Below are 121,896 nucleotides of genomic sequence, written 5' to 3' on the forward strand. Positions count from 1 at the left end.
GGTCATCATTGATGGGGCTGATGCCGCTTTGGCACCACTGGTATACAAATGACTGATTGAAAGAAGGCTCTAGAGTCATGCCTTTCTGCATGCTGCTCAACTTCTTTGGTGCGATCCAGCCACCACTGGTTTTGAAGATGGCGAAACTTCTTTTGGCAGATGTTTCTGGCTTGTCTATAGCATTCTCTGTTTTCCTGGGTGTCGCTGCCAAGGACAGCTTGGAAAGCAGCTTGCTTTTGGTGCAGGAGGTTCATAATGGTGGGGTTATTTTCATCGAACCAGTCCCGGTGGTTACGCTTTTGGAAGCCGACAGTGATCTTAGCACTGGCAAATAGATTATGACAAAGATTCTCCCACTGTTCCTCAAGGGACTGGTTTTCAGCGCGTTTACTTGGTAGGTTTTGACAGATGGTCTCTCACAACTGTTTAGCTATAGCTGAATCTTTCAATTTGCTTACATTGAAAAGCTTTGGCAAGTTGCTCTTCAGTTTTTGCACTGATAAATGGAAACCAAGATTAAGGCGAGCACACACCATTTTATGATCAGTCCAGCAGTCACAGCACTGCGGCGAACTCTTGAATCTATGATATCACACTTGTAATGTTGTCTAACAATAATATAGTCGATGAGATGCCATCTTTTAGATCTTGGATGCTGCCATGTTCCCTTGTGAATATCCGCATGAGAAAAGAATGTATTGGTAATGCAAAGGCCAAATCGGGTGCACAAATCAAGCAACAAGGTGCCCTGTTTGTTCATGTCACCAAGACCATGGCGGATGATCACATTTGGCCAAGCTTCTGAGTCTGTTCCTACACAAGCATTGAAATCGCCAAGTAGGAAAATTCTGTCGGGTCTGGGAGTTGATGTTAATACTTCCGACAACTGGTCATAAAACAGAGCTTTCTCTTCGGGTGGTCTTTTGAAGGTTGGGGCGTATATGCTTATAACTGTGGCAATTAATTTGTCCAGTTTAATTCTAATGCTCATCACCCTGGGGCTAATTCCCTTCTAGCTAATCACAAGGGGGCAGAGGGTATTATTAATGGTAATGGCGACTCCTTCAAGCTTTGTATCATCGGGTGGTCTTCCTGAGTGAAGGAAGGTGTAGTCTCCTTCAACAAACTTGCCTTCTCCTGGTATCCAACATTCCCTGAGACAGGCAATGTCAATACTAAGGCGCTTGAGCTCCAAGGCTACTAAAGCTGATTGGCGCTCTGGGGCCTGGTGTTTGGTAGAAGTTGCATCGGACATAGTCCAGACATTCCAACAAGTTAGTTTAACTTGTTTGGGATTCTTGCGAGCAGATCTGGGCTGATCAGGGCCGTGAGGTCCACGAGGCTTTGCCCAGGGTCCGTCATGCTTGCTGTTACGCTGTGCAGATCCACAACATTGGTGATGTGATTGCTTATGTGGGTCCATAGCGGGTTATGTACCATTGCAAGGGGTTGCTACCCCATTGTAGTGAGCAAGTAGGCTGCCCTCTTCCGTACTTGCGTTCCTCAATGAGCAGGTTCTGGAGTGGATTCATAATGAAACACAAATCACCAGGCCTGGGTCAGAAAGGCTGACATGAGAGGACCAGTGGGCTAACCCAAGCAGGGACTGGTCCTGATTTGTTTTCGGGGTTTACTCCCTTAGATCCGCTGCGTTCTGCTAACAACTAGGGGTGGTGCAAAGAGCCACAACATGCGGTCTGTGACATGTGAGAGGCTAGTTGTTGTGGCCACTTGCTGATGACAAATTGGCCATATATTGCGTGTCACATGCTGCTGGATAAGGGGAGACCAGTCTGGGACGCCAAGCAGGTGGCCGACCAGAAAGGTACCATTCCTCCAATGATCTTTTGCCCCCAATAATAATAATAATAATAATAATAATAATAATAATAGTAAAATTTATTTATACTGTAGAGCGCTTTTATAAATACTCAAAGATGATTTATAAGATAAAAACAAAGTTAAGGCAGGTTAAAACAATAGAATAAACAATACATAAAAACACATAAAACATAAGTCCAGATTGTATTATAGATTGTATGCAGTTCTGAAGAGGTGAGTTTTTAAAGATGATTTGAAACTGGACAGGTCGGTGCAGTCACGGATGTGTTTGGGGAGGGAGTTCTAGAGGGAAGGGGCAGCAATGGAAAAGGCTCTGTTGCCCCAAGTCCAGTGTTTGGTCCTGAGGGGTATGGATAGAAGCTTAGCATTGGAAGAACGGAGGGTGCGGGAGGGAGTATGATGGTGGAGCAGGTCGCTGAGATAGTGTGTCTATATTTATTCAGACCTTGAATTCTGACCCATGATTATGTAATGAGTGATGAATTTTAGATCAATTACAGAGTACACAGTGAGGTCATTTTGGAAATGTTATCCAGAGGATATGAGTAATGTGCTATACTGCCCCCCTCAGGAGAAAAGGTATCTGATGTTTGGTTGTTTGTGTTTTTGTCCAGTCACACAAGTAGAAGATAGACCACTATACACAGGGTTGTGTGACAGGTAATTCATTCAGTAAAATTTACAGTCAAGCTGGAAGGTCTGCACACCCCTTTCACCTTCTTCACGTTTTATTATGTTAGAGACTTATTATACAATAGATTGAGTTCATTTTTTGTCACAAAATTCTTCACAAAATATCCCATAATGACAGTGAAAGCAGGTTTTTAGACATTTGTGCTAATTTATTAAAAATCAAAATGTAAAATATCATATGTACACAAGTGGGCACACCCTTTGATATGACACCCAAAAGTGAGCTGAAGTGCATTTTGTTTCCACTGATATTGCTTGAGATGTTTCTACAACTTAATTGGAGTCCACCTGTGATAAATTAAATTGATTGGACATGATTGCGGATTGCCAAGACCTGCCTATATAAGGTCTCACAGTTGACAGTGCATGTCAGAGCAAACTCCAAGCCATGGGGTCAAAGGAATTATCTGCAGACCTCAGAAACAGGATTGTGTCAAGGCATAGATCTGGAGAAGGGTACAGAAAAATTGCTGGAGCTTTACAGGTCCCAAAGAGCACAGTGGCCACCATCATTCATAAATGGAAGAAGTTTGGAACCACCAAGAATCTTCCTAGACCTAGCCGCCTGGCCAAACTGAGCAATCGGGGAAGATGGGTTTTGGCCAAGGGAGGTGAGCAGAAACCCGAGGGTCAGTCTAACAGAGCTCCAGAGTATCCTTGTGGAGATGGGAGAACCTTTCAGAAGATCAACCATCCAGGCAGCACTCCATAAATCAGGCCTTTATGGTAGAGTGGCCAGACAGAAGCCACTCCTTAGTAAAAGGCACATGACAGCCCACTTGGAGTTTGCCAAAAGGCACCTATAGGACTGTCAAACCATGAGAAACAAGATTCTCTGGTCTGATGAAACCAAAATTGAACTTTTTGGCCTGAATACCAAGCGTCACGTCTGGAGGAAACCAGGCACCGCTCATCTTTGGCATTTAATACAAAGTTGCTTTAAATTTTGATTTTTAAAGAAAATGAATATGTTCTTAATCCTGAGTATCTGTTGTTGTTTTGTGAATTATTACCTTTATAACTTCATTGTAACTTAAGGTACAAAACACTTAAGTTGTCTACTGGTAGTGTGCATGAGGTAAGGGTTAGGGCTAGAAAACTAATAGTATACCTAGAAGGGTAACTGCAGTATACTTCAAAACTAAAACTTCGACTAGATGTATATAACCAGTAACTAATAGTATATTTCCAATATGCTATAAAGTATACTTTTATAAACTAAAAAGTGGACTAGAAGTGTGTAACGAGTAAATCAATAATATATTTTCAGTATACTACAAAGTATCTCATCTCATCTCATTATCTGTAGCCACTTTATCCTGTTCTACAGGGTCGCAGGCAAGCTGGAGCCTATCCCAGCTGACTACGGGCGAAAGGCGGGGTACACCCTGGACAAGTCGCCAGGTCATCACAGGGCTGACACATAGACACAGACAACCATTCACACTCACATTCACACCTACGGTCAATTTAGAGTACTACAAAGTATACATTAGTAAACTAAAAAGTGGACTAGAAGTATAAAACAAGTAAACTCATAGTATATTTCCAGCATACTATGAAGTAAACTAAAGAGTGGACTACAAGTATAGAACTAGTAAACTATTAGTATATAAGTTTACTTGTGGTATACTTGCAGTACAAAATAAAAAATATTAGTTGTATACTCAGAGTTTACTTCTCTTAGACTTAAAGTATACTTTTTATAAACTAAAAGTGGACCAATTTAGTCCCAAGAACTATTAGATTAGTTTACTTACAGTTATACTGTAAGTACATTGATATCAGTATACTTGGTACACAAAAATATATTTAAGGAAATATACTTTACTTAGACAACCTTCAGTGTCATTCAGTATGCAACAAGTGTACACAGAACAAAATTTTGTTGCAATTTGGCTCAGCACATAATTAAATATGAAGTGTATTAAATTATGCAGCAGCAAAACTATTATAAAGTGCAATAGTATAATGTGACCTGTAGAATTAGGAATTGTTCAAGTATAAATAGAAGTTTAGACTTTGGGTTTGGAGTTCAGCAGTCTGGTGACCTGGGGGAAAAAGCTGTTACAGAACCTGGTGGTCCTGAACCGAATGCTGCGGAGCCTCTTTCCAGAGGCCAGGAGGGAGAACAGTCTATAGTGAGGGTGTGAGGGGTCACTGATGATATTTCTGGCTCGGGACATGCAACGCCTTGGTGCAATGTCCTGAATGGAGGGAAGAAAAGTCCCAATGATTTTCTCTGCTGTCCTCACCACTCTCCTCACAGTCTTCCAGTCAGAGGTACTGCAGCCTCCACACTACACAGAGATGCAGCTGGTTAGAACGCTGTCTATGGTGCTTCTGTAGAATGTAGTGAGGATGGGCGGGGGCAGGTGGGTTCTCCTCATCCTACGCAGGAAGTGCAGACGCTGCTGTGCCTTCTTGACCAGTGACGCGGTGTTCACAGACCAGGTGAAGTTGTCTGTGATGTGCACCCCCAGGAACTTGGTGCTACTGACCACCTCCCCAGCCGTGTTGTTGATGAGAAGTGGAGTATGGCTGAGCTGGTTTTTCCTGAAGTCAACAATGATCTCTTTAGTTTTGTCCATGCTCAGGATCAGGTTGTTTTCCCTGCACCAGCCCACCAGCTGCTCCACCTCCTCTCTGTAGGCCAGGTCATTGTCGTCCCTGATGAGGCCCACCACTGTTGAGTTGTCCGCAAACTCCACAATGTGGTTGCTGGCAGCCCTGGGGATGCAGTCGTGTGTCATCAGAGTGAACAGCAGAGGGCTCAGGACACAGCCCTGAGGGGAGCCTGTGCTGAGAGTGATGACATTGGAGGTGTTCTTTCCGACCCGCACTGACTGTGGTCTTTCAGTGAGGAAGTCTAGCAGCCAGTTGCACAGGGGGGTGCTGAAGCCCAGGGGACCCAGTTTGTTTACCAGATGCTGTGGAATGATAGTATTAAACGCTAAACTGAAGTCCAGGAACAGCATCCACACATGAGTGTTCTTCTCCTCCAGGTGTGCAAGGCTCAGGTGAAGAGCGGAGGAGATGGCATCTTCAGTGGAGCGGTTTGGCTGGTAGGCAAACTGGAAGGGGTCAAATGTGGGAGGGAGCCTGGAGGTGATGTACTCCTTTACCAGCCTCTCAAAGCACTTCATCATAATGGGAGTGAGTGAGACGGGCCAGTAGTCATTGAGTGATGTGATTTGAGTTTTTTTTGGCACTGGGATGATGGTGGCAGTCTTGAAACATGATGGGACTTTGGCTTGATCCAGTGAGGTGTTGAAAATGTCTGTTAGAACATGAGTCAGCTGGTCTGCACATGCCCTGAGCACCCGACCAGGAATATTATCGGGGCCCGGGGCCTTCCATGTGTTCCTTTTTTTACTCCTCCTACTCAAGCGAGTAGGACGCTTTTTGCTTTGCTCCTGCTTGAACTCCTCTTTTCTGCTTTTTTCACTATTTCTCTATTTTTTCTTATTTGCTTTCTTTTTACTTACATTCAACAAGTTTAGCAAGGAAGGACAGATGTTTTCTCCAATTTATACAAGATAACCTAGAAGTTAGACAAAGCAACTGACACAGAAGACTGGATTATAGCAAAATGGGGAAACCAAGGAACTCTAGTAACAAATGGACTGAGCTTGAAAAAAGAATTTCTAGCCTGGAATCTATGATTAATGCCCGTCTATTAAGGATTGAAGGGAGTCCAGCAGCCGATACCGCTAAAGGGAATGCGGGGAATGTTCAGCATCTGAATGATGGGAACTTGGATGAATCGGTTGACTTCACAAAGCAAAATGTGAGTACTGATTGCTGGAAAAGACAAGGTGCTAGACCCAAAAACAAAAGGGCATTAACTTTAACTCCATTGCGGTCTGATGCCGTCAGACCTACAGTCCATGAATACCACCGGGCTGAAAACTACAGATATACACAGCCCATTACACTCCAGAACAGATTTCAGTGCCTTACAGACATGGAACCAGTAGTTCCTAGAAAGTGGCAGAATTTGAATAACAAAAATAAAGCTCGCAGTAGAGGTAGAAAGCAGCCACCAACACCTGTTAATCCTACAACCCTTGTTGTGGGTGATTTCACTGTGAAAAATATTGGAGGAGAGTCCATGGTTGTGTGCTGTTTTCCTCACGCTTCCATCTCAGAGACTACAGACAACATTTCAAAAATGCTGTCAAACTACAAATCAATTAAACGCATTATTGTGCATGTTGGAGCAAATGATGTTTTTAGGGAACAGCTCACTGTGAGGAAATCTTTCAAAGACCTTTTTTCTGCCCTAAACGGACTTGGAATGCCTTTTTTTATCAGTGGTCCATTACCAGGATCTGTGATCGGCAATTACGGGTTTTCCCGACTGCTCAGTCTCAACACCTGGCTTGCAAATACATGTTTTTCCTCTGGCATTAATTTTATTGACAACTTTAACCTTTTCTGGAAACGCAAAGCCTTTTTCAGCCCAAATAGCAGAGAACTCAGCTGGACTGGTGCCAAAGTCTTGGCAGACCATTATCAACACTCTGTCCACCATTCCATGCCGACCTTGGGTACACTCTCTGATGAGCACTCTGTAGCTGCACTGAAAGGAGTTAACAACACTGATACGAACTCTGTTTGGGTACAAACTGAACCTCCCAGGGACATCAACAAAAACTCAAAAACAGTACGGAAACACACTGCTGAGGTTCAAACTCAAGCAGTGAAGCTGCAGGCAGAAAGAAGTGGGACTAACGCTCACTCTGATGGATTACAAACTGAAAAAATTATAAACAACCTCAAACATACAGATGATTCACAACATTCCGGGAAATGTCCAATCTCAGTTCCCATTCTCAGTGGAGTCAAGCAAAACTCCTTGTCACCAACGAAGGCAACTAAGCCCCCAGCAACTACAGAGGATCATGCTGACTTATCTGCCCCCAATACAGTTCAGGAAAATGATCAGAGGGTGGATCTATCACCACACACATCCCCGTCACTTTCCAAGGCTAGCAACATGATATCTGAGCTAACAGGTAAGCTGGCAGAACTATCAGAAAGACAATCAGATAAACAAGCATCACCACAACCTCCTGAGACTGGCAATAGGCAATCACCAACAACAACAGTGGATGTAACCCCAAGCCCCTCTGTATCTCCTTCACCCCCCAGACTGCGTTTTCCTGAGAAAATGGAGAGACTATTGTCTTTAAGCCGAGTGTCTTTGGCAAGCCCAAGAGGACACTCAAATCAAGTACCGTACACAGAGCTGTCTTATGGTCATGCCTTGTGTACCCCAATATCTGTAATGATATATCCTACTGCTACAGCACCCAAGAAACAGAGGGCACCACCTCCCCCTGTGATTACAGATAAGACTCAAGGACCATGTGCACAGCTACAGTTCACCGGCAGTAGTGAAGACCTTCATGTTGGAACGAACTGATATAATCTGGGTCCAGATGGTAGTTTTGAAAATAAGCTGGGACCCACGACGTACTTTTCTATTCCTGTGCTAACAAGAAGGAGAGGTGTTCTTATACATCCTATCAATGGGGTAAACTCGTCAAATCTCCTTCCAGTTCCAAAACAACCACAGAATGCTTCTGTGGAAATTATCCCCACATTCACTGTAAAACTAGCTCTTCAGAATGTAAGATCACTTAATAAGCCTTTTTTAATTAATGACTTCATTGGTACACACAAACTGGATTTTATGCTTCTTACTGAAACTTGGCTTGAACAATCAAGTAGCTCTATTACTCTTATTGAAGCAACTCCCCCACTCTTTGATTTCATGAGTGTTGGAAGAGCCAATAAACGGGGAGGAGGAATAGCAAATATATACAAGGCATTTCTTCAGTACAAACAGACAACTCTTGGTGATTTTACATCTTTTGAATACCTAAGTGCAATCCTAAAATGTTCTTCTAACATATTAGTGTTGACTATTTACAGACCACCAAGACTTTCTGCACCACTGTTCCTAGAGGAGTTTGGGGAACTGTTGTCAAATATTTGTTTAGAGTTTGACAATCTTATTATTTCTGGGGATTTTAACTTCCATGTTGATAATCCAGATAACACGTATGCAAATGAATTTCTTACACTGATTGATGCCTTCAACCTAACACAACATGTACAAGGGCCAACAGACTCCCATGGCCACACCCTCGACCTTGTCATCACTAAGGGTCTTAATGTATCTACTAGTGTCATGGACCTGGGTATATCTGATCATTTCTGTGTTTTCTTTGATGTTTCCATTTCCCCTCACTTTCAAAACAAGTCTGTGACTGTAAAAAAGAGGGTAATTACCAATGGTACAGCAGCTCTTTTTGAGCAGGCACTCTCAGAACTCCCATGTCAATCTTCAGATTGTGCAGATGATCTAATGGAAATTTTTAATTCAAGAATGAATCATATTATGGATGCTATTGCTCCTTTAAAAACCAAAAGAGTCATAGATAAAGGAAAAGCACCCTGGAAACTAAATCCAACAGTTAAAATGTTAAAGAGGTAATGTAGAAAGTCTGAAAGAAAATGGCGTAAATCTAAACTCCAGATTCATTATCAAATCTACAAAGGGAAGTTATGTAAATTCAACTTAGAAATTTCTAAAGCAAGACAGTCTTTTTTTGCTGACATTATTAATAGGAATATCAACAATACCCGTGCGCTATTTTCTACAGTTGAAAAGCTAACAAACCCATCAAAACAAATGCCTTCTGAATTTCTCTCAGTTAATACATGCAACGACTTTGCATCTTTTTTCAAAGGAAAGGTTGATAAAATACATATGAATATAGCCACACAGGTGCAAACACTTCAAAATCTGGAACCATTGGATAAAGAGAGAGGGGGTCGTAATACAATGTCAACATTTAGTTTAATTGATGTTGAGACTCTGAGAAAAACAGTACAAAGTCTCAGCTCCTCCACATCTGAACTGGACATTTTACCTACAGTCTTTTTCAAATCTGTTCTTCACCTAATATCAGACGAGGTACTTCAGATTATCAACACCTCCTTACGAACTGGCATGTTTCCCTCATCTCTGAAAAAAGCGGTTGTAAAACCCTTACTGAAAAAGAATAACCTAGATGTCTCAGTACTCAACAACTACAGGCCCATATCCAATTTGCCATTCGTTGGTAAAATAATTGAAAAAATTGTTTTTAATCAATTAACTGCCTTCCTGACATTAAATGGATGTTTTGATAAGTTTCAGTCAGGTTTTTGTGCCAATCATAGCACTGAAACAGCTCTTACTAAAGTCATGAATGACCTACATCTTAATTCTGATGCTGGTAAAACATCAGTCTTGGTGCTTTTAGACTTAAGTGCTGCATTTGACACGGTAGATCATTCCATACTGTTACATCGACTGGAGCCCTGGGTTGGATTTACTGGTACAGTAATCAACTGGTTAAAATCTTACCTACAACAAAGATTTTTTTATGTGGCCATTGGAGGCCACAGTTCATCACCCGTGTCCTTGAACTGTGGGGTTCCCCAGGGCTCAATCCTGGGACCATTACTATTCAACCTTTATATGCTCCCACTTGGACAAATTATTAAAAATAACTCAATAAACTTCCATAGCTATGCAGATGACACTCAGCTTTACTTAGCTATGTCACCTAATGACTATGCCCCTCTTGAGTCTCTTTATAGATGCATTGACCAAATTAACAAATGGATGTCTCACAATTTTCTTCAGCTGAACGCAGATAAAACTGAAGCAATTATATTTGGCAAAAAGGAGGAAAGGCTTAGGATTGCCACTGTTCTTGAAACTAATGGGCTTAAAGCAAAGGATACTGTCAAAAACCTTGGTGTCCTTATTGACAGCGAACTTAACTTCAACAGTCATATGAAAGTGGCAAAAAAGTCTGCATTCTATCACCTAAAAAACATTTCTAAACTCAGGGGTCTCATGTCAAAGCATGATCTAGAAAAACTTATTCATGCTTTCATCTCCAGTAGGGTTGATTACTGCAATAGCCTTTTCACAGGTCTTCCAAAAAAGACCATCAAAGAGCTTCAACTAATCCAAAATGCAGCAGCAAGGGTTCTTACAAGAACAAAAAGGGTAGTCCATATCACCCCAATCCTAAGGTCTCTGCACTGGCTCTCAGTGAGCTATAGAATTGACTTTAAAGCACTACTTCTATTTAAAACATTAAATGGGATGGGACCCAGCTACCTACTGGATATGTTTCAATTATATGCACCAACTAGGTCTCTAAGATCACAGGAGAAAAACTTGCTAGTAATACCAGCTGTCAAAACGAAGTGTGGTGAAGCAGCCTTTAGTTGCTATGCTGCTAAGCTTTGGAACCAACTTCCAGATGATATTAAAAATGCTCCTACTGTTGTTAGTTTTAAATCCAGGCTCAAGACAAAGCTGTTTTCAGATGCTTTCACTTGATTAATTTTTACCTAAAGTGTAATTAATTTCCTTTAACATAATTTCTTTTAATTTTGATTTTAATGATTTTACTTTCTTTATTTTAATTTCTTTTTAATCTTGGATTTTAATGATTTTACTTTTACTTTAATTCTTTGTTACTGTTCTTATGCTTTTATTTTTTGTGAAGCACATTGAATTGCCTGTGTGTATGAAATGCGCTATACAAATAAACTTGCCTTGCCTTGCCTTGCCTCTCCTCAGAGTCCTCCGCACCTCAGCTGTATCAAGACAGAGTGCCTTTTCATCCTGATGGGGAACAGCTTTCACTGCAGGAGTGCTATTTAGTGCCTCAAACCTCCCAAAGAAGTTATTAAGTTCATTGAGAAAGTTCACGTCATCATCACACTCAGGAGGGGCTATCCTGTAGTTTGTGATAGCCCATATGTCTTTCCACATATCCCTGGTGTTGGTGGTGTCGTGGAAAAAGTCCTGGATTTTTTGGCTGTGAGCGTGCTTTGTTAATCTGATGGCAAGTTGGCTCTCGCTGTTCTCAGTGCCTTCTCATCGCCAGACTTGAAGGCTGAGTTCCGTGCCTTTAGCATTTTGTGTACTTCATAAGTCATCCAGGGCTTTTGGTTGGCCCGGGTGGTGATGCTCTTTATGTCGCTGACGTCCTCCATACATTTGTTGATGTAGGCTGACACAGACATGGCATACTCATCTATGTTGGTATGATCATTATACGTAAGTGGCAGCTTGCTTGAACATGTCCCAGTCTGTGCACTCAAACAGTCCTGTAATGCCTCCATAGCCCCCTCAGACCACACCCTCACCTACCTCACTTTACTTAAGTATACTTCTTTTTGATGAGGATCTCTCTATCCACCTCACTAAAAGCACTTGAATAAATCTAAGCCTTTATTCATCAAGCATCTTTGGACTGTGGGGGAAACCGGAGCACCTGGAGGAAACCCACACGGACAACATGCAAACTCCACACAGAAAGACCCCCATCGGCCACTGGGCTTGAACCCAGAACCTTCTTGCTGTGAGGCGACAGTGCTAACCACTACACTACCATGCCGCCCCTTGCTCAGGAACATGTACACTTTTATTTTCTCACCTTCCTAGAACAGGTCGGCGTTTATGAATGATTTATTGCAGTGATATAATGTTCTCCTGAATGTTTTAAAGACCTCATATATAAATGTTCTTGAATGTTTTTATTGTATCACAACAACATATTACAACTTGCAAAGAAGTGAACTTTGTAACTAGAAGTAAATCGCAGTGTTTGCTCGCTGGTCATTGGGTGTGAAGGAGGAAATACGATGAAGATATTGTCCTGAAGGCAAAGAGAAATTAGCGTTCATAGTTGAAGCCTCAAGCAAATGGAAATCAGGAGCTGGCCTGCAAATGATAAATGTATTTGTTGCTTATAAAGTCAAATATAGGTGTGTGTGTTTGTTTAATGCTCACAATATTCGTATCTGTATTCAGACTTGAATCTGGCCAAATCTAAACAAAATATGAACAATTTGAATCATGTATTAATACTCTATATGGAAAATGTAACCATAATTACTGTAAGTCACTGGAGTTATTGTCAGTGGTGTCACAAGTCCAGGCTGTTACACCACTGACAAATTTCCTTTCAGGAAAAACATTTTGCAGAACGATTTAATGAAGTTAATGATGTAACTCCAGTGATACACTATATGGCCAAAAGTATATGGACACCTAACTGACTAATTTGGAAGCACAAAATTGTCTAGAAAATCATTACAAATTTCCTTCCCAAGAACTAAGAGACCCAAAGCTGTTCCAGCATGACAACGCCCCTGTGCATAAAGCAAAGTGATCTCCACGGAGACATGGTTTGCCAAGATTAGTGTGGAAGAATTTGAGTGTCCTGCACACAGCCCTGACCTCAACTCCACTGAACACCTTTCAGATGAACTGTAACTCTGACTGCACACCAGGCCTCCTCACCTGACATCAGGGCCTGACCTCACTCATGCTCTTGAGGCAGAATGAGCACGAATGCCCACAGCCATGCCCCAAAATCTAATGGAAACTATATTAATACCCATGGTTGAGAATGGGTTGCTCAACAAGGACATAAGGATGTGATGATCAAGCGTCCACATACTTTTGGACATATAGTGTAAATTTCTCACAAGAAAAAATATCATCTCTAGCCGCTTTATCCTGTTCTACAGGGTCGCAGGCAAGCTGGAGCCTATCCCAGCTGACTACGGGCGAAAGGCGGGGTACACCCTGGATGAGTTGCCAGGTCATTACAGGGCCGACACATAGACACAGACAACCATTCACACTCACACCTACGGTCAATTTAGAGTCACCAGTTAACCTAACCTGCGTGTCTTTGGGGGAAACGGGAGCACCTGGAGAAAACCCACACGGACAGAACATGCAAACTCCGCACAGAAAGGCCCTCGCCAGCCACGGGGCTCGAACCCGGACCTTCTTGCTGTGAGGCGACAGCGCTAACCACTACACCACCGTGCCGCCCACAAGAAAAAAATATTAATAGTAACTTAATGACTGTGGAGGGAAAAGCACCTGGTGCTGGTTGAAATGGTTGCTTGTTCTTCAGAACACTGACCCTGGAAGCGTTTAGCCACAAAATTTTGTGATGTTAAAATACGAGTTTTTAAAATAGCTAACACCAATGACATGAAATGCAGGGACACAGGTTATTTTTAAATTATTTATATTATTAAAGATTTATTTAATTCTGCTAATTTACTTATTTGCTGGACCTCAGGGCAGCACAGTGGTGCAGAAGTTAGCAAGAAGGTTCTGGGTTCAAGCCCAGTGGCTGATGTGGGCCTTTCTGTTAGGCATATCAGGTGAAAATATCAGTGTTTTTATTATTAATGAAGAAAGGACTGTGTGACTTGGAGGGCAACTGAACAAAACTGATTTATTCATTATTTAAAATGAAATAGAGCGGTGGCTACAATTATCGACAGTCCATAATTATCAACACCTTTTCAGATTTACCAATAAAATTTTTTTTACAAAGGTGAGTTTCAGTTCCAGCAGTTATTATTGATTAATTAAACAACCGGAAGACCCGCCTCACCCTTTGATCTTGTCATCTGATGATGCAGCTCGTTACCTGAGATGGAATTTTTTTTTAGCACGATCAGCAATTTGAGGAAAACCCGGATGTTCTCACCGCAGGTAAGCATGGTTGAAAGATCATGGACATGTTTTTACTGATCAAATTCACCGATATTTCATGATCTCCTTGTCAACCTACTTTGTTTCTTACGCTTTCATTTGACAGTCACCGTTTTGTATCTAAACGCGCGTTTGAGGGTCACGTGAGGTGTCGATAATAGTGATCACTTTCACCGGTGTTCACCATTATCGACACCCTGTGGAATTAAGGGACATTTACAACTGTTATGGATCGATCATTGTGTAATATTGTTGAAGTAGATGAAGGACTTTAAAAAAATAAAAGTGCTGTGATTTATAATAATTTTTTTCTGATTCATAACAGAATGGAATGTTATAGAGTATTGGGAATCTGATTGCAATTAAAAGAATTAGACCAGAATTAAATTCCTAACATATAAAAAAATTATATGCTTGAAATATTCAGATTTTTCTATTTCATTCAGAATTTAATTTTTTTATTATAATTTTTTTTTTCAGTTTTGCTGTAAATATCTACCACATATTACAATATCAGAAGACATTTTATACTTTGGTTCAAGGAATGACATGCGACCTTTGACCTGGATTTTCATGTGGTTATGTCAATTGCCTTGGTAAACAATTTATTGGTAAACAATAAAACTAGAAATTAATACAAATAACAACAAATGATTAACAAAATGTGATCTACAAAAATACTTAGAAAGTGGGTAGAAAGTGGAACAAAGATTTTCTGACAGGTTAAACATTATCAGTTCATTTGTTTACAAACATTAGAATTACTTCCTCATTTACATAAACACTGACATCGATATGTTTATATAAAAGATATTTTGTACTAAATATAAGTCTATGTCAAACAAATTTTAAATAAAAAGTACGTTTTGTTAACTTAATACCACACACCGATTCTTTTTTTATAATAATCTGGGTGTCGATAACTATGGACAAAGGTGTCGATAATTGTGGAACGGTGTCAATAACTGTGGACAAAGGTGTCGGTAATTGTGGAACGGTATCACGTCATCTGATCTGATAAGCTAAGTAATCGGGAATCGACTCATTTTTTCCCCAGTGGAAGTTTGAGTAATTATTCATGCACAATTTACGTACTGAAAATCTTTTCTACTTTTACAACAGCCAAAAGATTGTTACGGTGTCGATAATTGTAGCCGCCGCTCTACTTTATTTTCACCAAAACTGAGTCTTTTTTAAATCCTGGTTTATGTTAATAGAATGTTTGTTTAGTTTTCTCCACCTAGCCATTACGTATCACAAGTGCTGCTTTATAATCCCACTGTCTGGTGTCACCCAGTAAAATATGGGTTACATTTTGTGTCTGGTTCCTCTCAAGGTTTCTTAAAGAGTTTCTCTTTTCTTCGCTCACCTCTGGTTTGCTCATTAGGGATAAAAATATAAATATAGGTCAGGAATTTTGTAAAGCAGCTTTGTGACAATGTCCATTGTTAAAAGTTTTGATACTAATAATAAATAAAACTGATTGAATGAAATAAAAAAAAAATGAAACTGTAAGTAATCGTTGACAAAATGTTATCTATCTCTGTTTGTGTGATTACCGCAAACTGTACTCCTGACACTGTTCCCAGTAGTAAGCTTCACTTAAATAGATATTTAATGGCAGTTGTTGACTGTTGTTCATTTTCCCAAAGTATTAAACTCTTTAAAAACATGGGGCTATGTTTGCAAAGGGAATACTTTATGGTTATGTTTTGTTCTGACCAATCAGATTCAAGAATTCAGAGTATAAGCATCAAATAATGTTGCTTTGCGCACTAAGTGCACATTAGTGATGTTTCTGGAAGGTCAACGTCAAACCAGTGCCGCCATCAGTTTGTTTACTCACATTTTATTAGCTACCAGGTGCTACGCTGAGAAACACTCAGAACAAATGTACAGTACTTTGCAGGTCTGGTTTTTAATAAAGTAAGACATGTTCCTGTACATGTATTTTAATAATTTTCAGTGGAAAATTATTCATTTTCAGTTATTAATACACCAAACCTGCCTGAGTGACTCGCACATCAATTTAATAGATTAAAAATCACTGAGCGATGTGTATTTATTCAATATTTCCTCATCCCTCTGACATTAACTCCGGGCTACGCTACTGAGTTCAGGGAGAGTGCAGATGTGATGGATAGATATTAGGTTGCAAGTACAAATACTGGAGTATTCCTTTAATAAATCCCATCCATATATTTTCGAACGATATTTTTATTAGATTTTTCTACTGATCTATTTGTAAGGCTACTAATCCAACAGAATGACCTGCTGATTCAGTGAAAAATGACTCCTGGGCAAGAACAGTCACATGGATGTAAACCAGGACATCGATAGACAACTTTGTGACCCCACTCATGACAAGAGGCAGTTACAGTTTCCATTTTAGAATTATATAGAAATGATTTTATTTGTACGTTGGACTGAACTACTGTTCTTATTGGTTGTCCTGTAACAAGTCCCAAGTTAGAAAATTTATATTTCATGTCCATGCAAAATGAACAATCATCATCATGGTACAATGCAGAAAGAGAGCGGGGGGCTCGGATGAACCTGAGTGGATTTCTGATTCCGTACAGAACAGAGCTGTTGGTGAAACGATTACAATAGTGTGTCCGAAAAACAGGAGCTTTGATATTTCCATTGCGCTGGCTGGATGAGATGAGACAGATGGGTTATTTACTTCAAGACCAGGGAATATACATTCTAACTTTCCATAGGTATGAATTACTCTCTACACCAGTCACTTCTAAGAAAACATCCCATGCACATGGTGCTCAGAACCTGAACATGGAGTGACGTCTACAGGCTTCGGGACTGCACACGGATATTATAAAAGGAGCCAGGAGAATATCTTAATGGTGTATTTTTTTAAAATCGTCTGTATATAGACTTTACCTTGTGAAGGTAAAGTCTGAGAATAAAATATATAAACCATGAAATGATCGTGAAGAAGAACACACTGGAGACAGCCTCAGTGCCAGTGCAGCTCTAGAACACCAGGAGGTTCTTATTAACACATGTACAGGTGAAAGCAGGCAAATTTTACAGTGCTTTCAATTCAGTTTTCTTAAACTGGCATTTAGTGCACTTCAGCAGTGCCAACACACACACACACACACACACACATATATACACACATATATATATATATATATATATATATATATATATATATATATATATATACACACACACACAGTATCATTTATATATATATATATATATATATATATATATATATATATATATAAAAACACACACACACACATACAGACTGCCAGGGAAAGGCAGAGAAAGTTCACATTAGCATTTCCGTTTCGTATCCTTATCCGGCTTCACTCCAACAGGAATGTACTTCAGAGAGCACAGGTTTTCTGAATTCTGAGCTGCCATGCAAAGACGAACATGAGGTCTCTTCCTTGAGGGCTGCATAAGAGTCTGAATGGCAGTAGTGAGTAAGTATCAAACTGATTTAAAAAAACAAACAAAAAAAATGACTTGTGCTCTTGGATTAAGTGGCAGGGAATCCCATGACAGCTCCTACAACTGCCTTCATTCCGAAATGAACAAAACACAAGACAGACATTGCACATGCACATTCAAATATTTACACAACGCAAACGTCAGTTTATAAAAAAGGAAAAAAAATCCAGTATTAATCTAAACATAATGCTTGTTTCTAGTATATTAACAAATGAAAAAGTAACTACTCAAGTATCTTGATCATTATTATTGATATTGAATGTCATGACTGATCCTAATCGCCGAGAAAGCAGGGAAAACGCTCGTCCCTGCACTTTACAGGCGTTTTAATTTCTCTTTACAGCCTGTTGAGCGAGGCAGCAAGTCAAGTCTTCGATAACAGCTCAGTGTGGGTTCTCGCCCAAGTCTTTCTCATGTCCGTGTCAATAAAGTGCATTTGATAAAAAAAAAAATTATGTTACAAATCTCAGGCTACCGTGCTAAAGACAGCCGAGTAAACGAGTGCGTGTTTGTGCTAATTACAGGCCGATGTGAGTCTGACTCAAGAAAAGCATCCAAACGTAACATCACAACACTAATATCATCCTAAAACCAATAAATAATTGCAACACTATCACAGAATACAGTATTTAAAAAAAAGTAATATTAAAAAAGACCAGTCCTCAGTGTAAAAAGAGAAGAAAAAAAAAGCTAAGAGAGGTGTTCGGAGGAGAACTACTGAAACGATCAGGAGACAGCTCGCTGAGTCCAATGCCTCTTTCATAAGAACAGAACCTGTCTTCTTCTTGTTGCATTTTTCTTTGGTAGTGATTTGGTGGAAGAGGTCCTTTATGAAAAAAAATAATACTTGGTCTGTTGGGTCGGGTGATTTCATGAAAAATAAGAATAATGCAAAAGGAAAAGTGCTCTGGCTGCTACGAAGTTGGAACAGTGCGAGTGAGGGGATCCTCTCGTCTGAGCGAGCTGGAAGGTGGATGGTCCTCGGGTGAAGGTTCTATTCGTACAGCGTGACAGTGCAGTAACACAACGCGGAGATCCTCCGGTCCACACTCGCCTTATCTGTTTACACACACAGGAAAGACAATGTTGAGGACTGGAACAGAGAGAACAAACAGCCCCTGAGTTCCTCCTACCGAAAAAGGTTTTCAAGGTTTTGTAGCCACAAACTCCTTTAGCTGTAAAATACATTTCATCGACTGCAGGCAGGACAGATTCATTTCATGAGCAAAGAGCTTTTTTTTTTTCATGGCGGCACAGTGGTGTAATGGTTAGCACTGTTCGAACCTCATGGCCGATCTGAGCCTTTCTGTTAGGCATATCAGGTGAAAATTCAACATACATTTTACAGAATTAAAATGTGTTTATCCGTTCTTGACCTATTACAAATCAAAGACTGAAAAAACGGCTTAATTTTTAGAAAACTGCTGTAATATTCTGTATGAGGAGGTCCAAAATGGGCCTCATTAACTCATCTCATCTCATTATCTGTAGCCACTTTATCCTTCTACAGGGTCGCAGGCAAGCTGGAGCCTATCCCAGCTGACTACGGGCGAAAGGCGGGGTACACCCTGGACAAGTCGCCAGGTCATCACAGGGCTGACACATAGACACAGACAACCATTCACACTCACATTCACACCTACGCTCAATTTAGAGTCACCAGTTAACCTAACCTGCATGTCTTTGGGGGAAACCGGAGCACCCGGAGGAAACCCACGCGGACAACATGCAAACTCCACACAGAAAGGTCCTCGCCGGCCACGGGGCTCGAACCCAGGACCTTCTTGCTGTGAGGCGACAGCGCTAACCACTACACCACCGTGCCGCCCGGCCTCGTTAACTAATGAGATCAAATGTTTTTTTTCTTAATAACTTTTCTGGTTTTGGCAGGCACATAGATGGTTGTCTACTGAATACAAATTTTGAAAAAGTTGTAAAAAAAAAACAATTATGCAAATTAGCATTAATTATGCTAATTAGGTAAAACGTTATAATCAGTACATTCTCTCTTCAAAGTTTCACCAAATGGCTTTTTTCATGCGATATAAAGCTGATCTTAACTCTCATTTATACACCACAAAGAAGGAGAAATCAGTGTTAATTATAAAATCTGCATAAATAAGCACTGAATGTCTCACATCTACCGTTCTCTATCTGAATAAACAAGTAATAAAAGATTATTTTCTAATCCCCTCTTTGTGCTCTGTAGGGCTTTGTATTTCTCAAAAGTAGGGCCTACTAGTGTTTATATGAACGCATATAAATGATTCTTATTTCGATTAATATTCACAGCTTTCAAGGCGAACCTCAAAAAAACTGTGTGATCCACATCCAGGGGCGCCGCTAGAAATCTTGGGCCCTATGAAAGATTACAATTTAGGGCCCCCCGGTAAAATTTTCAAGCTCAAGCAACTGAATTTGAAGTCTGTTTTTGGCTGGCACTTTTACTTTACTACGCGTGTGATCAGCTACCTAGCAAGTTTAGGTGATACAATTATTTGGTATATGAACATTTTAAATGCAGAACTGTCAGAATTACACTGAATAGACTGTTGCCTTAAAAATGATATATATGGAAGATATATATATATATATATATATATATATTTTTTTTTTTTTTCTTTTATGAGCAACTATTATCAGTAGCCTATGGAGTTCATTCAATCCAAATGTTTGTGGGGCGGCACGGTGGTGTAGTGGTTAGCGCTGTCGCCTCACAGCAAGAAGGTCCTGGGTTCGAGCCCCGGGGCCGGCGAGGGCCTTTCTGTGCGGAGTTTGCATGTTCTCCCCGTGTCCGCGTGGGTTTCCTCCGGGTGCTCCGGTTTCCCCCACAGTCCAAAGACATGCAGGTTAGGTTAACTGGTGACTCTAAATTGACTGTAGGTGTGAATGTGAGTGTGAATGGTTGTCTGTGTCTATGTGTCAGCCCTGTGATGACCTGGCGACTTGTCCAGGGTGTACCCCGCCTTTCGCCCGTAGTCAGCTGGGATAGGCTCCAGCTTGCCTGCGACCCTGTAGAAGGATAAAGCGGCTAGAGATAATGTGATGTGTGTGTGTGAAATGTTTGTGTTGAGAGAAATTGCATGCATATGGATTTATAACATTCTGTATGCACATTATGGATACTCCAGAGCCCTCCAGCAAACATCATCAATAATCAGGATTACAGAATGTATTCCTTTGTTTCCTCCATTTATTGACTTATTGTATGTGATCAAATGTATGCCTTGATGAATAACTACACTAGTTTTTTGATACAATCACATAGTGCACTGCAAGAAATCCACTAAGTGTTTTTGGTTTCTTTTAGGCATCACACATTTATTAGAAAACACAGCAAATGTTCAAATATTCAAGTTAAATACTTAGCAACACTATCAATAAATCCACACATGAACAATGGCAAAACACCTAAACTTAGACCCCGTCCACACGTAGCCGGGTATCTGCTAAATCGAAGATATTTTTCTACGTTTTGGCCTGTCATCCACATGAAAACACATCAAAAACGAATATTTAAAAAAACTCCGGGCAAAGTGAAGATTTTTGAAAACTCCGTGTATGCCTTTTCGTGTAGACAGAGATAACCGGAGTTTTGCGTTTTAGAACGTCACAATCTGCGCCAAAAAAATGACAACAAATCTGTCCTGACGTCAAACGTGCGACCTTTGTTTACTGCAGAAGCCAGATTAAGCATGGACAAAGAGTAATGGATCGGAGTAGTGCCTTGAAAGCGTTAATTATTGTGCAGGTGCTATTTACATGTTTAATTTTAGAAGCCCAACTACTGCTCCAAAAACAGGGTCAATATGTCCACATATTTGCTTTGACAAGATTCCCAATCAACGTTTTCTTGCGTCTTTTGAAGTTTATACTCCAAAATTGTGTTTAGAAGCAATTCTGTCTCCGAGTCTGTCCAGACGAACGAGCTTGGCGCCATGTTTTATGTTTAGGCGGAAGTGACGCCAACAGAGGGCTATTCTGATGTGATTAGGGGGTAGGATTTGGGGAAATAATGCCATCTACAGGTTTGGAATGCTTATGAATGTGATTGAAAACGGAGATGTTCGGTTATATGTGGAAGGGATTTTTTTTCGAAGACGAGGTGGTGTGGATAAAACATTTTTATAAACGGAGGGGGGGGAAATGTTCGGTTTTAAAAATACCCGGCTACGTGTGTACATGGCCTTAATTATACAATAAAGATACCTATGAAAAAAGGTGATTTTTTTTCACACACAGTGTGATATCCGGACTTCATAATTCATCACACCTGCTCCTGCTTAGCAACTTCTAGAATGTACAGCTCTGTTGCGCGCGGAGAAAAACTGTCAGCTGCTCTAAGCTGCGCTAATAGCTCTGTGCACACACGGAGCTACACATTTCACGTGTCCCGCGCCCAGAATCAGACTGTACCATTAATAAAAAGGGTGGAGGGGTGAAATGACAATATCATAAATAATTCAAGAAAAATGTTATAGCAAATCATAACCATGTATAATTTGCTTATTTTAACAGATGAAATGAAATATTTTATTTCAAAAACTTACACAAGGCAATACTATTAAAATAATATTAATATCCCTCACAGGCCCCCCTGTCAGTGCCAGGCCCTTAGAATCGTCCTAACTTCCCCCCCTAGCGGCGCCCCTGTCCACATCCAATAAACAATTCACATTAACTGAACTGAAACTGACACTTGCGTTTCTGACTACCGGTTTTTAAAATCTCATTCTGACCACTAAGATCTCAATATTTTTCATCAAAACAACGACAGTTATATTCTAAAATAGTTATTTATTTACATGAATCAGTTTGATTTGAAAAAATAAGTAGGTAAAGCTATGAAAACTCACTTCAGAGTCTCCCGTGAAACATAACATCAAAACTAGCAGACGGAAAATTTTACTGAATCCTTCATCAGAAACCGTGAGAGCGAGAGAACATCCCTATAAAAGTTATCTGATTCATATTCACGAGTAATCCCGTCAGAAACCAATCAGAAGAGAGAGAGAGAGAGAGAGAGAGAGAGAGAGCCTGACCGCTTTCCCGTGACTCAAAAAGAAAAGCACCGGCAGTTTCCCGACGTCCCGCGAGCAGAGAGTGAACTCTGTTGTACCGACTTCAACCTGCCGTTACTCCCAAAGTACTGAACAGATCTTAACCAGATACATTTCTTTGGAAAGCAGAGATTATAAGCTTTTTAATGATAATATTCACGATAGAAAATATTCAAGACTTAAGCAATGACGGATTTGTAAAGTTAAATGAGCGTCTGCATGCACAATTTTCACAGCACGGCCGGCGAGCGTCTGATTTGCCTATTTCTGTGTGCAGCTTCTTTCTCAACCATAGGTGTGAATGGTTGAGAGAAGAAAACCTCTATAATAACCCAGTAGAAGGTAACAGGAGATCACGACTGTAATTCTTCCCTAGAAACTTTGATGGCTGAAAAGGAAAGCTGTCAGAGTGGCCATGTCACTGTAGTGATATCCCAAATAGAGAGAGAGAGAGAGAGAGCTTTTTATTCCTGAACTTTCCACCAACAGAACATATTTGATCAAAACATGATTTGTGGCTTTACTTTTTTCCTGACTGATTTAATTTCTCGGTAACACATTCATTTCCATATACTGTAAAGGTGTACGTTGTGTGCTGTTACACTCACACTTGGTGACGTTCTCTTTGTCCGCCGGATCCTGCAGGATCTTTCCGAGGCCCTCCAACAGCATGGCGGCTTTGTTATAGCGGTACGCGATGTCCTCGGTCTGCTGGAACATCTCATCCAGCGCTGCCGACTGGACCTGTCCCGAACATAAAGCTGGTGTCAGTCGTTCCCACAGAGACGCAGACACATGTGCATGATACTGTCTGTCTTGCTCACCATCTCCACCGCGTGGTTGTATATGAGCTTCTCAGCAGTCACGCTGTTGATCTCGTCCACGAAGCGCTGTTTGTCTGAGAAGAAGTGGTTGAGTTTGTCTGTGAGCTGGCGGCACAGAGAGATGCAGCTCTTGTAGCGCTCGTTCAGGCTTTTAACCACTGCAGAACACAGGAAGAGAGATTGAGCACATTCAGCTGGCTCTGTCAAGCACATTTTTATGTATCTTTTCCTAGTAAATTACATTTGTAATTATTTTTGTCTAAATGCATGGATGCAAACGGCACGCCTTTTGGCAGATGCCGCCTTTTTCACGGCTGTCTGGGGGACTTGTGTGAATCGCGCAGATCCGATGAGGTTTTTTTTTGGGGGGGGGGGGGGGGGGGGGGGGCATTGGAGTGTCTGATTATAATTTCATCAAAGTAAATTCTGTATTAAAATTACTAAATGAGCAAATGCCGTTACAGTCCATGAAACATAGGAAGTATAAGTATGAGAAGAAAACAGTAAATCAGAAAGCTGCGCACGTAAAGCCGATTGGCTGCGCGCCATTATCTGCTGCTGGCTGCACTTCACTGCACGCGCAAGGATTTCCATCAGTCCAACGCAAGTTACATAATTGGCTTTACGTGCGCAGCTTTCTGATTTACTGTTTTCTTCTCATACTTATACTTCCTATCAGGCCCGCCGACAGGGGGGAACAAACGGGTATGTTGTCCCGGGCCCAGGAATGGGGAGGGCCCAGAACTGGGCTCTCATGAAGTTGCGATTATTTTATTTCATTTCAAAATAGGGCTGCACAATTAATCGAATTTAATCGAAAATCGCGATTTTGGCTGCCACGATTAAATAAAATGAAAATCGCGATTTATTTCCATTTAAAATGCGAGCTCTGCTGCATATCTGATCAAGCACTTTTTGACCAGTACTCCGCCAAACCATTAGGGGGCGAACCGACACATGTAAGGTTTCATTACTCCGCCTAAATAAGCAAGCAAGCCAAGTGCGCAGAGCTTCAGTGCAGCGGTATCCAGTGTTGCCAGATTGGGTGGTTTTAAGTGCATTTTGGCGGATTTGAACATATTTTGGGCTGGAAAACGTCAGCAGTGTCTGGCAACACTGGCGGTATCTTCTTCAAGGGGTGATAGCGTGAGAGTAGGTAACAGATTGAGCGTATTTAGCACTGGAGGCAATGCTGTGACCTGCCTTCGCTCATGTTTAAAGCCAGAGCATGTTGATAGGCTGGTCTTTCTAGCTAAAAACTTGTAGGCCTCACTCAGTATAATGCTGTGTAATTGTTGCAATTGAGTTTTCAGTTCCTTCATCCTTTGGTAATTTCTTGGATAAATTTCATTTATTTGTCATTTGGAAATCAGAATTTCTCTTTTAAATTTCACTCTGCACTGAAAGCTGTTCATATTGTTTGTTTGAATATAGTGAAATAAAATTTAAGTGATTTCCCTAACATCAAGAATAATCGTGATTACAATTTTGATCAAGATAATCGTGATTATCATTTTTTCCATAATCGTGCAGCCCTACCGGTATTTCAAAATGTGTTGATTTGGGGGAGAAATGTGCTATACTTGCATTCAATAAATGATTTCTAGATCTTTTGCCTTTATTGTCTTTGAAAAAGGTGTCAAGAACCCCCTACCACCCCTAATGCAAAAATGGTTTGGTCTGACTCTTTGATTAAGGGGAAAAAAACGACATCGTTCGATCATAGCACTTTGACAATCAGCGTGCGTGCCATTTGCCAACATGCACAAGTCAGGAGCACAGAAAAGAAAAGAGAGGAAGAAACCAAGACACTCAGGGGCTCACTGCATAAATATTTTAAAAAAGATTCAGATGATGCAGCAGGTACTAGCAAAGGCAGTGGGGCAGCTGAGCCAGGTAAGACACAGCCAACTTTTTCCAGCCCCGTAAAGTAACCCCAACCAAGGCACGCGCGGCACGCAATTCATGTTACAAACGAGGGGAGAGCAAGTCACACTGAACACCATATCAAACGCACAGGTCACTGAATCATTTCATAACCACAACGGCTTAATAACATTGTGTTTCATATATCTGATTGAAGCTAAGAATATTCACATTAGCCCGCAATCATATCCCGCCGTTTCTCGAGCGGTGTGTTCTTCTCTGCTTTTCACACTGGACAGTACGCACGCACAGTATACTATGTTTGCCCCCCAGCCCCGCCCGGAATCCCCCGTCCATCGCTGCTCCTTCAAGAGCACCCCAATCGTGTGATTATAGTAGACTATCCACGAGTTTAGGAAGGCATTGCGGGGGCTGTCGCATGCAGGCTTGGGGCATAACAGAATACATTTAATGGCGTTCGGGGGGGGGACCCATTCAGAGCATTTTGTCCCGGGCCCAGCCAAAGTTGTCAGCAGCCCTGCTTCCTATGTTTCATGGACTGTAACGGCATTTGCTTATTTAGTAATTTTAATATAGAATTTACTTTGATGAAATTATAATCAGACACTCCAACGCGCCCCCCCCCCCCCCCCCCCCCAAAAAAAAAAAACAAAAAAAACCTCATCGGATCCACACGATTCACACAAATTCCCCAGACAGCCGTGAAAAAGGCGGCATCCGCCAAAAGGCGTTCCGTTTGCATCCATGAAATGTCTGAGCTTATTGTCACTACTCTATTTTGGAACAGGGCAGAGGTTCTTAAGCAACAAGCCACAGAGCGGTATTGGGTTGAAACAGTGCACCGGTGAGGGCATTACGTTTCCTGCAGATGGGCAAAGACTGACAAATGTATTAAAGAATAACAAATGAATCCGAGAAGTAAAACTATTAGGAAAGGAGCTTTCTGAACAACCAACATGTCTCTAAATACATTCTGGGGGACTGATGTTCCAGTTAGTTAACACAAACATTTTTCTCCCCGATTCAGTCCCCATAAGTAACCAACTGTGGATGGTGGAGGCCAACACATGCTTCCTCCGACACATTACAGAGCTCTTATCCAGAGCAACATGCAACATACCCAGAGCAGCCTGGGGAGCAGTTGGTGCCTTGCTCAATAGCGATTCCTGTTGGTCCAGGGAATCAAACTGGTGACCTTTTGGTCCCAAAGCTGCTTCTCTAACCATTAGGCCATGGCTTCCCCATGTCAAGTCAGCCAATCATGTCTTTTGGAACTGCTCTTCATGCAGTATCACACGGCAGTGTAACACACTCGGCAGAAAGTGCTATTTGCAACTTGACGAGTGTCACTGTGATTGACAGGACGGCCAAAATAAAAAAAGAATGAGAGAAACTACTTTTCTTCTTCCAATGATCTTTAAATAATTCAGATGATGCAACTTCCTGTTGAACATATGATTTGTGAAGTGTTCTAGGTATTTCAGAGGGGTGAACGTGTTCAGGTAACACGTTAGAGTGAATGTTGTAGGACTTAGTTGTATGTTTCGTAACTTTTAATGGAGGCCTCACTGAATGGATTCACACTTTAATGCAAAGAATTTGAAGTGTTTTAATAATTATATTTCAAGGTAAATTGTAGTTATAGTGGTCTATATAGCACAGGGGATATTTGGTCCACCAAGATATAACCAGTGTTGGGAGTAACGCGTTACAAAAGTAACGAATTACTGTAATGCACTGCTTTTTGCAGTAGCGCGGTAATGTAAGGCATTACAGAAAAAAATTTGGTAATATTTTACTCGGTACAAATGTCAGTAATGCGCGTTACAATGCATTTTTAACCCGGAATGAAGTGGTGGGCTTTTTTTCCTTCATACAAATTCGCCAAAATCACCGCGAGATCAGCAGAAGCGAAACGTCTGCGCAAAATGTTTCACTTCCTTTTCCTTTAAGCTAGCCAGACAGAAGAGAGAGAGGAGTGAACCTGCAGCTGATCTAATGTCGGATAGCGCATTCTCCAGATGGGCACACGCCCATTACTTTAAGTTTGTGAAAAATAAGGATGTGAAGAACATCGTAGTCAAATGCACTTTGTGTGCTAAACCTAAAGAATGGTCCACTTCCCGAAATAGCACCAGTAATTTAACTAAGCATTTACAGAGGTGCCATAGTAACATGAAGTTAGCAAGGAAGCAAGCGGAGGATGAGAGTGGTGATAAAATCACAAAGCAGCCAAAATTAACGTTCTGCCGCTCTGAGATACTCCTTCAGCCTCAGGAGGTTAGGAGACTTGTGGCGGAGTATGTTGTTGAAGATATGCTGACAGTTTGTTTACATGTTTGTCCTGTATAACTGAGGTTTTTTTCTGGTCGGAAGTCAGACTAAAGTGATTGAGCTGCCTTTCCTTCGAGGGCTAATATGCCTAAGCACTTCAATATCATTAAAAGCACTTTGATTTTCTCATCATCTGTAGCCGCTTTATCCTGTTCTACAGGGTCGCTGGAGCCTATCCCAGCTGACTACGGGTGAAAGGCGGGGTACACCCTGGACAAGTCACCAGGTCATCACAGGGCTGACACATAGACACAGACAACCATTCACACTCACACGGGGAGAACATGCAAACTCCGCACAGAAAGGCCCTCGCCGGCCCCGGGGCTCGAACCCGGACCTTCTTGCTGTGAGGCGACAGCGCTAACCACTACACCACCGTGCCGCCCCACTTTGATTTTGTTATTTCTAATTCTGTTTTTCGAAATGTGACTGGGTAGCCTCATATAGCTAATAGTCATTGTCTAGCTGTGATTTAAAAGGCTTGTGGGGTTTTTCAGACCAGTTTTATTGTAGGCTACAATTTGCCATAATATGTTCATTTTTGTTAAATTTCTGAAATGGAGTCATATCCCTTAAGGCTAATCTTTTTTTTTTTTTTTATGAAGCATAAACTATGCTTAATGCTGTAAACTTGAAAACAATAAAGGCATAGAAATGATAATTTTGTATCCTGTCATATCTTTAGACATTACAATACAATACAGTTCAATTAAAAAAGGCAAAGGGGGGTCCCATATACAATTCGTACATTGGGGGAGTGCCTGTTAGAGAGCGCACTTGTCCTGGGCCATCAGCATAGTGAGGTAGGGTGGCCAGTTCCTTTCCTCGCCGCCTTTAACTTCCCCAGTGTTTCCACCAGGTCCTCATTCACTGCTGGGTGGACAGGGAGTGAGCCCCAGATCCCCGTCGAGCCGAGGCTCGAACCAGGGACCGTTTGCTTAGCGGTCAAGCGCTCTAACCACTTGGCCATCTGCGCTCCACAGTTCAATTAATGTTAATATGAATAGGCCTAAAGTTACAGTATTTCTATCACAATTTGCCAGACTTTGACCTTTTGTCTGTTCTTGCAATGATTGTTCCTTGTATTGTGCCATGAGCCATCACTGTGGCTATTATATTCTACTGTTTTTAACCATAAGTCTAGCTCAGTCAGATACCACATCACCTTCCACTGGATGTGTGATGAGCTCATTGAGCGTCTTGAGCTACATTTAGATTGCCAAATCCATACTTCCAGTTATTTTGGTGAGAGTAACTTAAAAGTAATGCAATAGTAGTGTAATGCCTTACATTTTAAATACAGTAATATTGTAACGTAACTAATTACTTTAAAATGACAGTAACAAGTAATAAATAATGCAAAACAGTTTTGAAGTAACTTGCCCAACACTGGATATAACTCCCCCCAGTACACACACACAGCTGCTCACCTTGTTTGACCGCAGTAGAGGGGTTCAGCTTGGCAGACTTGATCTGAGCTTTGGCCAGGTGCAGAGAGGACGCGAGCAGCTGAGCAGCCTTCATATACAACACCAGCTGCTCCACTTGCCTACAGCGGGTGATATGATGGAGTATAAATGAGTGCTTGAATACAACTATGTGTGTTGTGTAGTTTTGCGTATACATGTGCTTTAGACTTTCTGTTAACACTCTGTACTCAAACACGGTATGTTCGGAAAATAATATTAACATAAACTATTCGTATAAATACGCTGGTGATTATAGAAAATCGGGCACACTGATTGGTTGAGAAATTCGGACTATTTCTGACTCGACAAAATGGCTGCCAGTAGCGTCGTTTCTGTAAGTGAGGAGGAATTACAAACGATGAAAGAAAATGCTGTTCCTAAAAGCACTAAAGATGCTCCGAAGTTTGGTCTAAAACTATTCAAAGGTACACATAAGTAACAAGTCTGCGCAGTGACTTTATTACATTTGCACGTCACTTTTGAAGTATGACATAAATTATTTTTTAATATGGTTTAAAAAAAAAATAAAAATCACCTGTGTATTTATGCTAAAACAATTACCCGCCTCAGACTCTGTGAATAATTGTTAAATAACAACTCATTTGGCTCAGTTTGGTTGAAAGACACATTCAATTCAGTAAAATTCCGAATTCATTTTTGATAACTGATGAATTAACAGATTCGGGTGCTGTGTGTGTGTGTGTGTGTATATCTCACCCCCACTCCTTGCTGAGCTGGCTGATCTGGTCCACCACCACACTCTCCTGAGGAGGGTAAAGCGATGCTGCAGAAATGCCAAGGTCTGCTCCTCCTGCTCTCACAGCGGCCATCTCCAGCACACAGTCCGTAAAGGACAGCATCATCCGCAAGTGCATTAATGTGTCTGTGTGCTCTCTCTGCCAAAACACACACACACACACACATCAATATACCTGCAGAGTTCTAGGGTCACTCTGTATTCACTATTTATTCCTCTATTATAACAGCCTAAACTATTTAAAGTGCATATCCTGGACCAATTTAGTTTTTTTTATATGAAAGTATGTCCCTTTACACACTCATCCAGAAGGGTAATTTCTCACAAGGCCATCTGTCTACAGCAGAAAAAAAAATAAAATAACAACACGCGTCTGGAAAAATCCCAAGGGAGTCTGGAGCCAGAATCGTGACGTTACCTGCGGAAGCGCCAGCAGGCTGCGCGAGCTTTGCACGGTTTCAGTGCACAGCCTGTGTAGACCAAGTGCTCCCATTTCTCTCTCATTGTCCGCTCTTTTGGGAAACGATGAGTACTAATCCCATCATCATTGGTGTTGCTACACCCTCCTACGCTACATCTGTTAACCATTTTAATAATTACGTGATAACGTTAGAGAAATTTGCAGAAAACCACCAGGTCGTTTTCTCATAAACAAACCAGCGCTGACGTAGGATTCAGAGGGAGGCGTCCCGCACGTGACATCACGAAAATCAGTGTTTGCCGGGAAATCCAAATGCCAAGTTTTTTCAGAGGCGGACCAATTCACCTCAAATGGCTTGATTTCAACTGAATTTTTCTGGTATTGCGCAAGGTAAAAAAATTGCAGAGAATGCAGAATGTTACAGATATTTGACCAAAGTTTAATATAAAATAGGAGAATTACATTGATCTTGCTCCTGAATTTACCCGTGATATGCACTTTAACAGGGCGGCACAGTGGTGTAGTGGTTAGCGCTGTCGCCTCACAGCAAGAAGGTCCGGGTTCGAGCCCCGTGGCCGGCGAGGGCCTTTCTGTGCGGAGTTTGCATGTTCTCCCCGTGTCCGCGTGGGTTTCCTCCGGGTGCTCCGGTTTCCCCCACAGTCCAAAGACATGCAGGTTAGGTTAACTGGTGACTCTAAATTGAGCGTAGGTGTGAATGTGAGTGTGAATGGTTGTCTGTGTCTATGTGTCAGCCCTGTGATGACCTGGCGACTTGTCCAGGGTGTACCCCGCCTTTCGCCCGTAGTCAGCTGGGATAGGCTCCAGCTTGCCTGCGACCCTGTAGAACAGGATAAAGCGGCTAGAGATAATGAGATGAGATGAGATGCCCTTTAACACTTAATGCAAGGATTCTCATCTCCACTCCTACTTCCCTGCAGGGCCTACAATGTCCCCTTTCTGATCAGGTCCATCATGAATTGGATCGTGTGTGTTGATAGTAAGAATAGGATGAAACTCTTTCGTGCGGTGGGTGCACAGGACTGTAGCTGAGACTGTATTTTTGCTTTTGTGTTACACAAAAGTTAGCCTCTCACCTCCATCAGTGTCTCCTCTGGGAGTTCAGGGGCCTCAAACGTGATAAACCCATCAAGGCTGGGTGGAGAGGTGCCATAGGGGACATAACGTATGCTGCTGGGGGCTGCTTCCGCCCCAGGGGGAGAACTACCCATGGCCATAGCAGGAGGAGAACCCATGCACACCTTTCCACTGGTAGAGTACAGGGAGCCTGCTGAACCTGTGGACCCTACTATGGAAAACACACACAAAAACACAAATATATCAACGATGACATCTACAGTGAATGAACAATAAGTGAATTAGAGGCTCCATCAAGATTACACTATACCACAAACCTAGCTGTTTTAACTCACTAATACTAATTGAGGACTAATTTAGCCCTATTACTAATTTAGGACTTGAAAGCTTACATCAATGCCACACAAGTATGGCCCAAATAAGCTTTTGGATAAGTTAAAGATGATTTGTTTGTAGCTGTATTTAGAGTCTGTGCTGCAGACAGATAGCACACACCCATCAATGTCCAGTAACAAAGCCAAGCACTATTGCTGTTTATGAAGCCTAGGCTGGCACTGCTGCTGCTGGTGGTGGTGGTGGCGATGGTGGCATGGTTGGCAGTAGCGAGGTGAAGCTCTCACCTGATGTGGTACGCGGGCGTGTGCTCAGGTGGCTGCAAGTGGGTGGGGTGCTGCTTTTGGGGGGCGAGCCTACTGTGAACACTACGGTACGGGGACTCGCACTGCCCACTGCCAGACCACATGACCCTGCAGGGGCTGAGGGTGGCACACACAAACACACACAAGCACACAAAAACACGCACGCACACACACACAAACACAACACAGGGGTCACAAACTCAGGCCAAGACCCAGGGCGACATCACACACACTAAAAGCCAATCAAAGAGGCCCATGCAGAGCACAAGCTGTGCAGAAGCTTTTAGACGTGGAAACATACTGAATGACATTTAGGACAGAAGAACAGTGCAAACCTACATTAAAAAAACAAAACAACAATGCACTACAGCAGAGATTTCATGCCATGCCTTATTTTCTTGGCCATTCAATTACTACATAGCAACCAATCATAATCTAGTGCCTAGATCGATCCTTCACCACTTAATCAGGTGCGCTGGTCTTTTTCTTGTGACTGTAATTTGAATTTAAAGTTCCTGATATGGTCAACACATCTGATGAATCAGATGGTGGTTTTCTATGCATTTCCAAAGACAAAAATAGATTTTAACATGTTCGCTATGGTCTGTGTTGTGTCCGTCAGCTGAAAACACACACAGTAACCCTTGACCCCTCTGCTTAAGAATGAATTTTCATCTGCTGTTTAGTCTGACTTAATAAGCCTTATGCATTAAAATATAGTCCTGGCCATCAGCCTTAAGGAAGTTAGCTAGCTAGCCAATCTCAAGAAGGATGTGGTAGAATTTTGCATTTTGTTCGAACACTTAATGAAGGTTTTGCTGTCAGATTCTACCTACTGTGGTGCTTGAAAGTTTGTGAACCCTTTAGAATTTTCTATATTTCTGCATAAATATGACCTAAAACATCATCAGATTTTCACACAAGTCCTAAAAGTAGATAAAGAGAACCCAGTTAAACAAATGAGACAAAAATATTATACTTGGTCATTTATTTATTGAGGAAAATGATCCAATATTAAGATAAGATAAGATAAGATAAACTTTATTTAATCCCCAAAGGGGAAATTCACTTATCACAGCAGCCAAAGAATAGATCAGACAAAGATAAGGATAAAAATATATAGAACTACTACCTAAAAAAGTAGTAAAAGATGAAAACAATAAATAAATAGATTAATAAATCAATAATTTACACATTTTGGATTACTACATGCATCCCCCTGCATGTAGTAGATCCTGGCTTATGATATATCCAATATAAATATGATATACACAACCAGAGATATGATATGTACAGGACATCCATCACAAAAAGCTTGATAAAAAGCCTAATATATAGCAGTACAGTATTTCATAACAGCAGTGTTGTACAATCTAATAGCAGATGGAATAAAATACCTACAATAGCGTTCCCTTTTACACGCTGGATGAAGTAGTCTACTACTAAAAGAACTGCTGAGTGCAGTCACTGTCTGATAAAGGGGGTGAGAGGAGTTGGCCATAATGGATGCCAGCTTATCCAACATCCTTCTCTCACCAACCACCTCAACTGTGTCCAGGGAGCCCCCAAGAACAGAGCCTGCAGTCCTGGCCAATTTGTTCAGTCTTTTCCTGTCCCTCTCTGTGCTACCACTGCCCCAACAGATAATGGCATAGAACACTACTGACGCCACTCCTGTATCGTAGAACGTCTTTAGTAGTGACCTGCACACACCAAAGGACCTCAGTCTCCTCAATAGGTGGCGGCGACTCTGTCCCTTCTTATACAGGGCATCAGTGTTGTGTGACCAATCCAGTTTGTTATTCAGGTGGACACCGAGGTATTTATAGACTAACACAAATTCAATGTTCTCCCCCTGAATGCACACAGGTACAGGGGATGGCGCCTTCCGGCGAAAATCCACCACCATCTCCTTTGTCTTCCCAGTGTTCAACTGAAGATGGTTCTTGTCACACCATTCAACAAAATTGGCAATGACCTCCCTGTATTCCCCATCATTCCCCTCTGTTAGTCATCAGAGAATTTCTGGAGATGGGTTGTAGGTTGTATCTGAAATATGATGTATAAAGGGTGAAGAGAAAGGGGGACAGGACTGTACCCTGTGGAGCCCCTGTACTGCAGACCACCACCTCAGACTCACAGTCACGCAGTCTCACATACTGTGGCCTGTTTGTAAGGTAGTCAGAGATCCATGTAGTCAGATCGCAGTTGACCCCCGCTCCTTCCAGCTTGGCCTTCAGCAGTGCTGGTTGGATTGTATTAAAAGCACTAGAAAAGTAAAAAAACATGATTCTCACAGAACATCCCGTATTCTCCAGGTGGGAGAGTGACCTGTGGTGAAGCAGGATGATTGCATCCTCCACACCAACACCCTGGCAATATGCAAACTGGAGGGGATCCAGCTCACCATTCACTAGGTATCGCAGATGGTTTAGAACAATCCTCTCCAAGGTCTTCATTAGATGTGATGTCAGGGCGACTAGCCTGAAATGGTTGGTCTCCCTAGGATGCATTGTCTTGGGGACAGGGACTATGCAGGATGTCTTCCACAGCGTTGGAACTTTCCCCAGCCTTAGGCTCAGATTAAAAATGTGCATGAAGACCCTGCAAAGTTGATCTGCACAGTCTCTGAGCAGCCTGGAGCTAATGCCATCAGGACCAGTAGCCTTCCTCATCTTCAACCTCTTGAACTCTGCTCTCACCTGCTCATCAGTAATGGAGAGACTAAGGGGAGGTAAAGCTGTGATGACATCGCTAGTTACTGAAGAGACAGGGGGATGCTCTGACTGCCCAGGTGAGGATTGGAGGGTAATGGAGTTAAAAGAGAGAGGCTCTGCTGATGACAATGAGGGGCTAATAATGGATAGAGGGGGGAGGGGGCTTTGGTAAGCAGAGCCATGGATGATAGTGAGGGTGGCGACATCAAAACGGTTAAAATACAGATTTAATGTATTTGCCCACTGCTTATCACCTGCCTCTGGGCCCTTTCCCTTATCTTTGCCATGGCCAGAGATCATTTTCAGGCCCCTCCAAGCCTCCCTTGCATTTTTCCTCTGGAGGCGCTCCTCAAGCTTCCTCTTGTAGGTGTCTTTCCCCTTCCTTACATATCTGTGAGTGGCAAAAGTATGTGAACCTTTGCTTTCAGTATCTGGTGTGACCCCCTTGTGCAGCAATAACTGCAACTAAACGTTTCTGGTAACTGTTGATCAGTCCTGCACACCGGCTTGGAGGAATTTTAGCCCATTCCTCCGTACAGAACAGCTTCAACTCTGGGATGTTGATGGGTTTCCTCACATGAACTGCTCGCTTCAGGTCCTTCCACAACATTTCGATTGGATTAAGGTCAGGACTTTGACTTGGCCATTCCAAAACATTCACTTTATTCTTCTTTAACCATTCTTTGGTAGAACGTTGTCTTGCTGCATGACCCACCTTCTCTTGAGATTCAGTTCATGGACAGATGTCCTGACATTTTCCTTTAGCATTCACTGGTATAATTCAGAATTCGTTGTTCCATCAATGATGGCAAGCCGTCCTGGCCCAGATGCAGCAAAACAGGCCCAAACCATGATACTACCACCACCATGTTTCACAGATGGGATAAGGTTCTTATGCTGGAATGCAGTGTTTTCCTTTCTCCAAACATAACGCTTCTCATTTAAACCAAAAAGTGCTATTTTGGTCTCACCCGTCCACAAAACATTTTTCCAATAGCCTTCTGGCTTGTCCACGTGATCTTTAGCAAACTGCAGACGAGCAGCAATGTTCTTTTTGGAGAGCAGTGGCTTTCTCCTTGCAACCCTGCCATGCACACCATTGTTGTTCAGTGTTCTCCTGATGGTGGACTCATGAACATTAACATTAGCCAATATGAGACAGGCCTTCAGTTGCTTAGAAGTTACCCTGGGGTCCTTTGTGACCTCGCTGACTATTACATGCCTTACTCTTGGAGTGATCTTTGTTGGTCGACCACTCCTGGGGAGGGTAACAATGGTCTTGAATTTCCTCCATTTGTACACAATCTGCCTGACTGTGGACTGGTGGAGTCCAAACTCTTTAGAGATGGTTTTGTAACCTTTTCCAGCCTGATGAGCATCAACAACGCTTTTTCTGAGGTCCTCAGAAATCTCCTTTGTTCATGCCATGATACACTTCCACAAACATGTGTTGTGAAGATCAGACTTTGATAGATCCCTGTTCTTGAAATAAAACAGGGTGCCCACTCACACCTGAATGTCATCCCATTGATTGACTCTAATTTCACCTTCAAATTAACTGCTAACCCTAGAGGTTCACATACTTTTGCCACTCACAGATATGTAATATTGGCTCATTTTCCTCAATAAATAAATGACCAAGTATAATATTTTTGCCTCATTTGTTTAACTGGGTTCTCTTTGTCTACTTTTAGGACTTGTGTGAAAATCTGATGATGTTTTGGGTCATATTTATGCATAAATATAGAACATTCTAAAGGGTTCACAAACTTTCAAGCACCACTGTAAAACCTTTCCTGATTGGCAAACCTTCTACTATGTTTCATGGTTGCTGTTTATCATGGTGACTCCAGACTTTTTTTTTTTTTAAAGAAGCTGGAACTACACAGCATCAGTATGGGCAGAGCTTGATTGGCCAATTATTATACAACAGCAATAACAGCTTACTCGCTATACAAATCGCAATAAATCCATGCTGTTATGTTTTGCTACTGAAGAGTTACCTGTGTCCATAGGTCTCTCTGTGTTGAGGCTATCCGTACTGCCCTGGTACGTCTGTCCTCCCAGAGTGATTCTCACAGGCTGCTCTGACAGACGCCCTGTACTCACAGACCTGAGGATAAAAAGCCAGGTCATGATGGCATATTCTGTAGAGCACAGAACTAAATGCTATACATGAGAGCAGTGGCTGGTGTAAAATGAAAGACATCACCGAGAGGCTGTGATGTGCTACAGCATGCAGCAGTGATTCTGATGCGAAGTAGCGTTAATCTGCAAACCCATGGAACCCAATTTCTATCCAGATACATTTTAATGGAGTTGTACAGAAGATGACTCGAACTGTATTGTCTCTCTTTTGTCTGACTGCCTGCACCCATCAGCATGAGAGTAAAAGCTGCCCATTTCTATGACTTGTTCAGCCCCTCTAACTTGATCAACACATCAGTGCTGCTTTCTGCATCAAAATTTTGCCAGACATGGCTTTTCTATTTCAGCCTCCAACATGGACATAGCGTATAATGAATGCCCGTATGGCAAATTCAGTAATCGTATCCTGGTGCCACAAATGATTAACCCATTAGAACACCCATGCACACACTAGTAAGCGCAGAGTATTTCATGAATCCTGGAGAATCATGAATATCAGTCATTATTCTATCCACATTCACTGGATATGAGCAATCGTGCGCTCCGGTTGGCCGCTCTACTACTAGGCTATCAACTCATATACCGTGAGTAGAGAAAAACAAAACGGCCTTGTGTTGCTGAACCAACCGAGGACGAAATAAAAACTCTACTCGAAAAAAAAAAACGTGAAAAATTGTGATCAAGTATTTAAAGAAACAGAAATGGCTAAATGAACATCGTCCCCCACCCCAATATCTCCTGTTCCACACTCCAGCCCAGTCGGTGGCAGTAATGCACCTTTAAGTTGGTTTGCCAACCGCCAAATAAACCCTAACAAAGAAACCAAAAAATACAAGAAAAATGCAACAAAATATGGAATAAAAGTATTTGATGGTAAGAACGTATTATTGCATTTTTCACAAATTGCTCCTGTCATTTTGCCAGTTTGTTTACATTCTAAGCAGAAATGATTTTGTTGGAAGTTTTTATTTATCGAATGTGCAAAAAAAAAAAGCTCCGTTTGTCAAAATCCAGTGAATGTGGATAAAATAAAACAGTTACTCCACTCAATCTCGTCGTACATGGTTTATAGCCAACTCGGTGCTACGCGCCTCGTCGGCTATCAGCTCATGTCCGACTTGATTTCATGGAATAACCGTTAAATGTATCAGAGAAAGGAATAAAAGTGAATAAATAATAGGAAACAGTATTTGTGTTCTTTGTACCTGCCAAAGGTAGTTTTGGAGCTCTCAGAAGCCGAGTTGCGGCCGCTGGGGTTTGGTGACCAGTGATGAGGGCAGATCTCCCGGGCATCAGTAGACATCTTACTGGAATTGGGGCTGTCCGCTATGCCCTGTTGAGAAGCCAAGGCCATGAGGTTGCATGAGGCCTGAGTTTTAGGGATTTTGAAGGGAGCAGTGGTCTGTAAAAACGTAGATAGGTCAAAACATGGTGAGTCCAGTAACATGTACAAACCTACTCTATGCGTTCAATTTTCATCAAGCCTACCTTGGTTGGTGAGCCAATGATAGTGGGCAGGGGAGACTTTTGAAGCCAATCAGAGGTGCGAGGGGAGGAGCCAAGGTGCTTGGTAGGAGAGGTCCCCAGGTTGCCAGGGCGTCCCAGCTGTGGTGAGTGGGTAGGGGCATAGACTAAGGCAGTGGGCTGCACAGGATCGGACAGCTGCTTGTACAGCTTCTGCTTGTTTTGGTAGACGTCGGTCAGGGCGGGTGCACTCTGGAGACGGGCACCCAGCAATTGAGATGAGGGCACGGGGGAACCTGTATTTATTAAAAAATAATAAAAAAAACAAAAACCCAGACATCTATTTAACAAAAATTCATCTCCGTCAAAAAATGTCTGTTAATATTGAACTGATTTTCCATTTTCCAGCAGTTCCGACTGACACATTGCATGCTATGCCCATTAGGTGGCACCACTGTCCGTATGAGATCTCTACGCTTCAGAGGACTGCCAATGACACTGCAGCAGAAGAGGCTACTGAGTTCATTTTAACTTGACTTCAGACTATGATCTGTATTCCAGCATGTAGACCATGATCATCATGTGTCTCTGCAAGAGACAAGTGCACTGTGTAATGGATCCAATGACTGATATATCGATTTTGGTTTGCGTTATGCATATAATATTAACATCAAGGCACATTATATGGCCGAAACTTTGTGGACACCTGACAATCACACTCACATGTGGTTCTTCCCCAAACTGTTGCTACAAAGTCGGAAGCACACGACTGTGTAGGATATTTTTGTATGTTGTTGCATTACATTTTCCCTTCACTGGAAATAAAAGGCCCTAACATGTTTCAGCATGGCAATGCCCATGTGCACAAAGCGAGGTTCATGAAGACATGAGTCAAAGAACTCTACTGGCCTGCACAGAGCCCTGACCTCAACCCCACTGAGCTCGTTTGGGATGAACTGGAAGGCATACCTGTCAACCCTCCCGTTTTTCCCGGGAAATCCCTTATTTTGACTTATTTCCCGCTGTCTTCCCGTTTTTTTATTTTCCCGAAAATATCCCGTATTTTCACATTATATAAAAGTCCCGTATTTTCACAATATAAAAAAGTCGGTAGGTCCAGAATTCATGACGCGCCTCTGACAGGAGTTTACAGCAGGAAGTCGGGCCATGAATTCACGTCCCCGCCCTCTCAGGCATCAGTAATTACAGAACTGCGTCCGGAGGCGAGGCTGAGCAAGTGATTCGGTCCAGTGTTGCCAGATTGGGCGGTTTCCTGCCCAAGTTGGGCGGTTTCAAGTGCATTTTGGTGGGTTTTGAACATATTTTGGGCTGGAAAACGTCAGCAGTATCTGGCAACACTGATTAGGTCTGAGGTGAAGATGGCGATGCTAATAGCTAAGAAAAACATTAGCCTCTCTTTCTTTGATTTCAACAAGTGCGTGGCTGGAATGTTCCCAGACTCTTCCATCGCAAAGAAATTTTCCATGGGGAAAACGAAAGCCTCCCAAATAATCAAAGGTAAGCTACACATGTTTACATTAAGTATGTCCTGGCTAAGACCTCATAAATAGCCTAGTGTAAACTAATTGGTGTATTAACTGTTTTATCCACTCATTGTCTATTTTATTTTCTATCTGAAACTTACCCATTTTAAATCACTCTTGGTTTAATATCTTGCTCTTTATCTCTCTCTCTCTCTCTCTCTCTCTCTCTCTCTCTATCTATCTATCTATCTAGTGTTCCGAGGCCATGACTATGGTAAAACCATAATAAATTGCAATGGAATTGAATTTATTGACTGGTTATATAATGACCTTTCTTATTTTAACATAAGATACGTATTTTAGCCCTTAATTTGGGAAATAACTGGTACCACTGAAAGCAAATAAAAATAAATGTATAGTTTATTCACAAATGCACTCTACTGTATAAACCATAAGCATATTGAGTTTGGGTCTTGGCTATCACCAACATGCACCAGAGTACAGGAAATCACAAATACTAGATAGAAAATTGCCCCTCATTCAACTACACACTCACTTTTGGTGAAGGGTATGACTTTCCGAAATTTTCCCTTATTTTGAGTTAAAAATCTGGAAAATGTCCCTTTTTTTCAAACCTCAAAGTTGACAGGTATGCTGGAAGGCCTCCTCATCCAAAATCAATACCTGACCTCACTACTGCTCTTGTGGCTGAATGAGCACAAATCCCCGCAGCCACGCCCCAAAATGTAGTGGAAATCCTTCCTAGAAGAGTGTAGGTTATTATAACAGCAAGGGAAGACTAAATCTGGAACGGGCTGTTCAGTGAGTCAAATTTCAACAAACGTTTAAAACGGCTTAAAGCAAAATTGATGGTATATACACTGACTGAAACACTGCATTAGTATTGGCACTGGTATTGATTGATAACCTCCACCCTGTAATTCCTGATTTAAAGAAAGGTTCACAGGAAAATAAAATGCTTCCATGAATTATGGCCCTAAACTAAATTGCTTTGTTATTGCTGGTGGAAATGAGCCTTAACTTCATATCTTGTATGTTTGGTCTGAACTATGGCTGCACCTAAACACTGAAGAAAGGGTGGTTTCAATAAAGAATATTTTACAGAAACACTGTGAGCAGAAGTCAGATGAAACTTAAAGTCTATTAGGAATCTTAACAGACTATGGGAGAAAAGAGTCCCTCCCGGTCACATAGCACGCGGTCTACTTACCACCAGATGAGCTGCGACTGCGTGCTTCGTGGCTGTGGGGATGTCCACAACAGCAGTGACCCAGCTGTTCAGGAATAGTAGCCACTGAACAACACACACGGACAGACATGTCAGGACATGTTGCATGCTAAAGCAAACAAACTCCTCTACCTAAAAAGTGGACGGCTCCATGGTAACCTCGACAAACCCCAGAGAGAGAGGTGAAAAAGACAGAAATAGGACAGGCGAGAAGACCAAAAAAAAGAAGACAGGAAAGGGCAAGGAAAAAGGAAAGGAGAGATAAATGGAGAAAGAGACTGATATTTTTACCCAGTGGAGAAGGCGAGTAGGGACGGGAGCTCCCAGTGGAGAGTCTTCGACCCACAGTCTGGGCAGCATCAGCAGGGCTGGGAGAGCCGGAGGCAGCTTTTGGAAATCCCATAGGGCTGGTGTTAGAGCGCCGCACTGTACCAGACCTGCAGCCACATGGCACAACATGATTATGATATTACAACACAATCAAACATCATACTGTACATTAGCCGTAGTCTTACAACATACAATTTCAATTTTCTAATTTTAATGCTGGGGGCGGTACGGTGGTGTAGTGATTAGCGCTGTTGCCTCACAGCAAGAAGGTCCGGGTTCGAGCCCCGTGGCCGGCGAGGGTCTTTCTGTGCGGAGTTTGCATGTTCTCCCCGTGTCCACGTGGGTTTCCTCCGGGTGCTCCGGTTTCCCCCACAGTCCAAAGACATGCAGGTTAGGTTAACTGGTGACTCTAAATTGAGCGTAGGTGTGAATGTGAGTGTGAATGGTTGTCTGTGTCTATGTGTCAGCCCTGTGATGACCTGGCGACTTGTCCAGGGTGTACCCCGCCTTTCGCCCGTAGTCAGCTGGGATAGGCTCCAGCTTGCCTGCGACCCTGTAGGACAGGATAAAGCGGCTAGAGATAATGAGATGAGAATTTTAATGCTGATACCACATAAACAATAATGATGATCCAAAACCCATCCATCCATCCATTATCCGTAGCCGCTTATCCTGTGCAGGGTCGCGAGCAAGCTGGAGCCTATCCCAGCTGACTACGGGCGAAAGGCGGGGTACACCCTGGACAAGTCGCCAGGTCATCACAGGGCTGACACATAGACACAGACAACCATTCACACTCACATTCACACCTACGGTCAATTTAGAGTCACCAGTTAACCTAACCTGCATGTCTTTGGACTGTGGGGGAAACCGGAGCACCCGGAGGAAACCCACGCGGACACGGGGAGAACATGCAAACTCCGCACAGAAAGGCCCTCGCCGGCCACGGGGCTCGAACCCGGACCTTCTTGCTGTGAGGCAACAGCGCTAACCACTACACCACCGTGCCGCCCTGATTCAAAATTAGTTACGAAAATTGAAATCTTCAGTCATTTTAAATTACATTTCCATAAATGTGTCACGTGTATTGACGCATTACCATCCAAAATTCATGATTTAGTTACATTTGCTTTCTTTCCCATACATTAATCTCAGTGGTTCACATTCCTCAACCATCTTTCCTTTGCCTTACCACAACTAATATCAAAATCCTTATGCTCCTTCCAGAAAGCAGTGCAATGCTCTTGTAACCTGCCTTTTCAAAACTTGTTAAGAAATTATCCCAGTAACACTGGAAAACAAACACGACTCATGAAATCCCGGTGAAAAGTCGTCTCATACACACTGGTATGCAGTTCTTTTTACCACAGCCAATAGCGGTGTGGTCTAACAATGCGTGTGAAGCTGAGCTCACAGGAGTCAAGGGTGGTGTGATTAATCCTTGTTTGAGATGCAGTCAGGAGAAAAGGAAGTGGGGCAGCTGTTCGGGAGTGTTGGGGAGGTGCAACAGGATTAATCTCTAAGCTCCCCCTGGACACCCGCCTAAACCAAACCAGCATCATGCTGAGACAATCGACCTGCAAAATCTTTCTTTCGCTTCCTCTTTTTAACCGCAATCCCTCTATTCCATCCACCACCCAGCTTTTGTACTTTCTGACTGGCTGCAAATTTTATAAACACGTTTACCACTGCGACGATGTAAAGCATCAGCCTTTTAAGCATCACAAGTTGCAAAAGAAAGCATAAAGCTTGACCGTTAGTTAAGCTAGAGATCTGTGTTTTGCCCCAAATCTGATCCCGGCTGCAAAGTGTCTCACCTGGGTGAGCCGTGGAGGGTAGTGCTCGGGCTGCTGGACAGGTTTTGCTTGATCCGCTGGTAGTTGCGCACCTGAGTGGGCACAGGGATCGGGGTGGTCTCTGTTCGAGGGGACACCACAGGGTTCTGGCCTGAAGAAGGCTGCGGCTGCCTGGATGAAGTAGAACAAAATCCAGTGATCTAGTCAGCATGTTTCAACAAGAATACATCCATGGTGGCTGTTCAACTGTTTAGAAAAACACCTCACAAAAACATGCATTTATAAAATAAAGCCAAAACTGACAGAAGTAAGAGCTCTGAGATCTTTGTTTCACGGAGTGTTTATAACAGTGAGCTTGTTTTCATACAGTATGAAAACCCTTTTCCTGTTTAAAGGGCCTGGCCAAACAGCAGAGGGAAGAGAAACCATGTAAACACATGCACTTCCAGCCTATCAGAAAGAAGGGAGTGGCTTAAGGTGCAAATGAGGGCTGAGCTTTCAAGTCAGTGGTCCATGCCAGGGCCTCCTACTTCCACCATTCCCACCGAGAGGGAACAACAACAACAAAAAAAACTCTTCTTTGAACCCTTTTGTCTTCTTTAGGGTAACAAAATGCCTTCGGACAGAAGTCACGTGTGGGTCACATGAGGTGTCGATGTGTTGTGCAGAGTATATAGTGAGGGAAGGAACAGCAATGCCAATGGTACATGTGAGCCATACAAGGTCAGGCAGCTACACAAAGACAGTCTCTTTGTTTGATCCAAAGTTGGATCAGCATGGCACGGCACAACATGCAAAAAAAAAATCTGAAGAGAAAAAGTAGCTCAAGGCACAAGAGTTATTTCAAAAAAGATATTGGAGATGGAAAAAAAAAACACACCACACACACAGTCAGCATCAGTGTTTTAATATCATGTTTTCAGTAAAAGCCTGCTTGTCTTCTGTGCATGTTTTTATAAACTGGTGTGGACTAACACCTCGTTTTGTTTACCTGCCTGCTTGCCCCGAGAGTCACACTCTGAGAATCAGCACACAAACAATGAACACGGGTTGGTACAGAGTACACTGCATGGGAACACTGTGTTAAACCGAGTTGCTCACAACTCCAGGAAAAGCCAGCAGCTCTCCTGGAGGAGCTGGCTCTCCTCCAAGGTATTGCATGAGACTTCACACACAAGTCTGTTGAGAAACACAGCGTGGCCTGCTGCTCAGCCAGCTCACCCACATATTCATACACAAAGAGTGTCTCATGCTGTACTCAGAAGACAGAGGAGGGGGACAATCAAAACACTGCATGTGTGTGTCAAAGAAAAACAACATGGCTAAAAGGGTTTAACTTTAGACCGAGGAGGAAGTAACTTTCAGCTGATGCACTGACTCTCAGAAGTAATGCATAGTTCTCGCTCTCTCTCTGACATGTACGTATGTACCGTACTGTGTCTACTACAAGTATACAGTAAATGTATACTATAAGTAACTTTTTCATGAGGTCCTTTTTGAAAATCACGTATCACGAAAAAGTTTACTCAATAAATATTATTATTATTTATGTAATTTTTTTTCCTTCTTTTTCTTCCCCCTATCTTTACTGTTCCTACTGTTACTGTATGTTTTATGTGGTAAGTGTCTTTTCACCTATTACTTTTACCATAATGTACACTACCGTCCAAAAGTTTGGGGTCACCCAGACAATTTTGTGTTTTCCATGAAAAGTCACACTTTTATTTCCCACCATGAGTTGTAAAATGAATAGAAAATATAGTCGAGACATTTTTCTGGCCATTTTGAGCATTTAATCGACCCCACAAATGTGATGCTCCAGAAACTCAATCTGCTCAAAGGAAGGTCAGTTTTATAGCTTCTCTAAAGAGCTCAACTGTTTTCAGCTGTGCTAACATGATTGTACAAGGGTTTTCTAATCATCCATTAGCCTTCTGAGGCAATGAGCAAACACATTGTACCATTAGAACACTGGAGTGAGAGTTGCTGGAAATGGGCCTCTATACACCTATGGAGATATTGCACCAAAAACCACACATTTGCAGCTAGAATAGTCATTTACCACATTAGCAATGTATAGAGCAGGGGTCATCAAACTACGGCCCGCAGGCTGACTCCGGCCCGCCGCCCCCCTTTGACCAGCCCCCCAGCCCCTCTGCCCCCCACCACTTGAACCGGCCCTATGAGGCAATCCCCAAAAGTGGTCATGGCCTATTTTTTTAAATTGCTTTTTGGCAAATAATAACATGTCTGCATCTTGTATTTTGTTGATTTTATCAATTAAAATTGATATTTAGTTATAAAATTAACTATTCATATTTTCCGAATTTTCGTCATATGCTCGCGATCAAGCAGTGACAGGCAGCGCATGCGCAGAGAACTGTCAGTGTTCAGGACAGCAAAATGGCTAGCGGTCAGCGAAAAGTTGACAGAGAGTGCAGAGTTTTTAAAGAACAGTGGACCACTGATTATTTTTTTGTTCAGTGTAAGGACCATGCAGTTTGTCTTGTACTGTATGTAAAGAAAGTGTGTCGGTTTTCAAAGAATATAATCTGCGTCGTCACTACGGAACCCGCCACAAAGAGTATGCTAGTTTGCGAGGGCAAACAAGAGAAGACAGGATTCGGAGGATGAAATGCGGACTGGCTGCACAACAGAATGGATTCCTTCGCCAAACCCGGATCAACCAGGCTGCTGTCCGAGCTAGCTATAAGGTAGCTCACCTACTAGCTACCCATGGAACGCCGTTTACTGATGGGGACTTTGTTAAAGTATGCATGCTTGCTGTGGCCGAGGAGGTGTGTCCCGACAAGAAAGACGCGCTCAATGCGGTGAGTCTCTCCGCACCTACTATGACCAGGCGAACCGAAGATTAGGGGGACAACGTGTATGACCAGCTGAATGAGAGAGCGTCAGAATGCGAGTTTTTTGCTTTGGCCATGGATGAGAGCAATGACGTGCAGGACACAGCACAATTGCTGTGATCTATTGCTCATATTATTATAATTTCACTGTTTTTTTTAAATGTATTTATTTTATAGGGCTAATTATTTGACCTTTATTAAGTGCTGCACACAATTATTGTTAATATTATTAATAATATCAACAGGCCTACCTACAATTTATAATTTTCCACTCACCTTTGCCAGCGTCAATCACCTCAACTAGGCAGATGTTTCTTACCTTGACAGCTTTGATGTTATTTTTATTAGAAAATAAATAAATGGAATATCAGTGGTATTTCAAATTAAAACAAAGTGTGAAGACTCGATTACTACTTTTGCAAACCACTAGTAAAGATAAACAAATATGTGCCAGGAATCAAGTGTTGATATAGTAGTGGGGATATAGTAGTGGGGATATAGTAGCGGGGATGGCCATGCCAGGCTAGTAATCTCTACTACACAATGAGGCCTGCTGGTGGTCATATCTGGGTCATACAATTCTATGTTATATAGCTGACCCGACCCCAGACCCCCATCACAGTCAGGAACGACAATGTGGCCCCCAGAGAAAAAAGTTTGGTGACCCCTGGTATAGAGTGGATTTCTGATTAGTGTAAAGTGATCTTCATTGAAAAGAACAGTGCTTTTCTTTCAAAAATAAAGACATTTCAAAGTGACCCCAAACTTTTGAACGGTAGTGTGTGTGTAGTTTATGTACTGTATGCATTTGACCTTTTAACACCAGTCCATGGACAAAAGATGTAAAATAGCCATTTTGGCTAATTCTGGCACATTTACATTTTATGTTTATTAATATGTACTGTCCATGTCAAATAAGGCCACACCAATTCAATTAGTTGGTTCTCGGAATTGCCGCTTGAAGAAAATGCAAAATGAAAAAAAAAAAATTGAAATCAAACTCTCGCCAACAGAAAAGGTCACGTGACGTGAGGTCACGTGACGTCGAAAACCAATCAAATCGCCCCTTTCGCTTTTGATAAAGACTTGTGGAAGAAACATGCCTGTGGAGGGGAGTCCTGCAAAGCCTGTTTTTGTGATTGTTAGGATATTCAGCGAACAGAAGCGTAAAATCTTTGACAGGTGTGTTGAAATTCTGTTTACTGGTTTGCCTGTATTGTTTGGTCTATTTCCACTGCTAATTTTACCATCAGAGCATTTTTTAAATTTTATTTCGCCCGCTCGCTTCATATTTTTCCTGAAAAAATCCGAGAACCAACTAATTAAATTGGTGTGGCCTAAACTTGAGAAAAAAAAAAATTATTATTATTAAATGTGGTAGTTGGCAAAAACCCTGTTAGATGTCGCTGGGGCTGAAAAGTGTGATATAGATATATTTTGACCAAAATAGATTTTTCTGCCAATAATATACATTGACATTTCTACTGTAAGAAAACATAAATGTACCGGTACAAGTGTTGCCAGGCAAAACAAACCTTGCCCAGTAGCGCTTATGATGAATATGAAGGAAGATATCGCAAAAAATAAAAATAAATTAGGTACCCTATGGGTCCATGTGGATACTGCTTATAAATAAAATAGTTTTCTGATCCCATGTCCATACAGTAAATGCAGCATATATATTTACTCTAGGAGGCAGTAGCCACAAAAATGAAAAGTCATCCAAAAATGAACAATTTAAAAATCACAGACGTAAAATATACCAAGTGTCTATAATTTATATTATTCTACTCTTACCTCTTACAGTTTTCAAAACTGAAACCTCCGAACCGAGGCTGACACACACACGCTGTCGCCATGACCCAAACTCTTATTTCCCGGAAATGGCCCGGCGCTAGAGCTCAGTGGAACGCACTTTCCCTCTGTAATAAGCATAAACATGTCTGAAAGTGATTTCTTTAGTCTAGTCTATTTATTTTGAATGGTGAACCAAATTGTATACACTCACCGGCTATTTTAATCGGAACACGTATATGCGGATGCGCAGTGCGTGACTGTTACACTCGTACATTCTTACAGCACAATGACGTAGTGGCTAGCGCCTCTGTATGAGGCAGTAGCTACAACAAAAATGATTTTGCCCTTTTTGGTGGCCTTGACTGGATGACCCCCAAAATGTTGGAGGTTTTATTTGAGACCAATGCCCATCTATCCTGAAAGTTTCATGAAGATTGGTCCAGCCGTTTTCCCGCAATATCGTAAAAAAAAAGAAACCCGACGGAAAACTACCTCACCCCCTGGTGGACTCCATCCCGGTGAGGTAATAATAACAGTCAAAAGGTTCGATATAATTCAATGTTTTTTTCTTTATTTTTATTAATTAAGGGCGTATTCACAACTACGTTGTTTGGTCCGGACCAAACGACCAAACAAACCAAATTTCCCTTGGTCCGGACCTTTTGGGTTGGTCTGAATACAAACCACCGAACTCTGGTCCGGACCAAACAAGCGGACTGAGACCGAGCTGCAAGGTCGGACTCGGTCCAGACCAAAGGAACTCTGGTGTGGACCTTTTGGAGGTGTGAAAGCAGACCGGACCTAATCTGACAGTTTTGCTTTTTTGTACCTCGGGAGCTTCCGTCGTTTGTCGAGCATTATGGGAAACAGAGTCTTGACACTCCACCGCAAAGTGCAAACACTGTTTCGGTTGTCAAGGGAACCTTACAACAGTTGTTCAGTCATTCAGACCAGTGGTAGGCTAGACTACAGAGTACAAAAAATGAGTAGGGGGCAAACGTGGGCCGAGGAAGAAACGCGTACCCTTGTGGATATATGGGCAGATGTCCACATATCTGAGCTTTTGGAGAGAACACACAAAAATGCCGACGTGTTTGCTGTATTCAGTGAGAAAATGAAGAAGGGGTTCACGCGCTCCCCAGAACAATGTCGGCTAAAAGTGAAGAAACTCCGTCAGACCTACATTAAAATCAGGGATATTCTTTCAAAAAGTGGCGGTACTAGCGACGCAAAAAAGAAATTCATCTATTACGATGGATAAGGCGAATATCCCGACACATACCTCCTCCGTCTTGCGTGAAGAGCCAGAACTGTCACAACATGATGTGCGCTCATCAGCGCTATCCTCCGTAGCCGCCTTGCCCTTTGTCGTCGTCGTTGATAAATTACTTGTACAGCAGCATAGTAATCGCACAATTGTGAAAACAGTAAAAACTGGAAAAAGCATATAGCTTTGATGACATTAAAAAGAATAACAGCACGGAAAGCCTCCATGACTACTTTTGAACTTAACGCTTTGTGCACGTGTCGTCTCTGACCAATAGCTGAATGACCTCAGGGCGCGTGGCTTTGTTGACAGATTTTGGTCCGCTTACTAAAATGTACAGTGTGAAAGCGAACCGCACCAAAATGAAAAAATAAAAAAAACATTTGGTTCGGATCAAAGCAAGTGAACTATCGAACTATCCTGGTCTGAATACACCCTAAAAGACACTTCATGTCTTAAAGTAATGATTTCATTTCTCTTTACTTAGTTGAGCAGGTCTTGACATAATATGGATTACTACAGTTGTGGAATCGGGCTATTTACTGTATTTTTATTATCTACTGTTTGATCTCAAATGCATTAAGAAGGCAAGAAATTGCGCTAATTAACTTTTGATGAGGCACCTGTAAATTGAAAAGCGTTCCAGGTGACTATCTCATGAAGCTGGTTAAGATAACGCCAATAGCGTGCAAAGCGTCATCAAGGTAAACGGTGGATACTTTAAAGAATCTAAAATATGAATTTTTTTTTTTCGCGGTGCGGTTTTCATCAAATCCTCCGCTCTGATTGACTGGTGAGTGGGTCTGTATCCTACAGTACGGACTCCAGTTACAGACCCCAGTTACGGACCCCTGGCGACTCGCTCATTCACAACAACAACAAACATAGTAGCAATTTTTGTCAACATTTATCTTTTTTATAAGATTTATTTATAAGATTTTTATCAAAAGTCTTATAAATTTTTGCCAGCATTTCTCAGCATAATAACATTAATTTTACAGCATGGATAGCAATAACGGCAGTGTGCACAGCAAAAGCAAGTTTTACTACCCTGAGGAAGAAGAAATAAAAGAAAACATTTCAGGAGAAAGCTAAAAACCTCTAACTGTTGTTAACACCGAGCGGAAACATGGCTGAATCCTGAATGACTCAATTTTGTATAAATAGGGCGCTACATAGGCAGCAAAATGTAGTTTTTTCCTGCCATGGAAGTGCACTTGTATACCGAGGAGGAAGCAATTTGCTTTACAGCCGTGAATGAGGATTCAAAATGGCGGCTCGGCTTGGTTTTCCCTTTCGGGCGCTCTCGTTTTCTGTTAGAATTTGGTAAAGAAAAAAATAAATAGCTATATTATTTACCAGCTTAAGGTCGGTCCGTATGGTGAAATACAGTGACCTCGGCCTTGAATACTGACCTCGGCCCAGAGGGCCTCGCTCAGTACTTTCAACACCTCGGTCACGGTATTTCACGATATGGACCTCCCAGCTGGGAAATAACATATTATATATATATATATATATATATATATATATATATATATATATATATATATTGGGTTTTTTAAACACTTTTTTGTTCACCACATAATTCCACATATGTTCCATATGTTATTTCATAGTTTTAATGTCTTCAGTATTGTTCTACAATCTAGAAAATAGTATAAATACAGAAAAACCTATGAACGAGTAGTAGGTGTGTCCAAACTTTTGACGGGTACCGTACATATTTTATTAAAATGCCCTGGTAACCTCGAATGATCTGATCAAGTTTTGGGATAGTGCCATGGCAAGTAAGTTTGTAATCGGATACTGGCTGTCAAAATATCCGCGATGCTCCCGTGACATCACAACAGAGAAGCGCGCTTACACACTGTACGCATACCAGTGGACAAGGTTTTAAAAATGTTTGAACGACTCAATAAAAAGACATTAATAAGAAACTGACTGAATTCATTCACAGAACTGACTGAATTAGTGTGCAGTTATCTTCCCTCCGATGTTGAGTGATGAGGCTTGTATTTACACACAGGTGAGGAGCAGAGGTGGACAGTAACGAAGTGCGTTTACTTGAGTACTGTACTTAAGTACACTTTTTGAGTATCTGTACTTTACTTGAGTATTTTTTTTGGGAAACTTGTGACTTTAACTTCACTACATTTGAAAGACAAATATCGTATTTTTCACTCCACTACATTTCTATCAAGGTCCTCATTACTACGAAGCAGCTTTGAAAGTGGAGGTTTTTCCTTTTCTTTTATAAAACATGATTGGTTTTTTTTTCCACAGGTGACACTGAGACAGCCGATCAGTAATCACTAGGGTCACATCACATCCATAGACTGTATAAAATCAAGTTCAGTGATTTCTCAGCAGCGTTATTTAACACGATCAGTTGATGGCAGAATGGAAGGAGGCGGTTCTTCTGGGGAATGCACACACTCATGGCCATACCTGGAACCCATGTTTCAGTTTTCTGAAAGGATTAAAGATTCGTTTCGTTTTAAATGTTTGCTTTGTTTGCCGAAAACGAACCACATCACGGCGTTCAAAAGCTCGCCATCCAACCTGCGGAAGCATATCGAGGTATGTCAACATTTAATTCCAAGAGAAAGCTTGCAATGAAGTTGTCTGTGCTTTTAGAGCGAGCGATAATGTTGCAATAGCTATGCAGTCTGGTTAGTCAAATGACTTTCTATGGATTTTCCCGCCAAGTTGCCGTAGCCTTGTCCACGGCTAACGTTAACACATAGCTAGTTAACTTGGACACAGTTAGTTAGCATGTAAAAATGGAGTTATGCTAACATGAATGACGTTAACTTTAGCACAATTTTGCCAAATAACCAGAATGCAGAAATCTTTCTTTTCTAGTAATGCTAGCTACCCAGTATGATTTCGAGTTTGAAAAGAGTTTGCTAGTATGTCAGGTGGAGCTTCAGCTCTACAGGTTCTACAAGCTAGTCAGAAAATTCAGTCGGTTGATTCAGAGGCATTGGGTTTTGTAAGCATTGTGGCAATAATACAACAATGTGTTGACAGAAAATGTACTTTTAATGCTTAAGTATTTTTAAAGCAAGTACTTCAGTACTTTAACTGAAGTAAAAATTTGACTGGACAACTTTCACTTGTATCGAAGTAACATTTAACCAGTGGGATCTGTACTTTGACTTAAGTAATAAATTTGGGTACTTTGTCCACCTCAGGTGAGGAGCAGAGAGACTCATTAGATGTCTTTCAGTGGAATGTGATTTTTCTGCCTTTTCACTTTAGGGGTTAACCAGATTTGACCGGTGTCTTGGTGTCTCACATTAGAAAGCTGTCCCTTTTGCACGAGCAGTCAGGTGTTCTCATCTAGCAGAATTGTTAGATCTTTAAATGTAAGGTAATGAAAATGCTCATAAAAACAGATTCAGACATTTTTTACTGCAAAATATATTTCCAAATCACTACAATACTCTGACATGGGGGCGGCACGGTGGTGTAGTGGTTAGCACTGTCGCCTCACAGCAAGAAGGTCCGGGTTCGAGCCCCGTGGCCGGCGAGGTCCTTTCTGTGCGGAGTTTGCATGTTCTCCCCGTGTCCGCGTGGGTTTCCTCCGGGTGCTCCGGTTTCCCCCACAGTCCAAAGACATGCAGGTTAGGTTAACTGGCTACTCTGAATTGTCCATAGGTGTGAATGGTTGTTTCCCAAGCCCAGAAATGGGAGGGTTGGAGCAGGAAGGGCATCTGGCGTAAAACTACGCTCCAATTAATATAACATGTAAATCAATAGGGTCCACATGGACCCCGACCTGGCAACAGTGCTGAAGAAGAAGAAGAAGACTCTAATACTCTGACTTTATCTCTGTCCCTCTGTCCTCACAGCCCCACAATTCAGCTCAGTGACTGTTTACTGTTTTTTTTTTTTCCATATTTAGAGCAGTAAAAAATAACTGCCATTTATGACTAAATGGTTCTCATTCTGTTAACATTCACAAATGTTAGGTTCTCACCACAAGCGCTCTCTTTTACAGTCTTGTGATTCACACCCCGGCTGAGCTACGTCAGCTAGCTTCAATGCAGAAATATCAGATGCATCACGCTAGGTCATGTTCCCATAATGGAATCTGCTATTTCTTTCACCTTCATGACCATGTAACATCGGAGAGGCAGAGGACTGAATCTACAATGGTGCTTGAAAGTTTGTGAACCCTTTAGAATTTTCTATATTTCTGCATAAATATGACCTAAAACATCATCAGATTTTCACACAAGTCCTAAAAGTAGATAAAGAGAACCCAGTTAAACAAATGAGACAAAAATATTATACTTGGTCATTTATTTATTGAGGAAAATGATCCAACATTACATATCTGTGAGTGGCAAAAGTATGTGAACCTCTAGGATTAGCAGTTAATTTGAAGGTGAAATTCGAGTCAGGCGTTTTCAATCAATGGGATGACAATCAGGTGTGAGTGGGCACCCTGTTTTATTTAAAGAACAGGGATCTATCAAAGTCTGATCTTTACAACGCATGTTTGTGGAAGTGTATCATGGCACAAACAAAGGAGATTTCTGAGGACCTCAGAAAAAGCGTTGTTGATGCTCATCAGGCTAGAAAAGGTTACAAAACCATCTCTAAAGAGTTTGGACTCCACCAATCCACAGTCAGACAGATTGTGTACAAATGGAGGAAATTCAAGACCATTGTTACCCTCCCCAGGAGTGGTCGACCAACAAAGATCACTCCAAGAGCAAGGCGTGTAATAGTCAGCGAGGTCACAAAGGACCCCAGGGTAACTTCTAAGCAACTGAAGGCCTCTCTCACATTGGCTAATGTTAATGTTCATGAGTCCACCATCAGGAGAACACTGAACAATAATGGTGTGCATGGCAGGGTTGCAAGGAGAAAGCCACTGCTCTCCAAAAAGAACATTGCTGCTCGTCTGCAGTTTGCTAAAGATCACGTGGACAAGCCAGAAGGCTATTGGAAAAATGTTTTGTGGATGGATGAGACCAAAATAGAATTTTTGGTTTAAATGAGAAGTATTATGTTTGGAGAAAGGAAAACACTGCATTCCAGCATAAGAACCTTATCCCATCTGTGAAACATGGTGGTGGTAGTATCATGGTTTGGGCCTGTTTTGCTGCATCCAGGGATGCAAACACAACCATGGTCAAAAAAGAGTGAGGTAGCGCGGCGACGCGGACCCCCCACCACCACCACACACACACACACACACACACAAACTATCAGTCAGACTTCATTATGGTCCATCCCAACACAAACGAATTTCGCTTCGCTCTCATTGACTTTGAAAGGAGGCGAAATTCGCCAATGTTTTTGCTTAATTTAGACAGCCTAAGTGACTGTAATGTTGTGGCTACCATAGGGCTGCACGATTATGGAAAAAATGATAATCACGATTATCTTGATCAAAATTGTAATCACGATTATTAATCACGATTATTCTTGATGTTAGGGAAATCACTTAAATTTTATTTCACTATATTCAAACAAACAATATGAACAGCTTTCAGTGCAGAATGAAATTTAAAAGAGAAATTCTGATTTCCAAATGACAAATAAATTTCATTTATTTGTCATTTGGAAATCATTTCCAAACCTGGGCCCAGATGCCCAGGACGGCTTGCCATCATTGATGGAACAATGAATTCTGAATTATACCAGCAAATTCTAAAGGAAAATGTCAGGACATCTGTCCATGAACTGAATCTCAAGAGAAGGTGGGTCATGCAGCAAGACAACGACCCTAAGCACACAAGTCGTTCTACCAAAGAATGGTTAAAGAAGAATAAAGTGAATGTTTTGGAATGGCCAAGTCAAAGTCCTGACCTTAATCCAAACGAAATGTTGTGGAAGGACCTGAAGCGAGCAGTTCATGTGAGGAAACCCATCAACATCCCAGAGTTGAAGCTGTTCTGTATGGAGGAATGGGCTAAAATTCCTCCAAGCCGGTGTGCAGGACTGATCAACAGTTACCGGGAATGTTTAGTTGCAGTTATTGCTGCACAACGGGGTCACACCAGATACTGAAAGCAAAGGTTCACATACTTTTGCCACTCACAGAAATTTAATATTGGATCATTTTCCTCAATAAATAAATGACCAAGTATAATATTTTTGTCTCATTTGTTTAACTGGGTTCTCTTTATCTACTTTTAGGACTTGTGTGAAAATCTGATGATGTTTTAGGTCATATTTATGCAGAAATATTGAAAATTCTAAAGGGTTCACAAACTTTCAAGCACCACTGTATGTGCACTGAGAAGACAAGCAGAAGAACATGCAAATCCACATCTTCCTGATGTGCTAAATTGTCACAACCACGATACAAAGCATAACCACTTTAAATCGAGGAGTCGTAATCATGAATTCATCTTTCATGATTCAACTTTTATAAGTGAGGACTTGCACAAATATGAGCTGAATACCCCGCCATGGTCTTATCACCCAGCGAAAATGACAGTGTGTGGCAGTTCAGATTGTTTGTATAAAGTGTGTGTGTCCGTGTGTAACTGGTTCACGGCAGTGAGGTCACACTCACCCTCCATACAGCAGAAACTCACTCGATGGTCTACGGCCAGTGGCCCCCATCGGCAGGTCATCTGAGGAGAGTGTGAGAGAAGTGAGGAACTCCTGGTACACACAAACATCTAGCCATATGCACCAAGTGGGTGTACTGATGTAGGTCTAACTCACAGGACTGTTCTCCGGAGAGGTGCGGCACCAGCACAAAGTCGTCCGTATCGCAGGAGGAGTTCTTGCTGCTGGTGCTGCCACCGGACTCTTTAGACAGCTGCAGGTAGTTGGGAGGGCCGAGAGGTGGAGAGGAGAGCACATCTTCAGGCAGAGCCTGCATGTCCGGCAACAACTGCAGCAAAGAAAGAGACAAAGGAAAGCGATGGATTACCTGGAGCTGAGTAAGCAACAACACTCTTAATCCTCTCATGCATCATAATATGAAGGCATTCACCTAACAGTGCAGAACAGCTGCAGTGGCGTGACAGTTTGGATGGGATAAAGCAATTAACCTACCGGAGGTGAGGCGTAACGGCAGGAAGACGAGCTGCCGCAAGTGCTCTCCGACACTGAGCTAGGGCATGCAGGCACTGGCACAGGGTAAGCTGAGAGAAAAGAGTCCAGGCACTCACTCAGTTATCAAGTCAAGTCAAGTTGTTTGTATAACACTTAACACGCAGCAGCTTTACAGACTTTAAATATATGAGCTAATTTTATCCCTAATAAATGTACACTACCGTTCAAAAGTTTGGGGTCACCCAGACAATTTTGTGTTTTCCATGAAAAGTCACACTTTTATTTCCCACCATAAGTTGTAAAATGAATAGAAAATCTAGTCGAGACATTTTTCTGGCCATTTTGAGCATTTAATCGACCCCACAAATGTGATGCTCCAGAAACTCAATCTGCTCAAAGGAAGGTCAGTTTTATAGCTTCTCTAAAGAGCTAAACTGTTTTCAGCTGGGTTGGATTGACTGGTAAAGTTATCATTTGGTTAAATTCATACTTAAAAGATAGAAGCTTCTCTGTTACCCTGGGAAATTGTTCCTCAACGTCAATGTCCTTGACCTGTGGTGTCCCCCAGGGGTCGATTCTTGGACCATTACTTTTCAACCTTTATATGCTCCCACTTGGGCAAATTATCAATAAAAATTCAATTTTGTATCACTGCTATGCAGATGACACCCAAATTTATTTTGCTCTATCACCTAATGATTATGCCCCCCTTGAATGTCTCTACCAGTGTATCGATCAAATCAACAGCTGGATGTCACAAAATTTTCTTCAGCTGAACACAGATAAAACAGAAGTAATTCTATTTGGAAAAAAAGATGAAAGACTCAAGATTACCACTATTCTTGACACAAAAGGGATGAAAACTAAAGAAATGGTTAAAAATCTTGGTGTTTTCATTGACAGCGAGCTAAACTTTGACAGTCACATGAAAGCAATCACTAAAACGGCATTTTATCACCTAAAAAACATTTCCAAACTAAGAGGACTTATGTCAAAAAATGATCTGGAAAAACTAATACATGCCTTCATCTCTAGTAGGGTTGATTACAGCAATGGCCTTTTCACAGGCCTGCCAAAAAAGACCATCAAACGACTTCAGCTGGTTCAAAATGCAGCGGCTAGGGTTCTCACACGAACAAAAAGAACAGAGCACATTACTCCAATTCTAAGGTCCCTTCACTGGCTTCCAGTAAGCTACAGAATTGACTTTAAAGCATTGCTGCTGGTGTACAAATCTCTAAATGGTACAGGGCCCAATTACCTCTCTGATATGTTGCAGCGGCCTAACCCAATCAGATCTACCAGATCAAAACAGAAAAATTTACTATTAAAACCAGTTGTTAAAACAAAGTATGGTGAAGCAGCTTTTAGCAACTATGCAGTACTGCTGTTGGCAGTTTTAAATCAAGGTTAAAGACCAAGCTGTTTTCAGATGCTTTCTGTTAAATAATTAATATTGTCTTCTTTTTTTTAATAATTTTTACTTTCTCTGCATGTTTTAAATTTACTTTAATTTTAACTTTATTCTATTCTGCTGGTTTCTTTTTTTTTCTCCTCCTATTTCTACTTCATCTCATCTCATTATCTCTAGCCACTTTATCCTTCTACAGGGTCACAGGCAAGCTGGAGCCTATCCCAGCTGGCTACAGGTGAAAGGCAGGGTACACCCTGGACAAGTCGCCAGGTCATCACAGGGCTGACACATAGACACAGACAACCATTCACACTCACATTCACACCTACGCTCAATTTAGAGTCACCAGTTAACCTAACCTGCATGTCTTTGGACTGTGGGGGAAACCGGAGCACCCAGAGGAAACCCACGCGGACACGGGGAGAACATGCAAACTCCACACAGAAAGGCCCTCGCCGGCCCCGGGGCTCGAACCCAGGACCTTCTTGCTGTGAGGCGACAGCGCTAACCACTACACCACCGTGCCGCCCTCTATTTCTACTTCATTTTATTATTTTATTTCTACTATTGTTTAATTCTTATTATTTTCTTTTAATTCTTTTAATTAATTGTTTTTAGAATAAAAATAAAATTATTTTATGTAATTTTATTTCTCTATTGTTTACTGTTTTTGTTTTTACTTCTGTAAAGCACATTGAACTGCCATTGTGTATGAAATGTGCTATATAAATAAACTTGCCTTGCCTTCAGCTGTGCTAACATGATTGTACAAGGGTTTTCTAATCATCCATTAGCCTTCTGAGGCAATGAGCAAACACATTGTACCATTAGAACACTGGAGTGAGAGTTGCTGGAAATGGGCCTCTAGACACCTATGGAGATATTGCACCAAAAACCACACATTTGCAGCTAGAATAGTCATTTACCACATTAGCAATGTATAGAGTGGATTTCTGATTAGTTTAAAGTGATCTTCATTGAAAAGAACAGTGCTTTTCTTTCAAAAATAAGGACATTTCAAAGTGACCCCAAACATTTGAACGGTAGTGTAGTTATCCCTGATGAGCAAGCCTGGGGCAACGCTGGCAAGGAAAATCTCCCTCAGACAACATGAGGAAAAAACCTTGAGAGGAACCAGACTCAAAAGGGAACCCATCCTCGTTTGGGTGATAACAGATAGCGTGATTATAAACAACTCGCTTCTATAACTGTGTCCTATATGGTTACAAAGTACAACTGTGTAACCAGGAAATTCAATATAATCATATCATACATTTATTATCAGGTCAACAACTCTCTGGCTCTAAAACATGCTACTATGCGATTGTTATTCTCACATTTTTTGATGTTGGACGTTTGATCCAAGAAGGGATGGCTGAAGAATGTGTCTACAAGGAGTAAGAGAGCAGAGTAAAGTGAGTAACAACAAGCATTTCCAAATCTCCAGAACAAGATTTACACAGTTCCTGGATCAGTTCCTGCTGATTTTTAATTTCCGTTACACTGGATCATAATATAACATGGAACAACACAGTGGACACGAAGGAGGTCGAGACTGAAGTTGCATTCTTCTCCATTGTTTTACTTTGCTGTGTAAATGTGATGTTAACAGCAAGTACCTACAGAAAGTAATTTCATGCTTCAAGTCTCTCTTTTTTTTTTTTTTGCAGATGCATGATGAGCTACATGTCATTAAAACTGTGCACAAATTCACAACATTTTTAATTTGTGTAAAAGCACTGGAAGGTGCACTGAAACATTTCGCTTTACCAGTCACGCAGTTCTGATGCTAATCTAAAACAAGCTTTAGTAATTTCTCGTTAGCTAGTTTTTATCCCCCGCTGGATGAAAGGCCCAGAGGGGGATTATGTCATGGCGATTTCCATCCATCCGTCCGTCCCAGGAAGGGTGCTCACCTTCTGAAATCAACTCCTCTCATAATTTTTGGAGGAATTTCACAAAACTTGGCAGGATTCTTTGTTATATGTCTTTAATGCGCATGTTATAATTTCGTTAAATTCGGTCACATTTTACCAGAGTTACAGCCCTTGATTAACAAAATTATAATTTGACAATTTCACAAGTGTGTTTTCCTTCTGAAATCAAGTCCTCTCACAATTTGTGGAGGAATTTCACTAAACATGGCAAAAAGCTTTGTTATAGACCCCTTCGCAGTAAACGTCATTCATACGAAAGCGGAAATTGCGCGCGCAGCCTGGACCCAAAAAAGACTCAGAAATGCCTAGTTGTTGTGTTGTCGGGTGTCAGAATCGTAGCAGTGATGGGGTTAAAATGTTCAGAATTCCAGCAGGATCTCACCCATTCCAAAAAAATCGCCGATGTCTATGGCTACAAGCCATCAAACGTGTAGACTGGGATGAAAGCACTATCAAAAATGTGCGGGTTTGCAGCACCCACTTCATCACAGGTAAGATCAGGCTATTTATTAAATCTTTCTTTTTTATTCTTTCTAGTCTTCGTTTATTGATGTAGCAAAATACTTTGGTAGCGTTTGTCTGATTAGCTGGGTCATAGTTACACAATGTAATGAATATTGTTAGCATGTTAACTTAGCTTTGCATGCAGTTTTGTTTGTAGGAGAGGTCTCGTTTGACTCAAGCAGTCCAGATTTTGTGCCATCATTATTTGTGTATGCCGAAAATCACAATTTTAAAGCAAGGATGGAAAGGTAAAATTGTGTGCCCTCACTCTAAATGCCAACTTACGTTGACTGCTCTAACCTAGCTCCCGCCCCGTTCAGTTTCATTTCTGCTCTCTGCCTCTCGCTTTTTACGCAGCTCTGATTTCTCTTAGCTGCGCTCTTTACACGATCATTCCTTTCATGCCATTCCCTCCTGCAAATTGCTGTTTAGTGTTGGTATTTGCTGTTGTAGCTAAAGCCACATTGCCATCACATCACTGGCATAATTTGATTAAAACAAAATGAATATGAATGTCCCATTGTTAATCAAGTTGTACATGTCCGCACATAACATAATCCTATGCGTCTAAAGACTTGTAGGCACGAAGTTTTTCGTGGGTGTACACTGAAGGCTTGTCAATAAGGTACGAGTATATATCTGGCCATTGTATACCAGGGAACTTACTAACATCGTCCGTCCACTCTTTAATTAAATGCGGATCCGGTAGGCGATGTCCACTTGTTAGAGTTAACTTATTTATGTAGCGTTCTCGATCTTATAACGACAATTGTTTGGCATAATCTGACCGCTCATAATGCCGGTCTATGGGCAGCGCCATTGTTTCTGGGTCCAGGCTGCGCGCGCATCCTGGCAACGGTCGGTTTGTTTACAAACATGCGAAGGGGTCTATAACCCTGATTCCAAAAAAGTTGGGACAAAGTACAAATTGTAAATAAAAACAGAATGCAATAATTTATAAATTTCAAAAACTGATATTGTATTCACAATAGAACATAGACAACATATCAAATGTCGAAAGTGAGACATTTTGAAATTTCATGCCAAATATTGGCTCATTTGAAATTTCATGACAGCAACACATCTCAAAAAAGTTGGGACAGGGGCAATAAGAGGCTGGAAAAGTTAAAGGTACAAAAAAGGAACAGCTGGAGGACCAAATTGCAACTCATTAGGTCAATTGGCAATAGGTCATTAACATGACTGGGTATAAAAAGAGCATCTTGGAGTGGCAGCGGCTCTCAGAAGTAAAGATGGGAAGAGGATCACCAATCCCCCTAATTCTGCGCCGACAAATAGTGGAGCAATATCAGAAAAGAGTTCGACAGTGTAAAATTGCAAAGAATTTGAACATATCATCTACAGTGCATAATATCATCAAAAGATTCAGAGAATCTGGAAGAATCTCTGTGCGTAAGGGTCAAGGCCGGAAAACCATACTGGGTGCCCGTGATCTTCGGGCCCTTAGACGGCACTGCATCACATACAGGCATGCTTCTGTATTGGAAATCACAAAATGGGCTCAGGAATATTTCCAGAGAACATTATCTGTGAACACAATTCACCGTGCCATCCGCCGTTGCCAGCTAAAACTCTATAGTTCAAAGAAGAAGCCGTATCTAAACATGATCCAGAAGCGCAGACGTCTTCTCTGGGCCAAGGCTCATTTAAAATGGACTGCGGCAAAGTGGAAAACTGTTCTGTGGTCAGACGAATCAAAATTTGAAGTTCTTTATGGAAATCAGGGACGCCGTGTCATTCGGACTAAAGAGGAGAAGGACGACCCGAGTTGTTATCAGCGCTCAGTTCAGAAGCCTGCATCTCTGATGGTACGGGGTTGCATTAGTGCGTGTGGCATGGGCAGCTTACACATCTGGAAAGACACCATCAGTGCTGAAAGGTATATCCAGGTTCTAGAGCAACATATGCTCCCATCCAGACGACGTCTCTTTCAGGGAAGACCTTGCATTTTCCAACATGACAATGCCAAACTACATACTGCATCAATTACAGCATCATGGCTGCGTAGAAGAAGGGTCCGGGTACTGAACTGGCCAGCCTGCAGTCCAGATCTTTCACCCATAGAAAACATTTGGCGCATCATAAAACGGAAGATACGACAAAAAAGACCTAAGACAGTTGAGCAACTAGAATCCTACATTAGACAAGAATGGGTTAACATTCCTATCCCTAAACTTGAGCAACTTGTCTCCTCAGTCCCCAGACGTTTACAGACTGTTGTAAAGAGAAAAGGGGATGTCTCACAGTGGGAAACATGGCCTTGTCCCAACTTTTTTGAGATGTGTTGTTGTCATGAAATTTAAAATCACCTAATTTTTCTCTTTAAATGATACATTTTCTCAGTTTAAACATTTGATATGTCATCTATGTTCTATTCTGAATAAAATATGGAATTTTGAAACTTCCACATCGTTGCATTCCGTTTTTATTTACAATTTGTACTTTGTCCCAACTTTTTTGGAATCGGGGTTGTATATGACAGTTATACGCATATTGAAATTTTGTTTAATTTGGGCAAATTTTACCAGAGTTATACCCTTGATTATTAACAAACTTGTACTTTGGCAATTTCATCAAGGTGTGCTTGCTTTCTGAAATCAACTTCCCTCACAATTTTTATTATCCCCTGCTGGCCGAAAGGCCCGAAGAAGGGGAATGATGTCGTAGCGACGTCCGTCGGTCCTGGGAAGGGTACTCGCCTTCTGAAATCAACTCCTCTCACAAATTTTGGAGGAATTTCACGAAACCTGACAGGATTTTGTTATGTCGGTACTATGCATATTGCAATTTTGTTCATTTCAGTTGCATTTTACCAGATTTATGGCCGAGTTGCCAGCGGGGGATATTGTGCTCTCAGAGCACTCTTGTTTCAAATGAGGGGAAGAGTCTCAGTCATTCTATGAAGCTTGCAGGAAATAAAATGATTTTTGGAAATGCAGCCCATGAATTAAAATCAGGTCTGCTGGCTCTGCTAAAAACATGGCTAAAGTTACTGAGTTCCTGAAAAAGTTCCTGGGTTCCATAAAAGGTGGAAATGAGCCTCGATACTGAAGAGTACACATTTCACTAAAGTCCATGATAATAAGCAATGCATTCGTCATAGTGCACTGACCAAAATCCATCCGGTCCTTCTGATTCCTCTGTAATAAACCCAGCAGCAGATCAGCAAGGGGAGGAGATGTTTCTCTTGGGATGCTGAAAACAGGAAGGAAGGAAGGAAGGGCTCTTTAGTTATTATGTAAATAGAAACTGTTACACTCTAGCTTTGCGTGTTATGAGTTGCATCTCCTCCAGTAACAGCCCTGTGTGAGTAATGCTTCTTCTTACTTTGGCATGAGAGTCTTGTTTTTCTCATAGAACATCCTCAGGTCCTGTGGGCTGTTTGCCTATGGGAGACAGAGCAGAAAACGGATACTGGTCCATCCATGGCAAAACACTATATTACCACAACGATAGTGTAAAGGCTTGCAATTGCCAAGCATTTGGCTAAATTATAGCAAATCATCTGTTCCACCACAATGACTTGATGTAAGAATGCAGCAACGCTGGGATCTTCATAATGCTACTGAGAAAGACAACAGACCCATATTTCTGGGTAGACAGGAAATACAGCTGGCTGACAAACCAACAGCCATCACCAGACTCTGACCTGGAAAGGTGGCTTCCCCACAAGACACTGATAAATTACAGTCCCGATGCTCCACAGGTCTGCTTTGGCATCATAGTTCTGGGACATTATTACTTCTGGAGCCTGGAGGGGACAACGGGGGCATCATCAATGAACCAACACAAACAGTATGTCAAAGTGTCAAGCAGTAGTGAGGTGTGCTTTGATGCCTGAAGGTTCTCACCATGTACATAGGAGAACCACACAGAGTGGCTGCCATCATGTTACTGTGAAGATATCGAGCAAAACCAAAGTCAGCTGGAGAACACAGAAAGTACCGGTTAGTATACCTGTGTTTATTAAAAACACCATTGTCTTCATTTTATGCATTTTGCAGGCATAAATGATGCCCTGTGTAAAACATCTAGCTTTTATTACAGCCTGTGCACAGCGTAGTAGGGAAGCGTACAGTATCTGATTACCAATTTTAATGCGGATGCCACTGACACTGGATTTCTTGCGGCCAGTGTAGGACAGGAGGATGTTCTGGGGTTTGAGGTCTCGGTGGATGATACCCTTGCTGTTGAGGACACGCATAGCTGCTGCTATCTGCTGAAGAATGATCCTCAGGGTGTCCTCCTGCAAAGTGCCCTTCGCTGGAAAAACCAAGAGGTACTACTGCTGAGAAAGCCATTTACACACACACACACACACACACACACACACACACACTACAATATCCACATCCCCTTGCTCTGACGGCTCATGAAACGTGTGAGTGCTACAGCTATAGACGATATACCCACAAATACGAGGGTAAGTCAAAAAGTGTTATAATTTCAAAAGGAATTCAAAAGAATTCAGAAAAGGAATACATAGAAGGAATTCTCCGATGGAAACACTGCTTGCAGAAGTGTTTAGACTTAAATGGAGGATATGTAGAGAAATAGCTTTGTTATTTTCATAAATAAAGATTTTTTTTTCATTTGTCTTAGAACTTTTTGACTTCCCCTCGTATAGCCTGCAGAATTTCAGCCCATTTAACAGTTATTCCATGAAATCCAGTCGTACATGAGCTGATAGCCGACGAGGCTCGTAGTGCCGAGTTGGCTATAAGCCATGTACGACGAGACTGAGTTTTATTCTATCCAAATTCACTGGATTTTGAGAAACAGAGCATTTTTGTTTTTCATCTCATCTCATTATCTGTAGCCGCTTTATCCTGTTCTACAGGGTCGCGGGCGAGCTGGAGCCTATCCCAGCTGACTACGGGCGAAAGGCGGGGTACACCCTGGACAAGTCGCCAGGTCATCACAGGGCTGACACATAGACACAGACAACCATTCACACTCACATTCACACCTACGGTCAATTTAGAGTCACCAGTTAACCTAACCTGCATGTCTTTGGACTGTGGGGGAAACCGGAGCACCCGGAGGAAACCCACGCGGACACGGGGAGAACATGCAAACTCCACACAGAAAGGCCCTCGCCGGCCCCGGGGCTCGAACCCAGGACCTTCTTGCCGTGAGGTGACAGCGCTAACCACTACACCACCGTACCGCCCCTATTTTTGTTTTTATTTTTTGCAAATTTGATAAATAAAAATTTTAGACAAAATCATTTCCGCTTAGAATGTAAATAAACCGTCGAAATGACAGGAGCAATTTGTGAAAAATGCGATAAAAACAAGTGTTGCCAGGCAAAACAAACCTCGCCCGGTAGCACTTATGATGAATATGAAGGAAGATATCGTGACAAACGATTTTGACCTTTTTGGTGACCTTGACCACACTGTAAACCCGAATAAGTTGAGTTTACTTAAAAAAATTGAGGAAAGTGGTTGCCTTAAAAAAAATAAGTAATTATTAATGATTGAATTGAGTACCTTAAACTTACAATCTTCTGGTAAGTTTAAGGTACTCAATTCAATCATTAATAATTACTTATTTTTTTTAAGGCAACCACTTTCCTCAATTTTTTTAAGTAAACTCAACTTATTCGGGTTTACAGTGCAGATGACCCTCAAAATGTTGGAGGTTCTAATTGAGACCAATGCCCATCTAGCCTGAAAGTTTCATGAAGATTGGTTCAGCCGTTTTCCTGTAATATCATTAAGAAAAAAACAAAGAAACCCCACCGAAAACAATACCTCGCCCCCTGGTGGACTCCGTCCTGGGCGAGGTAATAATAGTTCTTGAAAAAAAAAAAAAGATACGTTCTTACAGGGGTTTCATTAAGAAATGAAGTAGGGGGTAGAAATAAGGAAGCAGGGGGTGGAGCAATGGGTGTGATACCTGTGCGGCACCGCGGGGGAGAGTGCGGGAGGGGGTATCCGAGTGGCACGGTGGTGTAGTGGTTCGCGCTGTCGACTCACAGCAAGAAGGTTCTGGGTTTGAGGCCCAGTGGCCGACGAGGGCCTTTCTGTGTGGAGTTTGCATGTTCTCCCAATGTCTGCGTGGGTTTCCTCCGGGTGCTCCGGTTTCTCCCACAGGCCAAAGACATGCAGTTAGGTTAACACGGGGTGGCTTTGGGCTGAAGTGCCCTTGAGCAGACACCCAACCCCCAACTGCTCCCTGGGCGCTGTAGCATAGCTGCCTGCTGCTCTGGGTATGTGTGTGTGTGCTCATTGCTCACTTGTGTGTGTTCACTGCTTCAGATGGGTTAAATGTAGAAGAGGAATTTGAGTGTATATGTGACAAATAAATCTTCTCCCGCTGGGTAGGGGGGTTTTCTCCCAGGAAAATTTTCAATTTTTATATGCTCCCTGGTGCAACCTAGGCCCCATTTTCACTGCTAATAATGACCATTTTTATTGCTAATTTTATGAGTGTTTATTATCTTGAAACCGAGTATATGGCATAACATTTTACATTTCACCCTTATGCACCTTCCTTTGTTTGCCTATGGCTTACGCTACTGTACAGTGCAGTATCCTTTACGTCCCCTTTTGGCTCTTAGTCATCCTCTGAAGTGTGCTAACCTGTTTGTAACACAACTATAAGGTGAGCGGTATCTGTACTTTCCTGCATGAACCATGACTACTGACTGACTAGTCTGAAAAAAAAAACTAGCTACTGACTAGCAAAAAAAAAAAAGAAAGAAAAAAGGCACTTAAGAAGGAGACACAAATAGATGTCCATTTCCGCCACCAGCAATTTGGGAATCCATTTCTGAACTCCAAGTATCCTCATTTTCATTTACCTTAACCTAGCAACACGGCCAACAGCACTGTAGTGAACAACATCATCTGGCACCGTCACTGTCTCCTGACACTCGGTCTCCAAAATTACACTGGAAAAAATTAAATCTGTCTACACGGTTGTTCATTTTTAAATTAACCCCGGCCTATTAGATAAGATAATCTCATCTCATTATTTGTAGCCGCTTTATCCTGTTCTACAGGGTAGCAGGCAAGCTGGAGCCTATCCCAGCTGACTACGGGCGAAAGGCGGGGTACACCCTGGACCAGTCGCCAGGTCATCACAGGGCTCAGACACATATGGCCCTTTTCCACTACCCTTTTTCAGCTCGCTTCAGCCCGACACGGATCGCGTTTCGACTATCTCAGAGCAGCACGACTCAGCTCGCTTCAGCCCTGCTTAGCACCCAAAACTCGCATGGTTTTGGAGTGGGGCTGAAGCGAGCCAAACCGAGCCGAGTGAGGCTAGGGGCGTGAGCAGACACTCCCCTGTGCACTGATTGGTGAGGAGGCGTGTCCTCACATGCCCATACACGCCCCGCGAGCACGCTGGGATCTGTAAACACTGTAAACCCAGAAGAAGAAGAATTACGAATTATGAGAATTTCTGAAGCCTTATGCGCCTCGCCTCATCTATACGCTCTTGCCAGTATCTGTTGCCGTTGTCGGTGACAACAAGCCACAGCACCAAGACCAGCAACACTAACGACTCCATGTCCTCCATGTTTATTGTTTACTATCCGGGTCGTGAGACTACCGCTTAAAAGATCACTGATGTCACTGTTTGCGCCGCCTAACGACATCATGTGACGTCCACCCACTTTCGCTAACTCCACCCAATGTGTCCACCCACTTCCAGCCAGCACGGTTCAGCGCGGTTGTAGTCGAAATGCAACCCTAACAGCCCCACTCAGCTCGACTCAGCACGACTCAGCCGCGTTGGTAGTGGAAAAGCGGCAATAGACACAGACAACCATTCACACTCACATTCACACCTACGGTCAATTTAGAGTCACCAGTTAACCTAACCTGCATGTCTTTGGACTGTGGGGGAAACCGGAGCACCCGGAGGAAACCCACGCGGACACGGGGAGAACATGCAAACTCCGCACAGAAAGGCCCTCGCCGGCCACGGGGCTCGAACCCGGACCTTCTTGCTGTGAGGCGACAGCGCTAACCACTACACCACCGTGCCGCCTAGATAAGATAATATCTTATTTAATCTTATCTAAACGTCCTGTGTTTGTGTGCTTCCACTGACATCATTTCAACTGAGGCCATTGGCCCTAGTTTTTAATTCATTGTCAGACGGTTATAGAAAGACTCAACAACTTCGCCGAAGTTAGCATTTTGTCTTGAAAGACCAATTAGAAGTTCATCATGTTCAAGATCTATGGTCATTACACTTTCATAAGAATATTTATTTGTCCACCGATCTCTCCTCATCTGGGAACCTTTCTTGCCAAACTTGGAAAGAATCTGGACAAGGTTGGCTGGTCCTGTCATCTTTTCTTCATTTTGAACTACAGCGAAATTTCTGGCACCTCAATGTTGCTGCGACAAACAGCCAATCAGCATCGAGCTTTCTCACAGTGTAGCTGATGTGATTGAAGGTCAAGGCCATAAAGCCGCCACGAGTACACGAACACCGTAAAAAAATGTAAAAGAACACGAAAATAACCACTGATAACCATAGGAAAGAAAAGGTCTTGGAAAATAGGACATCTAATAGCATTGTTGGTTGAGGAACTTTGAAAAGTAACCAGCGCCAGGCTGATCATAGCCGGATTTTGCGCCAGGCGCCAGCCCTTAATGAAACCCCTGTTCTTACCATCAACTACTTTCATTCCAGATTTTGTTGCTTTTTAAAAATATATATTTTTGTGGTTTTGTTTCCAAGTAGACTTTTTATTTCGTCCTCGGTTGGTTCGGCGACATGCTCCGCCATTTTGTTTTTCTCTACTCATGGTATATGAGCTGGTATCCTAGTAGTAGAGTGGCCAATCAGAGCTTGTGATTGCTCATATCCAGTGAATGTGGATAGAATAATAACCTATAGACTGATGAATGTACAGTACATTTTGCTGATGTTTTTCACGGCTGTTGGTCCCCTTTTCCAGCAACAGATCACTAAAAGCACTGAGCTGTTCAGAGGATCTGGTTCGCTCCAGTCTACTCAAAGCAACAACAATCACGGTGGAGTGTTTATCAGAGATAAACAGGACACAGGGTGTGCGAAGCGGAGACGTGCTGAACCATGCCATATGACGCTAGCGTTTACCAGGACCAAACTGTTACGTCGTGATAATAAACTCCGATCTCACACAGCACTGAGGCTAGAGTTCAGCTGCTCTTTATCTTGTGCAGTCACACAAACAAACTCTTTAGAAGCTTGGTGGAGATCACCTGACTCATCAAAACGAAGAGGTACAACATCACCGTGACTCATGTCACAACAGAACATGAAAAACCTTCTGAGAACAGCGCAAAAATGGTACAAAAGGCAACTTTGGATAATAAACATCACACTGCACTATGAAACAGAAAGCAAATCATATACCCCAATTAATATTTAGTATGTAAGTGAAGCACGTTGAGCTCTAAATATACATTTTAATGTAGGCAGCTGGTACCTCGGAGTGACCGAGACGTCACCGCTAGATACAACACACACATGTCTGTTCTGCACATGCCATTAGCACTACACACGGTCCTGGAGTGTACTAATCTTTATCAATTCTAACAATCACTATTAATCTGAAGTGTTTACCTTGTAAATAGTCTGCCAGATCTCCTCCATTACAAAACTGTAACACACACACACACACACACACACACACACACACACACACACACACACACACAAGAAATGCATTCTGATTCTCAGAATATATTCAGTATACAAAAAAAAAAAAAATCAAAACTGTCACATAATATGTTAATGTGGTGAGACAAGGATTCCAAAATATGAAGGGTGGAGAACAAGGCAGGCATAGCAGTGTAATCGTCAGTTAATCTGATCTGAAGTCATGCATTGTTGCATCTTCTTTCACACTAGGGCAGTTAATCTCCTTATAACAGGAAGAGTGTAATGAGAAGAAAGGATATGCATACTCAGTTCTCCATATACAACAGCATTATACACTGCCAAAAGGTTTCAAAGAAGTGTACGCTTTTTTTTCCGGCTATTTATCATACAGTAGCTACTTAAATAACATGTTGATCAGACTGTTCTATAAGATTGACCTGGTCAGAACTGCGTTGGCTAAATAAAGGATAAAACGACTGTTTTCCAATAACAGCACATCCTGAAGTGTGTTGTTCCTCTTACACCACTGGAAATTAAAATGCGATCACAATTTTTAATTTACTAAAGAACGAGACCGTCAATGACGGCGTAGCTCACTCCGGCCGCGTCTAGTCCAGAAAGAACGATCTAAAGTGGGCCACCTCGCAAGCTATATACACAAGCTATAGACCCTTTTCAGTCACGTGACCTTCGTAACAGCAACCGCCATTTTGGACATGTAGTGGACTTCAGCTCGAATCGGTTTGAATGCGAGGAAGGCGACAAACATAAAAGAAAAAGGAGCGAGATGCAGAAAACTGTATTTACTAGTTTACTGTAATTATGATCTGGCAGCTATTTACACCGGATCCAGTGTAAATAGCTGCCGGAGCCAACGTCCGAGCTAGCGAGCTAGCGCTGGCTTCGGCCGGCCGCGAGCCAGCGCTGGCTCCGAACCGCCACAAGCCAGCGCTGGCTCCAGCCGGCTGCGAGCTAGCCCTGGCTCGGAGCCAGCGCTGGCTCGCGGCGGCTCAGAGCCAGCGCTAGCGAGCTAGCTCGGACGTTCTAGTTTACTGTAATTATGATCTGGCAGCTATTTACACCGGATCCAGTGTAAATAGCTGCCGGAGCCAACATCCGAGGTTCCGGAGCCAGCGCTAGCTCGCGCCCGGCCAGAGCCAGCGCTAGCTCGCTAGCTCGGACGTTGGCTCCGGCAGCTATTTACACTGGATCCGGTGTAAATAGCTGCCAGATCATAATTACAGTAAACTAGAATGGAATGTTAACAGCAATGTAATGCCTTTTCTGGCTAATTTTATTCGTCTTACCTCCAACAAAGTGGTCACTACACAAGCGTTGGTATGCTGCTATCCATCTTCTCCGTCGGTCAGCATCTACCGGGATCCGATAAAATGATAACCCTTGCCTTGTTTGTTGATGGTTACTACATCCAGGTGCACAACAATATAGTGGCATGATGGAAGTCTTGCTGAAAGTAAACACTTTCTTTGCTGCCGTTCTTCAATGTTGGCTGTGGTAAACTACTGGTAGTACATGTCCAAAATGGCGGCCGCATTTGTCGTGACGTCACGTGAAAAGGGTCCATAGACGTGCTATATATCGAAGCTATATACACCCTACCTACCTACCTATTTACCAGAAAGAATCCAAAATGGTGAAGAATTGACCGAGGAGAAGCGATTTTTGTTGAACTGCTCATTAAGGCTTAATTAGTCCATAACTTCATTAATAATTGTAATTAAGCAAATCTGGGTAGAAGTTATATGCACCCTGGGTACCCCTACCTTCATGCCAGAAAGAATCAAAATTGGTGAAGAATTGAGGGAGAAGAAGTGATGTGTGGAAACTGCTCGTTAGGGATTGATTAATTACTCCATATCTTCATTATTATTCATTGCAATTATGCAAATTTGGGTAGAAGCTATCTATATGCACCCCAGGCAGACCTACCTTCCTGGCAAAAAGAATAAAAATCAGTGAAGAATTGAGAGAGAAGAAACGATTTTCGTGAAATGTGGACGACGCCAGACGGATGACGGACAACACATGATGGCATAAACTCGTCACCTGACGGCCAGATGAAGTAACGAGGCATTGTAATTTTAACCACTAATGTTAACAAGTTAGTTCCAGCTATTACTTATGTCAGGGCTTTTCACAGTGTGGGGCGCGCCTCCCCTAGGGGGCGCCAGAGTTCTTCGGGGGGGGGGGGCATAACGTGAGGAAAAATAAACCAGAATAAGTTACTATTGCGGACATTTAGTGAACTTCAGCTAGCCTTTGCCAGAGACAAAATGGATCGATTTTTAGTACCTAAAGCTACGGTGAGTGAGGAGACAGAGTCTGGGCCAAGCAAAAAAAGAAGGAAGTATGAGCACGATTATTTAAAGTTTGGATTTTCATGGACTGGATCTGAAGAGGCTCCACTGCCACAGTGTGTTGTCTGCCAAGAGGTGCTAGCTAACGATGCTAGGAGATGTTTAAAATGTGTAAAACAAGATTTAAAAAAAAAAAAGCACAGATGTTTAAAATGTGTAAAGAGGTTTTAAAAAAGCTCATATGTTTTAAATGTTTTCAAAAAGCACAGATGTTTAAAATGTGTAAAAGAAAAAAATAAAAATGTGTACAACAACCATTTTTTTAAATACGAATCAAACATTAAGTATAGCAACAACAAAAATTGTCAGGGGGGGCGCTGTTGTTTATTTGCTCTCTGAGGGGGGGCTGACTTTCCGACACTTTGAAAACCCCTGACTTATGTTATAGCAGCTATCAACGGTCATTCCCTCACCAACCTCTCGCTTTTTTCTCAAAAAACAGTGGTCTCAAAAGTAGCCGGTCACCGGCGGCAAATCGCCGGCTATGGCTTGTTATGCCGCCGGCTATTGTCAGTCGAGTCACAAAATTTAATATTAAATATTTCTGACAGCAAAAAAAGTTGTGAACGTAAATTACATCTACTATGTCATGTATGTCCGTTGCCGCATCAACTGTGTTTACATCCTCGACACGAGTGCAGCCATTACTGCCACCTGTGTTGCCAGATTGCGCGTTTTCCCGCCCAATTTGGGCGGTTTTAAGTGCATTTTGGCGGGTTTTGAACATATTCTGGGCTGTAAAACGTCAGCAGTATCTGGCAACATATTTTTTTACTTAATACAAGAAATTAATGGATGCCAACATTTTTGCCAAAATGGTATTTTATTTTCCATTGTTTAGGCAGCTTCAGCATCATACTGTGAGATTCTGTTCAAATTGTTTTTTTCTTCTATGAAGCCTGAGCCATTTATTTTATTAGTTTATAATTATTGTTTAATTTAGTCTTCAGGAGAGACTGCCTGCACACAGTACTAGTATTAATAGGTTTTTTTTTCTTACATGAAACTGAGGCATTTATATTATATTTTAAGGTAACTTCATGTTGTGCTGTGAGGTTCTCTGCACTTTAACTTTTGAACCAACAGGTGCATTTGGATAAGTAAAGCCTATTTTTCTGCATTTTTGTAGTCCTGGTAATCTTTTATATTGGTAAAGTTGTTTATAGGACCATTTCTCAGTGTCTGTTTTTTTAATCAATAGTTTTTCAGTAATAACTTAATATTTAACATATCACTCAATTTTAAACAACCCCCGCGCCTCCCCCATAGTCTCCAAAATTTCTGTGGGAAACACTGGCGTGCATAACAACGCTAATCAAGCTTAAGCTAGACGGCCCGCCTCAAATACCCGTCCCGGGTAAATGTTATCCCAATTTTAGATGGCCTGTTCCAAACCATCCTGCCCCATGAAAAATTCGTACTTGCATATCTATCTATCTATCTATTTTACCATTTTGCACCCTGCTGTAAATTATTTGTACCCTGCTATTCTCCCAAATTTTGAAGCCCCTGAAAAAATCCCCAACTTGCTATGTTACCAAGAAAACACATCCTGAGGACTTTCCAATGGTGGAAAACATACTGACAGATACATGTCGAACTCAAGTCTCCTTCCATACATTTTTTTTATCTGTTTATTATTATGCTTAGATTATGTGGCACTTCCACTATACAAACCCCTGTATTTTTAATATCATTACAATACTGCATTAATATACTATGGCATTACTGTTAGACCTGTGCTGTTAAAAAAATGAATCAACAACTTCTGAACAGTCAGATTCAAGAATTAAACAGCACAGCGGGTATCAAGTCGCATAAACCTTAAGTTATTTAGAGACTTGGGCAGACAAGAACATAAACATCTACCTGTGTCCACCACTTTAAGCCAACACTTGGCTCAGAGGAGTAATCTCTGTGGTCATATCGACTCTGTTCTAACAAACATGAATCAAGTGGCCACTCACTTATTTTATCAGCAGGACAGAACTGGTATCAAAGTTGCTGAATTTGTTTTTCAGAATAGGCTTCCCTGGAAAGGTATTTTTAGTTTGTTTTTCCTTCAGCCGTTCCTGTATTGAGCAACAATACTCACTGGATCATATGACTAGGTTAGGTTCAGTATGAATATCAAGGACATGAGGAAAGAGGATAGACAGAAAAAGAGGAGAGGAGATATATGAACGTGATGATGATGTAGTAGTACTCACCTCCATTACAAGAAAAACAAAATTGGGCGTTTCCTGAAAGAAAAGAGAAGACAGCATTTTATACCTCTACTTGCAAATCAGACATTGTTTACCTTTGCCCAGACACATTTAATGGTGCATAGTAAGGTAGGGCAAGGACAAGATACAGTGCCTTGCAAAAGTATTCATCCCCCTTGGTGTTTGTCCTGTTTTGTCGCATTACAAGCTGGAATTAAAATGGATTTTTGGAGGGTTAGCACCATTTGATTTACATAACATGCCGACCACTTTAAAGGTGCACACTTTTTTATTGTGACACAAACAATAATTAAGATGAAAAAACAGAAATCTGGAGTGTGCATAAGTATTCACCCCCAAAAGTCAATACTTTGTAGAGCCACCTTTTGCTGCAATTACAGCTGAAAGTCTCTTGGGGTTTATCTCTATTAGCTTAGCACATCTAGTCACTGGGATTTTTGCCCATTCCTCAAGGCAAAACTGCTCCAACTCCAAGTTAGATGGGTTGCGTTGGTGTACAGCAATCTTCAAGTTATGCCACGGATTCTCAAATGGATTGAGGTCTGGGCTTTGATTCGGCCATTCCAAGACATTTAAATGTTTCCCTTTAAACCACTTCAGTGTAGCTTTAGCAGTATGTTTAGGGTCATTGTCCTGCTGGAACGTGAACCTTCGTCCCAGTCTCAAACCTCTGGCCGACTCAAACAGGTTTATCTCCAGAATTGCCCTGTATTTAGTGCCATCCATCTTTCCTTCAGTCCTGACCAGCTTTCCTGTCCCTGCAGATGAAAAATATCCCCACAGCATGATGCTGCCACCACCATGCTTCATTGTAGGAATGGTGCTCTCAGGGTGTTGGGTTTGCGCCACACATGGCATTTCCCATGATGGCCAAAAAGTTAAATTTTTGTCTCATTTAACCAGAGAATCTTCTTTCATGTGTTTGGGGAGTCTGCCACATGTTGTTGGGCAAACTCCAAACATGTTTTCTTCACCAATGGCTTTTTTCTGGCCACTCTTCCATGTGGGGTGTACAGCTTAAAGTGGTCCTATGGACAGATACTCGCATCTCCACTGTGGATCTTTGCAGCTCCTTCAGTGTTATCTTTGGTGTCTTTGTTGCATCTCTGATTAATGCCCTCCTTGCCCGGTCTGTGAGTTTTGGTGGGCGGCCTTCTCTTGTCAGGTTTGTAGTGGTGCCATATTCTTTCCATTTTGCTATAATGGATTTAATGGAGCTCCCTGGGATATTCAAAGTTTGGGATATTTTTTATAACCCAACCCTGATCTATACTTCTCCACAACTTTGTCTCTGACCTGTTTGGAGGCTCCTTGGTTCTCATGTTGTTTGTTTAGTCGTGTTGCAGAGTCAGGGTCCTTCCAGAACAGATGGATTTATACAGACATCATGTGACAGATCATGTGACACTTTTGATTGCATACAGGTGGATTGTAATCAACTAATTATGCGACTTATGAAGTGAATTGCTTGGACCAGCTTTTATTTAGGGGTTTCATACGCAAGGGGGTGAATACTTATGTGCACTCCAGATTTCTGTTTTTTCATCTTAATTATTGTTTGTGTTTCAATAAAAAACAATGTGCATCTTTAAAATGGTAGGAATGTTGTGTAAATCAAATAGTGCTAACCCTCCAAAAGTCCATTTTAATTCCAGCTTGTAATGCAATAAAACAGTACGTACAAACACCAAGGGGGATGAATACTTTTGCAAGACACTATATAAATTAAAACCAGGGACAGTGCTGCCATAAACACACTGTCTCTGAGTTGATAATCTCAGAACTGGAGTTCTACCAAGCGTCAGAATCCATACCAGGCTTGTAGTACTCGAGCCCGACTCGTGCCCTAATTTTAAGGACCTGTGACTTGACTTGGACTTGAGCACTGATGACTCCGACTCGTGCATTAACTGCATTCGGACTCGTAAATTGGAGACGAAGACTTGGACTTTTTCTTAATTTTTTGTAACATGCCATAATAATTTGTCATATTTATACCTACATTCATTTTTATACTAATTTCATGTAAGAAAATGTTCATTCACCTGTTCAGGAACAAACTAACGTTAATGGCGCTAAAATGCCTGGAGAGAAGCCCCTAGGATTGTCCGCTTTGCTTATACAGACTTCTCGTGCAGTGGGAAAAAATGCACTGCTATGTGTTGCATATGTAGAAGAACTATCGAGGAGACGACGGGGACGACCTCGAACTTCAATCATCATTTGTTAAGACTCCACCCAGAGAAGGAAGTGAGCTATATTCATTGCTCTGTTGATAGCAGGGCTTGCTGAGTGATGAACTAGCTAGTGTTAACCCTCTCTCATGTTATTTGTCCTGTTGATAGTGGGCGGGGCTTGCTGAGTGATGAACAAGCTTTTTATCTGTAGCCTGTTAACTAAAATGGGGCAGTCGAGCAGTAACGGTAGTCCAACACAGTAGCAGAGACACTTTCACATAAAGGCAGCAACAGCCACCGTCAAATGGTGCAGCTGGAGTCTTGTTCTCGGACTCGACTCGAAATTTTCTTTAATGACTTGGACTCGAACTTGAGATTTAGTGACTCGACTACATACGACACTGATCCACATTATCATACAATAGCTATCACAAGAATATAGATGTCTTATTATATATAAGCCATCAGAAACACATTGTCACTTTGACCTATTTTAAATTTTCCACTACAAAACCTGATATTTATTAAAGCATAAACGGTCGATTGCAGGACACAGTTCAAACCCAGATGACCGAGGCTGATGCTGCGATGCGTATAGAGGAAGAAATGTGTGGCAGCATGACAGAAAGCAGTGCTGTGACTATTATACAATCACCAATTTCTCGCTCTCCTACAGCGATTGCTGAGTTCTATTTAGAGACTGAATTGTTTCTATTTATACTCGGATCTGGTGGCCTATTATACAGGGAAATGTGATGGGTTTTGTGTGTGTGGTAGGAATTTACGCTGAAGCGTCTAGGACCAGCAATCAATGCTCCAGCTGCCATCTTGGCTTTAGCTCCTCCCCGGAAATCTCATTAACCTTCTCACACAGGCTGATTTTCTCACACACATACAGCTTGTATGCCGAAGCTAAACTCGAGACTATTCATTTGGCTCAGTCAAAGAGGGTTGTATAGGTACTCTTGCCCGCTATTCATCTCGGCAGCAGAGGGAAAAAAATGCCATTATTCTCTACTAATGACTCCTCAGACAAGCCTGGCTCTACACCAGCTGAGATCCGTCCTCCCCCACTCGTTGTCAAACTGATGAGGCTGCGTGTCCATCCTGCTCCTTCTGACTCCACTGTGGTGCCAGTAATGGGACGTAGGGTGGGATTTGCACTGACCAGGAAAACATGTGACAGTCTGTATATTACAGCCGTCAGTGATTACATAAAGAGTTATTAGGAGCGACCAGTGGCAATGGGAAAAAGGGAAGAGCTGGGTAAATGCAGTACGTCTAATCACTTCACCTCTGGACAGAGACAGACTGTCTGTAATGAGGATAATATGAATCCGCCTAAACTTTCTCAGAATGCCTGCTTTCAGACACACATAAGGTTTGGTGTGATATTCCTGATAGGACCTCGTGATCAATTGTGGGTTGGAAAAATATTAAAAAACAAAACAGCACTAAGTCCACTCCCCCCTCCACACACACACACAGCACTGCCACGATCTCCCAGGCATTTCTTCTCCATCTCTTGGCAAGAGATTGCTCTTGGTCTCCTGCCTAATAAATGATGTGTGACTAGGACTGATAGTGGTAGTAGCTATTATATAAATACAGATAAGACTGCAGTAACCTCTGTCTGATATACAGAACAGATCAGACACCACATCCTAAAAATATGCAAATTGATATCTATTTCTTACTCAAGGGCATTTCCTGTACCCTTATACTCTCTTAGCTAGCTGTAAACTAAAGATCAGCAAAATAAACCAAATACACTGTATATTCTCCCACATTTTAATATACTGTATTGGTACGAACTGGGGCGGCACGGTGGTGTAGTGGTTAGCGCTGTCGCCTCACAGCAAGAAGGTCCTGGGTTCGAGCCCCGGGGCCGGCGAGGGCCTTTCTGTGCGGAGTTTGCATGTTCTCCCCGTGTCCGCGTGGGTTTCCTCCGGGTGCTCCGGTTTCCCCCACAGTCCAAAGACATGCAGGTTAGGTTAACTGGTGACTCTAAATTGAGCGTAGATGTGAATGTGAGTGTGAATGGTTGTCTGTGTCTATGTGTCAGCCCTGTGATGACCTGGCGACTTGTCCAGGGTGTACCCCGCCTTTCGCCCGTAGTCAGCTGGGATAGGCTCCAGCTTGCCTGCGACCCTGTAGAAGGATAAAGCGGCTAGAGATAATGAGATGAGATGAATGGTACGAACTGTTTGAAAAATGAAGCATAATCAAGTACAAGATTATGAAGTAGAAGACTGTTTACCAACCACATCCATGGAAGCTTTTCAAGACAATGTACAGTAATCTTGTTTTATCAATGTACACCCAAACATCACATTGCAAAACCATGGGCATTAATATGGTGTTTTGCTTTTATAATAACCTCCACTCTTCTGGGAAGGCTTTCCACTAGATTTTGGAGTGTGGCTTTGGGGATTTGCTCATTCAACCACAAGAGCATTAGTGAGGCTGGGTACTGATGTTGAGTGAAGAGGCCTGGGGTGCAATCAGCGTTCCAGTTCATCCCAAAGGTGTTCAGTGGGGTTGAGGTCAGGCCTTTGTACAGGCCACTACAATGTCTTGCAGAAGTATTCATCTCGTTGGTCTTTGTCCTGTTTTGTTGCATTACAAGCCGGAATTAAAATGGATTTTTGGGAGGTTAGCACCATTTGATTTACACAACATGCCGACCACTTTTAAAGGTGCAAATTGTTTTATTATAACACAAACAATAATCAAGATGAAAAAACAGAATAGGTGTTCACCCCTCAAAGTCAATACTTTGAGATCCACCCTCTGCTGCAATTACAGCTGCAAGTCTCTTGAGGTATGTCTCTATTAGCTTAGCACATCTAGTCACTGGGATTTTTGCCCATTCCTCAAGGCAAAACTGCTCCAACGCCTTCAAGCTAGATGGGTTGCGTTGGTGTACAGCAATCTTCAAGTTATGCCACAGATTCTCACTTGGATTGAGGTCTGGGCTTTGACTAGGTCATTCCAAGACACTTAAATGTTTCCCTTTAAACCACTCCAGTGTCACTTTAGCAGTATGTTTTGGATCGTTGTCCTGCTGGGACGTGAACCTTCATTCCAGTCTCAAACCTTTCAAAGTCCCTTCCACGCCAGGATCTGGTCTTTCCAGGCAGTCTCCTGTCCCAGTACTAACCAGCTCTTTGAGGCATATGGGTACGATGCTAGTCTCCGTTTCTATAGCCCTCAGCATCTCGCCTACACAGCTTGGGTTACAGTGAGGGGCTAGTCCTCTGGTAACCATAAGAGTTTGACTTCCCTACTTGCATCTGTATTGCAGCATGCCTTGCCAGATGGCAGTAGGTACCATTTTTATGATGGTCTTTGGTATGACCCGACTGCGATTAGAACTCACGATCAAGAGGCGGACACGCTAACCACTAGGCCATTCCAAGACATTTAAATGTTTCCCTTTAAACAACTCCAGTATAGCTTTAGCAGTGTGTTTAGGGTCATTGTCCTGTTGGAACGTGAACCTTCGTCCCAGTCTCAAACCTCTGGCCGACTCAAACAGGTTTTCCTCCAGAATTGCCCTGTATTTAGTGCCATCCATCTTTCCTTCAGTCCTGACCAGCTTTCTTGTCCCTGCAGATGAAAAACATCCCCACCGCATGATGCTGCCACCACCATGCTTCACTGTAGGAATGGCGTTCTCAGGGTGTTGAGTTTGCACCACACATGTAATTTCCCATGATGGCCAAAAAGATAAATTTTTGTCTCATTTGACCAGAGAATCTTCTTCCATGTGTTTGGGGAGTCTGCCACATGCTGTTGGGCAAACTCCAAACGTGGTTTCTTAAGCAATGACCTTTTTTCTGGCCACTCTTCCATAAAGCCCCGCCCTGTAGAGTGTACGGCTTAAAGTGGTCCTATGGACAGATACTCCCATCTCCGCTGTGGATCTTTGCAGCTCCTTCAGTGTTATCTTTGGTGTCTTTGTTGCATCTCTGATTAACGCCCTCCTTGCCCGGTCTGTGAGTTTTGGTGGGCGGCCTTCTCTTGTCAGGTTTGTAGTGGTGCCATATTCTTTCCATTTTGCTATAATGGATTTAATGGAGCTCCCTGGGATATTCAAAGTCTGGGATATTTTTTATAACCCAACCCTGATCTATACTTCTCCACAACTTTGTCTCTGACCTGTTTGGAGGCTCCTTGTTTTTCATGTTGTTTGTTTAGTCATGTTGCAGAGTCAGGGTCCTTCCAGAACAGGTTGATTTATACAGACATCATGTGACAGATCATGTGACACTTTGCTTGCACACAGGTGGCTTTTAATCAACTAATTATGTGACTTATGAAGTGAATTGTTTGGACCAGCTCTTATTTAGGGGTTTCATAACGAAAGGGGGTGAATACTTATGCACACTCCAGATTTGTTTTTTCATCTTAATTATTGTTTGTGTCACAATAAAACGATTTGTCCCTTTAAAGTTGTAGGCATGTTGTGTAAATCAAATGGTGCTAACCCTCCAAAAATCCATTTTAATTCCAGCTTGTAATGCAACAAAACAGGACAAACACCAAGAGGGATGAATACTTTTGCAAGACACTGTGTCTTCACGGACTTTGCTTTATGCACGGGGCATTGTCATATGCTGGAACAGGTTTGGGCCTCTTAGTTCCAGTGAAGGGGAACTCTTAATGCTACAGCAGACATTCTAGACAATTGCGGTCTTCCAACTTTGTGGCGACAGTTTCTGGAAGAACCATGTATGGGTGTGGTGGTCAGGTGTTCACATACTTTTGGCCAGATGAGGACCGATGTAAGGAATAAAACACGTCTGGACATTCTATTACAGGAAAAGTAAAGTGGAGTTTCTGCTACCAGACCAAGTGATATTTTTCAATAAACAGACCCAAATGTTTTATTCCTCTTTATACAGCAGCAATCTACCAAGGCTATTTTTTAAAGAACAACATTTTTTCCTTTAACATTGCAGATCTGCAGAATAAATTTGCTTCCCTTATCACTTACATGACAGCATCTATAAAGTGTTCCCTCACCAGCTTCTCTCTTTTTCTCTCTCAAAACTAGTAAGACAAAAGGAAAATGCACCTCGTCATGTTGCTGAGAAACCATCTATCCTGAAGACTCTCCCCGGTAGAAAACCTAATGAAAACTCCCTGCAGAAAACCGTCACCATATCAATCACTATGTGTTTTGCAGGTTTTTAACGATGTCTAGATTACTGCCGAGCATCCAAGTCCTACAATACAATATTGTATTCGAACATAATATAAATAAACAACACTACTGTCAGAGCCATGGTGTTATAGAAAATTAATCAACACCATCTGACCTATCAGATTTGAGTTCTGTGGTATACAACCCCGACTCCAAAAAAGTTGGGACAAAGTACAAATTGTAAATAAAAACGGAATGCAATGATGTGGAAGTTTCAAAATTCCATATTTTATTCAGAATAGAACATAGATGACATATCAAATGTTTAAACTGAGAAAATGTATCATTTAAAGAGAAAAATTAGGTGATTTTAAATTTCATGACAACAACACATCTCAAAAAAGTTGGGACAAGGCCATGTTTACCACTGTGAGACATCCCCTTTTCTCTTTACAACAGTCTGTAAACGTCTGGGGACTGAGGAGACAAGTTGCTCAAGTTTAGGGATAGGAATGTTAACCCATTCTTGTCTAATGTAGGATTCTAGTTGCTCAACTGTCATAGGTCTTTTTTGTCGTATCTTCCGTTTTATGATGCGCCAAATGTTTTCTATGGGTGAAAGATCTGGACTGCAGGCTGGCCAGTTCAGTACCCGGACCCTTCTTCTACACAGCCATGATGCTGTAATTGATGCAGTATGTGGTTTGGCATTGTCATGTTGGAAAATGCAAGGTCTTCCCTGAAAGAGACGTCGTCTGGATGGGAGCATATGTTGCGCTAGAACCTGGATATACCTTTCAGCATTGATGGTGTCTTTCCAGATGTGTAAGCTGCCCATGCCACACGCACTAATGCAACCCCATACCATCAGAGATGCAGGCTTCTGAACTGAGCGCTGATAACAACTTGGGTCGTCCTTCTCCTCTTTAGTCTGAATGACATGGCGTCCCTGATTTCCATAAAGAACTTCAAATTTTGATTCGTCTGACCACAGAACAGTTTTCCACTTTGCCACAGTCCATTTTAAATGAGCCTTGGCCCAGAGAAGACGTCTGCGCTTCTGGATCATGTTTAGATACGGCTTCTTCTTTGAACTATAGAGTTTTAGCTGGCAACGGCGGATGGCACGGTGAATTGTGTTCACAGATAATGTTCTCTGGAAATATTCCTGAGCCCATTTTGTGATTTCCAATACAGAAGCATGCCTGTATGTGATGCAGTGCCGTCTAAGGGCCCGAAGATCACGGGCACCCAGTATGGTTTTCCGGCCTTGACCCTTACGCACAGAGATTCTTCCAGATTCTCTGAATCTTTTGATGATATTATGCACTGTAGATGATGATATGTTCAAACTCTTTGCAATTTTACACTGTCGAACTCCTTTCTGATATTGCTCCACTATTTGTCGGCGCAGAATTAGGGGGATTGGTGATCCTCTTCCCATCTTTACTTCTGAGAGCCGCTGCCACTCCAAGATGCTCTTTTTATACCCAGTCATGTTAATGACCTATTGCCAATTGACCTAATGAGTTGCAATTTGGTCCTCCAGCTGTTCCTTTTTTGTACCTTTAACTTTTCCAGCCTCTTATTGCCCCGTCCCAACTTTTTTGAGAAGTGTTGCTGTCATGAAATTTCAAATGAGCCAATATTTGGCATGAAATTTCAAAATGTCTCACTTTCGACATTTGATATGTTGTCTATGTTCTATTGTGAATACAATATCAGTTTTTGAGATTTGTAAATTATTGCATTCCGTTTTTATTTACAATTTGTACTTTGTCCCAACTTTTTTGGAATCGGGGTTGTAAATAACAATAACTTCTAGTTATGTATCTTTTCAGAACATCATACAGCAAAGAACCTTTGAGCTAAAAGTTTGGAGGAAGACACAGGATGAGTCGTTGAACAGAACTAAACAAAACAAGCAGGTATGGTTTAGTGCTAGAACTAAATCTTTGTCAGCTGTGAGGAACACACACACATACAAATATACCGTACAGCACCTTAATGCTTAAACACACACATACCCATATACATCTCAAATCCTTTTCCGTGGCTACTGCCTCATAGAGGTGAAGCGAGGCAGTAGCCACTATGTCATCGTGTTGTAAGAATGTAAGAATGAGTATAAACAACAGTGCACTGCGCATGCGCATATAAGCATTACAATCACCAGAATGACGAATCGTGATCTCGTGATACGAACAGTTGATCTCACATTATCAAAGGTACGCAAGAACGAGTGGTGAAGCCCCGTGTCATCGTGTTGTAAGAATGAGTGTAACAATAGCGAAACTTCGTAACCAATCAGCACTTATCCTGATCAAGTTCGATTACCTGTTCTACTTCTTGATAAACTTCGGAACCAATCAGAACCAGAAACGAAATGAGAGAAACCTCGTTATAACGTCGTAGTATCGGAAGATAATCGGCAGATAAAAAGATAAACGAAATTTCACCTCGTGGTTCGCCGAGGCTACTGATTCGATATTAAGTAAGTGGTGTTTATTTTAAGAAAATTTACCTTTTGATAAGCCAATATCAAACTTCTGCTATTTGCTTTAATTTTTTAATTTTATTTTAGTCTTTACACTACACTTGTGAAACAAAACGTGCTCATTAGTGTGAGGATGCAGGCACTTGCGGATGTATATGCGGCAGAAGACAGCTTTCGAAGAGTAAACCAAGCCAAAACGAGAGACTGGAATCGTAGTCAGTGGGCTAGCGTGGGTCGGGCGATCGGCAAACAACGTAACTAGGACAAGACGAAGAGCGAGAAAACGAGGAAGAGCTAGCGAGGGTCAACAGTCGGAAAAGCAGTCAGAAAGATACAAGGCTTGGTACGAACTGGGAAACTCAGGACAATACTTCGCAATGGTATGAGTGTGACTGGGGTTTATATGGAGGGGCAGGTAATTGCGTAAATGTGAGCCAGCTGTGATTGAGTAGGCGGGAGATAGAGGGCGCTGTGCGCACTGGGAGTTGTAGTCCGGGTTGTCCATGTTTGTAGTTTGCTCACTCTCAGTGGGTTTACTGACCATTAGTACTAAATAATGCTTCTAAGACAATTCATGAAAAAGTGCTTTCTTACTATTTTGAAAATCGATATAGTTCACAGCACTGTACCCGCATTTTGAACAAAACGCAGTAAACAAAATTGGTAACCAAAACACTCCAAGCCCTGATGCTGCTCACAGCTTGGTGATACTTGCAAGAGATGAGGCGAGTATAACTGATAACATGTACAGGGGGCTGCAAAAGTAGGTACACAGTAAGGATTATACGCGAACAACAGCGGTAGGACGACTTCTACTTTCAGCAGGATGGGGCGCCACCGCACTTCGCACTCAATGTGCGTGCGCTACTTGACAAAGAATTTCCCAACAGGTGGATTGGACGTTGGGGAGCCGTTGACTGACCACCACGTTCGCCGGATCTCACCTCTATGGACTTTTTTTTCTGGGGATGTGTAAAAGATAGGGTTTTCGCACACAAGCCACGTTCTGTTGATGCCATGATTCAGTTCATACTGGAGGCTTGCCAGGAAATTGATGCTGATAAAGACCTTCGTGCCAGAGTGTGCATGGGTGTCCACACTCGACTAGTGGAGTGTGTGAATGCCGGGGGCAAACAGTTTGAACATTCATTATTGATATACGTTTGTATAGACCCCTTCGCAGTAAACGTCATTCATACGAAAGCAGAAATTGCGCACGCAGCCTGGACCCAAAAAAGACTCAGAAATGCCTAGTTGTTGTGTTGTCGGGTGTCAGAATCGTAGCAGTGATGGGGTTAAAATGTTCAGAATTCCAGCAGGATCTCACCCATTCCAAAAAAATCGCCGACGTCTATGGCTACAAGCCATCACACGTGTAGACTGGGATGAAAGCACTATCAAAAATGCGCGGGTTTGCAGCGCCCACTTCATCACAGGTAAGATCAGGCTATTTATTAAATCTTTCTTTTTTATTCTTTCTAGTCTTCGTTTATTGATGTAGCAAAATACTTTGGTAACGTTTGTCTGATTAGCTGGGTCATAGTTACACAATGTAATGAATATTGTTAGCATGTTAACTTAGCTTTGCATGCAGTTTTGTTTGTAGGAGAGGTCTCGCTTGACTCAAGCAGTCCAGATTTTGTGCCATCATTATTTGTGTATGCCGAAAATCACAATTTTAAAGCGAGGATGGAAAGGTAAAATTGTGTGCCCTCACTCTAAATGCCAACTTACGTTGACTGCTCTAACCTAGCTCCCGCCCCGTTCAGTTTCATTTCTGCTCTCTGCCTCTCGCTTTTTACGCAGCTCTGATTTCTCTTAGCTGCACTCTTTACACCATCATTCCTTTCATGCCATTCCCTCCTGCAAATTGCTGTTTAGTGTTGGGATTTGCTGTTGTAGCTAAAGCCACATTGCCGTCACATCACTGGCATAATTTGATTAAAACAAAATGAATATGAATGTCCCATTGTTAATCAAGTTGTACATGCCCGCACATAACATAATCATATGCGTCTAAAGACTTGTAGGCACGAAGTTTTGCGTGGGTGTACACTGAAGGCTTGTAAATAAGGTACGAGTATATATCTGGCCATTGTATACCAGGGAACTTACTAACATCGTCCGTCCACTCTTTAATTAAATGCGGATCCGGTAGGCGATGTCCACTTGTTAGAGTTAACTTATTTATGTAGCGTTCTCGATCTTGTAACGACAATTGTTTGGCATAATCTGACAGCTCATAATGCCGGTCTATGGGCAGCGCCATTGTTTCTGGGTCCAGGCTGCGCGCGCATCCTGGCAACGCTCGGTTTGTTTACAAACATGCGAAGGGGTCTATAATCAATAAAATAACGTTTTGTGCAAACGTTTTGTTTTTCATTACTGTATACCTACTTTTGCAGCCCACTGTATGTATGCTATATTTACTGTATGGACATGGGATCAGAAAACTATGTTATTTATAAGCAGTAACCACATGTACACATAGAGTACCTATTTTTTTTTCATCTCTCCTTCTGACATGGAGCCAATAAACACACACTGCGATTCTCAGGAAGCAATTTCACTACAGGAAGAATATGATTATGATGTCAACTTATAGTTAAATAATAAATCATACAGAAGTGGCACAACAGGCCCGACAGCATTGTGTTAAACTGTGTGGCTTAGTAACTTTCCTGAAAAGCACAAACCCAAGCCTCTCCTTCTCGTTGTTTTTTCATAGAAGTCCCTCCCACTACTTTCCAAGAACTGGAAAGAAAATAATGAAGCAAACCCTTACAGAAGGGACATTGTGTTTCACGAGAGAAAGTTCACGTTCTGTTTTGATGACTCGATAGGAGGACTGTGACTGCTTGGATTTGCAATAAGCAAACTTTGAACCTCTTACTTCCTTCACTCTTTATCAGCCCCGTGCGCCGTGAGGTCACGGTTTTAATCACACAGTGTTCGTGTCTGGTGAACATTCCGTCTCCACGTTATGTGGTTCAGATACAAAAAAATATATAGCTCTAACTGCTCTATTAGAGGAATATGAAAGCTTAATATAGGCAGTCAGCTCCCTGTTCGTGTTATTACAGAGCAGAGCCTCAAGCCCCCTCCACACTGCGCAGAGCTTTGATAGGAGCTATACAGCTCTTACTACAGGGTTATAATTAAGTCTAAGGCTGTGCAGACAGCCCCATTCAGAAAAGAAATATAGCACAGAATGGTACCATTAGCTCTTAAATCTTAACGCGGAGCAAACCCGTGTCATAGAAATACGATGTTTTTTGTTTTTTTTTTAATAAGCAGCATATTAACTCAGACATCTTGTCAACAAATATAATTCAAGTTTCTCATTCGCAGTGCCTTATAACAGAAATATGTCGATGTTAGTAGCTCTAGAGCGGGATTGATGTTCACACGCAGATATAAACTCACAACCGGCTTACATTAGTCTAATTTAAAGAGGAACGAATGCAGAATAACACACAGACACTAAATGCACCATAGTTAATCCTGATCTCTCAGTGACGGGGATCTTAAAGCTCCTTCAAAGCATAGCGAGACCGCTGGTGCTTCCGTGGCCCCCAATAAATATCCCAGTTTCAATAAACCAAGGCTTATAATACTAGTTCTGCTGGTACAAAGAATTTGCAGTATGTTATATTGCTAGTTAGCATTTTCCATGAAACAGTTACATTCAATAAATGACTAGTGCTCATTATTTACACATAATAACCAACCCTGTTCTTTTAATAAGGTCTATCAGTTGACTGAGCATGTGTATTTATAGCTCTTGGCCAAATATCACAGCATGTGGTATCCTGACAAACGACTAATGAACTGCTGCATGCTGTCACAGGCCCCCAGTTCTCCACTGCCAATGTGGAGGAAAAGCATTAAAAGCAGTCAGCTGGCACGGCAACAACAAATCATCGCCATGTTATTTTCTCAAACCAAGACAAAATCTGCCCTCCTGCACCTTTTTGGAAGTCAGGAATTATGTAGTCGACTTCCCTATAATATGGACTACGATAAAAAGTGGCACAAAGAACCCATTTCCATCAGAAGATGGCGTGGGAGATGTGACAGAGGTATACAAGATAAAGCGACTGATGCTTAAGTGAAAGCATGAAAAGCGTAGCTTAAGGGCCACTGTCAGCACTGCCGTTCCGAAGTGGGAGTGTTATATAAGGATGTTATGTAGGATGAGCCGGGAACAACTCTCCTCTCCTCTCCTCTCCTCTCCCAGGTGAATGGAAATCTGGGTCTGTTTTCTCCTCAAAGCCAGAACACATCACGCTACTGAATCCAGATGAGCCCAATTAAACCAACAGCGCTGGCTTTTATACCCCGGGCTGCTTCTTAGCATCCATGTGTATTCATGTAGCCGTGGACATCGCTGCACACAGGATTCATATCTTTCAGCTGAGGCTTAGCGTCAGTGGAGCGTCACATATCCGTCCTACACAATACCACAAAAGACTAAACATTTCTAAAATGAACCATTGTGGCTCAGCTAAAAAAGCAGAAGGGGAAATTTGATTAGCTAGTTAATGGAACTGGTTCACCTTTTCTTACGCTTGCTAATAAAATAATAAACTGGTATACAGTATAAAATCTTATTAAAATGTCTTCCCTATTTCCTGTATGCAGAACTGTCCTTTCAAAAAGTCATTAATGCATTCATTATCATCCAAACATCTTTAAACAACATTAATATCAGTACTTATTTTTTTCGCGGTCCAGTTTCCATCAAATCCTGCGCTCTGATTGGCTGGCGAGTGGGTCCGTATCCTACAATACTGACCCTGGTTATGGACCTCTGGCGACTCGCTTGTTCACAACAACAACAAACATGGTAGCATTTTTTTGTCAACATTTATTTTTTTTTTTATGAGATTTATTTATAAGATTATCAAAAATCTTATAAATTTTTGCCAGCATTTCTCAGGAGAATAGCATTAATTTTACAGCATGGATAGCGATAATGACAGTGTTCACAGCGAAAGCGAGTTTTACTACCCTGAGGAAGAAGAAATAAAAGAAAACATTTCAGGAGAAAGCTAAAAACCTCTAACTTGCTACCGTCGAGCAAAAACATGGCTGAATCCTGAAAGACTCAATTTTGTATAAATAGGGGACTACATAGGCAGCAAAATGTAGTTTTTTTCCTGCCATGGAAGTGCACTTGTATACCGAGGAGGAAGCCATTTGCATTACAGCCGTGAATGAGGATTCAAAATGGCATTAATTTTACAGCATGGATAGCGATAACGACAGTGTTCACAGCAAAAGCGAGTTTTACTACCCTGAGGAAGAAGAAATAAAAGAAAACATTTCAGGAGAAAGCTAAAAACCTCTAACTGTTGCTAACGCCGAGCAAAAACATGGCTGAATCCTGAATGACTCAGTTTTGTATAAATAGGGGACTACATAGGCGGCAAAATGTAGTTTTTTTCCTGCCATGGAAGTGCACTTGTATACCGAGGAGGAAGCAATTTGCATTACAGCCGTGAATGAGGATTCAAAATGGCGGTGCGGCTCGGCTCGGTTTTCCCTTCCGGGCGCTCTCGTTTTCTGTTAGAATTTGGTAAAGAAAAAAATAAATATATTATTTACCAGCTTAAGGTCGGTCCGTATGGTGAAATACCGTGACCTCGGCCTTGAATACTGACCTCGGCCCAGAGGGCCTCGCTCAGTACTTTCAACACCTCGGTCACGGTATTTCACGATATGGACCTCCCAGCTGGTAAATAACATATTTATTCTATCTGCATTCACTGGATATGAGCAATCGCATGCTCTGATTGGCTACTCTACTACTAGGATATCAGCTCATATACCGTGAGCAGAGAAAAACAAAACGGCAGGGCACATCAAGTCAGATCACTTTATCAAGTATTTAAAAGAAACAGAAATAGCTAAAAGAATATAGTTGTTTTTTTCTCCCCCGATAGCTCCTGTTCCGCACTCCAGCCTAGTCGGTGGCGGTAATGCACCTTTAAGTTGGTTTGCCAACCACTGAAAAACCCTGAAGAAGAAGAAGAAGAAGAGGAAGAAGAAGAAGAAGAATATGGCGGAGCGTGTTGCTGAATCAACCAAGGACAAATTAAAAACTCTACTCGAAAACAACACCCCCCCCCAAAAAAAAGGAATAAAAGTATTTGATGGTAAAAACAAATCTTTTATTTTATCTTTCAAGACTTATTCTTACAGCATTTTTCACAAATTGCTCCTGTCATTTCGCCGGTTTGTTTACATTCTAAGCGAAAATTATTTTGTCGGACGTTTTGTATAAAGTTTTTACTTATTGAATTTGCAAAAAATGAAAAAAAAAAGCCCTGTTTCTCAAAATCCAGTGAACGTGGATAGAATAAAACAGTTATTCCACTCAATCTCGTCGAGCATGGATTATAGCTGACTCGGTGCGCCGTGCTCGTGGAATAACTGTTATATGTTTGAGAAACGCCGGGATGGTGGGATGTAATGAGTTACTGTTACCATCCTGAAGTTGATTATTTTTCTTTAATGGCAGATCCTAGAAGCGTTTTATTCCTCTTATACCACAGCAATTTGCGGCATGGTGGTGCAGTGGTTAGTATTGTTGCCTCATAGCAAGTAGGTTCTGGGTTCAAACCCCATGGATGACGGGGGTCTTTCTGTTTGGAGTTTGCATGTTCTCCCTGTGTCTATGAGGATTTCCTCTGGGTGCTCCGGTTTCCCGCACAGTTCAAAGACATGCAGATTAGGTAAAATACTCAGCCACTGGGGTTACATAAGACAGTTCATGCTTGGTGACGGTTCTGAGCCTGGACAGATTGGGGAGGGTTCCATTAGGAAGGGCATATGCGGAATAGATTCGCTATGGCGAGCCCTAAGAGAAGATACCACAGCAATTTGCCGACAATCACAATTTTGATTTATTAATGTCACACCGGGCGGCACGGTGGTGTAGTGGTTAGTGCTGTCACCTCACAGCAAGAAGGTCCGGGTTCGAGCCCCGTGGCCGGCGAGGGCCTTTCTGTGTGGAGTTTGCATGTTCTCCCCGTGTCCGCGTGGGTTTCCTCCGGGTGCTCCGGTTTCCCCCACGGTCCGAAGACATGCAGGTTAGGTTAACTGGTGACTCTAAATTGACCGTAGGTGTGAATGTGAGTGTGAATGGTTGTCTGTGTCTATGTGTCAGCCCTGCGATGCCCTGGCGACTTGTCCAGGGTGTACCCCGCCTTTCGCCCGTAGTCAGCTGGGATAGGCTCCAGCTTGCCTGCGACCCTGTAGAACAGGATAAAGCGGCTAGAGATAATGTCACACCTTTGTGCGCTTGAGCTCGTGCACAGAGCGTTCTGTGTGCACCCTTGGGACAACTGATCATTGTGCACACCTGTTGCTGATTTAAAGTGCAATCAGCGTGCGCATGAAAGGACACTGAAAACTCAACAACACTGCAAAGTATTGCATTCACAGTGACTCTTACCGAACTGTATGTTTATATCGTCGTTCTGATTTTTGACTCACGTCTGGATTTTGGCTTCTGCTTTTGTCTTTGCCTAGTCTAGTCTGTTTGTGCCTCGCTCAATCTTTGCCTGTCCACTGTTTATGACTCTGCCTGCCGAGTTGGATTATATGCCTGATTGTTGTTTTCACAATAAACTCTTCTGCAAACTTACATCTGCCTCCACCACCATTTCTTGACAATTAACAAACAACAGATTATGCTGTTTAGCTATCTATAGTTACATTTAATGATGTGGAACGTCTCCGAGACAAGTTAGTTCCTGTTATAACTTCTCTTATGTTACAGCCGCTATACACAGTTGTTCCCTGACCAGCCTGTACTTTTTCCCTCTCTAGACGGGAACTGAATTACAGTGATGCTACTAATCATGGGCATCTGTGAGCTTGTGCATACTGAAGTGGGCGGATAGCACTTTCCTCCGAGTGTGTTAAACAAACAGAATACAACACCATATCAATGCTTACACTCATGACCGTATGGCCACTTCAGACTCCAACACCATCATTAAGTTTGCTGATGATACAGTTGTGGTGGGCCTCATCTCCAATAACGATGAGTCTGCCTACCGGACCGAGATTAAATATCTCGTGGACTGGAGTGAGGAGAACAACCTCACACTCAACACCAGCAAAACGAAGGAGCTGATAGTGGACTTCAGCAGGAAGCAGCAGAGGGACCTCCAACCCATCTGCATCAACGGGGCCCAGGTAGAGAGAGTGGACAATTTCAAATACCTGGGTGTCCACATTTCACAAGACCTCTCTTGGTCCTGTCATACCAACATTCTGGTTAAGAAAGGCCGCCAGCACCTCTGCTTCTTAAGGAGACTGAAGGACTTCAAACTCCCACTCAAGGTACTAAGAAACTTTTATTCCTGCACTATTGAGAGTGTCCTGAGTGGGAGCATCACTAACTGGATGGGAAGCACCTCCAGGAGAGATCAGCTGGCTCTCAGGAGGGTGGTTCGTTCTGCTGAGAGAACCATCAGGACCACCCTCCCTAGCCTGCAGGACATTTATTCCAACCGCTGCAGGGACAGAGCCAGGAAGGTCGCCAGCGACCCCAGCCACCCAAATAATAGACTGTTCTCCCTGCTGCCTTCAGGGAGACACTACCGACAGCTGAAAGCCAACACTGAGAGAATGAGGAGGAGCTTCTTCCCTCAGGCCATCAGACTGTTGAACTGTTCATAATGATAAGGTACACTACTATGCACTACTGCACTTTGGACTTTAAGGACTCGTAACCGCACAATCATCACATCTCTCCCATGCTTCCACTCATTAATATAGCTTGAGGGTTTTTTTTCTCCCCCCCTTCCCCTTTATTTCTATTGTTTTTAATTCATCTTATCTATATACTTTTATACTCGCAACGACCTAAGGTACGTAAAAATTTCACTGTAATTACTTGTAATTATATGTGACAAATAATAAAACTTGACTTGAAACTTGAACTGTATATTGATATATTTTAAATAACCACATTTTTATCTGTTTGTTTATTATTAAGACTTAGACAATCTCTATTACAACGGACAAAAAAATAAATAAAAAATCATGAGACACCCATCACTTTTAACTTGATGCAAGAGAGCTAACGTTATCCCTACATAACTAGCGATAACTTTCAGCTAACTACGTTATCAAAAACCACCACTAGTTCACCAAATCCCATTCAATCTCTATGGAGCGGTGGTTATCTAACGGCAGTTTACGCTTAGATGAAAAAATAGATGTCTTAATTACAACCTGAGCACATAAAAATAGACGTCTGTCGGTTTTCTAAGCATTTGATGAGGTAAATTCACCACTTTGGGTTTACACAGAACAACTTACAGACACAAAAAGATACAAGTCGTCTCTCTTTTTCTTCATTCCACTGCCAGAGACGCCTAGCCTGGGCCCGCCCATCCTAAGCGTGACGCAACACGAGGGCCTGTTGCGAGCTTAGTCTGGCCAGGCAAGCTATCTCCAGCTCTTCCAAGCTCCCGAAAAATCAGGAACCAATCAACTTTGAGCATCTCCAACGGCCCTGGGTAGAGGCGTGTTCAAGGCAGTGACGTAGTAGAACTGCGACCGGAAGCCATAGATTGTTTACAGAATCTATGCCGGAAGCGCTTCATTCACTAGAAACATTACGAACATAACATGGAGCAGCGGCAAGCCTTTGACACAGCGGTAGATGCTGTATTGAAAGCATTCAACGGGAAGTTCTCATTGAAAACGGAGCAAAGAGCAGCCCTGGAGGTATTTATTGAAAGGAAGGACGTTTTCGCCTTGCTCCCGACCGGCTTCGGTAAGAGTTTAATCTACCAGTTAGCCCCGTCGCGTCGCATACGTCAGAGGAAAGAGTGATGCGATTGGTTTAAGCTTCGTCACAGCCTTTTCTGGCTTCGACCAGTAGCAAACTGAGGCATTTCAGGGAGGCGGGTCAAGCACGCACTTTGGGAAACGGTTGGGCTTAATATCTTGGCCAGACCAATAGCTCGTAGAGCTTTGTCGCGTTAGCCAGACTAAGAGACGTCACCATCTTTGTTGAAATTTTCAGAAGGTGGTCATGTGATTCGCTCTTAGCACTGTGATTGGATGATTTTAAAAAGTTGTCCAAAACGATCAAAACCATTCAGATACTGTAAAAATTATGTTGCCCAATGTCAATGGGAAAGTGCTGAAGCGCTGAACATTGCCCAGAAAGTTGCCTTGTGTATCATCAGCCTTAGAATTAGCACTAATATAAACCTATCATTTATACTTCAGCTGGAACAACTGTCCGAATCCACAGCTTCAGGATTCGAGGATTCAACCACGCTGTGGTATAACTTTGGTTAAAAGCTGTGTCCCGGGACGTTCTTATTTAAAATCAAACAGGACAGACAGCTTTTCGTACAAAAAAAGAGGCATTGTGAAACTCGGCAGCCACCTTTATGTAAATGTACAGGATTACAGAAATGTGAATGAACAACGAAACAAATTGAAATGTGATGTTTGCCTACCTGGACATCATAGAGCGCTACGATGTTCTCATGCTGCAGTTCCTAGAGAGAAGAAATCAGATATCATATGTAACAAACCCCAACAGCTGAGCTTCTCGAAACGCTGATCAGGATCATTAGAATGTGATGAGACTCTGGAACATAGCCTCAAACAGCAACTCACCTTCAAAATTTTGATCTCCTTCCCAAGCAGAATCTGGGACTTGGAGAGGTTCTTTTTATTAATGCTCTTAATGGCCACCTCCCAATCCGTCTTCTGAAAATGGATTGATAGAAAGAAAAGAAAAAGAGAGAGAGAAAGAGACAGCCATTGGTTACTCTTCTGTGCTTAACAGGAAATGAAAATGATGGCATGGATGAGATTTAAGCCTTTTTCATTCACATGAGCAAACTACACTGGAGTGGGTTTCCCGAAAGCCTCTGAAAGGGGAACTGAAGTCATTTTTAAACTTGTTTTATTTCTTAATTAACGTGTTATTCAATTACGTTTTCGGTCTTATTAACCTTATATCGTCACTTGTATTGGCATATTATATTACACTTATCAGCCTTTTCAGTTTTTAGCCATGTTGAGTGTAGTTCGTTTGGTCCATGGCAGGCGTCGCTTACGGTATCTGCGCGATCTTCACGAGACTTGTGCAGGACTTCAAACGAAGTGTCAGTGCCGCCATTTTGAAAACTGTTTACACAGCGGCCAGATCGCTGAGTGTCTTTAATTACCTCCTAAGATCTATCGTCACGCTAACGTGGTTTTCCTGAACAACATCGTAGCCAAAGTAGTCCTTTAGTCTGCTCTGAATTTATGAGAGACCTGGACCACTCGTTCAAAACAAAGAGCGACTCGCTTGCAGCCAAATACACAGGATGCACTGCGCCTCCGGGGGACTCTCACAGTCAACGGGGAAACTGGTGTTGAATCTGCTGCCCATGTTCAATTATTTTTCTTGTACATTGCGAGTACATAAAGTTAATTATTAAAGGGGTACCAAATATAATATATACAGTTGCTGATGTGACAAAGTAATGTATTCTTAAGTATTCTATCAAATTTATGTACTAGAAAACAACGAAATATCTTGGTAATTGTAAATATAATACTTTATACGCTAAACTGCACAAAAGTCGGCATTTTTAAAAGACTGTGACGTCAGCGCTACCCACTGCACTAGCGGAACTCTCCGAAATAGAGGAGATAAGCGTGTAATCATGGCGTCGGGCGCATCAAGTGAAAGCGACAGCTCTGTCGAATCATACGAAGAGATCCCGCAAGACACACTGCAAGCAGGCTATGGCTTAGAAGGGTACCAGTTTGAACCTAGGAGAGGTACTCTCGACTCCGGTGATGAAATAAGACAAGAAAGCTCGGATGACGGCGAGGATGAGACTGATGCTGACCATGGGCATGGCGAGCGTGGGGCAGAGCGTCTGCGTGCAGGTGACACGGCGTGGTGCTCGTGCGGAAAATGTAACGTGGAGTTGCTCACGAGTCCAGCAGAATTTATTTGCTGCAATGAGATAGGTGCCACCCGTGGACTTGCGAAATCGTCGCAAGAGGCAGAAACAGGTATTTCACACGTGCTATTCCCAACTTCAATGAGCCAACACAACTGGGCACATACATACATCATGAGTGTTACGCAGAGAAAATGAACATGCATTCTGATTGGATAAAATTAATATCATGCCGGGCTGTTCAAACTGCGGAAATAGTTTACTCGAGCTACTTTCAAAACACTATAACTTTCCAACCTTAGAACAAAAAAACTTTTGTAAGTCTTGAATAAGGTTCGTTAATGTGTGTTTTATTGTTATATTTACTCTATATATTGCCCTCTGTTCCCCTTTAAATAAATATACACAAAACATTACGAATATATTTCAATGTTATGGAATTATATAGCTATAGATATCATAATGTCACACTGATATCGCCACATCAAATTTACTCCATTAGGCGAGTGATTATTGAATTTAGCGTCATAAATGAGACACATTTCTGCACCTGTAACTTTGTGTGTGTGTGTGTGTGTGTGTGTGTGTGTGTGTGTGTGTGTGTGTGTGTGAGAAAGAGAGAGAGAGAGGTTTTGATCTGTCTCTACCTAAAGAGGTGTATATATATCATCGGCATCACCAGACCCATTTTACAGGGCCACATGCCCCAGTATATATCTGCTGTGCCCCAGTAAAATTTCCTGATCACATTTCAGAAACACTAATGTCTTTGGCACTGCGGAATAACCAGATACGACTGATGCATCCAAATCGTCTCTATTAAATTGCTGGCGGAATACTCATCACACAATTAACACACATATATCACGTGAAACCGCAAGACTAGAGCTTCCCAACGGTGCTACCCACTATTTGCTGCGATAAACAGTTTGCGATAAAATTAACATCAATGGATTCACATCAAATTTAATCGCATTCTGCATACAGCTCTGTGTCCATCTCTACACCCGTTCTTGTCGGCGCAATACCTCAGTAACTCCTGAGTTTACACGACAAACCATACATCAAAATAAACAGCACTCCCTACCGTTATAAAGTATTCATCTGGGCCTTCTGCCTTCCTCAAATAAGCCGGTTTTGAAATTACAGCAACAGCAAATTACAGCAACGATTTGTCTCCAACTTCGGACTGATATCCTAATGTAGCTTACAGTACGTTATGTAGTTATGTCGGTATATTTTTACAAATTATTGCTAAGACATACAGTAGGCTATCCCACTATCATGATATTTACAGTCTGTTGCCAGATTCCAGACAATCCACACAAGTATGAAAAGATATTTCAGTTGCCATGCTTCCTATAGTGGCATACAGAGCCCTACACTAACTTTTTTTTTCATGAGCACACGTGCTCCTAAGTTAAAAATTTTAGGAGCACAGGGAAAAAAATGGGGGCACAAGCACAAGTAGGTTTTCATTTTAAAGGTTTATTGCAGCGCAAACCTTAGACACACCGACACATAAAACGCAAAATTCAATTGAGAATGAATGAATGAACGAATGAATGAATGAACAAACAAATGAATAACGAACAACTGAATGAATGAACAAACAGTAGCTAAACAGAGAGCAGAGCTCAGCAGAGCTAACAACATCATCAAGGACAGCTCCCACCCTGGCTCTGAGTTCTTTGACTTGCTGCCCTCAGGCAGGCGTTACAGGTGCATCAAAGCAAGGACCAACAGACTCAAAAACAGTTTTTTTCCCACAGGCCATAACCACCTTGAACAATTAGCCTTTTTCACATTACGTCACGTGCAGGGGAACTCATGTCCGTTTTCAGCCTTTTGAATGGAAGAAGAGGTATACGGCGGCAACATATGTTAACAAAACTGTGTCATTCACAGATAAGATTGATAATAAGATTGCGCATTGTTGTTTATCATTACGTATTGTTAGCGACCATTCCAGTCACCTATCTGCCTTGTTTTGGAAAGGAAGTTTACTGACTTTCTATGGTTGCTACTTGTTAGCCAGCAGATTAGCATGCCGCCTCTTCTTCCATTCAAAAGGCTGAAAACGGATGTAAGGTTCTTCTGCAAGTGATGTAATGTGAAAAAGGCTAATTACATGCACTGACTGATGCCACTTCTGGCAGGTGCAACAATGCACCAACAAGGACCTAAAAGGACAATATTCTCACACTTACCTGATACAGTGCAATATTTATTACAGTGCAACCTCACAGAGCAACTTTTTACTTTTTATAGCTTTTGTATATTTTATATTTATATTTCTACACTTTTACATCCATACCCAATACAATGCAATACCAAATACAGTGCAATATCCTGAGTTTTGTAGCTGAACTGAGTTTCTATAACTAATGTGCAATTAACATCTGCAACTCAACACGCCCAGTTGTATATATATTCTTTGTTTTTCTGCTGTGCTGTATGTTCCCATCTAAATGTTTGCACTGGGGTGTGTGCTTTCCATCTCATTATATAATTTTCCCGCACCTTCTCCCGTCGTTCTAGCTTTCTTCACTACACTTTCTTCCTCGTCCGTTCTTTTATTCTTGTTTCCACCATCATTGCTTTTAAAAAACGCCGTTATTCTCTGCATAGCGAATATATTTCTCAGCTCAGTCCGAACCAGCTCTCAGTTATCTCTCAGTTGAATGATCTGATGAATCCCTAAAAAGCACTTTTCCCACCTAATGCCACACCCACAACATACAACCGTGGGAAAGAGGGGCAATCACAGAAAGAGGAGTAGAAAACGGGAAATGTTACGGGGGATATTTATTGTGATAGTAGGCTATTGTAGCATCAGCACAAAAGCACCAGACTCGACTTTAACTGAAAGTGTTATTCAGTAGCCTAAACTTATTCAAGCTACAGATCGAGAAGAATAAAAATGCTGAAATCTCATGTCCCGGTAAAACGCACTAGCATGGCAGAACGGCAAAAAAAAAAATGTAACTTTTTCACTCCCACCCCCTCCCCCGGCTACCGTGGGAACCACCGCAGTGCAAGACAGAGGCAATGCACGCAACTACAGACAGGGAGCAAGGCGCAGGCAGAACACACACACACACGCACGTACACAACACTGAACACACACACTTATAACAATACAGGCCGTTACTCGTTACACTGCCATGATACTACAAGCCTGTGTCTCTCTGAGAGGGAGCAGCCCCGCCCTCCTGTGTGTGTGTGTGTGTGTGTGTGTGTGTGTGTGTGTGTGTGTGTGTGTGTGTGTGAGCGCGAGCAGCCCCTCCCCCTCCCACGCGCTGAGAGCAGAGACAGAGTGTCACACAGAAAGTGCAGGATTTTCTCAGAGTGCTCCCTCCAAACAACAGGGATTTACACGAAAACAGAAGGAGATATTCACAAAATTCTTTCACATTGAGCACTACAAGGCTCTGATGAACACATTGATGTAATTTTCTTGTCTCGAGTGTAAAAAATGATATTAGGTAGGCTATCCAGCGCTGGATTTAAATACTTTTGCAGTTTAACGTTTGATACATTTTAGAATGTTAAACTCGTCGCGTCTGTGCTCAGTGCTTTCCTAAATTGTCGGCCGCAAGAAGCCCTCGACGAATGCACGTGGTTTTTTTTCGTCGTTCGCATGCCGAAAAATTTGCTCGCAAATGCGAGTGAAATGTGCGCACTATAGAGCCCTGGTGGCATACATTCAAGAACGTGGAAAATTCATAAACGCAAAATGTTTTTCCTTGATAGAAAAGCCCGATGTCATCTCATCTCATTATCTCTAGCCGCTTTATCCTGTTCTACAGGGTCGCAGGCAAGCTGGAGCCTATCCCAGCTGACTACGGGCGAAAGGCGGGGTACACCCTGGACAAGTCGCCAGGTCATCACAGGGCTGACACATAGACACAGACAACCATTCACACTCACATTCACACCTACGCTCAATTTAGAGTCACCAGTTAACCTAACCTGCATGTCTTTGGACTGTGGGGGAAACCGGAGCACCCGGAGGAAACCCACGCGGACACGGGGAGAACATGCAAACTCCGCACAGAAAGGCCCTCACCGGCCACGGGGCTCGAACCCGGACTTTCTTGCTGTGAGGTGACAGCACTAACCACTACACCAAACAACATCATAGCATGTAGATGGATGACCCTTATAATGACTAATGACCATGAGCTTAAAAGTAAAGACCCTGAAAATAGCCAATGGTTAATTTAGATCGATAATATCAGGAACAGAGTGGATGTTTTTCTACTTCAAGGTGAATCAATCAACATTGGCAACTGTCTGTCCCTAAATATAAGGTGCACATTCTGTGCGTCTGTGGTTGCTATTATTTGCATACAGAGCTACTTTACTTCGTAAAACTTGTTGAGGTTCACGTTTATTTAAATAAATATTCTCATACATTCATGAATGCATCTTTGCATTTTTACCTTTACCAGTGCATTTGTCAGTGTGAGTATGGCAGTGGCAATAATAATGAGCAAAGCAGTGGAAGCTGGTTAGGCACACAGCCTACAATAGCACATTTCATACGCAGCAAGCTTTCAAAAAAATTAAAAAATAAATGACATGGGTATTAGGGGCGGCACGGTCATGTAATGGTTAGCGTCTGTTGCCTCACAGCAAGAAGGTCCGGGTTCAAGCCCTGTGACCGGCGAGGGCCTTTCTGTGCGGAGTTTGCATGTTCTCCCCGTGTCCGCGTGGGTTTCCTCCGGGTGCTTCGGTTTCCCCCACAGTCCAAAGACATGCAGGTTAGGTTAACTGGTGACTCTAAATTGACCGTAGGTGTGAATGTGAGTGTGAATGGTTGTCTGTGTCTATGTGTCAGCCCTGTGATGACCTGGCGACTTGTCCAGGGTGTACCCCGCCTTTCGCCTGTAGTCAGCTGGGATAGGCTCCAGCTTGCCTGCGACCCTGTAGAACAGGATAAAGCGGCTACAGATAATGGATGGATGGATGGATGGATGGATGGATGGATGGATATGGGTATGGGGGGGGGGGCTGTGCCCCAGTAGAGCTTTATGTTGAGACAGATCAAAACCTCTCTCTCTCTCTCCCTGCGTGCACACATAAGGAAGAACTTTGCCCACTTGGCATCTGCATTTTTTTTGGGGGGGGGGGTCTGGTAACAGTGAAATGATCAGGCACGGGAAACACATTTACTTAATTATTTAGTTTATTATTTGCTCATTCTTTCATGTGAACATTTATTCATTTAATTAAAAAAAACACATACACACACTTGGAATAAAAATATTGCCCAAAAATGTAAAAGTGTTTCAATTATTAATTACTATATTATATATGTAATGCTTAATAACTATACAATACATTAACATTTTAAAAGCTTTATATATTTCATTGTTTTTTGGTAAAAAACGAACACCATGTGACCTCATCGACTGGATTTAGCAACTACCAATGCCTACATCGGGGACGCGCATTGCAAAGACGCTCTTCCTAATGTTGGCTCTTCAGACTCCTTCTTACAAGTGAGTTCGGGAAAACCACGTACAGAGACGACTTTCGGTGGTTCAGAGTGTCTCTCAACTCTTTAGCCCTGAAGGGCAACGTTATCGGGAAACCTTAGCCTGGGCCCGCCCATCCTAAGTGTGACGCAACACGGGGGCCTGTTGCGAACTTAGTCTGGCAAGGCAAGCTATCTCCAGCTCTTCCAAGCTCCCGAAAAATCGGGAGCCAATCAACTTTGAGCATCTCCAACGGCCCTGGGTAGAGGCGTGTTCAAGGCAGTGACGTAGTAGAACTGCGACCGGAAGCCATAGATTGTTTACAGAATCTATGCCGGAAGCGCTTCATTCACTAGAAACATTACGAACATGGAGCAGCGGCAAGCCTTTGACACAGCGGTAGATGCTGTATTGAAAGCATTCAACGGGAAGTTCTCATTGAAAATGGAGCAAAGAGCAGCCCTGGAGGTATTTCTCTTCTTCCTGTTACTCAAGCAGTTTCCGTCGCGTCACATACGTCAGAGGAAAGAGTGATGTGATTGGTTTAAGCTTCGTCACAGCCTTTTCTGGCTTCGACCAGTAGCAAACTGAGGCATTTCAGGGAGGTGGGTCAACCACGGGCTCTGGGAAACGGTTTGGCTTAATAGCTTGGCCAGACCAAATGCTCGCAGAGCTTTGAAGTTGCGTTAGCCAGACTAGGGAAACCTATCCCTGATCGGTCCTTCCTCCAGTGAGGCCTCTTCTTACTCAGCACTAATTTTATTTTAATTTGGAGCTCTGACTTGACACTTCATTAAGTGGCACATGCTCTTATTAGAAAATAACCACCTAACATGTGTCCTGATAAGTTTCGCTTATACCACAGCAATTTGTTCATATTTACAATTTTTAATTTATTCATCAATGCCAGCCACATTGTAGTTTTTAACCATTTAGTTACATTTACACTACCGTTCAAAAGTTTGGGGTCACTTTGAAATTTGCTTATTTTTGAAAGAAAAGCACTGTTCTTTTCAATGAAGATCACTTTAAACTAATCAGAAATCCACTCTATACATTGCTAATGTGGTAAATGACTATTCTAGCTGCTGGTTTTTGGTGCAATATCTCCATAGGTGTATAGAGGCCCATTTCCAGCAACTCTCACTCCAGTGTTCTAATGGTACAATGTGTTTGCTCATTGCCTCAGAAGGCTAATGGATGATTAGAAAACCCTTGTACAATCATGTTAGCACAGCTGAAAACAGTTGAGCTCTTTAGAGAAGCTATAAAACTGATGTTTACATTAAACATGTTTACCCATGTTTACATTAGACCGTATCAGCGGATCATCAGATTAATGTTTTTAAAATGATTAGTGTGCACACAGCAACACCAATACACGATTTGCGTGCACATACCAACGCCAATACACGGATACGCTCGGCTCCGCAGGCATCCTGCGCTCCAAATCACTCTGCCCTGAACAGCGAGTGCCCTCTGGAGGGTGCGCACTCCGGCCCTGCGCAGCTCACAGAGCACGCGAGTGAAGTGCACAAGCCACGATTCGGGACTGAGCCGCTGTGTGTGTGATCCCAGCGCAGATCACTTACTACTTGCAAGTGGAAGGATGGCAAGCCTAAAGACAATCATAACTACACAATGGGCAGTATTTGCATCAGTATTTGCAGTATTTTCATACTTTTATACTCTTTAATGAAAGGTGATACAAGGCGGAAGTCTCATCTCATCTCATTATCTCTAGCCGCTTTATCCTTCTACAGGGTCGCAGGCAAGCTGGAGCCTATCCCAGCTGACTACGGGCGAAAGGCGGGGTACACCCTGGACAAGTCGCCAGGTCATCACAGGGCTGACACATAGACACAGACACCCATTCACACTCACATTCACACCTACACTCAATTTAGAGTCACCAGTTAACCTAACCTGCATGTCTTTGGACTGTGGGGGAAACCGGAGGACCCGGAGGAAACCCACGCGGACACGGGGAGAACATGCAAACTCCACACAGAAAGGCCCTCGCCGGCCCCGGGGCTCGAACCCAGGACCTTCTTGCTGTGAGGCGACAGCGCTAACCACTACACCACCGTGCCGCCCATAAGGCAGAAGTCCGCGCCGTTTTTCAGCAGTCGCGTCACATGACCAATGCCAGCGAATCAGGAAGGTGGATGTCACAGTGACGTTGTCCAATGAGACGCCAGCTAGAGCTCAGCACAGCGTATCCGCGTATTCTCAATGTTTACACAGCACCGGAGCTGACACGATCTGGATTGAATACGTGGACGCTGGCGGATTCCCGTTTCCCGGCGTTTCCAGGCAGTTTAATGTAAACGGACAGTGCATCCGCGAAGAAAACAAGACAGATACGGTCTAATGTAAACGTAGCCTAACCTTCCTTTGAGCAGATTGAGTTTCTGGAGCATCACATTTGTGGGGTCGATTAAATGCTCAAAATGGCCAGAAAAATGTCTCGACTATATTTTCTATTCATTTTACAACTTATGGTGGGAAATAAAAGTGTGACTTTTCATGGAAAACACTAAATTGTCTGGGTGACCCCAAACTTTTGAACGGTAGTGTATGCTGTGGAACATCTGCAAAAAAAAAAAAAAAAGTCGGTTCCTGTTATCACTTACATAAGAGCAGCTATAAACAGTTGGTCCTTCACTTCCTGTGTATATTAATAAGATGAAAGAAAAGAAAAGGCAGCTTGTCATGTTACTGAGAAACCAGAAAGCATATCGTCCTGAAGACTTTCCTGTGGTGGAAAACGTACTGATTCTGGAGACTCCTTGTATAAACAGGAAATAAACATTTCCTTACAGAAAACACCAGCCGAATAACAAACTACTATTAGATTTGTTTTGTTTTAGAACAGCAATAAATCAATTTTTTAATAATTATTTTGTATGTTAATTGGTTCATCTACTAGCGAGCTCCTGTGAATTAGCTGTTACTATAGAAACAATAATGTATTAAATTAAGCACACTGATACAGTACAACCCTATGATTTGAATTACATTCAGCAGTACTGTCCAAGCTGTACTCATAAAAAATTCATCAACACCTTATGGCCTGGCAGGTTCGGGAATTAATTTATAACATCGCTCTGGTCTAAAGAGATTTTAGACACTTGGAGATACATTTAACCCAGGAAGGAGAATTGCGTGACCAAAGCCGAGGAGCAGCCGAGTGGAAATCTATGAGTCTTAGGGTTATTGCCTACATGCAAGAATGACATCAGTCAGATCACTTTAATGAAAGGCTGCTCAGCAAAGCGTGGAAGCAAAAAGGCATAGACAGGCCATTTCTATCCAGACTCAGCCTCCTCAGCAGAAAGAGAAGAGCTTTTTTTTTTTTTCTTCAGGTCAAATCATTTACACTTCAGCAAGTTGAGCAAAAAGCTCACTTAGCCTCTCCCAAGCTTTAGCTTCAGCTTTAACAAAACGCTAAAATCCAATACAGTACCATCTACGGTACACATCATACAGACTGGTGTGTAAATCAGATCATTGGTCTGACAGTAAGGGCTTTCCAAATGATCTACAAGGGACTTCATCAGCCATTATTTCTCTCATCACATAAAAAAATTAAAAACTGACTCCAGCGCTCCTGCTAAGGGCCTGTGCATGCTCTTGCGACAAGACTTTCGCAGATAGCTTTTCGCAGACAGTTGTAATTTATCGTTGAGCGGGGAGTAATAGGCGTGCGCGATGTTATTCACCGCCACAATGCAAGGGGGCACGAAGTCACGAAATCGCTAGGAGTAGTTGGTGGGTGTGGTTAGTGGAGTGTTTATCCTCCGGTTACTTATAATGACTAGAACTGGAGTCGTATAGATGTCCGTACTTCCTTACTTCCTCGATCAACCACTCTTCGTGCTGCTCCATCTTCGCTCGTGTTTTTAAAAATGCCGGTCGTGAAAACAAACCAAACCGGGAAAGTAGGGAAGCGGAAGTGCGTGTACAGCGGATGTAGAGTGGACCAATCAGAGCCCTCTTGTCTGCGACGCTGTCTGCGAGGCTTCTGCAGTGGTCACAATTTTTGGGAGGTGCGCGCAGAGCGTCTGCGAAGGTGGGGGGGGCTACGCAGACGCTATCTGCGACGCCGTCTGCGAGGACTGGGTTGTCAGCATAAATTGGCCTTAAGAAGTAAGCTAATGACAGAGAAGAGAAAGAACGTCAATCCACCGATCAGATGATGACATTGAATCAGTGTCGTAGTCGAGTCACTAAACCTCGAGTCCGAGTCCAGTCTCGAGTCCCCAGTGGTCAAGTCTCATCTCATCTCATCTCATTATCTCTAGCCGCTTTATCCTTCTACAGGGTCGCAGGCAAGCTGGAGCCTATCCCAGCTGACTACGGGCGAAAGGCGGGGTACACCCTGGACAAGTCGCCAGGTCATCACAGGGCTGATACATAGACACAGACAACCATTCACACTCACATTCACACCTACGCTCAATTTAGAGTCACCAGTTAACCTAACCTGCATGTCTTTGGACTGTGGGGGAAACCGGAGCACCCGGAGGAAACCCACGCGGACTCGGGGAGAACATGCAAACTCCACACAGAAAGGCCCTCGCCGGCCCCGGGGCTCGAACCCAGGACCTTCTTGCTGTGAGGCGACAGCGCTAACCACTTCACCACCGTGCTGCCCAGTGGTCAAGTCAGAGTCATTAAAAAAATTTTGAGTCGGATCCACTATTAATCCGAGTCGAGTCCGAGAACAAGACTCCAACCGCACCATTTGACGGTGTCTCAGCGCCATTAACATTAGTTTGTTCCTGAACATGCCGTATGAACAGGTGAATGTGCTTCTCTTTATCAGGGAGTGTGAAGTATTCTGTCAGAGATGGTTGCGAGACGGATGTAAGTGCAGAAGGTGTGTTTATTAATACAAGTGAAGACGGTAAACAATCCAGAACGGCAGGCAAAATCGCAAAACAGTGAAACAGGCAACAGGTCGAGCGAGGCATAAACAGGCTATTGTAGACTCGGCAGAATCAAAGATGAGAAACGGGAAATCAGGGATCAGGAAACCAAAAAAGGAAATAAGACTCAGTAATGTGTCAGCAACACAACTCAATACTTCGCAAAGTAAGTGTGTTTTCACAGTTTTTATATCGGCACGCTGATTGCGCCTTCATCCTGTGTAGGTGCGAGTCATTTACAGCGCACACGCAAGAGCCTGCTTGGTGTATACACTGTCCAGAGTGCGCCCGAGAGTCTATCTGGTGCACACGCCAAGGCACGCAGGTGTGACACTCTTACATGAAATTAGTACAAAAATTAATGTAGATATAAATATCTTATGCCAAATTATTATGGCATGTTACAAAAAATAAAGAAAAAATCAGAGTCCAAGTCTCCAATTTATGAGTCCGAATGCAGTTAATGCACGAGTCCGAGTCATCAGTGCTCAAATCCAAGTCAAGTAACGAGTCCTTAAAATTATGGCACGAGTCGGACTCGAATCTGAGTCCTGGACTTGAGTACTACAAGCCTGCGCTGAATCAGTTGCACTCCTGGCCTGGTTCAGGATCGATCCGACATGGCATTTTCATTACAGTGTAAATTTTAAAAGAAGTCATTTTCTGTGCACAATCCTCCTCATCGGTGGTGTGCTTCTGTCATATTGAGGGCATAAACTGAAGAAAATTGTTGTCTGTCAGCAGATTCACAACACAATTCTGACAAAATAATCAGGGTTCCCGCTGGTGCTCGTCACACTCGTCATTGACGAACATAATCCATCAGTGATGAAGAGAAAATTACTAGCAGTCGTCATGGTGACGAATGTATTTGTCATCATTATCTTCACAAGTCATATTTTATAGAAATCCCTCCACAAATCCTCCCGTTTGCCAAAATCCAACCCCAGATGAAGAAGAGATGGCGGGAAGCCAGAGTGTAAACAATAAGCTTGTGCTTGTGACCAATAAAAATCATCTACACATAATGACCAAATAAGCATCAAGCTTTTAACCAATCGCAGTGCGTTTTACTCGGCCTGGTGTGGTGGTGTAATCATCTCTGCGTGAACCAAACAATGGTGCAGTCTAAGCTGGTGAAGTTTTTTGGACGAGCTTCTTCAAGCACTGAAGATGATTTAAGGGCCGAAACAGCCACGGGGGAGGCACACTCAGAGCCCCGACCATCCCCAAACACATCAGACAGTGTCGGTAATACAGGGGTCGGTTAAAAAAACGCCAAAGTGAAAGTGCTGTCAGCTGCAGCAAGCGACTGAAGGGAGATATGTTTCGTGTTGAGTCCCAGTGGCGAACGTATGATGAAAAACGCGGTGTTGTTCTGCGTTCGGTTTGTAAATCGACAGGAAGTTCAGATTCATTCACTGTTGGTTGCTTCCAGATTCTTCTCGACTCTGCTCAATTGTAAATTGAGTTTTGTGGGAGGTCTATAATACCTCTTTTGAATAATTCCCTGCTAAAATAACCGTCAGTAAGCTCAAACTAAAGAGGTTTATTTTAGCCTGATGGTGCGCAGGCTGCCCAAAATCAAGTCTTTCTGATTAGAGGCTGGAGCGGAGCCTAATTTTTATATGTAATGGAGAAGCCTGTATCTGGTCAAATATTTGAATTGTGCCAGTTTGGTTGGTATAAACCTGTATTAAATCCACTTTTATAAGTCGGTAATTAAGAAAAAAATACTAAGTGAAGAAAAAATAAGAAAAAGTGACTTTGACTTGATTTTTCAAGGAAAAACGTGAAGAATATTTTTCAGAACCCAGCAGGAACCCTGAATAAAGCCTAGGTCACAACCGGACGTACGATTTTTTGGCCGTGCGATTTTTGGCATTTCCCAATTCACTGCGGTTTTTTTGTTTGTGGAGAAAGACGCACGTTGGCCGCAAGTTTGTCTTGCAACCTGAAAAAAACGTAAGCGCCCATAGAGTTTGTTTGACATGACAAAGAACCTCTGCGGCCGGTCTGCGGCCAGTCTACGGCTCGAAAATCAGCACGTCACACGCGCGCCCTCCGTGCGTTTCACGCGTGCCCTCCGTGCGTTTCTTGCATTTTTTGCACATAGACCAGCCATAGGAGCACATACGGCCGGTTATGACCAAGGCTTAAAGAGGTTTATTTTAGCCTGATGGTGCCAGGCTGCCCAAAATCAAGTCTTTCTGATTAGAGGCTGGAGCGGAGCCTAATTTTTATATGTAATGGAGAAGCCTGTATCTGGTCAAATATTTGAATTGTGCCTGTTTGGTTGGTATAAACCTGTATTAAATCCACTTTGATAAGTCGGTAATTAAGAAAAAAATACTAAGTGAAGAAAAAATAAGAAAAAGTGACTTTGACTTGATTTTTCAAGGAAAAAAGTGAAGAATATTTTTCAGAACCCAGCAGGAACCCTGAATAAGTGGCTCAGCTAGGATTTTTATTTATTTATTTATTTATTTATTTAGAATATAACTGGCCATGAGCCAAACAAGTGTCAGTTTCTTCTCCATTCCATTTGGCTTGAATCATAACCTAAAACCGCACAGTTTAGTAACAAATCCAGTTCATCAAGAACTAACTATCATCCAACTGCTCTTACAGTAAATCTCTTGGATGGAGGACTGCGGTTGTTATGGAAATCCGTTGAGACTATAAATGACTAATAAAAGAATCATAACTGTAATTATCTCACTAAAAAGTCAAACCTTTATCGCGCCCCTCTGAATCATTACATTGCGAGTCACGCTTGTTTATTTCATCTATTCCAATCCCAGACAGGACTGTCTGATGAAATACACGGCACAACTGCTCACATCACCATATGAAAACAGACACAGAAACTGAGGCTTCTGGCCACTACCTGTGCAAAACATTACAGGTGCAATGACAACTTGTGTCCTTTATCCAATTGCAAGATCTCTGTCTTCTGCCCTATTCATGTTCATGAACACTATCTGGCCAAAAATTTGTGGAAACCTGACCATAACACTCATCCGTGCTTGTTGAACATCCCGTTCCAGAGTCAGCTGCTTTGCCGTTATAAGATCCTCCACTCTTCTGGCAAGACTTTCCACTAGATTTTAGAACATGGCTGTGTGGATTTGTGCTCGTTCAGCCACAAGAGCAGTAATGAGGTCTGAGGTGCAGTCGGTGTTCCAGTGCATCCCAAAGGTGTTCAGTAGGGTTGAGGTCAGGGCTCTGTGCCGGACGCTTGAGTTCTTCTACTCCAACCTTGGCAAACCATGTCTCGCGCACAGTCCCATTGTCATGTTGGAACATATTTAGTTCCAGTGAAGGGAAAATGTCATGCTGTAGATGTATGCAAAGACATTCAATACAATTGTGTATTTCCATTTTTAGTTTAGTTTTTTCATCATCAACGACCGACAACGGCTGATCGTTAAGTACAACACGGTAAACAGGGTAAGATCTTCAGTTATTTTCTCACTCCTTGCTATTTTGCTGCACTGTTGGTTGCTGCAAAGTGTTGCTGGTGTAGGTGCAGATTTCGTCATATTCACTCTTTTATCTGTTTAATTCAATTGCTCATGTTGTAAGAACACTTTCTCTTGATCTTTTTGCAGAGCATAGCTTGCACTCTACTACGCCTTGGTTTATCTCATTGATTTTGTAGTGCTTCCAAACCACTGACATTATGTGGACTCATCCTCCTTCTTTTTCTTCTTCTTCTTGTCTTTTGCTTGCAGCTGACATCCATAACATTACAGTGTCTTGCAAAAGTATTCATCCCCCTTGGTGTTTGTCCTGTTTTGTTGCATTACAAACTGAAATTAAAATGGATTTTTGGGAAACGCCATGTGTGGCACAAACCCAACACTTTCCCATCACCCTGAGAGCATCAGTCCTACAGTGAAGCATGGTGGTGGCGGCATCATGATGTGGGGATGTTTTTCATCTGCAGGGACAGGAAAGCTCGTCAGGACTGAAGGAAAGATGGCACTAAATACAGGGAAATTCTGGAGGAAAACCTGTTTGAGTCGACTGGGACGAAGGTTCATGTTCCAGCAGGACAATGACCCTAAACACACTGCAAAAGCTACACTGGAGTGGTTTAAAGAGAAACATTTAAATGTCTTGGAATGGCCTAATCAAAGCCCAGACCTCAATCCAAGTGAGAATCTGTGGCAGTACTTGAAGATTGCTGTACACCAACACAACCCATCTAACTTGAAGGAGTTGGAGCAGTTTTGCCTTAATCCCAATGGCTAGATGTGCTAAGCTAATAGAGAGACACATACCCCAAGAGACTTGCAGCTGCAATTGCAGCAAAAGGTGGCTCTACAAAGTATTGACTTTGGGGAGTGAATACCTATGCACACTCTAGATTTCTATTTTTTCATCTTAATTATTGTTTGTGTCACAATTTTTTTTTAAATTGCAACGACACTGTATTACTGTCTCCGTTCATGACTACTTCGTCTGGTCTCTTTTGCTCCTCAATACTGATCCTCATTAATGAATCGGAGCATTCAAAGTCCAATTAACAGCATATATCACAATACACGGAACAAACCTGTCAAATTTGCCCTGATACAATTGATCATGACCACACACTGACAGATAACTTTAAAGCAACCATTGACTCCTTACACACACACACACACACACACACACACACACACACACACACATACACACACACACACACACATAAAAGCATTAGTCAACTAAAATGCTGCTGATGTAACATCTGAGTAACGATCTAGTGTCAAGAACATGAAATATAAATCAGAAAGAAGACATTTCATGCTCCTGTTTTTAGATCATGGACTAAATTAGTGCTTCTCTTTGGTCACCCAGGCCTTGCCAGCAGCCTCAATGGAGCTGTTTTTATGAATGAATGAACGAATGATGCAAGAGTTTGAATGTCTCTACACTAACTGGATACATACTCCATGAGAAAAACACATTTTGTTTTGCAGAGTTAAAGCATCATTTGTTTCCAGTGGTTATAATAATAATAATAATAATAATAATAATAATAATAATAATGCATATATTACATTAATGGTATTTAGCAGACGTTCTTATCCAGAGCGACATACAACATACCCAGAGCAGCCTGGGGGTTAGGTGCCTTGCTCAAGGGCATTTCAGCCATTCCTGCTGGTTGAGGGAATTGAATCTGCGACCTTTTGGTCCCAAAGCTGCTTCTCTCACCACTGGGCCATAACTTCCCCTTACAATCAGTGTTGTGGTCGAGCCACTAAACCTCAAGTCTGAGTCTAGTCTTGAGTCCCCAGTGTTGAAGTCTGAGTCAAGTCTAAGTCATTAAAAAAAAAAATTCAAGTCGGATCCACTATTGATCCGAGTCGAGTCCGAGAACCAGACTCCAACCGCACCATTTGACGGTGTCTGTTTCAGCACCATTAACATTCGTTTGTTCCTGAACATGACGTATGAACAGGTGAATGTGCTTCTCTTTGTCAGGGAGTGTGAGGTATTCTGTCAGAGATGGTTGGGAGATGGATGTAAGTGCAGAAGGTGTGTTTATTAATACAAGTGAAGACAGGTTAACAAGCCAGAAAGGCAAGCAAAATCGCAAAACAGTGAAACGGGCAACAGGTCGAGCAAGGTACAAACAGGCTATCGTAGACTCAGCAGAATCAAAGACAAGAAACAGGAAATTAAGGATCAGGAAACCAAACAAGGAAATAAGGCTCAGTAATGTATCAGCAACGCAGCGCAATACTTCGCAAAGTAATGGCCCTTTTCCACTACCCTTTTTCAGCTCACTTCAGCTCACTTCAGCTCACTTCAGCCCGACACGGCTCGCGTTTCGACTACCAAAAACCAGCACGACTCAGCTCGCTTCAGCCCTGCTTAGCCCCTAAAACTCGCACCGTTTTGGAGTGGGGCTGAAGCGAGCCAAACCGAGCCGAGTGAGGCTGGGGGCGTGAGCAGACACTCCCCTGTGCACTGATTGGTGAGGAGGAGTGTCCTCACATGCCCACACACGCCCCGCGAGCGCGCTGGGATCTGTAAACACCGCAAACCCGGAAGGAGAAGAATTACGAATTACGAGAATTTCTGAAGCCTTATGCGCCTCGCCTCATCTATACGCTCTTGCCAGTATCTGTTGGCGTTGTCGGTGACAACAAGCCACAGCACCAAGACCAGCAACACTAACGACTCCATGTCCTCCATGTTTATTGTTTACTATTCGGGTTGTGAGACTACCGCTTAAAAGATCACTGATGTCACTGTTTGCGCTGCTTAACGACATCACGTGACGTCCACCCACTTTCGCTAACTCCACCCAATGTGTCCACCCACTTCCAGCCAGCACGGTTCAGCGTGGTTGTAGTCGAAATGCAAGTCCAACAGCCCCGCTCAGCCCGACTCAGCACGGCACGGCTCAGCCCAACTCAGCCGCGTTTGTAGTGGAAAAGCGGCATAAGTGTGTTTTTACAGCTTTTATATCGGCGCGCTGATTGCACCTTCATCCTGTGCAGTTGCGAGTTGTTTATGGCGCACATGCAAGAGTCTGCTTAGTACATACGCTGTCTGGAGTCTGTCTATCTGATGCACACGCCAAGGCGTGCAGGTGTGACACTCATTATCTCATCTCATTATCTCTAGCCGCTTTATCCTGTTCTACAGGGTCGCAGGCAAGCTGGAGCCTATCCCAGCTGACTACGGGCGAAAGGCGGGGTACACCCTGGACAAGTCGCCAGGTCATCACAGGGCTGACACATAGACACAGACAACCATTCACACTCACACCTACGGTCAATTTAGAGCCACCAGTTAACCTAACCTGCATGTCTTTGGACTGTGGGGGAAACCGGAGCACCCGGAGGAAACCCACGTGGACACGGGGAGAACATGCAAACTCCGCACAGAAAGGCCCTCGCCGGCCACGGGGCTCGAACCCGGACCTTCTTGCTGTGAGGCGACAGCGCTAACCACTACACCACCGTGCCACCTTAATGTAGATGTAAATATGCCAAATTATTATGGCATGTTACAAAAAAAAAGACAAAATCCAATTTACGAGTCCGAGTCATCAGTGCTCAAGTCCAAGTCAAGTCACAAGTCGGACTCGAGTACTACGAGCCTGCTTATAACTGCAATAGCTACATTTCAGGTGTCCATCCATGATACTGTTAGGACCAAAGGAAAGCACAGAGCCCTGAGTTTAAAGCCTGAGTGAATGGACAGAGATGATGATGATGATGATGATGATGACTGCAGAACCTGAGCACGAGAAGAAACACAAGCTTTATCATTCAATACTCACCTTTTTATGTCTTGCCTTGAAGACGACCGCGAAGGCTCCGTGTCCTATCAGGTCTTTCCGGCTGTACTCGAAGTCTCCGACCGTCTCCATTTGGGTCCACAGGGTGCAGTAACAACACACAGCAATGGACGGGTTCTGGAGGGCTGAAGGGGATTTTATTTTAAGTACAGGTGCTTGACAAAATACAGACAGGTCACGGACTACAGAAATAGAATTTAAAAAAAAAAAACAACAGGATTTTCACATCACAGATGTGAGTAATTCACGGACTGGTATTAGGGACTGGTGACGGATCACGTCATGACCCGGTGTCGACAAGAAGTTCGGAAAGACGTTCGGACCGAACTTACGTCCCGTTCTCGCAGAACTTCGCAGTGTTACATCACATCCCGGTCCAAACCGAGGGCGAAACAGTCACAACACGACCGAACTTAGTGCCTAAATTAATTTATAAAGAGTCCGTCGGCACGGATATGACACGAACTGTCTGTCTGTCTGTCTGTCTGATCCATGAGCTCAGAAAGAAAACCACAACAACAACAAGAAGATGAAGAAGAAGCAGCAGAAAGGCCGAGTTTTTAAAGACGCCTTAAGTTAATATAATACAAATTTTGCAATTGCATCCGAAGAGAAATTGCAATTTTAGGATCTTATTGTAAAATTAAACGTTTGCACTGCAGAAGTTCATCATTAAAAGATATCTTACCTGTATATCTGTGTATGTGTATTCATTAGCTACTCACGGAAAATCTTTTATGACTGAAAAAAAAATCCGAACTTTTTTTTTTTTTAATTATTATTATAATAATTTCCCGTGAATCCGTGATAAATAAACACAGGGCTCAATCTCAACACCGCCATAAACAAAACAGCACAGAAAGGTTGAAGCGTTCTCGAGCTAAATGCTAATCTTGTGTGAAATGGTTGATATCCTTGACAGCACTAGCCGAGCCGAGCCGAGCCGAACCCTTCCTTTGTGTGTGTGTATATATATATATATATATATATATATATATATATATATATATATATATATATATATAAATAAAAGAGAGCGCTATTAGAGCTAGCAGGCGGTGTTAGCTAAAGCGCCACTGCAGCAGCAGCACTGACAAACAGATGGAGAGAGAGTGTGCGCGCGCGAGCTCTCCTGACTGACTGGCCTAGTAAACTGTCATTCTGTGACCCGGTTAGCATGAAGCTAATCACCGCGCTGTGTTTCCGTCACAAGCTGCGGTCAAATAAGAAAAACCTACACGGTGTCAGAGGAGTTTATGTCCCGGTGGTGAAACAGAGAGCAGCGGTGAATCAGTTCTGGAGCTCAGGCTCAGGTTCGGGAAGCCCATAGTCGGATCGGACCATCCACACACAGAGTCCGCACCAAGGATCAGAATAACACCATGAACCCGCTGAATGTGATTTTTTTTGGTTTGTTTTTTATCAGCACACACAGAAACTGCAATTTTCACCGACAGCCCGACACTTCCAGGAGATAACGGAAAACCAGCAGCATCCACACACAGGTGTTTATTCAGCTCGGGGGTTATTTTTCTTGAGTTTCGTCCCGAGACGAGATTATTCCTTTCTATCTGTAACCGTGAGTCTTGAGTTGTTCTGAAATGAATAAATAATGTGCAGAAGGCATGATGAGTCCCTGCAGCATCACCGCTCTGCGAGACTCCGCTGCCTTCCTGGGCGACAGACTTGACGTAACTGCAGAGCTGCCCTACATCATAATAAAGTGTTCATCCGCGAAGCAGCCGGTGTGCGCCTCCGCGTCGCCTTCCGCCACCAGAAATAGTGCTTCAGTCTGAGGCATATGGAAAGAAATCTTCTGCTTCTTTTGGCTGCTCCTTACAGAAGCCGAGAGAGAGGCCCTTCATATAATCTTTTTTTTATTCACCTTGTTATCCCGAGATAACGACATAACTAATTCAGGATGTCGAGAAAACAGCTGAGATTTCTAGCAGACTCATGATCATCATCTCATTATCTCTAGCCGCTTTATCCTGTTCTACAGGGTCGCAGGCGAGCTGGAGCCTATCCCAGCTGACTACGGGCGAAAGGCGGGGTACACCCTGGACAAGTCGCCAGGTCATCACAGGGCTGACACATAGACACAGACAACCATTCACACTCACATTCACACCTACGCTCAATTTAGAGTCACCAGTTAACCTAACCTGCATGTCTTTGGACTGTGGGGGAAACCGGAGCACCCGGAGGAAACCCACGCGGACACGGGGAGAACATGCAAATTCCGTACAGAAAGGCCCTCGCCGGCCCCGGGGCTCGAACCCAGGACCTTCTTGCTGTGAGGCAATAGCGCTAACCACTACACCACCGTGCCGCCGCCAAGTAGTTGTATTTTTCATAAATATTATTACAGGCATGTAATATATGTCATAACAGTTATTAATTTAATCTTATAACACCTTAATAAATTGGTTTTAACCATGTCTCTCCAAGCATATTACTCCACAATTTGGTCATGTGTTTCATAACAAAAGAGTTACTCAGGCTAAGATTTATATAATTTGTTGCAGAGATTCAAAGACATTTATTTTTCATTTATTGCTTTTTCTCCAGGTAATTTTTTTCCTGAATATATGACTAAATCTTAATGGTAATTTGTGTTATTTTGTAGATTTGTGGCCCTATTTTACATTATATATATCCATTTCCATCCATTTTCTTCCGCTTATCCGAGGTCAGGTCGCGGTGACAGCAGGCTAAGCAGGGTAGTCCAGGCGTCTCTCTCCCCAGCAACGCTTTCCAGTTCCTCCTGAGGGATCCCAAGGCACTCCAGGCCAAATGAGATATATAATCTCTCCAGTGTGTTCTGGGTCTACCCTGAGGTCTCCTCCTAGTTGGACGTGCCCGGAAAACCAAAGGAAGGTGCCCAGGAGGCATCCTAATCAGATGCCTGAACCACCTCAGCTGACTCCTTTTGTTGTCTAGGCTAGACATTTCATATAGGATGTTAAAACAGCACATATAATAATAATAATAATAATAATAATAATAATAATAATAATCTCATCTCATTATCTGTAGCTGCTTTATCCTGTTCTACAGGGTCGCAGGCAAGCTGGAGCCTATCCCAGCTGACTACGGGCGAAAGGCGGGGTACACCCTGGACAAGTCGCCAGGTCATCACAGGGCTGACACATAGACACAGACAACCATTCACACTCACATTCACACCTACGCTCAATTTAGAGTCACCAGTTAACCTAACCTGCATGTCTTTGGACTGTGGGGGAAACCGGAGGAAACCCATGCGGACACGGGGAGAACATGGAAACTCCGCACAGAAAGGCCCTCGCCGGCCACGGGGCTCGAACCCGGACCTTCTTGCTGTGAGGCGACAGCGCTAACCACTACACCACCGTGCTGCCCCGTGCCACAGACTAATTTTGAAATTATCCCTTATTAAAAGACTTAATGCAATCTCTCCCTGTGTCAACCCCTGATCGAAATATTGCCTTATTAGGTGATCGATTATTCCAGACATTCTAATGACCAAAGTTGCGTCTATACAGAATGAGAAATAGCCCCAAAGTCAGCATATCACAAGTCTCTTGGTGCACCTGAATGAACCATTTCTCAGCTGTTTACTCAAGATCATGAAATAATTGTTTTGTTTTCTCGAGATCTCGAAATAACGGTTTTGTTTTCTCAAGATCTCGAATTAGTTGTGTTGTTTTCTCGAGGGGGCGGCACGGTGGTGTAGTGGTTAGCGCTGTTGCCTCACAGCAAGAAGGTCCGGGTTCGAGCCCCGGGGCCGGCGAGGGCCTTTCTGTGTGGAGTTTGCATGTTCTCCCCGTGTCCGCGTGGGTTTCCTCCGGGTGCTCCGGTTTCCCCCACGGTCCAAAGACATGCAGGTTAGGTTAACTGGTGACTCTTAATTGACCGTAGGTGTGAGTGTGAATGGTTGTCTGTGTCTATGTGTCAGCCCTGTGATGACCTGGCGACTTGTCCAGGGTGTACCCCGCCTTTCGCCCGTAGTCAGCTGGGATAGGCTCCAGCTTGCCTGCGACCCTGTAGAAGGATAAAGCGGCTAGAGATAATGTGATGTGATGTGTGATGTTTTCTCGAGATCCTGAATTAATTATGTCGTTATCTCGGGATAACAAGGTGAATAAAAAAAAGAATTATATGAAGGGCCTCTCTCGGCTTCCGTAGCTCCTGATTAGGGGTCGCAACAGCGGATCTTTCGCCTCCATTGCTCTCTGTCTTCTGCATCCTTCTCTACCACACCTGCCACTTTCATGTCCTCTCTCACCACATGCATACTGTATATCTCCTCTTTGGCCTTCTTCGTTTTCGTTTGCCTGGCAGCTCCATCCTCAACATTCTCCTTCCAACATGCTCTGCATCTCTTCTCAGGACGTACCCATACCATCTCAGTCTCAGCTTCTTCTTCTTCTTTTGGCTGATCCTGATTAGGGGTCGCAACAGTGGATCTTTCACCTCCATTGCTCCCTGTCTTCCGTATCCTTCTTTACCACACCTGCCACTTTCATGTCCTCTCTCACCACATCCATACTGTATATCTCCACTTTGGCCTTCTTTGTTTTCGTTTGCCTGGCAGCTCCATCCTCAACAGTCTCCTTCTAACATGCTCTGCATCTCTTCTCAGGACGTACCCATACCATCTCAGTCTCAGCTTCTTCTTCTTTTGGCTGCTCCTGATTAGGGGTCGCAACAGCGGCTCTTTCGTCTCCATTGCTCTCTGTCTTCCGCATCCTTCTCTACCACACCTACCACTTTCATGTCCTCTCTCACCATATCCATGTATCTCCTCTTTGGCCTTCTTCATTTTCGTTTGCCTGGCAGCTCCATCCTCACCATTCTCCTTCCAACATGCTCTGCATCTCTTCTCAGGACGTGCCCATACCATCTCAGTCTCAGCTTCTTCTTCTTCTTCTTTTGGCTGCTCCTGATTAGGGGTCGCCACAGCGAATCTTTCGTCTCCATTGTCACTCTTGCCACCTGAGAATTTCTCTCTGGAGTTCTTCGTCTGTTTCAGCACAAATGACAAGGTCATCTGCATACAGTAGATCCCATGGCAACCCTCACCAAGTCTCTTGGCTTATTACATTGAGGACAGTAATGAACAAAATGCCTTTATTGTCACTACAACAAAATTTAGTTCATCATAGGAGAGCAAAGCCACTGTGTACATGCGTGTCACCACGCTTGGGTACTTCAACCCAAGACAACCGGGGCAAACCCACGCAGACACAGGGAGAACATGCAAACTCCACATAGAAAGGTCCCCGTTGGCCACTGGGCTTGAACCCAGAACCTTCTTGCTGTGAGGCGACAGTGCTAACCACTACACCACTGTGCCGCCCATATGTTTCATTTTCTTTAGCTGTCATGGTGCTCGTTGGATGGTGTATTGTGTTTGATGTCCAGTGTTCGATTTTATATTTGTGTTCAAGGGGAATAAAATGCTTATGCACCTGTCAGAGACTCTCTACTTAATTAAAAATAAGCACTGGATAAAACCCCATTTATTTTATGTAAATAAAGATGTGAATTTTGTTGTCCGGTGGTCAAGTGTTTAGACGATACCTTGCACTTATGATCAGTACGTACACAGTACTGTGCAAAAGTCTTAGGCATGTGTAAAGAAATGCTATCAACCAAAAATGGCTTAAAAATAATGAAATGTTTCAACATTAAAAGAAAATACTATAAACAGGAATCAGTAAGCCATAATAAATGAAACAAAATCAATATTTGGTGTGAGACGACCCTCTCATCTCATCTCATTATCTCTAGCCGCTTTATCCTTCTACAGGGTCGCAGGCAAGCTGGAGCCTATCCCAGCTGACTACGGGCGAAAGGCGGGGTACACCCTGGACAAGTCGCCAGGTCATCACAGGGCTGACACATAGACACAGACAACCATTCACACTCACACCTACGGTCAATTTAGAGTCACCAGTTAACCTAACCTGCATGTCTTTGGACTGTGGGGGAAACCGGAGCACCCGGAGGAAACCCACGCGGACACGGGGAGAACATGCAAACTCCACACAGAAAGGCCCTCGCCGGCCACGGGGCTCGAACCCAGGACCTTCTTGCTGTGAGGCGACAGCGCTAACCACTACACCACCGTACCGCCCAGACGACCCTCTGCTTTAAAAAAAAAACAAAACAGTAGTCTCAGGTCCAGTGAGTGCAGCTGTATAAGGAAATGAGCTGTAGGTTTTACTGAGCATCTTCCAGAACCAGCCACAGTTCTTCTGGACACTTTGAATGTCACACTCGCTTCTTCATTTTGCACCAAAACCCAGCAGCCTTCATTATGTTTTCTTTTTTAATCTGAAAAGTGCTCTCTTATGTAATATGCTGCTCTGATACAAAGATTGTTTTTCTGTAACATTTAATTTTGTGCTGGAAAACGAACATTTGGACTCTAAAATGTTTTTGTACTGACTTGATAATGTAGAAGTCATAAAATAGAAATCTATAACAAAGTTTGGATGGAAAAAAATAGGGTGACTAAGACTTTTGCACAGCACTGTATATACACACCTGATATGGAAATTTACTTTTATTCAGAAATATGCACAGAAACTTATTTATATTTAACAGTTATTCCATGAAATCAAGTCATACATGAGCTGATAGCTGATGAGGCATGGAGCACCGAGCCGGCAATAAGCCATGTATGACGAGATTGAGTGGAATAACTATTTTATTCTATCCACATTCACTGGGTTTTGAGAAACCGAGCATTTTTACTTTTATTTTTTGCAAATTCAGTAAATAAAAACTTTATGCAAAACGTCCGACAAAATCATTTCCACTTAGAATTTAAACAAACTGGCGAAATGACAGGAGCAATTTGTGAAAAATGCAATAATAATAATAATAATAATTCTGGAAGGGGCGGCACGGTGGTGTAGTGGTTAGCGCTGCTGCCTCACAGCAAGAAGGTCCGGGTTCAAGCCCCGGGGCCGGCGAGGGCCCTTCTGTGCGGAGTTTGCATGTTCTCCCCGTGTCCGCGTGGGTTTCCTCCGGGTGCTCCGGTTTCCCCCATAGTCCAAAGACATGCAGGTTAGGTTAACTGGTGACTCTAAATTGAGCGTAGGTGTGAATGTGAGTGTGAATGGTTGTCTGTGTCTATGTGTCAGCCCTGTGATGACCTGGCGACTTGTCCAGGGTGTACCCCGCCTTTCGCCCGTAGTCAGCTGGGATAGGCTCCAGCTTGCCTGCGACCCTGTAGAACAGGATAAAGCGGCTAGAGATAATGAGATGAGATGTTCTTACCATGAAATACTTTCATTCCATATTTTGTTGCTTTTTTGTCTTTTGGGGGGTTTTGTTTTCGAGTAGAGTTTTTATTTTTGTCCTCGGTTGGTTCAGCTTCAGCAACACGCGCCGCCATTTTGTTTTTCTCTACTCACTGTATATGAGCTGATATCCTAGTCGTAGAGTAGCCAATCAGAGCTTGTCATTGCTCATATCCAGTGAATGTGGATAGAATAAATGTTGATATTATGGGTTTACTGTAATATAGTTGAACGAATCTGATATTAAAATGTATCAGGATTTCAACGGTGCACAGCTATTTCTAAATATTAGGAAATGCTAGAAAGGGTTAGCATTTATAGAAAGCTTGTATAATGAGTCCACCAGTGAATGAATGAATGTGGTGAGTGAATGAATCTGATAAACACTCCACTGACTGCAGTCTATTGAGGTCCAAGTCACCAATGCAGTAAACCAGGTGAATGCTTCATGAGCGCCACTTGCTGGTGGATCACTATACTGCAGCAGCTGGTGAAGAGAGGAGTGTGATTAAACTGCACCTTTAATTTAATAATATCCATCCATCCATCCATCCATCCATCCATTATCTGTAGCCGCTTATCCTGTTCTACAGGGTCGCAGGCAAGCTGGAGCCTATCCCAGCTGACTACGGGCGAAAGGCGGGGTACACCCTGGACAAGTCGCCAGGTCATCACAGGGCTGACACATAGACACAGACAACCATTCACACTCACA

General features: G+C 42.6%; 1 protein-coding gene across 4 annotated transcripts; it reads right to left on the reverse strand.

Moving 5' to 3' along the window:
- Positions 1 to 16,348: 16,348 nt before the first annotated feature.
- ulk2 (unc-51 like autophagy activating kinase 2) lies at positions 16,349 to 115,557 on the reverse strand. Of its 4 annotated transcripts, none has more exons than XM_060943896.1 (28): positions 115,122 to 115,557; positions 113,866 to 114,008; positions 94,863 to 94,955; positions 94,700 to 94,741; positions 74,357 to 74,389; positions 69,730 to 69,766; positions 64,240 to 64,413; positions 64,002 to 64,075; positions 63,800 to 63,901; positions 63,478 to 63,536; positions 63,263 to 63,345; positions 59,026 to 59,076; positions 56,275 to 56,363; positions 55,939 to 56,110; positions 55,784 to 55,844; positions 43,333 to 43,482; positions 41,477 to 41,622; positions 41,168 to 41,251; positions 38,477 to 38,748; positions 38,194 to 38,390; positions 36,844 to 36,953; positions 32,106 to 32,240; positions 31,485 to 31,693; positions 29,930 to 30,108; positions 29,174 to 29,292; positions 23,523 to 23,680; positions 23,307 to 23,442; positions 16,349 to 18,697 (listed from the first exon to the last, which is right to left on the reverse strand). In XM_060943896.1, exons 2-28 carry the CDS (start codon positions 113,953 to 113,955, stop codon positions 18,633 to 18,635), a joined length of 3,120 nt encoding a protein of 1,039 aa, XP_060799879.1. In that variant the 5' UTR covers positions 113,956 to 114,008; positions 115,122 to 115,557; the 3' UTR covers positions 16,349 to 18,632. The 4 variants fall into 4 exon arrangements, with proteins under 4 accessions (XP_060799879.1, XP_060799877.1, XP_060799878.1 ...); XM_060943894.1 differs by having other exon boundaries at positions 31,485 to 31,696; XM_060943895.1 differs by lacking the exon at positions 115,122 to 115,557 and adding an exon at positions 114,572 to 114,816 and having other exon boundaries at positions 31,485 to 31,696.
- Between the last annotated feature and the right edge of the window lie 6,339 nt (positions 115,558 to 121,896).

This window comes from Neoarius graeffei, chromosome 17 (assembly GCF_027579695.1).
Source record: "Neoarius graeffei isolate fNeoGra1 chromosome 17, fNeoGra1.pri, whole genome shotgun sequence".
Taxonomy (NCBI): Eukaryota; Metazoa; Chordata; class Actinopteri; order Siluriformes; family Ariidae; genus Neoarius; species Neoarius graeffei.

Bases quoted from the DNA above. Each gene is read 5' to 3' on its own strand.
- ulk2 (XM_060943894.1), bottom strand. From the start codon at position 113,955: ATGGAGACGGTCGGAGACTTCGAGTACAGCCGGAAAGACCTGATAGGA. The intron at 69,767-74,356 runs GTGAGTACTACT...TGTGTGTTACAG, and splicing joins TTGTTTTTCTTGTAATGGAG to TTTTGTAATGGAGGAGATCT. The intron at 41,252-41,476 runs GTAAAAATATCA...TGTGTTGTTCAG, and splicing joins CTACTCGCCTTCTCCACTGG to TGGCTACTATTCCTGAACAG.